At 42.7% G+C, this 144,179-nt stretch overlaps 1 protein-coding gene across 2 annotated transcripts; it reads left to right on the forward strand.

Annotated features, from left to right (window-relative positions):
- Window positions 1-10,130: 10,130 nt before the first annotated feature.
- On the forward strand, window positions 10,131-77,073 carry COMMD10 (COMM domain containing 10). 2 transcript variants are annotated; one of them, XM_077344350.1, is made up of 7 exons: window positions 10,188-10,315; window positions 10,722-10,812; window positions 13,479-13,589; window positions 15,774-15,929; window positions 31,156-31,266; window positions 75,868-75,927; window positions 76,559-77,073. In XM_077344350.1, exons 1-7 carry the CDS (start codon window positions 10,281-10,283, stop codon window positions 76,595-76,597), a joined length of 603 nt encoding a protein of 200 aa, XP_077200465.1. In that variant the 5' UTR covers window positions 10,188-10,280; the 3' UTR covers window positions 76,598-77,073. The 2 variants fall into 2 exon arrangements, with proteins under 2 accessions (XP_077200466.1, XP_077200465.1); XM_077344351.1 differs by lacking the exon at window positions 10,722-10,812 and having other exon boundaries at window positions 10,131-10,315.
- The last annotated feature ends 67,106 nt before the right edge of the window (window positions 77,074-144,179 follow it).

Raw genomic sequence — 144,179 nt, forward strand, 5'->3', positions numbered from 1 at the left:
TGGTCTGAAGTAGCACAATAAAATCAGAGTCCAGTAGTACCTTTAAGACCAACAAAGATTTATTCAAGGTGTGAGCTTTTGAGTGCAAGCACTCTTCCTCAGACTAAGAACTGACCATCATAACAGTAAAGATGGAGACAGACTGGGCTCATATTTGCATACAACCTATCACTTTTCTGCCATAAGTAATGAATTTCTCCATTCCCTCCCTAGCCTTTGAGGGCTAGGGTTGAGAAGAGTAATGCAATTTTGAACACAAATGTGTAGAATTTGCAGCAGGGAGCCGTGTTTTCTCACAAACCACTTATTAAGTGGTTATGTTTCTAAGTAGCATAGGGTCTGTTTCTGCATAATGCGTAGCTAGCACCTGAGATTCTTGGGTTTAAACAAGTTAGAATCTCATCTTCAGACTTTGGGTATGTTCATTTAGCATAGAGATGCTAAAAAGCATAGCTATGTTCATTTAGCATAGAGATTCCCAAAGTGGGTGGTATGCTCCCCCTGGAGGATGGTGGAAGGATCCAGGGGGGCAGTGCAAAATTTTGGGGCAGTACTGGGCCAATTGCAGTCCTATTAGAACTGTTCTTACAGAGCAGTTCTGTCAGAACCTATTCAGCCCCATCAACCTTACAAGATGTCTGCTGTGGGGAAAGGAAGGGAAGGTGATTGTAAGTTGCTTTGAGACTTCTTTGGGTAGTGAAAAGAAGGGTATAAAAACCAACTCCTCTTCATCCATTGGGTGTGCTGCGGCAGGGAAAAAGGCAAACAAGGATTACTAGGAAAGAGATTGATAACAGTCAATATTATAATGCCCTGCACGGATCTATGGTGTGGACTCATTTGAATACTGTGTGCAGTTCTGATCACTGTATCTCACATGAAGACACTGCAGAACTGGAAAAAGTGCAGAAGAAGGCAAACAAGAAGATGAAGTGGTGAGAAAGGTTGAAGAGCCTGGGATGTTTTTGTTTAGGGGGAATGATAGAAGTTTATAAAATTACTCAGGAGAGGGTAGGCAGAGATAGATTTTTCTCCCTCAAAATACTGGAACTCAGAGGCATCTGGTGAAATTGATAGGCAGTAGATTCAGGAAGCACCAAAAGAAATATTACTTTATTGAACGAGTGATTAAAATTTGGAATTTGCTGTCAGAGGATATATTGATGGCCGCACGCCTAGGCAGCTTTAAAATTATTTAAAAGCTAGATTAATGGAGGTCTGGATTCTAATGGTGGCTTAAAAGAAACTCCAAATTCATAGGCAGTAACCTTCCGAATACCAGTGCCCAAAGGAAACATTAGGGCCTGTAGAGTAACAGGGTGGTGACTGTGTGTGACAGGATGCTGGACTAGATGGACCACGAGTGTGATCCAATGCTCTTACCAAACCGCAATCAGAGATGGAGCTATGATACAACCCACACATTTATTAAATAGCACCAGCCATAGTGAAAGTGAGCTGGAAGAATGGTGTCTCCAGCTACTCTTGTTAAATCCTGGGACCTGTGCCTTTGTGAGGTGCACTGACAATCCGCAGGCTCACCTGTTGCTGCATGGGAAAGAGAAAGACCACTGTCTTCCAAGCAGCTTGCAACTGCACAGGCTAGAACAAGAGAGCTGGTACCCCTGTGGTAGAGCAACAGGAGGCATGTTGGTGACCCTGCTAGCAGTTCTTGAAGGAAGGAGAGTATGGCTGAGGGAGCATAGTTTATCTATAGGGAGGGAACATGTTGTCCTTGGAGTCTCAGCTGAGGGAACGGAGGCCCCAGTTTGGTATTTAAATCCTGAGGAGGAGGAGGACCTGGGCAGGTTTTGAGCATAGCAGTGTTAGAAATATCTGCATAACATAAGGCCACTCCATGCCACTTACCCTATCAGCTGAGCATGGATGTCCTGCTTGAAGTTGGTATCCTCGCCTGCACCACGGCTTGGGGATTATTTGAGGGAATTTTCTAAGTTAGCCCAAGGTTGTTGCTGATGCGATGACAGCCAAAATAGCATGTGAGGAAGATACTAAGTTTTGGGACACCGAGGTGTGAATCCTTGCTCTGCCATGGAATCTCATTTGGTGACCCTGGGTTAGTCACTATCTTCAGCATAACTTTTCTCACAGAATTATTGTTAGGAGGTTAAAATGGAGGAGGGCAGAATGGTGATATACACCTATTGGATGCCTATTGGGGAGAAAAGTGGGGTATAAATAAACAAATAAATTTATTCTTGTAGCAGAGGTAGCGTTGCCAACAACCTGGAGAAGAACAATCCCTTGGCCCTTTAATAGAGACTTAATGTGTGAAAGCTGGCAGTTGAGGCTTTTAATGGCACACAGAGAGAACATTCCAGTAAGCATTAAAGGCACAGGGAATTTTTTCTCCAGGCTCATGGCAGTTTTGGCCCATAGATGGGATGCAGGCTGGGAAAAGTTAGATGCCAACTGAGCTCTGCCCATCCCCTTATCTGCCTGTGGTGCCACCTGAAAGCACATTGGCATCAGGGTTATACTAACCTTGCCTTGGCACTGTTGAATCACCAAACAAAGTCAGTGTATTTTCAAGCCACACTGATGTATCTTGCCATTACCCCAACATAATGATATTCTGAGGCAAATCAGGATTTAAGGCTCTTTCTAAGGCTGGAATCCTAAGCATACTTCCTAGAAAGTAAGCCCCATTGATTTAAATGGGACTTATTTCTGAGTAACTGCAAGCTAACAGATGTAGATTAAAGAAGAACCAAACATTCCTCTTGTGACCTTGTTATTTTTTGCTTTCTTCTATAAGGGTCTCACATAATTTATAGTGTCAGCTATTGCTCACTTGTAAAGGAAGTCTGTGTCCTGAAACCCTCACTCTTAAATTACAATGAAAAAGGCGCTCTTAAAAATCAAAAGGAAAAAAGAGAAACAAGGAATCCAAGATCAATGAAAGCTTCTTGTTCGCAAAGAAGCAGCTGCATGACTTGAAAATTGATTCCGTCTGTTATTCTGTGTAAAGAATGAGGTGCTATCAGAGTGCACATTTAAGCCCCATCAAGGAAAGCTAGACATACACGAAGTCAAGCATCTAACTTTATAGTATCTAACTTCAACAGCATTTGAGTGAAAGGAGTAACAGGTTGTTAAGTTACAGTCTGGAGAGTTTTACATTATCTTTTTCAGTTAAACAGAAAACATATTGTAAAAAAAAAACATGGAGCTGTTCAGGTGATTTTTATTAAAAAGACCACTACCAGCCTTGATGAAGGTGATGGTATTTTATTTGTGTTCATAAATAAATCATTTGGTCCTTAGATGCAGCATGTTACAATTATTTCATGCTTCGTGGTAGATGGCTAGTAAAATACTTGTGAGTACAAGATATCCACTAAGGCTGCACATGATTTTGTGTGACTTGGTACTGCTGTGCTCCACTGCTAAACACATTTTCTTTATCTTTTTTTACTTCATACAATATTTCTTCGTTTTTCAGTGTATGTTTTCAAATTCTAGTGGAAGCTTCTAGGGTTGCAGTTTCCTGGAAAGAGAAAAGTTCTGCCCCTTCAATATAGACTGAATAAGATGTTATTTACCTCAATGCCATAAAAAAACACCAGCTGCCTGTTTCTCCACCTTAACCTTTCAGCATTTCCCTAAGACTTGTTGGTTATTCTACGAAAAGCACAGGGACATTTAAATGTAAAAAATGTGAAGAGAGATACATACTGTGAGCCTCTTGTGGCGCGAGGTGGTAAGGCAGCTGACATGCTCTCTGAAGCTCTGCCCATGAGGCTGGGAGTTCAATCCCAGCAGCCGGCTCAAGGTTAACTCAGCCTGCCATCCTTCCGAGATCGGTAAGACATGACTCGGTGCTTGCACAGGGGATACCTTTACCTGTTTTTTTTTACATACTGTGAAGAGGAAAGATGACGTATTTCATCTTTCATTCCAATTAATCTCACCTTGTGTATTGTTTACTTTTAGTAACATTTTACCAAAGCAGAGAGTTTCATGTCTATAGTTAATAATGTCAGTTAAAATGGTAAATACCTAAACATAGTATGAAACAAAGCAACTAAGCTCCCTCCCCCTCTTGAGCACATCATTTCCTGGTTGTTTCTCTCTTGACTCTAGTTGACTCCCACAAAATAGGCTACGTGGCCTTGACCCCTTCAGTCCTTTCAAAGGGAACAGAGAAAATAGAGCCATTGCACCATTCCATTTCTATCTAGAAAGCCTACTTGTTCACTTTAATGTCTCTCTCATATCAGTTTTTAATATGAGAAAGGCTACTAACTGAAAGTTCAATCAGGTCTTAAATGACATTTAAAAAAATCAACCAGCAAGGATTCTCATCCCTTATGTGGAACATCTATCTAAGGGAAAGGATCCTTGTCCCCTCCACCCCCCACTCCTTTTTCCTACTTGCATGCGTGGCTCCTGGGCACAGCGGCTGGTGCAGCCTCAGTGGCTGGGGCCTGCACTGTGTGCTTGCCGCCGCTGCCCCCACCAGTCTTCCTCAAACCTGTGGCAGATTAGGCAGACAGACAGTGATGTGCAAATCTCCCCAGAATGAACCCCATAGTGGATCATTCAAAGGCAACTTTGATGTAGTGAAGCAAGCAACAAACAGCCAGTTCTGGCTGGCTGAAGGCCTCTTGATTAAGGGAAACTGTGTAGAGCAAATACCTTGCCTATTGGAATAAGGAATAACAATGCTTAACTAAGCTCTGTCTAGAGTAGGGTTGGCAGGTCCCTTCTGGTCACCAGCAGGGGATGGGGCTGCCAAATCCAGGTTAGGAAACTCCCAGAGAGTAGGGGGTGGACTCTCAGTTCCAGAGAGTCCACCCTCCAAAACATCCTTTTTCTCCAAAGGAACTGGTTGCTGTAGTCTGGAGATGAGCTGTAATTCTGGGGGATGCCCAGGTCCCACCTGAAGGCTGGCATCCCTACTCTAGAATTCTAGGCCACCTTGGCCTGGTTCTGCAGATTTTTAGTAGGCCTTGTACTCCTGCGGTGCACAATAGCAACATTCTCATCACTTCATCACATTAATGGTCTTTGGGTAAGGTAATGAAGGAAGATCTGAACCTTGTTCTAGCTCTCTGGGGCACAAGCCCTGTGATGCCAATGGGCAGCACGGCTGCTGCTCCACTGCCCATCTGATTTCACTCCAGTGGTTCAGCTCCCAGCCTAAGTGCAATGGGCCATTCTACTGGCAGCAGAGGAGGAGCAGTTATGGCGTGGCCTCAGAGCTACCTACCCTGTGCTGTTCTAGCACTGCTTCCTTCTCAGAAGTCACCATGCTCAGTACTGGAGAAGGCAGAAAGTGCATCCCTCCTACCTGGAATGGGTCAGAAGAGAGCCTCATCTCTTGGGGAAAACTACGATGTCTGGGGCAAGGCCTGAGCATGGTTTATTTCTAAGGCTGATTCTCCACCACCAACCCCCTTCATTGCCACACAACCGCCATCTTCTTTTCCCTCATTACTCAGCATTTTAATTATTTTTTTTTACAAGTGGCAGGATCTGGGACTATTGGTCTCAGCTCACTGGGAGAAAAAAATAACAGGGGAAAACCATGCTTCTCTGGCAGTTCTCCAAGAAGCCTCTTGGCAAGCTCTGAAAGGGAGGGAGGGAAGGGGGAAGAGACAGACCTGCAACGGAAGAGGTGGAGGATGGAGGCTGATGAGTCTTTCCCCTTTTCATGGTAGCTAATAACATGGTAGCTAATGGTAGCTAATAACTCACCAAGCTTGGCCATAAGAAAAGGGAGCTTCACACCTGCTCTAGTCAGTTTCAAAAATAGTTTGGTCAGTTTCAGGATTTAAAAAACAAAACTTTGCCTGTGTTACTTCCCTTTCATTCAAGGAACTGAGCCATAAGGATTTAAATGCAAAGCATTTACTCTATGCTTCTGCACAGCCACAATAAGGCAATGGTGTAATTTTTAAATTTAAAAAATCCTCTCCCCATATCACAAATTATGTTCCCACCTCATTTAATAAAGTCTGCATTTTGGGGCTGTAGTTGCAGAATAAATACACGAGTGAAAAAAAATGGTGTACACGGCAGGCACAGAAATCTAAAGTCAAGCTTAAAGGCTTGATTGCTAGGATTCTCTGCAGTAAACTGGGTACACGTGATAGGCTTAAGGTACATTTTGACTGCACTACATTTTTGTCATCAAATACTAATGTATTGTGCATAAATGAATGGGCCCTTTTCTAAGATCTTTGGGAACCACAAAAATACTCTGGAGCTTGCACAGTAACTATAGCAGAAGTAGCCTGATCATAACTGTGAACCCTGAAACTTCCAGGGTTGTAGGCTACATGATAACGTATATGCATTGTTTTAAAAGATGAGCATGATCTCTGAAGACCGAAGGCTCCAGAAAGTCTAGGTGTTTCAGTCCCAGATTCTGACCATTAAGCCACTCCTTTAGGTTTCAGAGATTGAGTGTGATGTATTTTGGGCAAAATGCCAGCTGGAGTAACTGCACTGTTTGATGAAAAATGGGTCTGCTTTTTTCTACAACTTTACACATTAGTGTCTCCTGAGGGTAGAGCTTCACAGTTAATGTTCACCAGTCTCTCCTTGTTGAGATTACAAATATGTTAGACAATGCACAAATCAGATCCTTTGAACTCTTTCCAGACTACTTTTTCTGCCCTAAATAGTCCTTCTAACAATATAAAATAGAACCTAAACAGTATTTCCAAGTCAGTGCAGAGATTTGATTAAAGACTCCTAATCTCAAACCAGATGAATATGGAACACAGTGTTGGTGACTATTTCAAGATATGATCCAGATACCTTCGGTCTAGGTCCTCATCTTTTAACAGAGACAGTACAGTTGAGATTCTTAGTCAAGCATAAAATAGAGTTGTGGGATAAAAGAACTTCAGTATTTAAAACGAGCCTGAAAGGTCTTACACATTAATGTAAGTCTGAAACATAGGGCTGCTAATCTCTGGGGTGGGTTGGGGGCTGGAGATCTCCCCAAATTGAAACTGATTCCCAGATCCCCAGGAAATGACAGATTCCCACAGAGAAATGGCAACTTTGGAAGGTGGACTCTGTGGTATTATACTCCTGTTGAGATCCTTTCTCAGGATCTACCTCCAAACGTCAAAGAATTTCCCAACCCAGAGGTGGCAATACCTCAAAAGAAGGTTTATGGAGGTATGAGAAGTGTATACACATCTATCAAATGTCAGGATTTCATTCCTTGCCTCTGAAAGGTGAGAAATGATCTCAACTGGAAACAGGATAGGTGACCCATGCTTAAAAGTTCTTTTCATAAGAGACTGTATGCATTAGAGAGTCAGCACTATGGAATTATCAAGACAGAAGGGGTCATTTAAGTCCACTCTTACCAAGCAGTCTTGGGAGTGGTACTGGAATGTTTCTTGAATAAGAAGTAATTTAGCTAATAGGTTGCAATTACAATAAATGAAATTTAATAAAAAACCTGTACCCTAAAATACCCTGCCAGATTATTTTGGAAGCCAATCTACCTTTAATCATTTTGGGAAGCCTCCAAGTATGATCAAATTAATGCATTAAATACATTTATAATAATAGATCTTATCACCTGCAATCACTTTCAGCCTCTTATTTCATTGTTGCTTTCAACTGCTTATTGTAGGGTTGCAGAGCTAGAGTCCCTCACTCATGCGTTGGTCCCTCCTTGGTAGCCCTGTTTATGTATTTATTATTATTAGTTTATTAATATGGTCAATGACCAGAAAAAATATATGTATAGACCCAGCTATATCTAGTTGGGCTCCAAAAGCCCAGCAGTACAGCAGATGTCCATGGAGGTGTCTGCCTATTAATTGCCCTCTTCTATAGTTGGCCACCTCTGATAACTTTCAGGGTTTCCTAAATATCTGGGAGATCCTTTCCCAAGAGATCTGGGGGACGTGGCACAGCTGATTTCCTCTAAAATAGACTTTCAGCTGGCATTTTAGGCAAGTTTCTAATGGTCTAATTTGCTGTCCTTGGCCTCTTGTGGGCAACCAAGCACCAACTGCACTGTAAGGTGATGAGGCCTTTGAAGGATTTAACTTACAATATAGGCTGCAGAGTTATCTTTTGGCGAGCAACTGTACCTACCATTTCATAGCTGTAAGTAGGGTTGCCTGGTCCCTCACAGTGCCCTCCTTTCTCTATCACTGCCCAGTTTAGGTGACGAGCAACAGGGGAAGAAGGTTGTCTCATTCACCATGACTAAGGGAAGGAAGGAGGGAGAGGCACCCCACCAACTGCTAACTGGGGCAGGGAGCAGCTCTTAGGATAGACCTCCAGTGCTGGGGACTGGGCTGGTTGGCATCACATCTGGTATCATTGGTGATTGTCTGGGGCTGGGAGAAGGGGGAAGGCTAGGGCAAGTAGGGACATATGAGAGCAACATGATGCCCAGTTCCTCCAGGCTTTCCAAATTAGTTAACACTATTGATGCCTAAGCTTCATCCTGAATATGATGTTGGGGGGCCTCCACTGAACATCTTTTCACTCCCACTTTCCTACGGCACAACCTTCCCTTGAGGAAGAGCAAGTATACCTGAAGAAGCGTCAGGCACACAAAAACTTATACCTTGAATAAAACTTCGTTGGTCGGTGCCACTGGACTCAACATTTGTTCTGGTGCTAGACCTTTAACCGCAGTCTGCAGTGATGTCTGAAGGGAAGGACTGCCTCTTTGTATGGACCTGTGCAACGCCTTATTATGGTTTTGTTGATGTCATTTATAGTCTGTCATTTTCACTAAGGCTCAAGATGGGTTACAGAGTATAAATCAATATGATCAACCGGATGCAGACTTTGCAATCAGGTTTGGGTTGCAATCAGGTTTGGGTTGCAAAAATCTGAAACAACACATAAACTTTAAAATGATGCTGAAATTACAGAGTAGGAGCATTTTATAGCAACAGATAAAACACAGTACTGCAGTCACCAGTCCTTTACAAAGCATCTTTCTGAACCGTTTCATTACAGTACATTTCTATTACTTATGTTTTTAAAAGTCCTTAATAATTCATTTTTGTTCATAGCAAAGCCTTCCTTTCCCCTCACCTGTTCAAAAGTATTCAGTAGCTGCACCCATCTTCTGGAACAGCCTCCCAGAGGAGGTGAAGCAGGCTGCACTTCAGGTTACTTACTGGGGTTCTAGAAAGGAGGTGTGTTTGCTGGCTGATTTCATGTCTTTGGGGTAGCATTTTTTTATGTCTAATTCGTTTATATTTCCTCTCTTTGGTCTTAATGCTTAGGATAAAGGCTTTAATTAACAGACAATATTACAATAGCCTGCAAAAAGGTTTGCTTCCATGTGAAAATAGTATGAACTCATAGATCCATTGTTTTTGTGCCATTGCTGCAAAGTGCTGGATCATTGGCTTTGCCCTGGGATTTGATACTGGATTTGGCGGAGTTTGGTGAAAAAAGCAAGACGATCCCAGTCCAAGATGTCGGTCTGTACTGAGAAGGGGGTGGGAACCAAAACAAAACAACACACACACAAGCATTTTTCCCTGTATGCTTAAACAGAGAATGCTGAAAACGTTCCTTTTAAAATTTACCGAAATCCGAGCAAATACTAACAGTAGTTTCCCTCCCGGTTCTTTACTGCGGTTTACGGGCGATTAGCGTGGAGGCTGCGCGCAGATCAGCGGGACGGCGGTTAGCAATCAGCACAGGAGCCTCCCACCACGGCTGAGGCGCGCTCTCGCCGACCCAGACCAGCGCCTCAGAGGGGAAAGGGCCGCCAGAGTCCCGTAGGGATTTGCACGGAAACATCTACTGCACCACCCTTGCGCACGGGAGACGGGCCGCTCAGTAGGGCTGAAACTGCAGCAGTGGAAACAATACCCCCTCCCGTCAGCTCTCCTGGTTGCTGTGGTGTCATTCCAAGTAGACCTCGCAGGCAAAAAATGACAACCATTACAAAAAAAATCAGAGTCCAGTAGCACCTTTAAGACCAACAAAGATTTATTCAAGGCGCGAGCTTTCGAGTGCAAGCACTCTTTAGTTAGTCAGGCTAACTCACGCCTTGAATAAATCTTTGTTGGTCCTGGACTCTGATTTTATTGTGCTACTTCAGACCAACACGGCTACACATCGGAACAATTACAAAACCATCCTTCTACTGTAAGAGGAAGGGCCCGTTCAAACCGGAGGTCTCGCTAACTGGACACCGCCCAGCCACCTAGTCTGGGATTGGTTCTTCACTTTTCAGGGGCGGAACTTCTTTCGGCCGCCTATGGGCGCTACCGGGGAGAGGATGATTGACAGCGTCCAAGATGGCGGCGCCCGTCGTAATTCCGGATACGGCGAGGTAAGGGGACCTGCTCTGTCTCCTCTCAAAATTAAGCTCATGGCGATCACTTCTTTCCCTTATAAGTATATTAAGTTGTGATCAACCTACATGTAGAGGGCAGCGCTAAATCGCCGCGTAACACTTTCTTGTTCGCCGAGGATTTGAGCCCCCGGATCAGCTCTGGCGCCCGCTTTTCATTGCCAACGCTCAGCGTGCATGCTATCCGCATTGAAATAGAACTAAGCAAAAATGCCATTGCCTGGTATTTTGGACACAGGTATTAAAGTACAAACTAAAAAAAACCCTCCAAACCCATTGTATGCAGATTTGAGCTCTTGTCTTTTAAAGAGCAAGCAACACACACAAGAGAGGTTAGTCTCCTCCTGCCCTGTCTCCATTCTGAAACTGTCTCTCTCCTTTTTAGTGTCAGAAAAGCAGTGTCTTTTATCAACACCATAGACACTGGCAAGTTCTCTCGACTGCTGTCCCGCATCCTTCAGAAGCTTCATTTAAAGGTTTGCATAGAACCTTTCTTTCGATTAAAAATGGTGCACTAATTATGGGTAAACTTGCTTTGAAGGCTTGTCTTATTGTCTAGTGACCCAACTGGAGAATGTAGTGATGCAATTTTAACTAATTTCTATACAGGAATTTTCCAGGCTCTACTAAATGAAAACAAATTGAGTTGTACAGCTCAGTAGTTAATCTGCTTGGCACACTGAAGGAGTTTTATCAACACCATATTTTAGAGATATGTCCTGCCAGAGGATGAATGAAGTGCTCTGTAGGATTTAGGTAAAGCCCTTTTTAATTCTGTGTGCAGAATCATAGATGTATCTTATCTGTGGTTCTACATTAATGTCAGAATTCTATGGCGGTTCTTAATTTTGAAATTTCAGTACTGTAAGATCAAAGTCAATTTCAGTACTGTAAGATCAAAGCACTCTAAACTTTGTTTTGAAAAGTGAACATTATATGTTCTGCAAAATTTTAAGTAGATTTTGTACTTACAGTTCCTCCTATTTTTTGATTCTGCTATAGAAGATTTAAAAAATACTTCAATTCCTTGGTGCTTCTCCCTTTAATGTTAGAACTATTTCTCACTCTTCTATAACTCTGGAATTTTGTGGTGGTGTGGGGGAGACACAATGAAGATGGTGGACAATAAGTTCAGGATCATACATTTTTAAACAATGAGTTTGGAATTTACTGCTAATGGATGTAATGATGGCAAACATCACAAGTATCTTTAAAATATTCTTACAGGATATGTCTATCAATGGCTGTTAGACCTGGTGACTAATGAGAGCATGTTAAAAGGTCAAAGAGGATGCTGGATAAGCTGGACTATTGCTATGATCCAGCAGGTTTCTACTTATGTTCCCATATGAAGGAAGCAAAAATAGTTTTATGTTTTCTTAATAGGTGGTTTGGTGGTGTAGAGACCTTTGTATTGGGTTGAGGTATCTGGCCAAAATAGGTCAAATTACTGGTGACATGTTGGCCATGTATTTTTTTAAAGCATTAGTTTTACTTGGATTGACATAATTATTGCTTTAATTGTAAACAGTTTCGACCAGCTATCTACAATATTTTTGAGTTTTGTGCACCTTTGACATTTTATTTATTTATTTATTTATTTATTTATTTACTTACTTACTTACTTACTTACTTACTTACTTACTTACTTACCGTCCCCTGAGGCTCAGAGTGATTTACAAGAAACAGGAACAGAACAATACAGAGAAATTGATAGCCATGGTAATAATAATAACAACAACAGTAATAACAATAGAAAAAATAGTACAGTTGAACAATAGAATAGTAATGAAAACAGCAATTCACACTGAAGCATACTAATGGATCAGTTCCTGCATAGAGATTCATGGGAGGGGGCCCGTGGAAGACATTGGTTTAAGTCAGTCTTAACCAAATGCTTGGCAGAAGAGCTCCCTTTTGCAGGCCCTGTGGAACTGCACAAGTTCCATTAGGACTCTGATCTCTTGTGGGAGCTCATTCCACCAGGTGGGGGCCAGGATGGAGAAGGCTCTGGCCCTGGTTGAGGTCAAGCGAGCTTCCTTGGGGCCAGGGATCAGTTGAAGGTGGTGGAGCATAAGGAGTGTAGTCAAAAAGGCAATCCCTCAGATACATTGGGCCCAGACCACATATGGCTTTAAAGGTGATTACCAGAACCTTAAGTCTGATCCGGAATTGGCTGCTGCATTCTGGATCAAGGTTAAGGTCAGGCCTGCGTAGAGCAAGTAGCAGAAGTCCAGTCTAGAGGTGACTGTGATGTGGATTACTGTGGCTAGGTGTTCCAGGGACAAGTAGGGCGCTAGTAGTTTGGCTTGGTGAAGATGATAGAATGCCAGCTGTACTACTTTCATGACCTGAGCCTCCATTGAAAAGAAGGGATTGAGTATCACACCCAGGTGCCTGGCAGAGTGAGCCACTGAGAGCTGCACTCTATCCAGGATGGGTAGGCACGTTTCCTTCTTACCTAGCCATAGGATCTCTGTCTTTTGATATATGGTGGTGGACATAAACATAAAACGGCTGCCACAGGAGAGGAATCTAACTGCAAGATGTCAGTTATCTAACTGCAAGATGTCAGATTATGCATAATTCAAACACTCTTCAACATTTCAGGCAGAAACTCTGTTTAACAGAATGCCTTTTAAAATGAGCATATGCACAGCTTACATTCATTCATATAGTGCTGTGGTTCTTTTAATCTTAAAGTTAATTTCATTGTTCCAGAATAACAATTTTAGGTAAGGTTTTTATAAATGTGAACAGTTTACCCAACAACCGTTCTCTTTGTTTTTTATTCTGACACATGATAGCTGGACTGCAATCACATCTCTTTTTAAACAAAAAAGAAAATAAATTAATCCCAAAAGCAAAGAAACAGAATTTACATAACAAATGAAAAGGAATGAAATACAAAAGATAAACAATAGTATTTTAATCCAGTTAAATACTCGACGCTACTTTGCTGGGCCAGCCAGCATGCCAACCTTGCATTTCTCCCCCACTTCCACCCCGCTTCAATCATTTCGATCCAAGAGGCTGTGTTGCAGACGGAATGAGGCTGTATGTCTATTTTGGAATTTCTTGATGATTGTAATCTTTTATTGAGGTAACTTTGACTTTTTGCTAAATAGAAACTTTATTTCAGGGTGAAAGTACTTTCACTGAAGAAGAAGAAGAAAAACTTCAAATTGCCTTCTCAGTGGAAAAGCAGGATCTCCACCTTCTCCTTGAAACAATAACATTCATTTTGGAACAGGTATCTTTTTAATACTGTCATAATTTCAACCCATATTCAAGATCAATGTAACCATTTGTTTTAATCTTAACCATGTTCTTCAGAGTTTGACTGTTTTATTCTTGAGGTGGCAACATTTAGTTTTGCAAGTGATTAACCCAAACACCTCTGTTTACAGAGCTTTCTTCCATTGAGAGCCCCCAGGTTTTAATAAATATAATAGAAGAAGAAGAAGAAGAAGAAGAAGAGTTGGTTCTTATATGCCGCTTTTCCCTACCCGAAGGAGGCTCAAAGCGGCTTACAGTCGCCTTCCCATTCCTCTCCCCACAACAGACACCCTGTGGGGTGGGTGAGGCTGAGAGAGCGCTGATATCACTGCACGGTCAGAACAATTTTATCAGTGCCGTGGCGAGCCCAAGGTCACCCAGCTGGATGCATGTGGGGGAGCGCAGAATCGAATAGTTGTGTGAGGACTTCATTCCAAAGTCTAGATCAGAGTTTCTGGTTCCAGCCTTGTGTCCATAAATGGCACGGTTTTCAGCTGTAGTACACAGGAATTGAAGCATAGATAAGTGATATAGGCTTCTGATTGTATGGGGGCTGGTAAACATAGCTGAACTCTATTAAGAAGAACCATTCTCATGGACTTCTGAGATCATTTGACCTTTTTCTTCTCTGTTACCCTTATTGTGCCCCAGATCAGGAATGGAATAGGTTCCACCTGTGTCTGCACACCATGGTTCTCATCTGAATCAAGCCTCTTTACATCTGAAAACTAAGCTTCAATTTGCAATCCCTACTGTATACTTGGTCCCAGAACGGACAGTGTATCATGTAATTAGGTCCTTAGATCAATGTCCAGTCAGAAATGAAGGACTTCTAAACTAGTCTGAATGCAGGTACTTTTAACCAGTCTTCCCAACAATGCATTTTGAAAACCCTGGACAGCTTTTCTTGGCTGGGTTAAAAGGTCCCTTATCCAATAAGATAAAGAATGAAAGTTGCTCAGTCTTTCAATCAGAAGAGGATATGCAAATAAAATTCTCAACTCTGATGCAGATGAATGTGAAATTGAATCAGCAGCCTCTGTGGTCTGCGGCAAGGATGCCCCCAGAAACCTTTCTAATGGTGTCTTATTAGCATAGCATAGAAATGGGAAAGAAACTGTAGACAAAGGAAATCCCACACTTACACACCTTAGTCAGACAACAGGAGACCATGGTGCCTGTGCCTGAGTACAAAATTGAATTCCAGTAGTTAAAAATTTAAAAGCCATGTTAAAAAATGTTGTGCTGCAACACTTTCTCCCTGGAGATGTGTTATTCCATCATTTGCTTCCTGTTTGAGGAAAACTAAAGCATTCTTACTGACCAGATCTTGAGAGGCAGGCCTGTAATTTTGTTTGATGTGGAAAATTGCTCTGCCACTGTACTATTATTGAGTAGTGTGTATTTTTTCAGTTTTGTTTTTATTATATTTGTATTATAGAAGTTTTTATTTTTATACTGTTAGTGGGCTTGGGAGTTAAAGCTGAAAATTGCTATGTAAGTACTACAGATACATATATTTATTACATTCATATACCACTTTTTTTTGTGGAAGGCCTGGTGACATCTTTTTTGTTTCTTGGTGCACTTCCATCCTGGCACAGACCACATTCAGGCTTGCTTAGTTTCATCAGGGTTGCTACATGATGAGTCTTTAGCTACCTTCAGGAGCCCTGAATAGACAAAGGTGTACACTAATCTACTGCAATGGGCACCTTAAGGAAGCCTTCTATTATGGTAACATGGATGGGTGTCAGATTTTTTTTTTCCTACTGGAAAAGAAGAGCGCCCTTTCTCGAAATTAAGGCTTCTGTTGGTATTGTAAACCTGCAGCTTGTGTTGGATATATATATGATGGATATAAGTACAATGGTCTGGATCCGCTTGACCTTTTCACTGGTGAAGCAGGAGGAGGTTGTCCCTTTTGACCACCAAAAAGGCTATGATTTAGGTCATGTGACTTTTATTAATGAAAACATTTTGGAATGCTGTAATAGGGAAGAAACTGTATTTTTGAGCAAGAAAGCTGGCTGGATCCATGAGAATAACTTCATCTTTAACCATGAATAATATGTTCATAATCTCTTGGTGTGCTTTTCTGGGGTTTATTTAAAGTGGCATTAACAAAATGATGTGTATTATGTATTTGCTTTCTCAGGCTGTGTATCACAACTTGAAACCAACAGTTCTACAACAGCAACTGGAGAATTCCCATGTGGATCGTGATAAAGCTGAAGCGTTTGCCACTACATGGGCTGCTGCAGGGCCAGACACAGTAGAGAAATTCAGGCAAAGGATTTTGTCACCTCAGAAGGTAGTAATTATTCAAACAGATTTAAGGCATTAAATAGTTCAACACTTGGAAGTTTTGTTTTTACTGAAACTAAAGAGACATGCATGTACATTATAAATGTGAGGCAGACTTGCTAACAGGTTTTCCCTGATATTGTATTTGAGGAAGTGTGCATGCACATGAAAGCTCATACCTTGAATAAAACTTTGTTGGTCTTAAATATACCACTGCACTCTAAATAGGTTTTCCTGGGTGAGACATCTGCCCAGGGCGTTTTCCAGTCGAGCTTCAGGCCTGGGTTTGGAATCGAGATAGCACTGGTTGCTTTGCTTGGTGATCTCCGTTTACCTCTGGATAAAGGCATGGCCGCCCTGTAGATCCTTCTGGATCCATCAGCTGTTACCCAAATTGCGTGGACACGTGTCCTAAAAACACGTATCTTTGAGCTTGTGGGGAATATTAGCCCAAAATGCTGCGAGAGGGGGGTAACTTAGCGTTATCGGATCGTTACCTTTGTATACGAGGGTTATTCCACCTGTAGGAACTCAAGGCAAACACAGATTTAAATGGTAAAATGTTAATATAAGCTTTTATTGAAAGGAAAATAACAAAAGTACACACAAATAGCTAACACACACATACAAGCAGTCATATAGAGAAGGGGGAGGAAGAGTGGAAGGCTTGATAGTTACCTGTCCGAGGAGTGGTGGGTCAGAGGAAGGAGCACGAACCAGCGTGGGAGGTCCCGGGTTGGAAGACACTCAGAGTGGCTGTGTGAAGCCACAGTTTTTATAGGATTTTGGGAAGGGGGCTATGTGACAAGGCTCAGGTAAGCATGTGCTGGAAGTTTCCAGGGTCCCCAGAGATTAGGACAATACCTGGCCAAGTGGGGGGGGGGGTGATGGCCGTAAATGGATTTGGATAAAGGTATTAATGGCTCTGAGGAAGAGAGCCATCAGGTCTAGCTGGCAGGGTGTGGGGAGGAAATATCCCCTGGCAGAGGGGCCAAATGTGAAAAATGTTGTAAGACAAAGGGTTTTCCTAGGAGCCCTTAGGCAAACAGGAAGAAGCCAGTCCACTCACTTAGAAATACAATGGGGGGGGGTCGAGAGTAGGGCATGGAGGCACCTGGATTTCCAAACCTGAGGCAGAGAGCAAGATTTCTAAGATGGAGTCTGGCCTGGCTTGGCTGACCCTAGCAGTGTCATGGCTTTAGCTTAAGCCTAGACTATTGTGGGGTGCCATTGGTTATAGAAGACAGTGTGCCAAGGCATAAGGCAGGGATCCTGCCATGCGTAACATTCCCCCCCTTCTGTAGTGAATTATATGTCCAATTTATTCACTACAGACCAATGTATAATGCGTTAGTGGCGGCAAAGATTGAAATTCAGACTAGAAATTCAGAGAGAAAAGTGGGGCCATCTTCTGCCACTACAAAAACTACAAAAACTTAAGCCAAATTAAAAACAAAACACATTTAGGAGGCGTTTGGGTGACTTAAGGAAAGCTGTGAAGTTGCCGTTCCTCTTTACCACAACCACTCAAAACTAAATGTAACATACATGAACTATGAACTAGCTAAGCGTGAGGTCTCCACCATATGAATAAAGCAATGAACCAATGCAGACTAATACGTTGAGCAAGGCAATCTAGCAAACAATAGACAAAAAGCAAATGCAGTGAAAACCAAATTCTATGCAGGCAGGAAACTGTGGGCAGTACCTGAGCAATATTTTAGAATGCGAGCACTAGGCGATCCTGAAAATGCTGGCAATGAATATCAAGCAATTACTATGAAGCAGGCAGAAAGTGGTAGAAACTAAAAAGTTAGACAATGAATTAAGCAATGACTTCTAATAAGCAATGCAATAAGAACAAGATAAAGCTAAGCAATTTAGCAAAACTTATATACATAAACTAGCAAACTATTTAAAACTGATGATACAGGCACAATGCAATAGACAGTGAGTTGAAATATAGGGCACAATACAATTTGGAATACAGACAATACAGTTTGAAAAACTTCCTCCCCCCCTTGTCCCATTGGTAAAGGTGGGAGTGAAGCTGGAGATTCCTTGAATAGTTGAACATGAGGATTGATGAAGATGAGCAACTGGTTCAGCAGTTGAAGATGTTGATATATATATGCATATATATATATAAGACATTGCTGGGTGATGTTTGCAAACACATAGAATGGTGAAGGAGGTTCCTCCATGGGGGTAAAAAGCAACTTTGGTGAGGATCCATTTTATGAGAGAGCCACTGGCAAGAGGTTGTGGCAACAAGCAAATAGCTGGAGATGTGTTCAGCATACCAGTTGATCTTTCTTCCCCCCCTTGTGACTGAAATGGCAGGGGAAGAGGCAGTGAAGGCACTAATCCAGGGCGTCAGAGGGTATGCAGGGTCAGAGATTGCACATAGAAGAAGCAGCAGGCAGGCTGGGCAGCGAGGCTTCATAGAACAGGAGCTGGGGTAAACAGCAAGCATCAGTAGTTCACCAGCAAGTAGGCTGGGGCAGAAAGCGCAGAACAGCAGGTCATGACCACAGGACACATCCATAGCAAACGCAGGCAGAGGATCGCTGTCATCTTGACCAGGTCAGGTCTGGAGGTTGGCGAGCAGGATACAGGTGAAGAGCACACAGGCAGGACCATCAGGAACTGGCCTGGCGATCTGAGGTTTGTGATGCACAAGCCTGGAGCCTCACTAGGGCAGGCTTGGCAGACGCGGGTTGCAAGAATGTTTGAGTGGCCCAGGGCATCAACAGCACAGTGGAGCTGAAGAGCTCAAGGGGGAGACACCCAATTGAGAGCTTTGAAGACAAAGATTGACAAAAGTTCAGTGGAGAAGTGTGTGCAGCTGCAAAGAGTGAGGCTGCAAAGTCTGTTGAGGCTGGGCTCAAGTAGGCACACAGCCTGATGGATATACAGATTAGGAAAAATACTCAAAAATTTAGAGCTTTGAAGACAATGAACTCAAAATGAAAGATTGGAGCAGAGGTGTGCCCCCATAAGTGACTGTCAAAAAAATCTACTGTGGTGGGTGCCCACCATTACCTTACAGAGACTGAAAATAGAATTTAAGAGGAGCTAGATGCCATCTCCAGGGAGGGAGATGGAGATTAGAGTGTAATCATAAGACAAGGGAAGGAAGATGCCAAACTCCTGGTGAGTTTGGGAATTTGAGAGAAAACTGATAGATTACTATGGGTGACTGAAGCAAGATGCTTTGTAGAAATACACAAGAAGAGAGAAAGTCCTTCAAGTAGTTTTTGGAGGCTAGGTCTACTGGCCTTCTGCACTGTTGTGTAAAAAGAAGCATTCAGAAAAAGAATCAAAGAGCCAAAGTTAAAGGTTCCTGCAAACATGTTGCAAATGGTCTATGAATGAATAGATTAGCAGCTCAAATACACACACATATATATGAGGGGAAAAAATAAGAATTGCTAGGTAGAATCTGGTCAATTGCTTCCCAAGTTAATAAGCACAAAAAGAAATAGAAGCTCTATGCAATAGGTTAAAAGCATAAGCAGAAAACATACTACAGATTTTTCTCTATAAGGAACATAAGATAAATCAAAACACAAAAAGAAAGCTTAAAAACAAAACTTGGATAGTGATCTATAAAGATCTTGCAATAAAGAGCACAAGAGAGGACTCCTAATTAAAAGAGGACTCAAAAACATGGCAAAAGAATTTGCAAAATATTGTGGATTGACATAAACAATCTAAAAAGTTAGAAAAGTTACATTGGAGTACTGCTGAGAATATGCGTGGGAAAGAATGAATAAGAGGAACATGAAGATGAAGTCAGAGTCCCATTACACAATAGTGTGTTAAAAGAATTGTGTTTTTAAGGAGGAAAGACTGTTCCTCTGTACATACACAGAGTGCCTTTTCATAGGAGTCAGGCTGAGTGGAAGCCTGAGTACCCAAATGAAAGGTCTGTATGAAGCTTTCTAAACATATTCAAAACAAAAACAAAATTGCAAAAACAGATTTTTAAACAAAATGGTCTTATGAAAAAAAAGAAAAAAAGTGTTAACTGCCAATTAAAATTTGAAATAGGAAGTAAAAATGTCAGAGGGAAAAACTATGGAGGGAATGCTTTTTCTCAAAGAGAAAATATTTCAACTAAAAGCAGCCAAAATTGTCTTAAAATAAAAACTAAAACAAAACATATTTTAGAACAGAACTATTTTACTGTACTCCCCCCCCCTTAGATTCTCTCTGAGGTCTTTAAAGAAACAAAACTTCTTCCCTTCCTGATTTGGGAAGAAGGAATACTTTCAGTCCTTTGTTATGTGGATTAGTTGCTGGGATGGGGGAGAGCAAGGCATGAGTCATGGGGCTGAGTGCCTAGGAAGGCAGTTAGACAAAGAGAGTCTGTTTTAAGATTGCAAAATAGTGCCTGTTTCAGTGTGACTGCAACTATAGCTGGAGGCTCTACCAATTGCAGCCAAATTTAAAATTTGAAAATTTAAAAAGTAAAAATGGAAGCACACATGTTAAATTAACTCAGTGGCACTGGAACTATTTGTGGAAGTTGAGAAAATAATTGGAAATCTGTTAACTTTAGGGAAGCTAAGAGCCTTGCAACAAATTCTTCCCTGTTAAAACAATTGTTGTCAACTTGGATTTTGGAACTCTGTACAGGTTCAGAGGCAAGATTTACTTCCTGACTCTGTGATGGGGGAACTGAGGACATTTCCTCTTCTTTAAAGACAAGAGGTGAAGCTGGGTTACTGGGTCTACTGTATTTTCTTTTCAATTTATTATCTGTGTGGCTTTGGAAATCCAGTACATTTTGCAAATGTGTTTTTACTTTAAAAAGTTCACCCTGGAATTCCTTGTTTTTCTCATTAAGATCCTTAATTTCTAAATCTTGTTTCTGGGTAAGAGTTTTAAATTTCTCTATTTCCTTCTGCCAATCCTTAGGGGATTGAGAAGAAATTTCTATGGGGCTAGTTTTCTGTAGCTCACATCTAAGTATGTCTCTGTTCCTTTTCTCTCTAATGGCCTTTACAAAACCACACATGAGTACAGATGTGGGTTTGTCATGATACTGGGACATGTCTGCTCCAGCATTTCTAAGTTCCTGCCACAGAAAAATCCGGTCACTAATTTTATTCTGCTGCTGAGGGGCAGAATTTCTATTCTGAAAGTATTTAGGTTTGAGAGTATTTGGGGGAAAATTATTTGAAGGGAAACCATTTTGTGGCTTATTCCTTTCTCCTGGCTTCTGTTTGCTCCAGCCATTAGGTGGCTGCAGGGAGCGATTGTCTCTATTCCTATTAGAATTGGGGTGATTCTGATTAAAGCGGTTCTCCCTCTTGATCCTGTACTGAGAGTGGAGACCACTGTTTGCCTGAATGTTTAAATTTTTGGAGTCCTGGTTAGTGGGAAATTCAAGAGAACCTGATTCTCTAAGCTGGCCTGCAATGGGGAGCAGTTTCTGGATTTCCTGCCTCTCAGTTCTATCTGCAGGGGTTGTAACTAGAACTGGGTGGAAGGGAGCTGAATTTTCCCCTTGGGGTTCTATGAACATTTTGGGGGTTATTTCTTCTGGCAGAGACTCAGAAGGTAGAAGGGGAAGAGTCTCTGTATGAATTGTGGCAACTAGAGCCCTTTGGAGCTCTAACTGCTTTTCAAGTTGCTGCATTTTTCTATGGCATGCCTCATGGCTTACTTGAGCATGCTTGGCCACATTGTTCTCCACTAGGAACTGTGCAGCTCCCTTGATCTTAACTAGCTCTGCTTCTAGCTCGAGAATGTGAGCCTCTGCTACCTCAGCTCTTTGCCTTGTGGCTTGGAGCTGACTTTCTAGTTCCTGGACGGTCTGAAGCTGATGAGCCTTCTCCACCCGTGCACTCAAGCGCTCAGTTCTCATGTCCTCCATCTCGGAGAGGTGGATGACATGAGCCTCACGCTGTTCCAGGAGATCAGCTAACTGGGCCTCCCGTTGTTCGAGACGGTCAGTCAGCTGAGCTACCTGCTCCTTCACTAGGGCATCCTTCTCCTCTAGGGCATGTTGCAGCTCAGCAATCTGGGCTACACTGTCCTGAAGGGCAACAAACATACCCCAAGTGGCATAACAGTCTTTACTGCCACCCCCGAGCTTCCTGGTGTTACACCATTCTTGGAAAGCCTCGGTAAGGGTTTCCAGGGGGTTGGAGCTTTTAAAAGCTCCCGGGCGCCAGGGGTTCCGGCCGCCCTTCTTGGTCACCCAGAGTGTCAATCTGTCTGCTGGTTCCTTACGGGCAATCAGGCCAGTCAGATTGAATCTGGATGCCATTTCTTCCTATTAATTTCCAAGATCTTAAAGGGGACGGGGCTTGGTTTTCTGGCTTCTTGTCGCTGGGCAAGCAAGCACAGAGGGGATGAGTTTAGGGGCAGCCGCTGCTCGTCTCTTGAACAGCAGGGGAGAGAGGGAAAAGGATCCCGTGGAGTTTAACCTCTCACGGGTGTGGCTAGTTTGTTTTTGGCTGAGAATGGCCGGGGCGCTTCTCAGTTCAGGGCAAAAACGACCAAAAACCAAGCAGATGGCTGATTTTTCCAATCAAGGTTGCCGGAGCGCACTTGATCCTCGGGAAAACCACCGAAAACCTGAAGGTATTTTTAGGGAAGAAATCACTGGGGGATTTTCTTGCGGCTTCTATATCCTTCAAAGCAGCAAGGGGAAAAGGGGGAAGGGCTCCCGTCAAGGCACGTCCTTACGGGGTTTGGCTAGTTTTCTTATTTTATACCGAGATGGCCGGGGCTCTCTCGATTCAGGGACAAAACTACCAAGAAAACCTGAGGGTACCGGCTAATTTATTCGGTTAGGATCGCCCTGGCTTTCCTGAACACGGGGAAAATTACCAAAACCTGGATCATCTGAGCTTCGCAAAGCCCGCTTGAGTTCTCGTGCCACTCCCAACACTCGAAACTCCAACTCCTGCAGCCGCAGGGCAGTTTTGTGCTACAGAGAGCGACTCTGCTTGCACAGATTTTAGCAGTAGGGGGATTTTCCTGGTCCTTCCTACAGCTAAGAGGAATTTTGCCTAACGCCTTCCTATGCTTGGGTAATCCCTAGGTGTTGGGTGCGTTTCGTCCACCCGCCCGTCTAAGCCTAAGAAAACCTTGCGTCGGTGTTCCTAGCCTTAAGAAAACTGTTGTTGGGTGCGTGTCGTCCACCCGCCTGTCTAAGCCTAAGAAAACCTTGCCTCGGTGTTCCTAGCCTTAAAGGAAACTAATCTCCAGCAGGAGCAAAACAATAGCAAAAGGGTAGAAAAGAGAGAGAGAGGCCAACCCTTTTAGAAAGCACACTTCCAAGAGCACATTCACACACTTATGCCAAGAGTTCAAACGGGCTTTTCCCCTTACGTCCGGGTTACTGGAGAGTGCCGTGCGTCCACTTTACTCCCGAGTAAGCCTGGGGCAACTGCCCGCGAGATCCACCATAATCTGTTACCCAAATTGCGTGGACACGTGTCCTAAAAACACGTATCTTTGAGCTTGTGGGGAATATTAGCCCAAAATGCTGCGAGAGGGGGGTAACTTAGCGTTATCGGATCGTTACCTTTGTATACGAGGGTTATTCCACCTGTAGGAACTCAAGGCAAACACAGATTTAAATGGTAAAATGTTAATATAAGCTTTTATTGAAAGGAAAATAACAAAAGTACACACAAATAGCTAACACACACATACAAGCAGTCATATAGAGAAGGGGGAGGAAGAGTGGAAGGCTTGATAGTTACCTGTCCGAGGAGTGGTGGGTCAGAGGAAGGAGCACGAACCAGCGTGGGAGGTCCCGGGTTGGAAGACACTCAGAGTGGCTGTGTGAAGCCACAGTTTTTATAGGATTTTGGGAAGGGGGCTATGTGACAAGGCTCAGGTAAGCATGTGCTGGAAGTTTCCAGGGTCCCCAGAGATTAGGACAATACCTGGCCAAGTGGGGGGGGGGGTGATGGCCGTAAATGGATTTGGATAAAGGTATTAATGGCTCTGAGGAAGAGAGCCATCAGGTCTAGCTGGCAGGGTGTGGGGAGGAAATATCCCCTGGCAGAGGGGCCAAATGTGAAAAATGTTGTAAGACAAAGGGTTTTCCTAGGAGCCCTTAGGCAAACAGGAAGAAGCCAGTCCACTCACTTAGAAATACAATGGGGGGGGGGTCGAGAGTAGGGCATGGAGGCACCTGGATTTCCAAACCTGAGGCAGAGAGCAAGATTTCTAAGATGGAGTCTGGCCTGGCTTGGCTGACCCTAGCAGTGTCATGGCTTTAGCTTAAGCCTAGACTATTGTGGGGTGCCATTGGTTATAGAAGACAGTGTGCCAAGGCATAAGGCAGGGATCCTGCCATGCGTAACACAGCAGCCTTAGATACAGTTAACCACTTGGTCCTAATAGACCATGTCTTGCATCCCTTGGGCACTGTTATTTGTTGGTTCTTCTTGTTCCTCCAGAGATGATCTCAGAGGGTTGCTATTGGAGTGGAGAGATCTTCCTGAATTATTTAGGATGGCCTTTGAAGGATAACCATGTGCTTGGGCTGTTTTAATAATAAAAAAGAGGAAGAAGAGTTGTTTTTTTACCCTGCTTTTCACTACCTGAAGGAGCTTCAAAGTGGCCTTCCCTTCCTCTCCCCACAACAGGCACCCTGTGAGGTAGGTGGGACTGAGAGAACTCTGACAGGTTAGCTCTGTGAGAACAGCTCTAAAAGGACTGCGACTGACTCTATGTGGAGAAGTAGGGAATCAAACCAAGCTCTCTTAACTGCTATACAAGCTAGTATGGTGATAGCCGCATATGTTAATATTTTAGTGTTAATTTTAGCTCTCCCTCAGAGACATGGATCCAATTAGATTCCTGAATGCTCTGAGGGACCCAGTGCCTCCTGGCACTTCTCTAAATGGTCTGGCATGACAGAATGTTGGCTGCCATTGAACGTCCTCTCCAAGCGATTTCCTTGGTACATCAACCGTCTCAAGCGATTTCCTTGGTACATCAAGAAGCTTCGCAGCAAGAAATGGGGACTGAGACGACTAGAGCAGGTTTAGAGGAAGACTCATGACGAAGCCTCGAGAACATCTTATAGAATGCAGATGAAGGCCTATGAGATGGCAGTGAAGTCATTAAAACACAGTATTTACTCGACGACTACCATCGCGTCTACAAACTCATGCCTGGCGCAATTGCTTAAGATAGTTCGATCTCTCACTGCTGTGGCAGAAGGGCACCAAAACAGTAGTAAATTGCGGATCAGCTGTGAGACATTTGCAAGTAATTTTGCAGACAAAATCTCTGGAGAGAGCATTGAGTAACTTCAGACGATTCACACTGACTGAAGTGGACGGGATGCTAACAGTAGTCAGGCGAGCCACATGCCTGCTTGATCCATGCCCATTGTGGCTTCTAAGAACACCTGACATAAGAATAAAGGCCCCCCTACAGGAATTAATCAACTTATCTCTTACAATGGGAGAATACCTGGGGGGACTAAAAGAGGCAGTAATACGCCCGCTATTGAAAAAAAACATCTTAAGACTTGTGAGAGCCTGACAACTATTGACCCATCTCACACTTAGGGTTTCTGGGGAAAATGGTGGAAAGGGCTGTCGGGGATCAAATAGTGGCATTCCTGGAAGAAGCTTCAGTCCTAGATCCATCTCAGTCAGGTTTCCGGCCTGGCCATGGGATAGAGACAGTACTAGTCACCCTGATGGATGACCCTGTCTCTAGCTGGACTGAAGTGGGTCGGTGCTGCTGATATTCCTAACTCTCTCTCTTAGTCTGAGGAAGAGTGCTTTCACTCGAAAACTCATGCCTTGAATAAATCGTTGTTGGTCTTAAAGGTGCCACTGGACTCTGATTTTGTTCTCTCAGCAGTGTTCCACACAGTTGACTATTAGCTTATAGCTCGTCACCTCACTGATGCCGGAATATGGGGGACAGCCCTTCAGTGGCTGATCTCCTCCTTCTGGGGTCACAGAAAGAGGGTAGCAATTGGAGAGAGACTGTCACGCTGCTGACAACTCACTTGTGGAGTCACACAAGGAGTGGTTCCTCTCTCCAATTTTATTCAACATCTTCATGCACTCTCTTGCCCAGCTAGTACGGAAGTTCAGGCTGGGTTGTCATCAATATGCAGATGATACCCAGCTCTTCCTCTTGATAGATGGCTGCCCTGACTCTTCTCCAGAAGCATTAGCAGTGACGAGGTGGCTCAAGCAGAGTCGTCTGAAGCTCAGTCCTTCAAAGATGGAGGTCCTGTGGCTGGATAGGAAGGGACCATGTGAGGAAGTGCCTCTGTCCACCCTGGATAACATGCAGCTTTCAGTGACTAACTCTGCCAGGAACCTGGGCGTAATCCTGGATGCTTCCCTCTCAATGGAAGCTCAGGTCATGAGGGTAGCATGGCTGGCATTTTACCACCTTTGCCAGGCCAAACTACTAGTGCCCTACTTGGCCCTGGAACACCTAGCCACAGTGATCCATGCGATCGTCACCTCTAGATTGGACTTCTGCAACTCGCTCTATGCAGGCCTGCCCTTAACCTTGATCCGTAAACTATAGCTGGTCCAAAATGCAGCAGCCAGGGTCCTCACAGTAATACCATGGAGGTCCCACATCTGGCCCATCCTCCATCAATTGCAGTGTCTATCAGTCGAATTTTGGATCAGGCTAAAGGTTCTGTAATTACCTTCAAGGCCATACGCAGTCAGTGCCCAGTGTACCTAAGCCTCTCTGCTTATGCCCGTTAAAGAGCTTTGCACTCTGCCACCAACAACTGGCTAGCGATCCCTGGCCCAAAAGAAGTCAGCTTGGTCTCGACCAGGGCCTTCTCTTTTCTGGACCCTACCTGATGGAATGAGCTCCTGGAGGAGATCAGGGCCCTGATGGAACTAAAATAGTTCCGCAGATCCTGCAAAAGGAAGCTCTTCTGCCAAGCATTTGGCTGAGGCCGACAGGAATAAGCAACACCTGCTGGGCCTCCCTCTGAGAAATCCATGCACCTAAACTGAACCATGGACCTGTTTGATCATTGTCCTGGTTAACCTGTTATTTGTTGTTATTGTTACCATTGTTGTATTGTATCTATTGTATCTATACTATTTAACGCAGAAACAAATGCTCAATGTATCATTTATGTTCCATGTGAACCACCCTGAGCCTCAGGAGATGGAGGTGATCTCCATTAATTTGCCTTTCTGTATATCCTTGACGGAATCTATCCTATGATTTCTGCTGCACTTAAAACTCAGCTTGTAGCTGTATCCAAGAAGCTGCACATTTTTGGGTGTACATATCAGTTCCTTGCAAATGGTGGTTGTGTCAGTACTTAATATAAATTAAAATCTCTGTGTGCCATACAAGGCTGGGGAGGTGTTTTCTGTTGGTAGCAGCCCTGAAATTAAGTGGAAGAAGCTCAAAGCATGAGTGTTCATATTAACAGCTTGATTAGTTGCACAGCTGAAGCCAGAAGCAGCAGAACGATTAGAACTAACTCCAGAGATGTGCCAAGATTTAATGTAAAAATGGTTATTGGAATTAATTTTGTTATGCTCCTCTAGTGATGGCATCACTAGACACAAATTCGACCTGATTGATAGCAAATTATAAAGCAAATCAATAAGATTTATATTCTTCATGCCTTTGCTTTGTGACTGCTCCTTTTTCTTTTGGCAGTTAGTGATACTATTTCAGTTGGTGAATATTATTAGTGGTTATAAAAAGGTTGCAAATATTTTTGACACTGGCAAGTCAAGAGAACCATGACTTGATCCCTGATTACAGGAGAGAGCCTGCCTGTCTGCCACTCTTCTTGTACAAACCCATATATATTCCCCAAAGTTGCTTGAGAGACCCTTAGCAGCACTAGGGGCTACAGTGTTGCGAGCTGTACACTCCATGGGGAACCCCTTAAGGCAAGGGGTTTCATAAAAGTGCCTTCTTTTTAAGGCAAAGACACCTGAGGAACCAACTCTGTATTTTCTGATCAGTTGAAGCAAGGTTGAGATATATATTGAATAAAACAGAAGGTTGGTGAATAAAACCTTGTTTTCCAGATGTCCCGATTACACTTCATACCCTAAAGTGGCATGGTTTTATCCACAGTTTTCCTGAACATTGTTCTCTTTTTTTGGCTTCAAAGGCTGCAGTCCACAAACTCAGCCCCATCTGTGCAAGTGGCAGGGCACAAGAAACCAAAGTCAGTTATGGGAGTGGAACTGTTGCTAGGTGCTTCAAGACTGCATGGGGGTGAGAAGTAGTATATTATATACAAATTGATTGTCTTGCACCTTTCCTCTTTAATGCAGGCTTGAATATAAAGTAGGTCCATTGTTTGCTGTTGGACTGTTGGCTAGTTTCTAGTGGATCATCTCCTTACTAATTGTTTTTAGAAATATGTTGGGTCAGTTAGATTTGGTTGCTGCTGACATTAATCAAGTTGGCATTCTCAGGATTACAGAACACATATTAGTTGTACCTTGATTTAGGAGATATTGTGGATGTGCACTAGTTTGTAAATTTGAAACCCTTTGGTCAGCTATGAGAGTCTCGTCAACAAAAGCTGGCTGTGCCATGCTGAAGTCGGCTCATTGCTCTTTTAATGTTATCAGGTAGCAAATTGTGTAATTATGGTAAACCTAATTGGCATGAAAATTGTGTTTGTTAAACTATCCTTAGAACATGTTCCTGTTAAATGCATGTTTATTACCCTGCAAAAACAAAACAAGCTCATTTGGGAAATTGGAGTTTGTGTCCTTTTTTTTCTCAGCATGCCTTAAGTAAGCTGCCTATATGCCTTGTCCCACTTTATTGCAGCCATATATCACAGATCCTAAGCAGTCAAAATAGAATGAAGTCTATTATATTCAATTTTCCTTTTAATAAAATAAATAGGTAAGCCAATTTGAGGCCCTCCGGCAGCATATAGTGCATTAATCAAAAAATCTTAAAGTGTACTTGGTTGCTATAAATGGGGAAAAATCCAGTTAAATTGTTTTGGTAAAAATAAGACCATTCAGTATATGAAAATAAAGTTGCTTGCTTTTTCCTTGGCTTGAAAACCCAATAATAAATGGTGGGGGGTGGGGAAGGATTGATCAAGGCGTTCTGTTACCTGCAAGTGACTCCCTGTTCCCAGATGATCATCCCATTCATGGTATCCCAATCTGTATAGAAAGCAGATATACTTTTAAAACAGAGGTTGTAATGCCAATAGGTCAGAGGACTTGGTTACTTGTCGAACTTGATAGAGGATTAACTGGAACTGTATATTCAGTATTAAAATATATATTTATTCTGCCTCAAAACAACTGAGACTAATCCCCCACCTCCGCTTGAGGCTTTAAATATCTTGATGCATAGTGTTTAAATAGGTTTACCATATGGTGTTCCTGTTTGATTTTCCTAGTGGAAGTCACACATACAAACAAATGTGTCAGTGAAATAAAACGTTTATAAACAAGCCAACTTTCAAATACTGGATAGTAATAGATTGAGCTTTGTGGCTGTTGGGACCTGATGGGCTTGTCAGATGGAGAGGCGGCATTCAGATGGCAAACTTAACCATGAGTTACATTAAGTTAAAATAGGCATGACTCGTTGAGCTTGAACATGTGCTTCCTTCCTCTGTTCTCTTACCAAGTGCAATAAAAATTCAGATTTGAAATTAACTCTAGCTACCTGCCACATATGAATGCGGGTGGTGTGCCCCTGCTATCTGGGATTGTAAACTGGAATCTCATTCTGGCTTAGAGACCTAGCTGGTGCCCAAGTGGGAAAATTAACTCTGATGTTACCATGCACCCGCATTTGTATGCTGTGGGTAGCTGGAGGTAGCATCTTCCTTTCTTGCACTCTGTGCATGAAGGGAGAGGAGGAATTGAAGCACATGTGTGAACCAAGCAGGATGGTGAGTTTGTTCTCATTTTTAACTTAACTGTACTTGATGTATAAATGTAGCCTGTGGGAGAATTCTATTCCACATGAGTCTAGTTCACCATTGTACATATCATAGTATGTGGGAAGCAACTATGAGCTCTCCTAGAGGTATCTCTGATTATGTGACGGAGGGATACCATTAGTGCAGTGCATCTTGACAATTCTTGTTTACAGCATTATTTATTTATTTATTAGATTTTTAGCCCCCCACTCTCTGGGGACTCATGGACCTATAAAACCATAAAAATCCCATCTCATAACAGAACAAACAGAGCATGATTAAACAAGATTGGCTATGTAGTCCCTCCCCCATCCCTGCTGTCATCGACCCCTCCAGGGTGGGGTATGCTAGATGTTACCATGTGGCCTGAGGAAAGGCCCCATTGTTCTTAGCCCAGACTTCAACCAAAGATCTGGTGGAAGAGCTCCATTTTGCAGGCCCTGTAGAACGCTGATAGCACCATCAGGGTCCTCAGCTCTCCTGGGAGCTCATTCAACCAGGTTGGGGCCCGGACCAAAAAGACCCTGGCCTGGGTTGAGGCCAGGCATGCTTCCTTAGGGCCAGGGACCTCCAGTAGATTATTATTATCAGGAGAGCCATGAGTGGGGCATAAGGAGACAAGCAATTCCTCAGATAGGCAGGACCCATGCAGTGGATGGCCTTAAAGGTTAGCACCAAAACCTTACTAATATCTTAGTGGAAATAGGGTTTTACTCATTTTTGCCTGCTATTTTTGTCCTTTGTGCCCATTTCATACCAACATCTGAAACTTTACAGTAATAAAAGGAAGAATATATTGGCAAATTGGAACAGTTCAGCCTCACTTGCAGAAAATCCTGGGAAGTTCCTTTTTCGTCAAACATTATAAGAATTGCAGTTTTGTGATGCCCTTCTCAAAATGTTTGTCAAAGTACCATTGCTAGAAAGCTATTTGCATCTTCATGTAGACTTTGCAGCTTTGCTTTTGAGCTTGAATTTTAATCAGTTCAAGCAGGAGCAGCTCTTTAGTATTATGCTGTTACTCTTGCTAACAAAACTAGCTAAAAAGTCAGGACACTATAAATTAATTTTGTGATACTGTTGTTAGGCATGACTGAACAAATTCAGGGAGCGCAGATCAACTTGTTAAAGATTTTCACACAGTACCCTCTTAGTTGAGGGAAGAATGATGAAATTTTGTTGAAGCCATTATTTCCTCCCACGTCCCCAGGCTGTCCTTAACTGACTCCAGTCACTAATGGAAATAATGTGTTGTCTTATTGGTACCTTTTAATTGGTACATCTTATTATAACATATATTTATGTATCTTAGCTTGAGACAGTTGGATGGCAGCTGAATCTTCAGATGGCTCAGTCTACCCAAGCAAAACAAAAGTCTCCTAAAGCTGTACTGGAACTTGGAGTGATGAATCAAGATTCAAAGGTAAGAAGGTTTTTCCACATGCCCTTTAATGAATTCCCTCTGATGCAGATTATCAGGCTTGTCTGGTTTTCAGGTTCCAAAAATATATCAAATGGCTTATTCATTTCTAGCATCATAAGTAATGTTGCCCTGTGAAATCTCGAGATGTTATATTTACATTTAAATGGGATCTGTTTCCCATTTCCCCCTGAAATTGCTATAATTCAGCTTTAGTCTTCCTCATGTCAACATGGAAGGTGATCAAGAGCCCTGAAATATGAGGTTTGTTTAATCATTGTGATTTGGGCACACTTATAGCTTTATCAGTGACTATAATTGTAGTTGCAATCCAGTGGAACTGTCTGCATGTAACGGTATGCACCGTTGGGTCTTTATTCGTTTTTGTGTTTTGCTGTCACAGCATTCACAGTAAATAAACCAACTGCTTGTTAAGCCTAGTTTTTAGGTGGCCCAGTTACCCTCTACTCTGTCCTTTCCAAAGCACAGTTATCTACGGTTCAAGAAATCATATCTGTCACACTTAATATTTCTGGTAGGTCCTTGGAGGAGGAGCGTGTCTCATGTCTTAAGTGCCACTCAGGGCAGTTGTCCCACCCCTGACTGCCTCCTCTTCCAGACGGCTTGCCTGTCTGTCCAGAGGTCAATCAGTCGCCTTCCGTCTCCCACCACTGACCACCCCCTTCCTCTCCACTTTCCTCTGAGGCTTGGAGACTGCAGATCCCTGCTGTGTAAGAGCTGTCCCAGCCTGTGAGTTCTATAACAGCTGCCTACAGCCTTTCAAGGTCCTGGCGGGAGAGGCCGTCAGCAGAGTTCTTCCACTCCGCCCCCCTAATCTAGCACCCGTTGTATTCCTAAATGCAATGGGCTTGGCCCCTAGTACGTTATAATTACCCTGCGCTAGTTTGACTCTGAATACTAGCCCAAATATTTATTTATTTATTATATTTATCTACCGCCCCCTGGAGGCTTGTCTTGCTTGCTTCTCATTTGGCTTGAGTTAAACAGTTCACTTCCTATTCAATGTTTTTATCTAGTTCTTACAAAGTGAACCAATTGGTTGAAATTTTTTACATTGTGCAATTCTTTCTGTGGCAATATATTGATTCCTGATTTTGAAAACTGTCTTTCAGTTGTATTTATTTATTTATTTAGATGTTTATACCATCCTTCTATAATGCTCTGGGCAGTTTACATAAAACATTGTAGAACATTTACATATAACATATAACAGTATAATGGATAACAATCATGATATAACATACTAACTAGAATACCATTTCAACAAAACAATAACATTGACAATCCCTAGGTAAGTTCGATCTCTCAGTCGGGGGGGGGGGAGGGAACAGATGGGACGGGACCTGTAGATATTTTGAGTCAATCAGCCTCAAGCAAATGCCTGGTGGAAGAGCTCCCATTTGCAGGCCTTGCAGAATTGTGGAAGTTCAGGCAGGGGGCCAGGACTGAAAAGGCCCTGGCCCTTGTTGAGGTCTGGCATGCTTCTTTAGGGCCAGGGGTCCGCAGCTAGTTGGAGGTAGTGGAGTGAAAAGCTCCTTTGGGGGTATAGGCAAGGAGGCGGTCTCTCAGATACACTGGGCCCAGGCCACGTATGGCCTTAAAGGTGATTACCAAAACCTTAAGCTTAATCCGGAATTCAACTGGGAGCCAGCCGAGTTCTTGGAGTACTGGCCAGATGTGAAATCTCCATGATGTCTTAGTGAGAATCCTGGCTGCGGTGTACTGCACCAGTTGTAGTTTCCGGATCAAGGATAAGGGTAGGCCTGCGTAGAGCGAGTTGCAGAAGTCTAGTCTAGAGGTGACCGTCACATGGATCACTGTGGCTAGGTGCTCTGGGTCCAGGTAGGGCGCTAGTAGCTTAGCTTGGCGGAGGTGGTAGAAGGCCAGCCGCACTACTTTTGTGATCTGGGCTTCCATTGTAAGGGAAGCATCCAGGATCACTTCCATGTTCCTGGTGGAGTGAGTCTCTAGGAGCTGCACACCATCCAGGGTGGGCAGGCACACTTCCTCCCATGGTCCCTTTCTACCCAACCACAGGACCTCCATCTTTGCAGGCTTGAGCTTCAGATGACTCTGCTTGATCCATTTTGTCACTGCTTCCAGGCATCTGGCTGAAGATTCTTGGGGGAGGGGGGAGTCACCAATGAGTAACATAGCTTGACTTTTAACAAAACATACTGAAACAAAATTGGGTTAGACAGACATTTTTATAAAAGTATAGACCTTATGAACAAAATGTTATTTCATTCGAGACGCATATGTAAACTTGATCCAGACATTTCTCCTTTTTTTCTTCTGATCTGGCTTCTCCATATTATATACCCTTCCTGTGTTTTAGTTATGGGACTATATTTGTTGTTGTATGGGAAAGCATCAGCTTGAGAAATAGGGTTTTAGGGTACTGTGTCTTCTTGAATATTTAAACATTGACCTCAATATGTGTGCTTGCATTACTTCACCAGGGGGCAGTAGAGCCCTTTCAGGTATCTGCATTTCTGTTGAATCTTTTTTCTCATAACATTATTGAATCAATTGTGAAGCAAGTTGCAGGAACTGTGCTTAACTTTCTAATCTGCATACAAGGATAGTTGAAATAGAACTCTATCTACCCAAATTTTAAAAGTCAGTATACAAGTGAAACTGATGTTGAGTCTTTGTTAATGACCCTAAATGACATAAAATAGTTTTGTACTATTTAGGTGTTCCCTAATTGGTTTTTGATCATAAACAAGAGCTTGATTGTTATTTTCATGTGAGAAATGCATTTGATTCATTTCTTATATTTGTAGTGGGAAAGTTATTATACTAATTTAAGGAACCCCAGCAGACTGCAACCCTAGGAGGCCTTTTAGCTTGGACTCCTGAGAAGAAGCCTTAGTAGTCAAAATATAAAAACTGGAATATATTTCCATTTTAATCTGATTCCAAGATGTAAATAAAGGCGATCATAAAAGTGAACCATGTGTGTAGTCAGGAGCTTTGTTTTCTGTGCTTGTTGCAATGTTTCCTATAAACCCTATAAAAGATAAACCCTTGCTTAGTTTAAAGAGCAGATTGTTTCCTTGGCAGTGGGAAACCTTGCAAAACAAAGGGTGCTCCTCTGCATTATAGTCATGGAACTAAGGTGCAGAATCTAAGATTTTCATTTTGGTAGCTTTTGTGTGGACAGTGCTGTCTGTTATATTTTAACTGTTCAAATATGGAAGCAGAGTGAAAATGTAACTGTTTAGTGTTCTGTCAACAATTCAAGAACCTTTTTTCTCTACTTTTTCTCCAGTTATTTTCCCTTTGGTCCATTGGGGAGCTCCCCAATAATTTTACTTGAGTTGGGACCATTGCTGCCTTTCCTAAGCATATGGAACAAGTCTGCCTTCTGATGGACTTCTGACTCACGTGGTACATTTTGTTTCACAGTACAAGAAACTCACTGAGGAAAAAAAAATGCAGGTTCCTACACCAATCCTTGCATGCTGGCCACCGTGAGACAAATAACAGCTCAATAGCACCATTTCAGGTCATTGAAGTGATATGTGTGTGGAAAGGGTGAATTCCCTTCTCACCATGTTCTCAACTGGAACGAACTCCTTCCTCCATCATTGGGAGGTCTATTCACAGTACTCTTAGCTTTCCTCTGGTTACTGAAAGAACACTGATTCCTGTGGAAGAGCTAATACCTAGGATGGCTTTAAGTTTGCCCTGTGCCTCTTTTGCACGATGGAAAAGCTGATGAAAACTCACTAAAAATATAGTAGTTTTTCTGATCTCTGCACAGGACTGTGAATTTACTCCGCAAAACTGATTTTGCTCTGCATGGTCAACCGTGTCTTTTTGCTTACAGCATCTCTTCATCATTGTTTCTGAAACTTGGTAAACACCAAATTTTCCAGTGTCACAGTGCTGAAAACGCTTCTTTTGTAATGCAGAGATGTCAGTATGTTTTAGTCTCCTCCCCTTTTCCTTCGTCTACCAATAGGATCTCTGCCTTTGTCAGTGATCACATGAACATACCATTTGCCCTGGCAACTGAGCCGTATGTAAATCAGTAGAAATTACCTTGTGGTATTTATGGCAGTGGAACACTCCTGACTACAAAGCTATACCTATGATCAGTGACCATGGGGGCGGGGTCAGCGGCACACAAGCCCCCAAAAGGCAAATTCAAAGGGGGAGACAAGCTAGGATTAAGAGAAGGCATAGAGCAGTGGTCCCCAACCTTTCTGAGGTTGGGGACCGGCAGGGCATTGGGGTGCGGCCCGCGGCCCATGCCCGCGCGGACCACACTCACGCATCGGCCGCGCTCGCGGGCCACGCCCCCGCATCAGGCCGTGCCCCGCGAGCCACGCCCCACACCGGCCTTGCCCGCACGGGCGCGGCCCGGCCCCGATTCCCGCCCTGCCGCAGTAAGAAGCTTCCCGGGCCGCAAGCTTGCAGCCGGGGAAGTTTTTTACTGCGGGGGGGGGGGCGGGGAGAGGGAGCCGCGGCATAGAGCACAGCTACAATTTAAAAAAAGGGGGGGGTCAGTGGGCAAAGCTGCAGAGCAGAAAAACTCAAAATTTAAAGGGACAAAACCTGCTCCCTCCTTTGTGCTGGGTCAAGAATGCCCACTGAAAATTATGGGAGACACAATGGATCTGCAACAGCATTCAGCATTTCTCATTGTTCTAGCCTATAAAGGTGAAGGAGGGGGGTAATTTGTTCTTGGTTTGCTGTATCCTTCCCCAGTGCTTTGGCACTAAGGCACCCTCGAATTTCCTGTCTGCTGGGGAGGGGGAATGTTTTTGCTTTCACTGATCTAGAAAGGTGCCTTACTCACTAGGTGACCATGTTTTGAATGACAAGAATGCCCATTGGAAACCATGGGAGACTCTGGACGACCCATTGGAAATAGAGGGCGGCAAGAATGCCAAATGTCTTACATGGGCTCCATTGAAATGCATTATAGTAGGAAAACAGTTGCAAAGAAAGCATGGAATGGATTATCCATTACACTCAGATAAACTGGAATGGCAGGGCACAGAGTGGAATGACAGCCACTTGGAGAACCACATGGGATGGTCACCAGAGGTGAGGGAGGGGTAGGAGCCGAAGATGGCAACTTTGGTGGGTTGTACTAAAACGAATTAGAAACCATGGAGACGCTGGAAGACACACTGGGAAGGGCTAGGCAGATACAACGACTCAGATTTTCTGTGATGCAGAACTGCTTGGGACGTTGTATTCCAAAATTTCCTGCAGAAAGCAGAACCACAAACGTTTTAAAAAACTACAACGTAAATTTAAAATGTTTAAATTTAAAACGTTGCAATTTAAAACGATTTTTATTGAGAAATGCAAAATATGCCCAGGAATGGTGGAAACAATGCTCCTCAGTTTGTGCCATGAATTGCAATTGTCTGATCTGTTATGGGAAAAATGAAATGTTGGAAATTGAAATACTTGTCTTGATCTCTAGCTATGAAGTGAAGGGGATATAATGAAACAAATGAATTGTACTGAAAAGAACTAATTGGTACAGATTAATGCTTGAGTATCAAGACAGTTGAGTTTGTCATGCTCGTTCTGCAGTTGGCCTCACGTGTGGGAAATACGTGCATTCAAAATTAAAGTGTTTTGACTGGAGGAAATTAAAGTGTTTTGACTGAAGCTAGCAATGATTGTGAGCTGATGAACTGACAGGGACTTGGGTAAATTCATTTTTAATCTCTTCTGATAGAAATAAATATTATAAAATAAATACTCCTCCCATTTCCTTGGGGTTATGTTGAATCTGTCTATCCCCAGGATGCTACCATGAAATCACCTTGACAACAAGGGATAATTTTTCTTACGATAAATTGGATTGCATTTTGGTTGCAGATGGTGCTTTATTTGTGGGAAGAATTTCAAACTGGAGATAAGTTAGGGCTGTGTAATATAAACATTTATTTAAGTATTACATTTAAATCTTATTTTAGCTCTTTTTTTACCTTAATGGACTTACTGTTAAAAATATTACTGTTAAACATTTTCTCAATGGCACACAATTTTGTCACATTCTGCAGTCAGTCTTGTAGTTAGCTTGGCGTAGTGGTTAGGAGTGCTTACTTCTAATCTGGCGAGTTGGGTTTGATTCCGTGTTCCCCCACATGCAGCCAGCTGAGGGATCTTGGGCTCACCACAGCACTGATAAAGCTGCTCTGACTGAGCAGGAATATCAGGGCTCTCTCAGCCTCACCCACCTCACAGGGTGTCTGTTGCAGGGAGAGGAAAGGGAAGGCGACTGTAAGTCTCTCTCTCTCTCTCTCTCTCTCTCTCTCTCTTTGTGTGTGTGTGTGTGTGTGTGTGTGTGTGTGTATGTATGTATATATATATATACACATATATACATTTCCAGATAAAAACATCATTCTCTTAATGGTTTTGTTAGTTACCATTTTTATTTAAATATTATCTTTAGCTCTTGAAAACAAAACCAGCTGGTGTAGTATCTGGCAGAAGATTTCTGTGAACATGTGGAACAAACATTTTTAGCTGGAGTTCTCTAAATACTCCTCATGTTGTTCCATAGGATTCCCTATCCCTCATGAATGGCATGAAAGGTGGGTGTTCTGGGCTGCAGTAGAAAGGGGAGGTGGGAAAGTCCTGCTTTGTTGATTTCAGTCCCTTCTTTCAGTAGAAGCAACTGCCAGATCCAAGCTGGTAACTCTTAGATATTATGTGTTTAGGTTATAATTTAGCAGTCAGTCTTCTGCAGTCAGTTATTTCATAACCACTATACCCAGAGAGACTTGACAAAAGATTAAATCCATCGTGTTGGGCGAATTGCATTCAACTCTCTTGTACGAGACTCCCACACTATTTTTTTTTCATCTGAATGTTGGTTTTGCAGCAGCAAAGAAGTGGTAAGTGCAAACTCACATTGCAGTGTAGTGTGAGAGCTGATTAAGGTCACTGATGTACCTGGTTAGAGTATTGTACTAGACCTGGGAATGACCCACTCTGCCATGGAAGCTTGATGGGATGTTCTTGGCCCTGCTACACACTCAGCCTAATCCACCTTATAGGCTTGAATAGAAAATGAAGAATAGAATGCGTTAAGCTGCTGTCTTTTACTAATGGTGATTTGACCATGTTGGACCATTTGATGTTAAGGTAGGAGTATTCAAGAGGGGGAAGAGGCCCGAGATTTAACTGGAATTGTCGTTATTATTTGGTTGGCCTCAATCATAGGCCCAGCAGAAGAGTTCTGTCTTGGAACTCAGAGAGCTCCAGCAGGGTCCTGATCTCTCCTGGGAGCTCATTCCATCAGGCAGGAGCCAGGACCAAAAAGGGCTGGCTCTAGTTGATACCAGACAGATTTCCTTGGGGCCAGGCATATTGGTGTTACTCAATTGAAGAACTCTGTGGGAAACATAGAGAAGCAGTCCCTCAGATATGCAATGCCCAGACCGTGTGAGGCCGTAAAGGCTATAGTGCAACAAAATGGTATCTTACAGTGTCAAATGTCAGGGTGCAAACCATGATTATGTTACGTACCGTTGACCCACTGGAATTTTTCTTAATGATTGATGGGTACAACATGGTCTCTTGATTAAAAGTGCAACTGTGCGACATGAGTAGATAAGAGCTTTACATAAACATACTTCTGCAAATCATTCTTTGCCAACAGGACCTGATAACTAAGATTCTGGATCTCAAGTAGCCTGGCAGTGTGGCAAAACATTGGTGCACTCACAACTCCCCTTACTTCCTTACCATAATAATTAAATAAGTGTATGGGATCAAAGGTTTTATGTTATGTATTGCACTAATAATAGTAATTTGTAGAACTAAATACCGTTCTATTGAGTATTATGCAGAAAATTAACTTGTAGAGGCCCAGAATGTAAAGGTAGAGCTTTGGGGGCCTGAATCAATGGGGGTTAGTTGATACTAGGAGGATAGGTAAGTGTTAAATGCTTAAATGTAGAGATGTGCAAAGGAGGGATGCAGTAAAGGGAATTGTAAATATAGCACCTATTTCTTAATCCCAAAGGTAATTAAATGCGTTTCCTGCTTTCTGATTATCTGGTACTAATTGGACTGAGTCGTCAAATGGAAAAGCAGGATAAACAATAAATTTAGTATGAGACATCAGGCACATTATGAGCTGTCTCTTTCTATTTGTATTAGCTTTGTGTATTTTCTTTGTGCTGTTACTCTGGAGTTTCAGGGTGGAGAGGCTACGAATCTGAATATATAACAGATAAAGGATGAAGTGGAGAACTGGAATGGGGTGATCGACTATGAGTTAGGACATTTTATTGAAGTTGTTGGCATTATCCAAAGTAAACTCTTTGTTCCCCACCTTTGAACTTCAATTTAAATGTGTTAATGGCATGGAATATATTGATAGGGATTAAATAAAAACACTCAGAAAAGAAAAACTTTGCTGAAAAGCTGAAGGACATTATTAGTAGAGAAGCGAGAAAATATATAGCTAGTTAAGAACATTTTTAAAGAACAATTTGTCTAGCAGCAGCGAACTCCAATTCTGCTTTGTTGCAGCTTTCTACAATATTATGTATATATCTATTTATAATCTATAACAGTGGTCCCCAACCTTTATGAGGCTGGGGACCGGCAGGGCACCGGGCCGAGCCCGCGGGGACCGCGCCCGTGCGGGCCACGCCCACGCACTGAGCCGCGCCCGCGGGCCATGCCCGCGTGCCGTGCCCGCGGATCGGGCCGCACGGGCGCGGCCCGGCCCTGATTCCCTCTCCCCGGCCTCCCCCAGTAAGAAGCTTCCTGGGCCGCAAGCTTGTGGCCTGGGAAGTTTTTTACTGTGGGGGGGGGGCGGGGAGAGGGAGCCGCGGCCCGGCGCCATGGCCTTTGCGGCCCGCCACCGGGCTGCGGCCCGCAGGTTGGGGACCACTGATCTATAATATACACTGCCACTCACTCTCTTGTTTGCTCCACTTTAATCCATAGTGGTCTTACTTCCTGATTGTTCCTTCAGATTCCTTGAACTGAAGTCGATTTCCTTTGTACCCCTGGTTCTCAGGCTGCTACTCAGGAGCACCAAGATGCTTCAAACTCCAGGCAGAACTCTTAGAATAGCCCTTGACAGCAAGGAAATTGGCCCTATATGAGTGATGGAGGATGGGACTTGCTTTTGCTATGTGTGATGCTTACACATCTGGGTTACATGTGAACTGGTAGATAAAACATCTACAACAGGGGTAGTCAAACAGCGGTCCTCCAGTTGTCCATGGACTACAATTCTCATGGGAATTGTAGTCCATGGACCTTTGGCGGGCCGCTGTTTGACTACCCCTGATCTAGAACACTGCATGAGCTGAAGCTAGCCAAACTGTGTTATATTATCACTGCAGTGAACCTATTGCAGCACCGCCACCCTGCATAGGGTAAAAAATTGCAATTACTAAATTCTTGTACACTCATATTTTTTGATTCATGGGATTCTCATTTCACAAGTATTCAGTAACCGCAAGTTTTTCCCCAAGGTACATTTATAAGTGAAAGTGGATTAAGTAGATCTAGTACTGCATTATTTATTTAAACATATTCATACAGCTGAATATGTTTTGAAAACAAATTAAATACATCAAATGTTGCCAACTCTCTGATTTCTGTAGTCGGTTTCATTCCGTTTGCAACTGTAACCATGCATATGTGTAACTGCTTTGTGCTTCAATGAGACTTTCTCACAAATTAAATGTGTTTGGGACTTGGGCCAAGGTATCTGCCTGTGTTCTGAAATCCAGAGCTCCTTGAGTTAATTGCCTCTGGAGAATCACAGTTCTTATCTACAAGAGAAATGTAGTCAAACAGCTGAATTTTAAAGTTATGCAGTTAAGTAAAAAAAGTTCCTGTCTTAACAAATCTGAAAGGCCTATTTAGGCTTTCTGATTAAGGATGCCTGTATAGTTCTGCAGGGCACTAAAAAGATGATGATCAAACTTATCATTTCTACTTTGTTTTCTCCTCTGAAGCCCTCCTGGTTCATGTTACTGCTGTTGATATGAGTGCTTTTCTGTTCTTGGAGAGGAGGTCCTTGATATAAAGGCTGCTTCACACATTTCTCCAAGATGGATATCATTTCAGTGTAAGAAGCTCATACTGTGTTTCATCTTGTTTGTGGAGAACATGTACTACTTTTGTTACATGAACATATGCTGGAAATATGCAGCTGAAGCAATTCTAAGTTTCTTCTTGGAGCCTGAGAACTGCCCTTTGTTTGGCATATTCAGTAAGGGAAAGCACGATCAAGGAAAGCAATAAAGATGAAAATTTGAATAAACACAATCGGTTATGTGCTGCTTTATCATCTGGTTTGTGTACCTTTCATAGTTTCAGCAGCTCTAGAACCAGCAACAATGGCAGGTGGACCCCAAAGTGATGGCAAGGGAGGGTATAAAGCTGGGTAACTCTGCTTTTACTAGTAACTTCAGACTTGCAATCAACATTTCATTTTTGCAACCACTTTGCTACATGGTAGCTGTGACTCATCTTGGTAGTGAGTTGCTGCTATTACAAGTGGAGGTGGTCACATGACGAGTGATGGTGCACACAACTCTATATACAATATCTTTTGGCACACCATTGCTTGTGGTAATGATGACTTATGCTGAATTTGTAAAATGGCTGCCACAGTATTGGATGAATGTGAAATGTTAATCTACGCTATTGCATCTGTTGGCAGTTTTGTTGGCAGATGTCACATTATAGTAAACGTTAAACATTTAATGTAACTGTCTAATTCTTCCATAAGACTAAACCCATTGATTATGGCATAAGTTTTCTTCAGCCTGTTTTGTCAAATCTAGTGAAGTGGGCTCTAGTTCATGAACACTTATTCCACAATAAATTCATTTGTATGAGAAACATTCTTATTTTGGCTGCAGAAGGCTAATTTAACCACCTCTCCAGATATTAAACACTTGCTAATGTTTAGCACACTCATTGTTATCCTTTCATATGATGATGTATTTTCTATGGGGGAAAAGCATTACTAATGGCAGCGGTAATGTTCAGTGGCTTTTGTCTTGCATTCAGCTGCTTGTCTTTGAGGCATGCATTTTGACAGTCATGTTTTGGTTAATGGCAGCAGTTTGGAAAAAATACATACACATTTGTATGGAATCAAAGTGAAGCAGCAGAAGACGGTTGAGGCTTGTTGGCCTAATGGATCTGCTGCAGAAAATCACAGCACAAACATTTTTATAGCAGTATTGTGTTGTACTTTAATATTCTGTCAAATATTGTGGGAATAATAAGTTTTAAAAATATGGAAATGACGTGCATAAACTAGCTGGATTGTGAAGAACTACAGAGAACCTGAGAGATACTTGAAATGCTTTAATTGACTACATTTGGAAATAAAACTGCATGAAAAGTCCTTCTTTAAAGACGTTTATCAAAAGTTGATGAAACAAGCTTTGGATCGGTGGCTTTACAGTTGAGTACCCAAAGACAACTGAGTACCCAAAGACAACTCTTGAAAAGTGATACGAGTGTACCATTTAGTAGCACAAAATACTAGTGTCACTCAGGGGCATATAGTTCTTCCTGGGTTGCTCTTTGCTGGACCTTCTTTCACCTGTCACCAGCCCAAATGCACCACTGGGGCCCATTATGCACGGGGGGAATAGCGCACATTTGGGGTGGAATGACGGTGACTAAAATCACCGATAACGCACAGTGCCGGCTGCAACCGGCTGCAGATTCGGTGCATGCCGCCGAAAAAGCTGTGTTAGGTAAACGCGGAAGAAAGCACAGCTTCTGGGTGACTGGGGCGCAACCAGAAGCGGTGCTGGGGTCGGCGCGTTCATAATCGGTCACTCTGGGTTTTGCCGCCGTTGCGTCCCGTCCCGTGCATAAGCGGTTTGCTTCACTTCTTCCCCTGCCGCATTTTCCATGTGACTCGAAATCGCAAAAAAGTTCCAGCAATTCATTTTTATCCAGTATTTGGTTGTTGCTTTCATTGCCTTGTTTTATAACATTGTGCTGAAAGAAGAAGAAGAGTTGGTTCTTATATGCCGCTTTTCCCTACCCGAAGGATGCTCAAAGCGGCTTACAGTCGCCTTCCCATTCCTCTCCCCACAACAGACATCCTGTGGGGTGGGTGAGACTGAGAGAGCCCTGATATCACTGCTCGGTCAGAACAGTTTTATCAGTGCCGTGGTGAGCCCAAGGTCACCCAGCTCGTTGCATGTGGGGGAGTGCAGAATCGAACATGTTTGCAAAAAAAAGCATGCCAGATTAGAAGTCCGCACTCCTAACCACTACACCAAACTGGCTCTCATGCTAAGAGCAATTCATGCTAAGAAAACTATACAATTCCTTACCAGTCTCTGGACTAGGCGTGGGCATGATACGAAGAATTCCAGTTTGGTTTGTGATATTCCTGAACTGAATCTCTGACTTGAATCACAGAAGCCCCCAAGTGAACCAGTTCAGGCTGATCTGTTTTGCTTCTTCCTGCTTAGAAGCAGCAGCAGCTGGTTTGCTGTATGTATGTATGTATGTATGCATGCATGCATGCATGCATGCAGCTCATGTCAGCTGACAGTGTAAAAACCCCACATTAAAACCCTCCATAAAACCCTAACCCTATTACATCTAAAAAAGCCAATTTCAGACAGTAGTGGTCAACCCTCCCTCCCCTAGCTCAACAGACAGATGATGCCATATGCACCAATCTGATTTGCTCAGGGGGAGGGGAGCCCAGATCTTAACCAGACCAGCCTCAATCAAAGTCCTGGTAGAAGAGATTGCAGCCATTGAAACCTAACAGCTGATGGGCAGACTGCCCTGCTCAGGTTTAAATGGCTTAAACCCCTGTACCAAACTAGACAAAGTCCAGAAAATGTTTGGGGTAGGCACCTTCAGGCATCAATTTTGGCTTGTGAATTCGTTCATGCCACCCCTAATTCCTAGGAAATGGCCTTGAAAGAAGATGGTTGTCAGTATTTTTGCACCTACATAAGATGAAAATGATGTCATTTGAGATATGTAGATTTCAGCCACATTCTGCTAATGTCCTTTTTGTAAACCTCAGCAAGGTGGCATAATTCAAAATGTGAGAATATTACAGGTAAAATATTTGGAAAGATTTGCAAACATATAAATTATTTGCATAAAGAATAATTGTGATCAACTTTATGTCTACCCAGAGTTTATATTCCATTAGAACAATAAATTTTTGTAACAGTGCTGATTATATAATTGGTTGAGACAATTTTTCTTTGCGGAACACTTTATTGCCCAGTCTTCCAACCCATCATTGTTCTGCACTGAGGATTGAAACAAATGCAGGTCCTTTTGTAAAAAAATTAAATGACGTCATAGTGCCCACCCAGGTAAGAAATGTAGTGAGGGTTCTTTTGGGCCTGCATTTGGTTAAGAGTCGTTTTAAAAATATAAAAGTAAGTTGCAGTTCAGTTAGATTACAACTTTTAATAAATGTATAATCTAAAAGGCTTTAAAATTTGGAAACAAAATTATATTTTTGAAGTCAAACTGTGTTTTTCTTAATAGCTGTGCTAGGTTGCTACATAAGAGTGTGTGTGGGGAATTTTTATTACCTTTGCATTTTTAAGCAGCAAGTGAAGCTAACCTAAAATAAATTAGTATATTGTGTGTGTGGTCTGAGCCAGGCTTTTATTGTGCATTTTTAATAAAGTGCCCATTAATAGACTCGGTTATTTGTTTAAAAATAGAACATTTATTGAACCTCTACCTGGCTTCTTAATTACACTCCAAAGTATTCCTAGAATTATAAGCAGACTTCAGGGGGTGGGTTGTTTTTTTTAAAAAAGTAACTGTAACTGTTCAGAATAACACTGTTAATGTCTTATGATCAGGACAGTGGCAGTCTACACATCTGTTAGCACTGAAGTTGCATTGTAAAATGGTACTTATTACTGAACACCATCATTTAAGGTCATAGGCCATTATAAGCCTCCTGCTGTTGTCCCTCATCATAAACTTCAGATATGCCTATAGTGCATATTTTAGAAGTTACTTTGTTTAATTAATGGAGTGTGAAGAAACAAAGAATTTAAAAATAGACAGGCTGAGTACACCAATGGCTCTTTTGCAGTTGTTTGATTTTTATAATAGGCAGTAAAAATTGCTTGGTCTTAGCACAGAGCTGTGAAGTAAACTATATTATCTCGAACTTTATTATTTGCTTGCAGAAATGAATCCTGTTTATCATGTTTCAAATCAAATCTGCTTTATGTACATCCTCATGGCTTCTGTGCAGGAACACCTCGGAACCATGGTTGTATGGGCTTGCTGTGAAGATATCTCTTCTAAAGCTCTCTAGAATAGCGATCCCCAACCTGTGGGCTGCGGACCACATGTGGTCCTTCGCCTAATTGGAGGTTGGCTGCGAAGGACGCCTTCTCCCCCCCCCCCGGCCCTTTACTTCACCCCCCCTGGCCCTTTACTTCACCCCCCCCCCCGGCCCTTTACAACACATTTTGGATATCATTGTCTCCCATCACTCCCAGATGGGACTATCTCGTTGCAGAGGAACAAGCTCAGGGTTCCCATTGATTTGTCATTGTCATGAGTTAAAATTTCCATGAAAATAAAATGTTCCTTATGTTCATTGTTGTGGCGTGTCTGTATCTTATTTTGAAGGGATGTTTAAACATTACCATAGCAATCAGAGAGCGTTAGGGCAGTGGTTGAGAGTAGAGGAGTAAACTACCCGCCCTCCCCCCAGGCCTCAGTAAAATTGTCAAGCGTTGAGTGGTCCCCGGTGATAAAAAGGTTGGGGACCACTGCTCTAGAACATTCAGAATGGTCAGTCACCTTCCCTCATGAGCCGGCTCCTTCCTGCCCAGCCAGCAGATGACAGGATATGCTGAGCACTCCTTCTGTCAGTCCTTTCTTCACCAACCATGAAGATAGGATGCACTCTTTTGATCCTTGCAAGTTTTAATCTAGTGATTTTTTCTTTAATTCTTCTTTTATCCTCCTTACCCTGATCCATTCCTACAAAAGAGGAATAGAGGACTTTATTTTTGAGCTATGGCTCTATTTAGAAAAATAATTCAATGTAGTCTAAAAATGGCTTAGGTAAATAACCATAACTGCTGCTTCCAGTGCCTGGGTGAGGCCCACAATGTCTCTGTTTTCTCCATTTGCAAGCAGTTCATCCCAAAGGCTCACATGGCCAGGCCTTTCAAAGAGACAACCCTTTGGGAGCTCTAGGCAAAGATTAGACCCCCTCTAATCTTAGCAGCTCCAGACAAAGACCTGCTTTAAAGAGTCAGAACCAGGCTGTCAGGACCGTATCTTCCCTTTCAGGGTTAGGATCTGTATTAAAGCTGGATCCACTGTTGGCTCCAAAGAAATCTTTGATGGCAAATAATGCTTTGAAACCACTCTCACAATGGAAAAAATGAAGTTGAAGCATAAGACTTTCCATCCCTTCTCCATTCCCCACCTGGCAGCCCTGCACCAACTCATAGAAGTCTGACATCTCCTTCATCTAATGATAAAGTCCCTGAGGTTGCTCCCCAGTCCCCCCCTGAAGTTGAAGCTCCACCAATTAAATGGCATTGTAGATCATTGGGAGTCTCTCTGTTCCTGCAGTGTGGGAAACTGTCACCTCCACAATGGTTCCAGTATGCTCTGCCCCCCCCCCCCCCCGCCTTGTGTACTGGCTTATGCAGTGGAAATAATAGCTGCTACCTTCCATTAAACTAAGCTCCTGGCCATACCGTGCTCCCCCATCAGCACTGTTTGATGTGGATTCAAGTTCTTGGAATTGGGCAAGGAGAAGCCCGTATGCGTCGGTGGTTCTGATACCCCCTTGGAACTGTCACCTGATTAATATATAGTGGATCCATCACCTCTTCCCTTGGAGGATCTCCATGCCTACTCCAAACAAGTGATCCAAATGGCTTCATCTCTTAACATCAAAGTGATCTCCTGAGAACTAACTTCGTTTGACCTCATTCTGAAGGTCCTTTATCCATCCAATGAGCTTAATACTACTGGAATTGATAAACATGTCCACATTCATCTGGACCAAGCCAGCATAGGTCTCCCCCACTGTTAAAGAAATCGACCATATGTACAAGGTTTTAGGGGATAACTGTGATTTTCTTTTTGCTCACACTACTACTTACTTCATTGTGGCAAAGGTCGTCTCAGCTAAGCAACATTCTGGGTCTCATTCCTCACCATTTGACCGAGAAGGACGTAAGTTTTGATGGCATTGGCTGCAAGATCTATGCATTATTGGTATTAACTCTATGCATGACAAACTTTAATACCATTATGGGGTGCTAAATGTGGGGGGAAATGGCTTATTGATTTATTCCCAGAAGAACACAAAGCTGTGGCCACAGTCCTATTGGCAGAGTGCTTCTAGCTTGGAAAGCAGCAATGAAATGTTACATGGCATCACTCATGCAATAGATCCATTGCTTCTGGCTTAGTCTAGTGGCTCCTTAAATAAAATTCCTATGTAAGCTTTCATAAAATATAGCCAGCATTATCAGATGCTTGCGGGGGATCCTTGCTGGGCACACACTCATATGTGAACTTATTAAAAAAAATAAACAGTTGGATCATGGGACCATGAGATGCAGGAAGTACATGACTGAAATATTATGATGTAAAATGAACACTTAAGTACAGAGAACATTTATAATAGCAATAACTGACCATTTCATTAGGTTTATGAAGCTGATTAATATAAGCAATGACTGAGAAATCCCAGATTTTACTAGGATTTTATTTAGAAAATGTATATTCTTTTTCCAGAGGCCTGTGAAAATTGCTAACCAAGTAAAAACAAACAATAAAAAGGATTATAGCTCAGCGGCTGGGTCCATGGTTCAGTACTAAAGCATCTGCAGGAAGTTCCAGATTCCATCCTTGGCTTCTCCACTTAACTCAGTGAGGTGTAGGTGTTGTGAAAATCCTGGAGAGCAGCTGCTGGTGAGAGATAACTGACCAGGATAGAACAATGGCCTAACTCAGTATATAAGGCAGTTTCATTCGTTTCATAAGAAGGGGTCAATAACATTATTGGTTAAAGAGACATAAAATACCTCTAACCTTAAAGAAATTCCAAACCCTTTTTCCAGCAGTGTTTTGGGTTAGGAAAGAGATTGCGTCAGACCTTTATATACATTCTAATTCGTTTCTTTCATGCTGGAGTGTCTCTTTGGAGCTTTTTTGTTTGGAAGGGAAAACTGTGACTTTTAGATCACCAGTCATGAGTGCTAATGAGTTTTGCAGAGGTCTTCATTGGCAACAAGAGTGTCTTCCCTACTCTCCCACTTACTCAGTCCATCTAAACAGAGTCTGCTTAGGCCTGTTGTGCTGCTACCCACTCATCTGCATACTTAGACTGCAGCAACAAGTCTAGGCAACAATAATGCTTACATCTCTTTCACAAGTCCTTCACAAATTCAGGGGGCCACTTAACATTTTAGCTCCCCCCCTGTGGTAACTGTACATTAGGGATAATGGTGTCTATATGCCTCATGCTATCAAAAGCTGGGAGGTGATTGTGGTAATAGGATGGAATTCATGTCAGCTCTGTGCTGAAAGTATTAATTTGTAGACAGTGGAAACATCTGTCTTAACTTCCTTGGAAAAACAACTGGAGATTTGATGTAACTGAGCCCCCCCCCCCCCCCCCCCGCTAGGCTGGGTTTCGTGTATTCTCACTTATCAGTCTTTGAATAAGTGCACGGGGAGCAGGGAGCTGGAGACCTGGGAGTATTGTGAGTGATTTAAAGGAAAGGTAACTGAACACCATGTATTGTTTAAAAAAATATGGATAAGATGTACTTGTATTTGGACAGTATTTTTTCATTGTCTTTATGGTTCGAATAGTCATTCTGCTTTAATTTCCATATACTGTATTTGCTGGCGTATAAGACTACTTTCCCCCCCCCTGAAAAACATGCCTCCAAGTGGGGGGGTCGTCTTATACGCCAGGTGCACTTCAGTTGGGATAGACATAGCTGCCCATAGGGGCCTCCCGATGCCCACCGACCTCATTCTACATACCATCCAGTATCACGGGGTATCCAGCGTGGCCCTGGCAGGTCATCAGCATGGCTGCAGCTAGCATCAGCAGCAAGACAGGGGTGCCAGCCTTTTTGGCATGACCGGCCTGTTCTGCTCGCTGGGAAGCAGTGGCGCGACAGCCTGCCCCTTGTCTACGCAGAGCTCGCACATGCGCACTTGCACACTAGTGCCGGTCACAGGGAGATGCAGGGGCGGGCCAGGTATATAACAAACTCTATAATTTGAGTGGAAATGTTGGGGGGTCGTCTTATACGCCCAGTCGTCTTATACGCTGGCAAATACGGTACCTATTTTAGTACTACTGATGTATAAAACCCCCATTCAACTATTAAGGAAAACCTGGATACTTTCCAAATTACTCATTAAGTTCTTCAAATGAATTTTGCCATGTATTGTGGAGCTTGTAATAAGGTAGTATAAAATAGCTTTTTATCTGCCACTAAATTCAGTTTACCGGCAGATATATAATTTGAGAAGATATAGTCAGCTTACTGAATGTAATTGGTATATAGAATGTCAGGATATAGTATATCAAAGGGGATTCTTGAGCCAACATTCTGTTTCAGCACAGCAACATGATTTGGTTTGGAGAGGACATGTTGTTGCTGTTGCTTTGCGCATGAAGGCATTTCGTTAAAAGAGGAGAGACGCCGTGACTATTTTTTCCTGTAAATGAAAATAAATAAATAAACTAGCATTTTCTAACCAGGGACACTGATGCTTGTATGCTATTCAGAACGAGACTTTGTGTCTGGACAAAATTACTTATCAAACTGAAGATACTTTTTCATCCCAGTCATTTCAGCCAAACTAGGACATTCAGTAAATGTCAATAAGGCAGGAAAGTAAGTTAAATGTCACTTGAAAGAGGCACGTATGCATAAATTTGTCAGGCACTCTAAAAGCTTTTATTGGTAACATGACTAAAGATCTCTCCTGGTTATCAGTCTCTAGTGATAAATGAGCGAATGATGGTTACATTAAATTACCCAGAAGGTATTATTGGTTGCCTTCTTGTTTATGTAAAACATCCAAGAATGATAAGTAGTAAAGACAGAGAGGTTCTGTTTTATTCAGCTGTTCTTGGAAACTCAATCAGATTAGAAAAAGTTTGAGAAGCAGGTAGTTATAATTATACATTTAATAAAAGTAACTTAGAGATTACTATTTACACAATTCATAAATGCAATTTGTTTGAAATTTCCATTCTGCTGGGTTTAACTTTGTTAATAAAAAGAACATATAGTACCTAATGTGAGAATGATTAACTGATCTTCAGAACCGAAACTGTTGAGATTTTCTTCTTACTCAGTTGTTAAAGCTACAAAATGACTTGAGGGGCGGGGACGGGGGGATTTACAGGATATCAAAAATTTTGAAGCCATTACTTTGAGTCCTATCTTCTGCTGACAACAGGAACTGCTCCCTGCCCGCTTCTAAGTGACAACCTTTCAAATACTTAAAGACAGCAATCGTGTCCCCTCTCAACCTCCTCTTCTCCAGGCTGAACATTCCCATGTCCCTCAATCTTCCTCATAGGGCTTGTTCCCCTGGCCCCAGATCATCCTTGCTGCTCTTCTCTGGACCCTCTCAATTTTTTCCACATCTTTTTTGAAGTGAGGTCTCCAGAATTATACACAGTACTCCAGGCGCAGTCTGACTAATCTGGTATACAGCGGGACTAGGCTTCTGCAAGGGGCCCCCGATTTGGACCGATCTGAATCTATTCAGAGCCTTCCGAATCAATTCGGAGTCAATGCAAGTCAGTGGAACCATTGACTTGCATTGGAAATCCTCCCCCTGTCTTTCCCGGGGACTGGGGGGGAGGGGATATAAGTTGCACTCCTGAAACTTCTTGGGGAGCTCAGGGAGGGTCTTCCTTTAGTCCCCTGCATGTTTCAAGAAGATTGGACCAAGAGGTCCCATCCTAGGGGTTCCCAAAGAGGGTAACACTATTTCCCATAGACTTTAAAGATGGGAAAAAATAATTTCAGCAGGTTAATTGCCAATTTTCTGGTTAAATTCCTGCTGGTTAAAACAAAGCAGGGTTTTAAAAAAGAAACAGCTTCTGTGAGTGTCCAAAATGCCTGAGCTGAAAAGCTACAGGCATTGTGATTGGCCACTCACTCCTCCCTCCCCTCTCCCCCCTTCGTCATTTTCGGCAGGAACAGGGGAAAAAAACACCTCAGAGCAGCCAGGAGGCTGGGGCAGCAATGGCTGCCTCCAATTCAGCCGAATCGATTTGGATCCAAATCGATTCAGCTGCCATATCACCGAAATACAGCGATTCAGCCATTTAAAACTTAAAGGGGCTCCGATTTGGGCGATTTGGCCATTTCTGAAGCCAAATTGCCCATCCCTAAGTGGAACTATGATATCTTGTGATTTTTATGTGATTTCTCTGTTGAAACAGTCCAAGGCTGTCTTTGCCTTCTTTACTGCCGCATTACAAGTACCCCAAGATCTAGTGTCATCTGCAAATTTAACGAGTCCTTCCACCCCTCATCCAGATCATCGATAAAAATATTGATAAGTATTAGACCCAGTACTGAGCTCTGATGTACCCCACTGCTCACCTCTGTCCAATCCAATGAAATGCCATTGACAACTAATCTTTGAATGCAATTTTTTAACCAGTTACCTAACCACCAAACCATCCAAAAATTCAGATTGCAGGCCTCCAATTATCCCATCAGAACATCATGGGGAACCTTGTCAAAAGCTTTACTGAAATCCAGGTAAACAACATCAAATGAATTTCCACGATCTAGTAAACCTGTCACTCAGTTGAAGAAGGAGACCAGGTTGGTCTAGCACAGAAATCTGTGCTGACTTCCACAGATCAACAAATTGTTCTTCAGATATTTGCCGATCACCCCCTTTAAAATTTGCTACATTATTTTCCCTGCAACTGAGGTCAGATTACCTAAGTGGCAGTTTTGTTAATTAATTAAGTTAGTTAATTTATTATATTTGTATACCACCCTCTCCTGAGGCTCAGCTGAGCCGAGGGCTTATTCTAATGTACTTGATGTATGTCCTAGGTGTCAATGTCAAAAAAGTGCACACTATGAAATAATTTTTGTTCATTTGATCATATAGGATTTCTTAAAAGAAATAGCCATTTCAGGCTGACAGCAAGAGGAATACTGTTTTCTTTCAGTCTTTCTAAAGTATGGAGCATTGGATTGTCAGAGGGAATGTACTGACTGATATTGAACCTAACTTCATTGTAGGCAAAGCTGCTTCCATTTGTAAGCATGCTCCTTTGGTCTGAAACTTCTTTGAGTGGAGTGATGTAATACAAAGCAGCCTGTATATGTATATAACGGTGACATAATAGTGTGAAATAAACAGAGAAAAAATTGCATGATTGTATACTGACTATATTAGGCTGTATGGAGATTCTGAGGGACTAAACATTTGAAGTGAAATCTTTTGTATTGTAGACCAGTGGTCCCCAACCCGCGGGCTGCGGCCCGGTGCCAGGCCGTGAAGGCCATGGCGGCAGGCCGCGGCTCCCTCTCCCCGTCCCCCCACAGTAAAAAACTTCCCAGGCCGCAAGCTTGCGGGAAGCTTCTTACTGCGGGAGGGGGGGGAGAGGGAATCAGGGCTGCGCCTGCACATCGCGCATGTGCGGCCTGGCCGCGCAGACGCACATGTGCCATGCACGCCTGAAATTGCGCATGCACAGCACTTTCGCGCATGTGCACATGCGCGGAAGTGCCGCGCATGCGCGATTTTGGCCGCACGTGGCAGGTCCACACTTGTATTTTCTAGTAGAAAAAGTGTGTCGCCATCTACAGATATCTAAATCTGTGGATTAGGGCCACACAGAAAGGCTACCAGGATGGGTACTATAAAAATCTTCTAATAAATAAAATAAATACTTCTGAAAACTTGGAGTATTTCCCTGATTTCAGAAAAACCTGAAACTGGAAACTAAAAACAAACTGGGGTTTTGAATCTCTCCCAAAACAAAAACGTTGTCTGAGCAAGTGCAGATCATGCTTTTACCTCTTCCGTCTCTGTTGGTAGACCTGGTGAGGATGGTAGGAAGCATAGCTGGGCCCAGCTGTACTGGTGCCCACTTCGAGTATCATGAGGACCCACTGTGCTTATAAAATATTGGGGGTTCAGATCCTGGGATATATATGTTGAAAGTGCATCTGGGAGCAGCACTGGTAAAAAGCCCTTGAAAGCATGGAGAACTGATGAGGGAAATGGTCTGACATTGTACCAGATATCCTTCTAAAATAAAAACAAAAATGAATAATAAAGAGTTGGGGAGTTACTGTTTTAAGAAAAATTATGTACTTGTTAAGACGATTGGCATCTCCTTAGTAATCTAGAAATCAGTTGGAAAAAATGTTGCCGCTTTCTCCAGGTAATGGACGCAATGGGAATTAATGCATTTTCTTGGTGGCTTTCAGTGGATTTCTACAGCACCCATAATAATTATTGACCGAAAACGCTGGCCCAGTATAAAAGCTCCGATTTGGCGAATTTCCAGTTCTTAAAAGCATCAGTTACGTCTGTACAAACTTGATGTATGTCCTAAAATGCTCTCTTTTCCATTTTAGAAGCAATCAATATAATGAATGATGCACAACAACAACAAAAACCCACCCCCCAATAGTTGCTCTGAGTGTTTAAACAGGAAAACCTAAAAACTTTTTTCTTTCTGCTCAACTGAGTCTGCATATTTCCCTCCAATTTGATTCCAAATGGCATTCCTCTGTACAAATAAAATATTACCCGTATTCAGCCTTTCTAGCAGTTCCTTCCAAGAGTGAGTTTTCTATTATGCTGAGGAAATAGTTTATTTTTTTCAAATATAGTTATGTTACTGGATCAAAATTAAGGAATCATCTCTTTCCCCCTCTGTAAAAACTTATTATATGATTTAATTTCTGTGCAGCTTTTCTGTGTCAGTCTGCTCCCCCTTCTGTTTTCCTTTTTTTGCAGAGCAACAATCTTCTAAGTCCCCTGACATCAGTAAATGAAGAGGGGTATAACTCTGCTTTAGGTTGCATTGTTTGTCACTTTTCACTCCTAAACTAAAATAGATTCATTGGTAGAAAACAGAATTATACTTTGATGGGCAAACATCTGACCCTGAGAATGAAGGTGAATAAAAGGAAAAGCAACTGTGCTTGTTCAATTTGCTGATAGTTCATTTAGACACTGACAAACCACTAGTGCAAAATAGCCTTTTCCAAGGAGTCCTTGCATGAAATCAATTGCTTATTCATCTGCTTAACGAGAGAGTTCTCAGGGATTCATATATGGAACACCAGTTATATAACACCAGTGTTATACATTCCTATTTGCTATCCCTTTTCTGGCAGATTTTCAGTGGTACCTTGAAGTGTATATGGATGGGCATGAACAGAACCTTTGAACCCAGATGACCCAATCTCCAAAAATGAACTGCTTAGAAGTTGCAGCCTCATAGCAGGGCCCAGGTGCCTCTCAGCTGTTAAGCCGAAAGCATGCTGGATCATTTTCCTTCCTTTGGAAGGGGGCGGGGAGTGACCCATGCATTGAAATTGCTTTCAACCATTTTGACCTGACAGGGCCTCCCGCATACCTCTTAACTGACAGGCTAAAATGACTGCAAGCCATTTCAGCAATTGCTTTTGCTTCTCCCTGGGGGGGTGGGCCTGCTGTCAGCCTGAAATGGCTGGGAGGCTTAGCAGCTATTTTAATGGCTGGTTTTGCTTAGCCCTCTTGGAAAGGGGGCAAATGAAACAGGTGGTTTAGAGCAGTGGTCCCCAACCTTTTTATCACCGGGAACCGGTCAACGCTTGACAATTTTACTGAGGCCCGGGGGGGGATGTCGCCGCCACCGCCTGAGCTCCTGCTCCACTTGATTTCCCACCGGCGCCCCTGCCACGGCGAGGGAGAGCCCCAGCCATGGCGGCCACCAAAGAGCACCAAAGGTGAGCTAGCGGCAGGGTAGCAGGGCAGCCCCTGAGGCAGCAGCTGGGAAGGAGGATGAGGAGGAGCCGCAGCCTAGTACAGACTGATTCACGGACCAGGACCGGTCCCTGGCTCTGGCCCGAGGACTGGGGACTGCTGGTTTAGAGCACTCAGAGCTGTTTAAAACTAACAACTGTGGGGTGGACCACCCTACTCAGCTGCTAGTTTTAAATGGCCTTAACTCTGAACCCAACCAGACAAAAGGTCCAGGAAGGCCTTCTCCCTGGGTTCAGTGGGACACAAACTGGAGAAATGTGCGATGAATTTGAGGCTGTGAACCAGTTCATGCTCATCCCTAGAAGTATATTTATTAGTTGGAGTAACATATAATAAAACTTCACTTTATGTACTATAAAATGTTTTAATTACATGTCACATTTAAGATTTGGTTTTTGCAGTTAGTTTCCAGAGGTGAACACTAATACAATATGCAATAAGTTAAGTTTGTTTTCAAGCTCTCTCAACAAAAGTTCGGTTGTTGAAGCTGCCATAAAAGGTTATTAATTCCATCTCTTGCATCTACTATATTTTATAAACCTTTCAGTAGAAACCGCAGTATCAAAGCAGTAGGTAATTATTGTTTGGCTGGGTTGAGATCTATTCAAGAGCTCATGCAGCTTTAAATTGTGGTCATATGTTCATAATTATGAAGTCCTTTGCGGAAAATAAGAGAATCTACTGCAGGGGTCCTTTCTGAGAGTTATTAGGGAATGTGTGCACTCACTGTGAGTCTGAATTTCTAGTTATATATCTTTTTGTCATGATCTTTTATACCCAAATGGAATAATTAGTTAGTTCATCATCTCATATACATTCATTGCCTTTCTGTTTAGGGTCACAGATTGTAATGTTTTTAAAGAGCTATTAAGTCTCTATTTTTGTTCAGCTTTGCTTTTGCTTCTTGTTCAAGCTGTTCAGCTAGGATTTCCCCCCCCCCCTCAAGCTTATTAGCCAAGTATGTGGTGGGTATGCTCTGGGTTAATATTTTGTCAGTGCCAAAGTGCAGCAGAGGAAAGTTTCAATTATTAGAATATTTTTAGGAAGCACCATTTTGCATATTGTTCATCCCTGCTGGGGTGTTAAAATATAATGTTCATTTGGCCCCTTCTCTATACGTGGTTATCAGGGTAAGACCCCATGCAAATGAATTTATCACAAGTAATCTATTTAAAAGAACATAATTTATGACATTTTTGGGTGTAAATTACAGATGGGCTATATGAGGTAGTTTTAAAACTGGTTTGCTTTTCTGTACAAATCCGAAATGTATATATTTGGCTACGTTTTCTGGGATGAAGTAATTGTTACTGACTTGAGAAGAAGAGAGTGCTAACAGCATCCTGTGTTATAATAAAATGCCTACACGAAGGCATAGTTATTTCCCCTGTGACCTGTAAGAGAGCCCAAATATTGTTCATTTTTAAAATATATTCCCAAATTATGTTTTTCTTTTTTCTTGGATGGCTGCAACTTCTGACAAAAAGCAGTAACATTTTTTGCTTGGGTTTGAAATTGGGATTTTTCTAAGGATTTTTTTTAAAAAGATGTACATACACTCCTCTGGCCTCTATTGTTCATTTCTAGAACCTTGTCTCTACACTCAGAATAATGTGGTAGAATCCTGAAGTGGAATATTGGTTCAAGCCACTTCAAGTTGCAGATAAGGGATGCTTCTTTTAGTGATCCCTCATGTCAAAACCAGCACTTCATGAAGAAAGTATTCTAGCCCAGCCCACTCATGAGCTTGCTAGTTTGGTTCTTTCAGGAAGTCTTTCATGGAGGGGAAAATAATGGAGCTCAGTGGTACTCTAACAAAATGTAACCCGTCAGAAACTTTCATGAGTCAGAACTCAACTTGTTAGTCTCTAGAATGCCATGGGATGTCTGTTTTATTTTCATGAAAGTAAACATTTAAAAATATCTGCTTTGCTACCCCACAGTGTTACTTACAGTCCATTCTTTCAGCTCTGCAGAATAGGAGCCAGAGTTTATTATGTGTTTGTTAAACTGGAACAGAGATTCATGTGAACTTCATGCCAATTCCTTTAATATGTCTTGGGATTGACTCACAACCTCAGTTTTGGAACTGATGTTTATGCCATTAGGTACTCCATACATACCATGCATAACAAACTAGCCCTGTTCCCTCATTGAGGCACAGGATTTCCCCCCTCATCTATTTTCTTCTTTTTGAATGGTGTATGACTGTCCTACTTGGTTACCATATTATATTCTGACTAGCTTCCTCTCCCCTGGCCCCTGGCCAGGCAGCGCAGCTCGGAGCTGGATCAGATGGGACAGGCGGGGGCCAGCCAGCTTGTTAGCAGGGCCAGGACAGAGCTCCTTAGTGGGCAGGCAGCAGGCCGGGAGGCTGTCGTTATCAGGCCCAGCCTAGCAGGCCAAGAGGCCCTCGTTAGCCTGGCAGGCAGGGAGGCCCTTGTTAGCAGACCCTTCACCACAACCCTTTGCCCAGGGCCCTCTCCCCTTACCTGCTGCTGGCTCCAGGTACAGAGGCGCATCTGAAAGCAAAGAGGCTAGAGCCCAGGGATGTAGGGCAGGAGCTGCAGGGGCAGGCCAATCAGCTTTGCTGGCTGCACCATGATTGGCTCTATTCCAGCTTGGACAACCAGACACGTTCCACACCCCAGACTGTTTCACAAATATATAGAGGAACCATGGATGAGGATGTTGGTTCAGTCCAGGAACTTAGGGGAAGAGACAAGCGCACCCTCTTTGATGTAAACTTCTGAAAAGGATTTTTAAAGGAAAAACCAAAATATTTTATTCAGTGTGGAAGAGAAAATGTCAGGTGAAATCAGGGGTAAAGTGTCTGAGGTAAGTCTGTCATTTCACACTCATATGTTTCCAGCATGTGAGAGTTTTCAAGCTTTTTACAGTCTTAGAATTTCAGTCTTTCTTCCCAGTCCTCCTTGCCATTGTCCCTGCAGATTTTGAATAAAAATGTGTGGGTCTTAAAGGTGCCACTGGACTTGAATTTTGTTCTTAAACTCATTTTCTTGAGTTTAAACGACTCTTCAGGTTTCAGGAGACATTACTAATTACTCAAATTCCTTCCCTAAATACACCAGGAATACTCCACTTTTAAAATTATCTACCTTTCCAACTGAGCAGGGAATCACTTCTCTATCCCTTTTTGCAGCCTGAATGGGAACTTCACTATACCTCCCACTCCTCCTTGCCAACCTTCCTAGTCCTCAACAACTGTTTTCAGTCAGAGTTAAACTCTCCACATTCAGTATTAAACTTTCCATAGTCAGGGATAAACTCAGACTTTCTCTTCAGTAGTCACTTGTCAGGCTTCTCTGCTCAACTAATACTAACCAATCAAATTATTTTGAGCAACCTGTCACTCAAGGCTGTCTGGTTCTATGCAGCAGTCCATTACATGTTAATATAGCACTTATAGGATTCTAAACTCCAGTCCCTCACACCATCTAATGTGATCTCTGTGCTATATGCTTGGGTGCACATGTTTGGGTTCCTATAGTTTTTTCCATTTACCTTTTGAGGTAGGAAGATTGGGTATTTCCATGTGATACATTGCATCCTATACAAGATGCATACACTTTCCTTCCTGAACTGCTATATTTATGGAACTGAAAATGAGAGAACTAGGCCTTAATTAACAACTGCAAAAGCTATCAAGGTGACAGTTCTTTGTGGTGTAAATAAACTTGTATTATTGTTTTTTGCATGATTTTTAAAAAAGCAGGTCATACATATTATACTCCTAATGTTTCAAGTCACAGTTGTTTCTTCAGTAAGCATCAGGAGGTCAGAATTGCATTTAAACAAAGAATGTATGGTAAATTGGGCAAAGATCTTTAGGTGTGATATATCAATAGAACAATGAAAAAGAATGTTGTCAAATGGTCTTAAATGCTCCTTAAGTACTAATTCGGAAGATAATTTTTATAAAATGATGTTAGCGCTGGTATATGACTCCAGGTAAATTGGGTAAGATGTATAAAGAAATCTCAAACAAATGCTGGAAATGTGAGCAACAGAAAGGGACTTTTTCATTTGTGGTTGACTTGCAAAAAAGAGCTAGATTTTTTTGGACACAAATTCACTTGCTAATGCAGAGTATTTCAAAGACTGAAGTACATATGAGACCAGAGGCCTTTCTCTTGGGACTGATAAACAAATTGAAAATACTCAAGGAACTTTGTTTTTGTATATGGCAACAGCAGCAAGACTATTATATGCTCAAAACTGGAAAATTTCAAAAACATAGCAGAAGATTGGTTGTTGAAAATAGTAGAACTTAAAAATGGCTAATTTTTTTTACAGGAAAGTTAAAAGATTGAGTTGACTTGTGGATTTGCAGATTAAGTGGGGAAAACGTTCTGTAGTGAATTTGATGATAACAGTTGTTTGATATGTAAAAAGAAAGAGGAAAGTTTTTTCCTGCAACTTGATAAACCTGATAATAATATGAAAGGAAGTTAGCTATTTCCTTATAGAATAATAATTTTAAACAAGTGTTAATATGATTAGTTTCTGTATCTGAGAAATTGGAAAATATGATGATCTTCATTGTATTGTTTCTAAAAGTTCAATAAAAATGATTGAAACAGTTGTTCATAAACTAAAGAAGTATATGGAATAAGCTGAGAATGACTAGGTCCCAGGGTGCATGTGCTAGAGTACATTAGTTCTCCTCTACTAGAATCAGAGTCCAGTTAACACCTTTAAGACCAACAAAGATATATTCAAGGCAGGAGCTTTTGAGTGCAAGCATTCTTTGTCGAAAGCCGCCACTGCCTACCGCCACCAGCATCAAGAGGACGGCGCGGCAGCTGCAGCTCACACGCACTGGGAACAGACGCTGGCTGAAGGATGACCGGCGGAACGCAGAGCTGGGAGGCGCTGCAGTTGCCAACAACACACCCCAACAACCCCAACAGCCGGCCCCAAGAGGTTGCTGCTGGTGGGCGGCGGCTGCCGCCGCCGATCACTGCCAGCAGCAACAGGACGCTGCAGCAGCCACATCTCACACGCGCCGGGAACAGACGCTGGCTGCAGGACGCTGCCTCCGCAAGAGCTGCTGCCTGGAGGATGCGGACGCCTTAACCCCAGAACAGCCTCTCTGCATGGCTTCCGAGTGCTCTGCGGCCTCCTGTGCTGCAGCTGGCAAGGGTTGGTGTCACTTTAAGGTCTATAGATCTCCTCTCTCTTTCTCTAATGCGTCGAGTTTCCTGCTGTAAGGTCACCTCTATGCTTGAGAGGAGATGGACTGAGCATAACAACAGGGACTCAGTTAATTACTCTTGGCATTCCACAATGAAGGATACATCTGCCCATCAATCTCTGAAGGATACATCTGTCCATCAATGTATTTCTTCACTATGACCCCCTCCCCAATTAAACCCCAACAAATGGTAGCCATATAAACTAAAATTGTTATTCCTGTTTGGTCCTTGGATCTGTCAAACATCTTCATTATGCTATATGCTAATTTACTGCTCACCTTCTACGTATAAATATGGACTGGTAACTTCCATTGTACTGTATCTGAAGAAGATGTGTACACATGAAAGCTTATGGCTTGAATAAAACTTTGTTGGTCTTAATGGTGCTACTTGAACTTTGCAATTTTGTCTTTAGTTTACATAAATCATATCCATGTATGTAGGTGACTCTTCTGAACTATGCACATCGGAAACTAATCTTTCTCTGGTTTATGTGCTTTCAGGATTTGTTTGTATAATTGGGTGGAGGAATGGGAAAGTTCTTTATAAAGAGCTATATTTGGGTGCAGTAGCAGTGGCACATTGGCGATCCAATAATATTTTGGGGTTTTCAGCTCATAGTTGACAAAAAGAATTTGAGTCGCAAAAATGTATAGTGCCTAAATCTTGTTAGCCTCTAAGGTGTTACTGGACTGGAATCTAGCTATTCTAGACTCTGAAACTTACAAAACGTTACTTAACAGAGATGCTGACAGGTGTGTACATTAATTCAAAGTATTTAAATGTGGATCATCAACTGGAATGCATGAAATATGTCAGTAAGGCGTGCACATTAGATTAGTTCACAAATATAGGTTTATCTAAGCTGGACAGTAATCAGATCACTATTGCCTTTAAAAAAAATCATAATTAAACAGCTGTGTGATTACTGAAGCAGCTGTTAAGGTTGACCATGCTGTTTGTTGGTAGCTTCTCTGTACAAGTAGCATTCTTTACCTTTATAATCACACCTGCCTTGTATTAAGTTGTGCACTTCCTTTGTATTTTTTTTAAATGGTGCCTTGACAGAATAATGTTTTATGTATGAACTTATTAAAACATATAGATGACTGATTTAATGTCTATCTCCTCCCAGTGGATATGTCTCTGTTCCTGCTGTCACCATAGTACTGTCTTACATTTTCCTGCCTACAGAAACATTGCATCTTCTTGCTTGTCATTTTGGGATTTGGAGCCAACCGTCTTGTCTTCTAGCATGTCATTTAGGAATTAGGAACCACCATAGCACTGTTTATTTCACCGATATCCCATTTTTCTCCCCAATGGGGACTCAGACTTATAATATTCTTCCCTCCTCCATTTTATGTTCACAACAATCCTTCACTGTGTGAGTGGCCCAAGATCACCCTGCAAGTTTCCATAGCAGAGTGGGGATCTGAACCTGACTCTCCCAAACCATTACGTCATAGTGAAAGAGGGTTTGCCACATAATGAGACACCCCCTCTTTAATGAGATACCCCCTCTGTTGGCTGCATAGGAGAGGACACACAGTAACGGGTTTAAACTTCAAGTACAACGATATAGGCTAGATATCAGGAAAAAAATTTTCACAGTCGGAGCAGTTCAGCAGTGGAATAGGCTGCCTAAGGAGTTGGTGAACTCCCCCTCACTGGCAGTCTTCAAGCAAAGGTTGGATACACACTTTTCTCAGATGCTTTAGGATGCTTAGGGCTGATCCTGCGTTGAGCAGGGGGTTGGACTAGATGGCCTGCATGGTCCCTTCCAACTCTATGATTCTATGATTCTAAACTGTTGCAAGGCTTGGGCTTTGCCTGACCTCTAAATGACCTCATTTTAGTTAAGTGGTTCTTTCTTTGTACCTCTGTTATATGATGACAATGGAAATAATTAAATTAAAGCTTGATGGTGAGAACAACTTCAGCCATGTTAAAAGACAGAACTAGGTACAAATAAACATCTGAAAATATAAATAAAATTGGAAGGGGGTGCTGGGAGGATTTGGGACTCATCACCTACTGATTAGGTAGAGCGTCCTGGCTGTCCCATCCCTGAATGGTCTTCCATCCAATCAATGGCCAATCAGAAGGGATGTCCCACCCCTGGCCGCAACCCCCTCTAACTTCTTCCATATGGAAGAAATGCCAGCAGGAACTGGGCAGGAGGGCGGAGGGCCTGGAACTGTGGGCTCAGTGGGAAAAGAAGAGGGGAACCCCCACCAGTGCTCGCCCCCACACCACCGCCGCCGATCACTGCCAACAGCAAGAGGACTCCGCAGCAGCCACACCTCACACGCGCCGGGAACAGACGCTGGCTGCAGGACGCTGGCTCCGCAAGAGCTGCTGCCTGGAGGATGCGGACGCTGTTAGTGGCAAGACGCGCCTGGCGCCGCCCGCCCACGCAACCAACGCCGGCACCGCCATGGGACCGCCTGACCCCATGCTCTCCCAAGCCCACCTCCGCCACTGAGATCCACGCCGACAGGAGCACGGGTAGGCCGCAGAGCGCCCATGGGACACGTGGTGGAGGTGCTGGGGAAGCTTCCCAGCCCGCCACCTGCCCGGCCTTGGCTGTGGGGGGGTGGGTGGGAAGGCTGCCAGCTGCCCGCCGCCCCGGGAAGGGTCTTGCAGCCACTAGTGCCCGCTGTATTTAGGTAACAGCGGGCTTATTTACTAGTTAATCATAAAGCGTCAGATATTGCCTGTTACTGCCTTATTTCATTTAGAATGTGCATTGGATATGAAATACCTTAAATTTAAGGGTTAAGGATTAAAAATTCAATTTATAAGTACCTTCAGCTGTCACAAATTTTAATAGAATTTACAGAATAATGTTTCTAAATGTTGCCAAGAGCAAGATTGTAAAAGTAAGGAATTAAATGTCAGTCCTCTTGTTATTATGTAGTTGAATTGCTAATTGAAAATTAAATTTCTTAGAATGTACAGATGGATTTATTCAAAGCCTTTTTTAGAAATACATCCTCCAGTGAGATTCCAGGACTCTTTTGTTTGTTTTAAAATAACATTTGGTTTCTGAATTTACTGATTGAAGTGTTTCTTCATACATGCATATGCATTCCTTGCCAAAAGAAAAGTGTTTTTGCTTTGAATTTAACGTTAAAAAAATGAAGTTTGTGTTTAATCAGCATTGACAATTAGAAAACAGAGTGTATTGTTCTCTGAAACTTAACTACTTAGAAACTATGAAAAAATGAGCCCTTAGAACGTGCCTTCTCCATGATGCTTTTGACATAGCCCCCTCATCTTCATCCCCTGCCAAAACTAAGTCCAAGTTTGCATAATAGCTATGACTTATTGCACAATTTCCACCATCCCCAAGATTCTTTTCAGTTTTTTCTTAAGTCTTATGTGGAAGCCTTTTAAAATATTAAAACAAACCTTTAATGAATATTAGCTTAAGTCAATTATATTAAAAGTGTTTTAAATGCAAACGCCACTTGGTGTGTTTTTCAACTTTGTCAAAATCAGTGGTGAAACACTGGCAGATCCCATAGAAATGGGACTTTGCTGAAGAATGTAACTCTTCATTTTATTGAGTTCATGTGGGAGATGCTCTTCATGGATTCTGCTTGGTACATTAATTTCAAATGCTGGACTAGTGAGCACAATTCAAAATTGGAGAGCCCAGCCTGTTAAAACCTACCATAGCATACTCAGGACTGTCTGGAGGCTTAATTATAAAAGCTCAATCATGGCTGTTTCCTGGTCAGAGCATTTCTGTCTTCCTGTGCTCATGTTTTTAGAGCTGGGTGAAAAAACTTTTCATGTGTTGATATTCATAGATCATGGTCTCTTGGATATGCTGAATGAATAAAAGTTCTGGACTCTCAGGGTATAGAACCAGTTTAAAAAAAAACTTTTCCATGCTTATTCTGAAGGGCAGATATAAGCAGCCAGAAGCGTTATTCTGGTCATGATCTTTCGGATGCCATTTGCAGAAATGATAGCACACCTGCTCATTAGCCTCCTTCTGAAAACTTGCAAGGATTCCATTAGTTCTCTTCGCTAACTGCAGCCACCTGCATTTCATCTTCAGTTATTTGCTGACAATGACTGTGAACCAGACTTGCTGATTTCCAGGACTCAGCTTTTCATCTTGCAACTATGATTTATGCTTTTTGATCCTAAATTTCTGATCTTGCACTTCCCTCTATAGACCTCCTCCTGTGCTGCAAGCATTCAGGATAACAAAACATACAGCTTGTGAATAACTTCTGTTGTGTTTTGGATTGACTTTGCTTGCAAAGAAGTTTGCTTTTCTTCTGGGCTATTGATTAGGACATATTGATTGGTTAAATTCAGCCCCTGAAATAGCCATTACAGAAAATTCTCTTAGATGGTGAATTTATTACTTATTGTGCGTTAAATGTCTACACCCCAATTCCATGCATATTGATTTGGCATTATGTTCAACTGAATAAGCTACGTCTGCTTAAAATTTTTGCCTTTCTGCGTGTGTATGGGTAGACTTGGTTCCTATGCGTTGAATGCTAAGAGCATAAACATGCCATTTTTCCTCACATTCACCAGCACCCTCCAAAACATGGATGCTGGAGATCACAGATTTCACATGGACAAAAAGCCATGTGGCTGATGGGCTGCAGTGAGGAAGGGGAACCAGGCTGGGATTGCTCTTGTGCCAGTGAAATTTCTAGCATTTGCAGGAGCACCACTGATACAAGAGAGATGAGAAACATGATTTGGACTGGATCTTATTCCTCACTGGAGCCCTCCTGGGGTACATGGTTCATCTGAATCTTGCATCCTCCAGGATCTGGGTTTAGAACTCTCTGGGGAACATTGGGAGAATTGGCCAAGTTGGAAAGAACCAGCATGCCTTTTATAAAAGCCAAGCAGTTGTGTTCTGTTCAGTCTTGTTTTAAAAGTGGCATCTTATAATAGCTACTAGAAGTCCAACATCAAGGATGGTGTCCCCGCCCCCTCTCATGAGGGAAGTTTTCAGTTATCACCTTGCATACTCATAACTTTTGCTGTTGTAAAAATATTTATTGGAACTTTGGACATATAGCTTTTGATTTATAAAGACTGTGTTATTCCAACATGCACACAAAAATTGACATTCTGGGATAAGTAGGTGGAGCTACATGTCTTTGACTAAAAAGAAAGTATGCATTCTTCAGGATCAGTTATAAGTTATTTGAGAAAGTGTGCGATTACCCAAAACCTTACTGGAATATTGTTGTTTTTTGCTTTAGCAATGTTTTTTGTATAGACGTTCACAGGAACTGTCTCTTAACTTAAATGGCATGACAGGCTTTAAGCAATGGACCTACAGAGTAGAGGATAACTCTGGTGCTGCTAAAAAAAATCTTTAATCCGCTCCTGCGGAGCGGATTAAATAAAGGAGTAAAGGCTGTTGGGGAGGAGTTAGGGCGGGACCCGTCCGGGATAAAAACTCAGAGAGGGCCAATCAGGAACCGCAAAGCGGCTCCTGATTGGGCCCCTCCAAGTGCCACTTGGCCCGCCCCGGACTCCCTGCCCATACTCTGTCCCAACATGGTTCGCAGCCCCCTTCCCAGCCCGACCCCGAGCCCCAGCGCCCGACTTCCCACTGACTGCTTTCACCTATGTCCCCGGCCTTTGCCGCCACCGGCAACGCCATGACCCGACGATTGCCGAATGCCTCAACGATGCGGCCGCGAACAGACGCGCCACTGCCTCTGCCTCCGCCCCAGCTCCAAGCCTGCCCCGCCACGCCTGCAAGCGCACCGCACAACATGGCCACCACCCGCCCGCGCCGCGCAACATGGCTGCCCGCCACCCACGCCCGACCCCCAAGACGCCCGAACTCCGCCATCCCCGCTCCCACCGCGCCCTCAGGAGCCGCAAGGTCAGACTCAGCCTCAACCCCAGAACAGCCTCTCTGCATGGCTTCCGAGTGCTCTGCGGCCTCCTGTGCTGCAGCTGGCAAGGGTTGGTGTCACTTTAAGGTCTATAGATTTCCTCTCTCTTTCTCTAATGCGTCGAGTTTCCTGCTGTAAGGTCACCTCTATGCTTGAGAGGAGATGGACTGAGCATAACAACAGGGACTCAGTTAATTACTCTTGGCATTCCACAATGAAGGATACATCTGCCCATCAATCTCTGAAGGATACATCTGTCCATCAATGTATTTCTTCACTATGACCCCCTCCCCAATTAAACCCCAACAAATGGTAGCCATATAAACTAAAATTGTTATTCCTGTTTGGTCCTTGGATCTGTCAAACATCTTCATTATGCTATATGCTAATTTACTGCTCACCTTCTACGTATAAATATGGACTGGTAACTTCCATTGTACTGTATCTGAAGAAGATGTGTACACATGAAAGCTTATGGCTTGAATAAAACTTTGTTGGTCTTAATGGTGCTACTTGAACTTTGCAATTTTGTCTTTAGTTTACATAAATCATATCCATGTATGTAGGTGACTCTTCTGAACTATGCACATCGGAAACTAATCTTTCTCTGGTTTATGTGCTTTCAGGATTTGTTTGTATAATTGGGTGGAGGAATGGGAAAGTTCTTTATAAAGAGCTATATTTGGGTGCAGTAGCAGTGGCACATTGGCGATCCAATAATATTTTGGGGTTTTCAGCTCATAGTTGACAAAAAGAATTTGAGTCGCAAAAATGTATAGTGCCTAAATCTTGTTAGCCTCTAAGGTGTTACTGGACTGGAATCTAGCTATTCTAGACTCTGAAACTTACAAAAAGTTACTTAACAGAGATGCTGACAGGTGTGTACATTAATTCAAAGTATTTAAATGTGGGTCATCAACTGGAATGCATGAAATATGTCAGTAAGGCGTGCACATTAGATTAGTTCACAAATATAGGTTTATCTAAGCTGGACAGTAATCAGATCACTATTGCCTTTAAAAAAATCATAATTAAACAGCTGTGTGATTACTGAAGCAGCTGTTAAGGTTGACCATGCTGTTTGTTGGTAGCTTCTCTGTACAAGTAGCATTCTTCCAACTCTATGATTCTATGATTCTAAACTGTTGCAAGGCTTGGGCTTTGCCTGACCTCTAAATGACCTCATTTTAGTTAAGTGGTTCTTTCTTTGTACCTCTGTTATATGATGACAATGGAAATAATTAAATTAAAGCTTGATGGTGAGAACCACTTCAGCCATGTTAAAAGACAGAACTAGGTACAAATAAACATCTGAAAATATAAATAAAATTGGAAGGGGGTGATAGGAGGATTTGGGACTCATCACCTACTGATTAGGTAGAGCGTCCTGGCTGTCTCATCCCTGATTGGCCTTCCATCCAATCAACGGCCAATCAGGAGGGATGTCCCACCCCTGGCCGCAACCCCCTCTAACTTCTTCCATATGGAAGAAATGCCAGCAGGAACTGGGCAGGAGGGCGGAGGGCCTGGGACTGTGGGCTCAGTGGGAAAAGAAGAGGGGAACCCCCGCCAATGCTCGCCCCCACACCGAGCAGCCCCCGCTGCGGTGTCACCAGGCCTCGGCAGCGCTGGTGGGAAAGGGTGAACTGATCTGTGCCAGTGCTTCCGCCATACTGAGCAGCTGCGGCAGCAGCCTTGTGAAGCCTCAGCAGGGCTGCCTGGGGTGGAGGGGGGAAGAATGGAGTGCCCACCAGTGCTTCCCACAAGAAAAAAGGCCCGCTAAGGCCTCTCCAGGGCAGGTTCCAGAGATGGTGAGCCAGTCCCCACAAGCATTCCCCCCCCATGCCCTGAAAAGGCCTGCTGTGGCCTCTCCAGATCTTGCCTGGCCTGCCTGGGGCCGGGGGTGGGGGGTGGGATAGCTCTTATTGTATTTTTAGGTACAACAGGCTTTTTTGCTAGTTAAGTATATTAGATGAAGGATTTGGAATAATTTCATATTTGCCTTTGCTGATGTTCCTTCCATTGTATTATGTTGGGTTTACAACATTGCCAAGGAAATTATATTTCAAAGAACACCCTTCTGTGTATAGAAACTCAGCGAATCCAAGAGATGAAGAGGCTGGATAAGCCTCAGAATCACTGCACCAAATATTTAGGAGAAGCCCTGAGTATAGGGACCCAAGTCTCAGCAGCAGAGAAAAGTGGTGGGCAGATGAAGGACTAAAAGCATACAGGGGCATTATGGTGCACTTAAGTAGCCTAAAAATACCAGTAAGATTTTTGCTATATAAAGTGGCATTTTGTAGCCTGGACTGGAAACATTCAAGGTGTGTTAGAAGTCGATGCTGGCATAGAGTGTTTTACTTATTTTTACTCTAATTTGTGACTTTCCTTTGATAAAGCAGCTGATGCAATAATATGAACTATGAAATTTACTTTTCGTGGAATTTTAAGTCTGGGATGATAGCAGATTATAGCATAAGAGGTTGTGCACTAAATTACTTCATTACTCCAGAGTATATGCAGTAATGTAATGATATTCTGATTAATTCCTGTGATTAAATTATTACTGTGCCAGACAAAGAGATCTTGACTGAAGAAGGCAGAGAATTCCCTTTTTTGCCTTCTCATTTTTTCTTTCTCCTTTCATTTAAATCTCTAGCTAATATAGTGTGACTAATACCCTTTCAGTTGTGATATAGCATAACTAGGTAAGAAAGCAAGAAATTTATTTTCAGTCTATCAGATATACTTCATGGAATGAATTTTGAAAGCGGCATTGGATAGGAATTTCTATTCCTTATTTTTAGTAGTTTTCTGGCTAATAGTAAAAGTCCTATTACAGAGTAATGGCAGCCTTAATGATACTTACTTATGGTAGAGCTCTGTGCAAGTGGAAGGTCATGAGAAAACCAATGACAGTTGCTGCTTGAGCAAAGTCAAAGCCATTTGACTTTGAACCGCTTGAGTAAAGTAAAAACCCTACTTTCATTTCTGCTTGTGTAATGCAACCGATTTCTGCTCACTATATAAATAAATATAGCCTTATATACAAATTTATATAGCTCAATATAGACAGAGAGATGGACAGACAGATGGATAGATAGACAGACGGATAGATAGACAGACAGGGAGGAGTGTGTTAGGTGTTGCATGAGATCTTGTGCAAGTGGACTGCACTGAGTTCATTTGTGTTTCTACATGCTCAGTTTCAGATTCAAGGCAGTATTTTTAAAAGATACAGTATAAAAACACACCCTTCTCCAAATTAGAGAATATTTAAACTTAATTTTCACTAGCTTAGATAATTGATAATGGAAATGACTTCCTTCCTTCTCCTTCCTTCCTTCCTTCCTTCCTTCCTTCCTTCCTTCCTTCCTTCCTTCCTTCCTTCCTTCCTTCCTTCCTTCCTTTCTTTCTTTCTTTCTTCTTTCTTCTTCCTTCCTTCCTTCCTTCTTTCTTTCTTTCTTTCTTTCTTCTTTCTTTCTTTCTTTCTTTCTTTCTTTCTTTCTTTCTTTCTTTCTTTCTTTCTTTCTTTCTTTCTTTCTTTCTTTCTTTCTTTCTGCCTCATACATAATCTTTCCTACTGTAAGCATTGATTGGTCAATGATGCAGTTCCCCTGTAATTCTGTAAATTTCATTACTTCCTGATGATAAGCTTTCTGCTCTTTGTTTTTTTATTGCAAAAATGTTGGTTGATAAGGAGATGCAATCTCAATTTTGCATGTAATACTTGCATGTAATAGTTATACTTGGCAGGGTCTTTTGCAAACGTTTGGCTCACTCCACAGCAGGGGTTTCCTGGTGCCCAATGCAGTGAGGGACTAAGATTCAATCCTGGAGGGCCTTTGGAGCTTTGGGAGTTCATGATTTGACAGGGAGTGCTATAGTCTGTTTCACCTTTGGATTATAACAAGGGTTCAGGTTACATCAGGCGATTACAACTGATCTTGAGATCCTTGCCGCAGCTGGGGCGGAAAGTTGCATCCATTGGGATGTAGAAATCCGGGACAGAAAGCATCCGCATGGGGACACAGAAAGTGGCGGAACATGCAGCTCCGACACAACACACTGGTGACAGCCTGGAGAGGTCCTACTGGTGTGGAATCGGCCCTTGCAAGACCTCTTCTTATTAAGCCCTGGGCCGATAAATATAACTGTATTAAAATGTCTGGCTCTTTAAGCAACAAAAATGCTCTCTCTCTCTCTCTCTCTCTCTCTCTCTCTCTCTCTCTCTCTCTCTCTCTCTCTCTCTCTCTCTCTCTCTCTCTCTCTCTCTCTCTCTCTCTCTCTCAAATTGTACAGTTCATATCAAGCAAGTGTTTATCAACTGGATCAAAAATATTCATGGTTATAGTTCTGCTGTTTTTTTCACCAATGTGTTTAACTTTTCAATAGCCATCCTCAGAAAGACATAGAGGCTTCTCTTTAGCTTGGTGTGAATGAAACTGCCGGGTTTTGGCACTTTAAGAGCAGGACCCCTAAGCAGTGCCAAGAAAATTGGACAAGTATATTTATTCAGTGTGAAGAGCAAACTTCCAGCAATATTTTCTATTATATGTTTTTGTTTGCTGTTCATAATGGAATGTTAGCTTTCATTCAGACTGCAGGTAATACTCTGAGATGCTGAGACACTAAGACTCTATTTTAAAAATGTTTTTTTCCCTTTCTTCCCAGCCACTTGTTGACTTTCTCTTCATTTAAGAATTTACAGAATGCTTTAAAAACTCCTTTGCTTCCTTTTTAGCATATTATGTTCTTTATATATAGAGAGGAACAGCGGGAATCATGGCAGAGAAAATCGCCTTTCCAGTACTTCTGTTTTTATTTGCTATCCTGTTCCCAGAATTGCTTTGTTCCTTCCATCAGAGTAAAGACTAGTCTCTCATACAAATTACTGGTCCTTTGTAAGTTACCCTAAATTGCTAGAAAGAGGCCTTTTCTGCAGAAGAGAGAAGGAAGCATTGAGGTAGACATCCTGGCCCCATTGATTTTGTGGTTGTTAATATTGCCTTTAAATGGTGTATACTGGGCAGTGTGTTTGTTCAACTTGAAGGGGTTCAGTGTGTCAGGCCCAAGTTCTCCAAAACAGTTGGGCCAGTGGCAGAATCTGATTCTTGTAACCTCTTCCTTTCCTTTCCTTTCCTTTCCTTTCCTTTCCTTTCCTTTCCTTTCCTTTCCTTTCCTTTCCTTTCCTTTCCTTTCCTTTCCTTTCCTTTCCTTTCCTTTCCTTTCCTTTCCTTTCTTAAATCAAATAAATTTAGTGAAGCAGAATGGGGTTGCATCTTATTTAATCTTTTTGGTGAGGCTTAGCTATGAAATTGACTTTGTGATCTAGTATTATAATAAATATTGAGTTACAAGATTATACTTCCCATACTCAAGAGAGATTAAAATCTAAACTTTATATGCAATCTTTATTCCTGTATGATTATGAACTTTAGATATATTAAGCCCCAAAGATAGCTGTATTTATCTTTTACAGCAGACATATTTATTAGAACATAGGCTTTGATGGTTTTGAACCCATAATGGAGACAGGCTCTTCTTTTATTTGTTTCAGAAGAATCATGATAAGATTTTTGTAAAAACAAAAAGGCCGACTCCATAAGTTTTTCTTTTGAAGTAGTAGGTGATATGTAGACACTCACCCATCAGTATCCTAGTCCATAGTTTCATGTCAGGCTCTACTGGGGTTGGGTTGGTGAGCTCACCAGCCCTTATCTTTTCTGAACTTCTATAGAGGCCTGGCTGCCCTTCCCCATCCCCACTAAGAGGATCAGTACTACCTGTTCTCTCTGCCCCTTTGTTAGAGCTCCCTTGGCTTCTAGTGTAGTTTTCATCTCTGATAGGAACTTGGCTGGGTTGGCTTCTTCTGCTGAGCACACCATGGGAGCCAGCTGAGTTCCTGAGTCAAGGCTGTACCCTGTTACAACCTGACAGGCCACTTCCCCAGCTTGTGGGTGTAATGTTTCTTTGATGGTGCTTTCAGTCCTCGTGAGTTATGAGATCGTGGACTTTGGTGTAATTAGAAGGCTATACCTTTACTTAGGGATTGATTGTAAGTATTATCTACATGCTGTCAGCACTTTGTTCTGATCCAGTCTCATAATTTTTGAGAAAACTGCTGCTTATACAGAAAAAAAATTAGTTGAATTAAATATTGCTTCTGTAAATCTAAACTTTGTTTGGATTTGCGATAACATCAAAATTGCCTGGCCTATTTACACCCAAGTGCTATTGAGGCCAGTTGGTCAGAGTTGCCTAATTAGATCTTCTCAATTAGTCCAGCTCTGGCACCTCAAAACATTTGCTAATTATAAATGGGGATGGTTTCTTGGGAGAGCAGCCTCATTGTGTCCTGGCTTCCATCTGCCATTACGCTTTGAGTAAAACATTTTCTCAGAGAAAATAGACCGGCCTGGCCTTCACTTGTCTCCCAGCTGTAGGGGGAGATGAGACCAGTTAGGGGTTTGTTGTTCCTTTAATCCAGTGGTTCTCAACTTTCCTAATGCTGCAACCCTTGAATACAGTTCCTCATGTTGTGGTGACCCCCAGCCATAAAATTATGCAAGTGTTCTTTCACAGAAAGTAAATGAATCTGACCAATGGCATGAAGATCCATTGTTCATGACTGTATATAAATTGGGGTTTTGGGGTTTTTTTTCCGGGGTGTCTCAGTTCAGTTCTGCCTCTTGTCCCACCATGCCCATCTCGCTCTTTTTCACTGCTCCAGACAGACAAACACTCTATCTCGATCTACCCCACAAGGCTGTTGTGTGGATGAGTGGCTGGCAACCGAGTGCAAGCACCTGCAGGAGGAGCAGCAACAGTGGTGGCGCCCCCTGGCCAAGCTGCTTGCCTTGCCGCGACCCCTGTGAAAAGATCATTCGACCCCCAAAGGGGTCCCAACCCCCAAGTTGAGAACTACTGCTTTAATCTCTGCCACACAATGTACTTGCATTGTTACTCCAGTTTGTTGTAGCTTTAAAATATCTTTTAATACGCCCTTTTTTAATACGCCCTTTTCCCAAACATTTGTGTTTCATTGGCTCTCTGCGTATGGTGGGACCCACGGTGGGTCAGACTGAGTCCGACTCACGCCAAGAGAGGGGAGAGAGGGAGACCCCTAAATCTTCCTCACATGTATTAATAAAAATGGGTAGCCATGTTGGTCTGAAGTAGCACAATAAAATCAGAGTCCAGTAGCACCTTTAAGACCAACAAAGATTTATTTATCTTGTGAGCTTTAGAGTGCAAGAACGCTTCCTCAGTTTGAGTCGAGTGCTTGCACTCGAAAGCTCATGCCTTAAATAAAGCTTTGTTGGTATTAAAGGTGCTACTGGACTCTGATTTTAATGTATTAATACAGTTCACTATTGAAACAGCTGAAACTGACTGCCAGTTCATATCTGGGCACACCAGTCTGCTGGCTCTGTACCTAGATACAAGCCATATACATCCTTAAAGTGAATGCTGGCAGGCATTGCCCTCACTGCATAGCAGAAGACTAAGTGGTTCCCCAAAGCCTCTTTATGAAAATAAGTGTTTTGAAAAATTGGAGGATATAAACTTTTAAAGAAGTTTCTAAGTTTGAAGTTTCAAAGTCTCTAGTTTCTGGAGACAGGAAATCAGCACATCAGTCCTTGCTTTAATTTTTGTGAAGCAGCTCAAGAACATAATGTTAAGAATATCTGGTAAAAGTATTTGAATAGACACTTTGCACAGCCTGCAAAAACTGGCCCATTTTTATTTCAAAGTTGTTACTTGATTTAAGTTCTCAGTGTACGTGGACTGCACAGGCTACTATGTGTTAGCCTCAAAGCATGCCGATATAGAATTGGACCTTGAATGTGCACATGTCTCTGAAAGGAAATGCCGTTTAGTGGGGAGGGAACATGGCTCAGTAGCAGAGCATCTGCTTTGCATTCCAAAGGTCCCAAGTTCACTCTTTGGGATTTCCAGTTAAAATAATCAGGTAGTAGGTGATTTAAGACTTGAGTCCCTGGATAGTTGCTACCAATCACATAGTTTCTGAGGGCAGCTGTATTGGCTTACATTAGAACAGTTAGATTTGAGCCCAATAGCATCTTAGTGGCCCACAAGATTTTTGAGGTGTAAGTTTTCAAGAGTCAAAGCTTCCTTATACACCCGGAAAATCTTGTGAGTTTCTAAGGTGCTACTGGACTCAAATCTCTTAGCTAAGTCAGATCTTCAGGAAGCATTACTGCCCCTTAGCCCTCTAAATTTCAGATAGGGACTGTTGTTAAAATGGCACCAACATTTTTTTGGAATCTGTTTCTCAAATAAGTTGTTAGTTTTGCCAGTACTGCATAGCCAGCAAATTTATTTTCCCATTCTTCTGAATTTGGGTGGACATCTGATTTCCATTTTGCTGTATAGATAATTCTAGCCACTGACACCATATATTCGTCTATCTCTTCCAAAACTTTTGGTTATTTATTTGGCAATCTGGTATACCATTTTAATGGCTGTCTGGGTTCAGTCACACACAGTGCCTCCAGTGTCTCATCATAATGGAATTTACTGGTTCTCAAAAGGACTGCTGAAGAAAGTTGAAATATTATCCTGTGTTTTTTATGTGCCTTTGAAAAAATAATGAAACTCACCTTAAGGTGGCTGCATTGCAGGCTTGGACTTGGGGAGGTCGAAAGGAGGCTTCCCTCTGCTTGGTTTAATAAGAAGGAAAGGCAGGGGCCTCAGAGGGCCACGCAGGCCAGTTCCACATCATCCAGGGGCTGGCCTGTTCAGCTGTGGGAAAGTTTGGGGGTAATTTTTCTGTGGATTTCTACCCTGCCTCCCTTTTTTTAGGGGTTTGTATGCTTAGTTGTCACAACTTGCAATTTTGCACATCTAGACAGATCCTATTGGGGGAGATGGACTTGCGTGTCCACCTCGTCCATTTGGGGGACTCCATTAAGGGGACTGGGGGATTAGAGCCATAACAGGGTATGTCCAGCCAGGAGCTGTGCCTGGTCTCACCCGGGTGTTAAATGGCATCACTCAGAGGCAACTGTCCTTGTGATAACACTCATAGTCATCCACATGCTTTGCCAATGTTCCTTACATGGTAACCAATAAATGTTATGGTCTGTTTTTATTCCAAAAATGTTGCTTGATATGTCTTGTGTTTCTCTGGGAGACCTCCCCTTAATGACTCCTGGGCCAACAGATCATTTCCTTCTTCAGCATCTATGTTCTTACAGCTTGGAGCGTAACTCTCAAACAAAAATGTACCTTGGGCTGTATGATCTGTAGCATCTTACTACTGTTGTACATTCCATACAACAAAAATTAAAACGTTGAAGGATATTGTATCAGTAGGAGTATTGACATACAAAGATAAATTGTAAATAGCCTTATAGAATGTGATCTATGTTCTTGGCTTTTTCTTTTTTTCACAGAACATGGAGAAAGTATTTGTGGAATTCAATCATCAAGAATTGTTTGAGTTCTATAACAAGGTCTGTATTGGTATTTTTACAGACTTCCTAACATTTTGATAACCTTTCCTTTGTCTTTAATGTCTTTATTACAAATCCATTGGTGCTAGTGATCCTTGCTGTGAACTTTCCTTGTAAACATGTAATAGTTTCATCCCCCAAAGCAGTGCCTTTCTGAATTATGTCTTATATAAAGTACTAAGTTGATACAGATTTTAGTTTTGCTCTTAAATATCAAAAGAAACCATATATCAAAAGAAGCCAAAGAACAGTGATTGTAAGACAGAAAAGTGTTGTAGAAATATTTTTTTTAAATCATATTTATGCAGAGTCTTCACCTAGTCAGAATAAACATTTTATCTGATTGTTATATATTGGAAATTTGCATCCAATCTGTTGTGTGACTATATTAAAGAACACAATTTTTTTTACAATTGGACTCTGATTAATTTAATGGGAAAGCACATTCCGAAGTAAGGGATTTCTGTATAGAACAATCCAAGTAGGTCTGTTCGGAGGGACTTACTTCCATGCAAATGTTCATAGTATTGCATTGTTGCTGTAGTGTAGATTTATTTTGCATCATTTAGGTGTTTATTGTTTCTCTTCCATGTACATGTTTCTGAATCTCTTGCATGATTTTTTTTTGTAGTTGGAAACTATACAAGCACAGCTGGATTCCCTTACATGATACTGCTTGAAGATTAACTTCATCACATTCCTGCCGTTTCAGTATTTTCTATTAAAGATAGGCCAGCTGTGTGCTGGAAATACGCAAGCGATTGCTTTTGGTAAATGGATCATCTATTCTTTGACCAAGTATGTTAGAGGAAATTTTAAGATAATTGATGTTCTAATTCACTGCTTCATGATTTCAGCCCACAATGATCAAAAATAGTTTACTATGTGTATATGTGACTGCAGCTATGGTGGGGAAAACACAGTGTATTCTTTTTCACTCGTTTTGACATGCATTTATGAAGCTCTGTTTTATGGGGAACCACATGGGAGATGCCAGTTTATGGAATGTTGAGGAATGAAATGAACATCAACATGTTGAGAACTGAAAAATGTATTAATTGATAACTAATGATACATTTCTTAACATAAAACTGTCTACAATAACTGTATACTACTGGCGAAAAATAAAGATGATTTTGTTCTGCATATTTTAATTTTATTTCTAACACTAATGCCTTCCATTTGTTTCTAGGATTTCAAATGATAATGAAGAACAAAATCTGTAGCTATTTCAGTTATCTCAGTTATTGCAAAAGAGAATTAGAGAACAGCTGGCCTCACATAGGATAAAGAAAAGTACAACCCAAAAACGTTACAAGCAATGTATTTGGTTATATAGTCTCTTTAGCAGTTCAGGTTAATGTGTTGCATTGACTGTCTCCGGTGGGACAGTCCAACTAATGGCCAGGCTGAGAGCTGGAGCCAAGCATCCCCACTTGCTTTGTGGTGCCGTTGCTTCGGGGAGGGCCTTGACAGGAGACTGCCACAGCTGAAGTCAGCATCCAGATGACCAATGTGACGCACTGCGGAAAGGCTAGGCTGAGGCTCCGGCTCCCCCCTGATAAAGGAGCCAATGGCACTGTGAGTGGCCTTGTTGCCATCACAGGCAGGTATTAGTTTGCTCCAGCATCCACTTGCATTCTGGCACAGCTGGAGCCTTCTACAGCAGCTCTCTGGTGCCATGGCCTCAGCTGGTGAGTGAGAGGGACACTGAGAAGCAAGGAGTGGAGTCAGACCTAATGGGGAGAGGCAGAGCACCTACTACATGCATAAGAAGGGGCAGAGGCAGACTGTCAAGGCCCACAAATTGCCAGACTGGGAAGAGGACAGAAAGCAAGGGAGAGGAAAGCCAGTTTCATAGAGGAGAGAAAGAAGGAGCTGGTCTGCTGTGAACCCTGTCAGGAGCCTAACTAGAGGACTCCAAAGTGGAACTGAAGGCAGAGCTGAGTCTGCACAGTGGAATGCTATAGTTTGGTTGTTTTAGGAGTAGGTTCACACTTAGGCTTGTCACTTAGAAGAGAAATAGATTTGGATAAGCTGACTTATGGTGACCAAGTAGGGTTTTCAAGGCAAGATACACTTAATTACTGGATAGGAAAGGCAGAATAATATCTGTTTAACCTAGGATGCAGAGAGACTGTATAAAGCATGCTCAGCCCTCATCATGGACAAAAAGGAATGAGAGAAGTGACTGGGAGGAAAGTACTCCTGAGAGAAGCAGTCTGGATAACAAAAGGACAGCAACAGGAATCAAATAATAAGAAGAGTTGGTTCTTATATGCCGCTTTTCTCTACCCGAAGGAGTCTCAAAGGGGCTTACAATCGCCTTCCCTTCCTCTCCCCACAACAGACACCCTGTGAGGTGGGTGAGGCTGAGAGAGCCCTGATCTTACTGCTTGGTCAGAACAGCTTTATCATTGCTGTGGTGAGCCCAAGGCCACCCAGCTGGCTGCATATGGAGGAGGAGTCGCTCACCAGATGAGAAGTCCACACTCCTAACCACTACACCAAGGAAAGGTCAGAGAGCACTCTGTGAGGAAGGCTAAAGTGTCTGAGGCTTTTTAGTTTGGAAGGATAGGATATGACAGAAGTTTATTAAATGTTGCAAAGCTGGAGAGATGGGTTGAGAGAACTATTTCTCATTCTAGAATGTTAGAACTTGAGGGCTCCCAATGAAATTGATGGAAGTACTGCTTTACTCAACAAGTAAATACATCATACAATTAACTGCCTAATAATAGACCACTAGCGTAGATGGCATTATAGCTAAATTCATGGAGGATAATTCGATCAATGGCTACTTGCCATGGTGACTAAAATGGTGGCCACTGGCTATGGAGGTTAGTTAAACATCTGAATAAGAGGCAGCATTGGAAGTGCCCTGTGCTCCCCACCCTCCCACTTCCTTCTTTGGAAGTTTTTAAGCAGAGGTTAGATAGGCATCTGACAGAAATGCTGATTCTGTGAACTTGGGCAGATTGCGAATCGGTGGGCAGAATGGATTGTGTCAGTGCTTAGCTCTTGTGTCCCTTTCTTGCATGCCCAGGGAAATGCTTATTGTCACTTTGGGGTCAGAAGGTAAATTTATTCCAGATTAGACTGACCAGGAATTCTGTAAGGGGGGGCAGGGGTTTATCATCTGGGCATGGAATTGGGGTCACTGTGGGTGCATAGGTAGTTGTGAATATCCTGCAGTCTACAGGGGGTTGGACTAGATGACCATGGGGTCTCTTCCAACTCTGATTTTATGACAACTGTTGGCTACTCTGTGAAATATGCTGCACTTGTCTGATTGAGGGGAGCACCTCTTAATCCATTTAGCTTTTATCGTTTCTTACATTGAAACAGAAAAATAGAAATAGTATCCTTGTAGACGCATATGTAGTGGCTCTAATGCTGTAGTGAATGCTGACATCTTTACAAATGCTGTGTCTCTGTATGTATATTGGAAGTCAGATACTTGCAAGAAACTCCTGGTATGGCTGCAAATATGAACATAAAATTGCTGCTAGAAATATTTTAAAGGGAACACGACTGTAATCTGCTTTATAATTAATTCCGCTAATCAAACTCATGGCCACAAACTGCCAAATGGTTACTTGAAAATGGCAGGAATCTGGGAAATTAAATCTGGAGTGCTTGGTTTCTTGGCAAAGTATCTAAGCCATTTTGTTAGATTAATGCTGAGGCATTCTGTTCTTTGTAGCTTGTTCCTGATAGAGAGGAATAAGTATTTATGTCGAGTGACTGCACTGTGTGGGGGTAATTTAGATTTATCAAAATAAAAATGCAGATATATGGATTTTAGGAAGAATGTATTGGTGAAAAGCATCTCTGTCAGACAGCTGTGTTACTAACCATCTTAATCTGTGCATGTTTCTTGTTTTTAATGGGGAACTTGTCACACTGGATGGGGTAAGGTCTATATTTAATGTTTGGCCTGGCTACCTGCTACTCCCAAACATAGTCCATGTGAATTGTAAAGCTGGACCTTCGATGGAGATTATGATCCTATCCATCTAGCAATAGACTCTTAGGTGTCCTTTCTTCCAGTTTATAATCATTATAAAGAAATCCAAGAAACTGAAAAACCAATCCAATTTTGGCCTCATTGGAGACAAGATCGTGAGACCGATTCCCTTCATTCCTTCCCTCAATTTCACTCCATTAAAAAAATTGTATTTTTCCTGTCGGTTTAAAGTTATAATTCCACTTGTTTCAAAGAACAGGTTACATAAAGTGTGCTGCTAATTCCCAATCCAAAGAGTTGTCAGGATTGGAATTCTAATTTAGATGCTATCATTCTAATCAAGGATGGGCTATCCCAGTTAAAGGGGTAGTTTTGCTACAATGTCCAGGTTGCATGGATGGGGGTGTGGGAATAAAATATCTCCATCTTGCTAATATGAAAGTAATAATGTCAGACAAGACTAGGTTAAGCCTTGACATACTAGTTTTATATCTGCAAGTAAACCTTTTTAGATGAGGGTGCATTCGAATATTTGTTCTTCTGCATGCAATCTGAAGTAGAACCTTCTAGCAGAACATACTTTTCCTCATGTACAACAGTCATTTGTGTGTTCTTAATCTGTATACAGCTTTTTCCATAATAGATGACATGACGCAGTCCAACCAACTTTTAGCAGCTGATGTGAGGAAGCTTGGCTAACCATTAAAAGTACTTAAATATGAATCAGCTGCTTAGATACAGACAAGAGGCTAGAATGTAATATGGGATAAGTAGAACAGACATTGTGTCCTACCTCTATACAGGCATTTCTGAAGGAGTTGAAGTAAAATGTCTGCATGTGCTGAAACATAATGATGAATCACTCCCAGATTTCTCCGTGATTTATGTTAGAGGCTCAGGTTATGTTCTCTGAACAGGCATTAACAGCACTTTTACACTTTGTACTAGCAAGTATAAAATCATAAGATAGTAGTGACTTTAATTTCCTGTGAAAAGTTATATAATTCAGGATCAAGCCAAGATAATATAACCCTGTATTCCCTTGAGCAGGTGATATGATTCTTCTCAGTGCAAAATGATAAGGGTGTCAGATATTTCTACCATACGGTGGAAGACAATTCCATGTTATCACTGGCAGGCAGAATTTATATTTTCTCTAAATAGTTTGCCAAGATATTAATATCGAGATACTAAGGCTGAAGAAAGAATTTATCATTTTACAGGAGCTTGTTTGTACTTGCAAAATGCCTTCTTTATAAATGGAATCCACTTAAAATCAAAGAAGACTGACTTTCAAAAAGGGCACCCCAAGGTTTCAGACACAAGGCTTTCTTTTCTGCCTAGCTAGACAGCAAACTTTGAGAAGTGGTCTAGCAGCTGGAGACCGCAATACGTGGCTCTGTTGTGTCAGGCTTATTCCACTTGACGCACTCATTGATATCCTACTGGACCAAAATGGCATGTATCAGTGATAGGTATTCCAGCATTCAGGGTTGTTCATAAAGTGTGTCACATTTCTTTGGTTTTATCATTATTAAAGTTCTGCTAGGCATACAAAAACTGGCTCTCTTCCCTAAATACTCACAGCTAAGAAAAATGGGTTTTGTTTGAGGAAAATACACTAAAGTTGGCCAGTTAAGGTTGGAATTAATGTGGTTGCCTTCAGTCTGTAAAAACACTGGAGTCAGGAAATGGAGGCTGAATATTCTGCCCATTTGTTTAGACAACTGGTCTTGTTCTGGTTTATAACTGGTGGAGAGCTGTGTGCCTTTTCTCTAAACAAAAACCCGCTTTGTACTTCTGCACTCTTTTTTCTTTGTTATTTCTGCTGGTTTGAATTGTAACACTTAACAAACCAAGTATGCAAAATGTCAAACACATTAAATATGAAAGTTGTTTCTCCAGGTGTGCTAAGTTATAAGTACCCAGCTTTTCAATCACATTGTTTCCTTGTAGTTTCCCTTTAAATAGGTGGCAGCCCAGTATCTAACACCACTTACATGAGCTGTTGCTTCCTAACTCATTTCTCTTTTTTTCCCCTTACTTTGTCTTTCAAATTGTTTCCTTGCTTTAAAAATTCTAATTCTTATACTAAACCTTTGCACCAGAGAATTATGGGGCCACTCAGATCTTCATTCTTGTACTTTTATTGAACTGTATCCATTACTAGTAGCTACTGGTCCAAGTTTATTTTTATATATTTCTTTAAATGAATTGTCATCCATAGTCCAAGTCTGAAGGAATACCTGATTTGATATCCCCTGGGCAAAACTGCTGACACAAATCCCTGCACAGCTGAAGACCTTTCTTGGCAGCCTGAAATAAGTTGCTTATTTCTCAGTCCTACTTTCTTCATGGGACATGGTACAGATAAAATATAACATTTCTATGGAAGTCATTACAGGTGTTTGGAGGAAAGGAATGAAGGTAAATGCATAATTCATTCATTCATTCATTCATTCATTCATTCATTCATTCATTCATTCAATTTATATACCATCCTTCACTATGATGTCTCGGGGCTATGTCACCATCAATAATGGATTAGGAACCATAAAGGTTGAATAGTGTTAAAATGAATTAAACAAAATAAATCAATTAATTTTGTCAAATTGCTAGTAGATGTATACATATAAACTACAAAGGAATGAGCTGCCCTAATTAGATATAATTTACAAGCATACGTTTTCATGTGTGAATATGAAAATCATGGAACAAGATGCGTGATACTAATATAGTCACCATTTGGCCACACAGTATAAAAAGTGAACTGATCAACACCTGTTTGGCTTGTTGTACCAACAATTGCTCTTGGTGTGTGTGTGTATATATATATGTGGACTAGTGACCACCGAAGAATGCACATTGGGCTGAAATTAATTTGACTCTGTTTACTGTGATTGAGGATTTATTTCTGTCATCAACTTGTGAATACTTATTTGTATTATTTAATACTAGATATTAAGTCCACTGTGGCCAAAATACAGCGGGCCCTAGCATGGTGGGTGGGTGGAGGGATGGGGCGAAGGAAGGAGAAAAAGGAGAAAGAGAGACAGAAAGACAGAAAGAAAGGGAGGAAGATAGAGACAGAAAAAGAGGGAGAGAAACAGGTAGCCAGAAAGAGGCAGATGGAAGAGAGGGAGGAAGGGAGAAAGGGGAAAACAAAGGGAATGCTGGGAGGAAGGGAAGGATAAAGGGAATGCTGGGAGGAAGGGAGGAACAGAGTAAGGTAGGTGGCCTTGGGACCTTCTGCCGGGCCCAGGGGCAGGCCCAGGGGCAGGGCCCAGCAGAAGGCTCGGGAAGGTGGCGGCAGGCTTTGCGGCCTACTGCTGGGCCCAGGGGCAGGCTCGGCTGTCCCAGGGCCTGGCAGAAGGCTCGGGATGGTGGTAGTGGGCTTTGTGGCCTTCTGCTGGGCCCAAGGGCAGACGAGCCTGCCCCAGGGCCCGGCAGAAGGCTCCCTGGGCAAGGGGAAGCCGGCTGGAGGACTTACCGCTGAGGAAGGCTTCTTCCTCTGAGCAGCAACTCCCCGGCCAGCCCAGGCGAGGCTGGGCCAACCAGCCAATGGGGAGCTGGAGCGGGGGGGGGGGTTTAAAGATACAAAGAACACTGCTAAGTCTGGGGATTTCAGTATAGAGGCTAAATTGAAGTCCTGTGTTTTTAATTTGTATTTCAGGGTAAATGAGAACTTTGCTGCTAGTAGAATGATAGTTGCAATCCATTAAATTTTCCTTTCATATCTCATACTAGTAGTTAAGCCCACTGCAAGCAGAAATGCAGTGGGCGCTAGCGGGCGGCTCCCCCACCCGAAGGTAGGCTCCTGCGTGCTGCTGCCAGTGCGGGCTGGTCTCATGGCCCAGCGCCATCGGGAACTACTGGAGTCTGTCCGCACAGGCGTGCCTTCGCAGCGGTCTGGGGGACTGGGGTCTTGAGTGCCATGGTGCGGCTGCCACCTTGGCGGCGCAGCAACTGTGGCCTCAGGTCTCCGCCTCCACCTCCTTCTTGCTGCCGCTGGCCCCTGTAGTTCACTGCCTCCTTTTTGCCACTGGTGCCAGCCCCTGCCCTCCGCCATGGATGGCCAGATGGAGCAGCGGGACGGCAGCGAAGCATAGGCTCTGGCAGCCAGGCGCATCTGCAGCCAGGCTGCCAGAGAAGTGAGTGGGCGGTAAAGGAGGGTGGGTCATGTAGGGGCTGGCTCAATATGGGTGTGGCCAGCTTTGCTGGCTGCACCCTGATTGGGCTGGATTTAAGTCTAGACACTGACCGGGGGCCGGACACGCTATACCCCCCGGCAGTTTCTAAAATATTAAGAGGAACCATGGATAAGGATAGGAGAGAGAGAGAGCCACCCTAAGCCAGTATGCTGGGAGGGGTAGGGTATAAATTGAAAAATAAACAGTAGTAATTTAGAAATATAATAGTTTAAATGGTGATAAAATTCAAAAAGGAGTTATGCCAGGAAAAAAAATATTTGTTTTTTAAAAATATTTACAACCCACTTGTGATGGCCTTTTCCAGTCACTCAGAGCCTCTCCTCATCCTGCTTCCCTCAGGTTTAGGATGACACAAATCAACCAATCAAAGTTCCCCATCTGTCTTGCCTTTTTAAAATATGTAGAGAGTCCTGAATAATTTATGTACAAGGTCCCTCTCTCCCTCTCATTCATAGAGACACTATCAGACAGGACAGCCCTGCCCCCTTTAATAATCACCCCCTTACTCTGGCACTGCACTGAATTTTTGGGAGTTGGGGTCAAACACTGTTCCTTTCCTTGAAACCACATCCAGCCCATAGGGTTAAACCCACAAGCAGTGTCTTTCCTTATAATTTCCCTCCAGTTGAAGAATCACTCTTATTATTAGAATGAATCAGGTCAAGGTTACAAAGTTTTTTTTTCAGTTGAACTTTTGAACTATTTCCCTGTTCAGATATTTTCTGAATATCTGGGGTAGTTTCTTATGACTTTCCCTAGTCCATATTAAGCTGCTCTTATGCCACATGCTTCACTGAGCCAGCCTGACTCTCTATTGAACTAATGGCGGTTTTCAACTCTGACCAGCATTCCATCAGATCTCATTGGGTGCTGTTAGGGAGAGTCTATCACATAATTGTATTCCTAAAAAGGCTCATATATCCAATCCTCACCACATTTGGAAGACAGGTATAGGAAAGTCAGCCAGAGATCTTGTGAGCTTGGTATCTTTAGAATGTCTTTTGGGGGGTTGTTGGGGGCTAAAAGTTTGTGATGGTCCATGGTTTGCAAATGGAGTGTGTCACAAACCAAACTGCATTTTCCCAGTTTGTGTTCACCCCTAATGATGAACTCACTAATGTTTCAGTCGAAGCCAAATTGGATTTTGTAAGCAGTGTCTTCCCTTATAATTTCCCTCCAGTTGAAGAATCACACACTGTAATAGATAAATTATGTTTCTAAAACAGATACATACAACAGGTAGCCATGTTGTCCAAAGCAAAATTCAATAACCTAAGGCTAGTAATATCCTTTTTAAAATCCCACTACAATAACATCACATCACTGTTTCTTATCTTTTAATTGAAGGCTGCAGTTGACTCTTTTCCTTGGAAAAACAAAGGAGAAACATGATATCTGTTCTACCTAGCAACATTTTATCAGTGTTCTGGTCTTCTACACCCGGTATTGAGAGAAGGCAACTTCCCCTCCCTACAGCCTTACCAAGAGTTCAGGAGTGAACTCCCGGACATTGTTTTGTCTTAATAAAAGGTATTACATGGCTTTTTGTGTTTAAAGTAGATCTAGTAATACGAGCCATAGCCACTCATATGGATAAAGATAAGAATCCACAGTTTGAAAGGCAAAGCTTAGATTACTTAGTTCAGCCTGTTGCCCCATACCTAACTCCCCACTACATTTGTATCTATGCCATTTTGCAAGCTACTAAAGCGCACAGCTTGCATTTCAGCATCAATAAGCAGTTTGCTGGATCCCCCTTACTGTTAAGATCCCAATACTTCATTACGTATTTCATGGTACAACTTTAATCTAAAACCTGTATGAAAATGAAGTTTCGGCTGACTTTTTCTGTACACGCTCACTGTATTAGTTGTAGCTTTTTCTCCCACTGAATTTGTTATAGCTCTCTATTTGCCTTGAGCTAGTTTTTCTCAATTTAAGTAGGCGTCTGAGAACGAAGTAGTGAATGAATTCATGCCTGACCAAGGTAAGAATTCCAGTTAACCAGGTACATACCTAATGCTGCAACCACTGGACCATACTGATCCCCCCAGATACTGTAATGAACTTGGGGCAATTTGTTTGTATTTGGCAGGCACGTACACCAGTGATACCAAATTACAGGTGACTTTTGGCAATTTTAGCAACGGGCTTTCAAGGCAAGTGGGAAACAAAGTGGGCTTGCTATTGCTTCCCTCAGCAAAGCATTCCCTTGTGGTGTCCCATCCAAGTACCAACCCTGCTTAACTCCAAAGATCTGATAAGAGAGGATAGTACCACGCTGTTTTCACTCCCATATATGGCTTATACAGTAATTTAAAAGAGATATGCAGCCCCTGATGGTGCAAACAATGACTCCTGGAGCCTTTTCAGGTTAGGGAAATGGCATGGGGAGTGACTTCTCCCCATTGTAGGAGTTTCCATCTCAATTAGGATCCTGCAGCTTGCTGAAACTGGGTTCCAGTGGGAACATGGTGCAGTCAAGGCCCTGCATGGCCATGAGTTATGTATAACCACCTTGTCTGGCCCTTAGCTCAGTGTCCTATCCAATGAATTAGAGTACCAACATTTCCTTTGAAATTTTGTAATTCTTTGATATGCTAAAGATAGAACAAGGGTACTGGACTGGTATGTAAGGAAAACCAGGTTCAAATCTTCCATCAGTCATGAAGCTCTGTTTCTCACTTTTTATTGAGAACTGTTGTGAGCCTAAACATGCCATTCAGACTTCATTGGTAGGTAATTGAGGCACAGATGTATCAAAAACATTTGAAATGTGCAGGAAAATGACCTTTATTGCTGAATTTATAATTTCAGTATAACTTCTACTTATTTAATTATGCTATGACAAAGAGTGGTGAGTGCAGTCCTTGGGGAATTGCTCCAACCTGGTCCCAGTGGTCTAACTGGGAGCTGCTAAAGAGTACCACTGTGCCACTGCACATTTTGCTTAGGTTGATGTCAGAAGTGTCCCAACAGCACCTTTTTCTTTGACTTGATCATATTGCTGCTTTAAAAAGAAACTTGCTAGTTTGCTTCAGCAAATGGCTCTTCTTTCCCACCCCCACCTTTGGCAGCTGGTTTACTTAGCACATCTTGTATTGACAAAGTGTTTCATTTTCTTTCCTTAGCACTTTGCTTCAGTAGTCTGTAAAATACATCTGGGAGACAAAGCTGTGTTATCCATCAGCATTATTTCAAATAAATTTTTATCAAATATCAATACTACTTAAAGGAAAGATGCAAGTGGGAAATTGTGTTTGTACAATATGACATTCCCTGACCTGGGTGTATTTGGGAGAAGAGGTTAGCAGCCTTTACCGTTCATAATAGGAAAGAAATGAAATTGTGGGGCTGTTTGTTAGGTGATTATGCAGCTGACAGCACAAAATTCAAGTAGAACAGTCTCCCTGGTCTCCAAAGACTGAATTCATTATCCCTTATAAACAAGGCCTGACTTCCTATGGGATTTTTGTAAGTCTTCATTATTTCTTTTAAATGGGTTACCTGCATTGAAATTCAACAAAGGTAGTTCAAAAGCTTGCTTTTTAAAATTTGTCAATTATTTATTTTCAAAAATATTTCTTAAGTGTGGTTGCACTGCATTTTTCTTAAAGTGTGGGTAGACATTTTCTCCCTTATTTGATAATGAGAGTTAATGAACAAGGCCATTTAAAGCAGCTTTGATCAGAAGATTAAATATCCTGAGAGATGTGATCACCTTCAAAATCTATTTTCCCTCTGATTTTGGGATCTGTCAAAAACAGAAGGAAGCTGTGGTAATTCTTAATTATGGACACTCTAAACAAGTAAAACCTGCTGAAGGCAGGACACAATTTCTAAGTGTTATGGCAAATACATAAAGCTTAAAACAGGCCACACAACATGAAATACCTTTGATTAAATACGGTTAGATTAAAACACATAAAATTCTGAAATCATACAACCTGGCCTGATTTTTTTTCCAGTCATGGGGCATGCTCAAGTTATGAGCCAGCCTATAGTCCAAGGACCTGATCTTTTAAAATGCCTAGGTATGAAAATTGTACAATTAAATGGGATGGAGGTTCCTGAAGATATTAAGCCAGTAGGATTGTACTGAGAGGGAAGGTGATGACTGGACTTGGTTATGAATCTAAGCTCTTTTTAAAGTAGTGTTTTAATATTATCAGGATTGGTTTGCAAGTATAGTGCACTCTGTGTGTGGTTTTTTAATTTACAAGACAGTGGCAAAAACAGGCACAGATTCTCATTACTTTAAACTCTCCATGGAAAAGTTTCTGTGAAGCCTCAAGCATCCCTTTGTGAGGATAGGCGGCTTGGACAGGCTTTCAAAACCTACCTGGTTCCACTGTGGTCAGTGGGAAAGGCAGGATATAAATGCTTTTAATCAATAGCAGAAACAATATGGTCATGTATGAACTTGCTTATGCAAATAAAATCAGATACATACTTTAACTGAATTTTTCAGAATTGCAGTGAAAATTTTATTTGTGATGTTCAATCAATTGTTTCACTTTTGTTCTGCTTTCTGTACCATGTAGTTGTTCATTGAGGAGGTTCTGATCTTGGTAATTAATACTAAGTGTTGGATTTTGCTTTTTGTTGAGTGTATTATTTCAGTTGTCCAAAGAAACCTTAGCCCCTGTATGACAGGGCACAGACACTGATCCCAGCAACACACCACACAATGAAAGTAGCCCTAAGGAAATCAGTCACACTTTGGCTTGGCACATAACCATAATTTTGATATTGATTTTCTTAAGATCCATCAACCAATTAAAAATATTTTTGTTGACTGATTATCTCCCATTGGTTAATTTGGTTAACTTCATCATAGTTCTTTTTTTTTAAAGTTCAGTGCAAATTAAATTGTAATTTAATAAATTTAAGAGAAAAGCATCATAGGGCATCTTTTAAACATTTCCACATTCTCTGTTACAGTAGCACAACATAGAATCATAGAATCATAGAGTTGGAAGGGGCCATACAGGCCATCTAGTCCAACCCCCTGCTCAATGCAGGATTAGCCCTAGCATCCTAAAGCATCCAAGAAAAGTGTGTATCCAACCTTTGCTTGAAGACTGCCAGTGAGGGGGAGCTCACCACCTCCTTAGGCAGCCTATTTCACTGCTGAACTACTCTGACTGTGAAAATTTTTTTCCTGATATCTAGCCTATATCGTTGTACTTGAAGTTTAAACCCATTACTGCGTGTCCTCTCCTCTGCAGCCAACAGAAACAGCATCCTGCCCTCCTCCACGTGACAACCTTTCAAATACTTAAAGAGGGCTATCATGTCCCCTCTGAACCTCCTTTTCTCCAGGCTGAACATTCCCAAGTCCCTCAACCTATCTTCATAGGGCTTGGTCCCTTGGCCCCAGATCATCTTCGTCGCTCTCCTCTGTACCCTTTAAATTTTATCGACGTCCTTCTTGAAGTGAGGCCTCCAGAACTGCACACAGTACTCCAGGTGTGGTCTGACCAGTGCCGTATACAATGGGACTATGACATATTGTGATTTTAATGTGATGCCTCTGTTGATACAACCCAAAATGGCATTCGCCTTTTTTACCGCTGCATCACACTGCCTGCTGATGTTTAGTTTACAATCCACAAGTACCCCAAGGTCTCGTTCACACACTGTTATCTAGAAGCGTATCCCCCATCCAGTAGGCATGCTTTTCATTTTTCTGACCCAGATGCAGAACTTTACACTTATCTTTATTAAATTGCATCTTGTTCTCATTTGCCCATTTTTTCATTGTGTTCAGATCTTGTCGAACTCTGTCTCTATCTTCCGGAGTATTTGCCAGTCCTCCCAATTTGGTGTCATCTGCAAACTTGATGAGTAGTCCCTCCACCCCCTCATCTAGATAATTAATAAATATGTTAAAAAGTACCGGGCCGAGCACCGAGCCCTGAGGTACCCCGCTACTCACCTCTCTCCAGTCTGATGAAACACCATTGACAACAACTCTTTGAGTGCGGTTCTATAACCAATTCCCTATCCACCTAACTGTCTGAAAATCCAGATTGCAGTCCTTCAACTTATCCATCAGAACATCATGGGGAACCTTGTCAAAAGCTTTACTAAAATCCAAGTAAACGACATCAACCGAATTTCCCCGATCCAGCAAACCTGTTACTTGGTCAAAAAAGGAAACTAGGTTGGTCTGGCAGGACCTGTTGGAGACAAATCCATGCTGACTTCCTTGGATCACCAAATTGTCCTCCTGATGTTTGCAGATCGTTCTCTTTAATATCTGCTCCATTATCTTCCCCACAACAGAAGTCAGACTCACTGGTCTGTAGTTTCCCGGGTCACCCTTCCTCCCTTTTCTGAAGATCGGAATAATGTTTGCTCTCTTCCAGTCCTCCGGGACATCTCCAGTCCTTAAAAAGGTTCCGAAGATGATGGACAAGGGCTGTGCAAGTTCTCCGGAAAGTTCTTTGAGTACTCACAGGTGCATTTCATCCGGACCAGGGGATTTGAACTCATCCAGTGCAGCTAAATGCCTCTCGACAACCTCTCTATCCATGTTAACCTGCCACCCAGACACTATCCTTTGGCTACGGCCATCTCTAGATGTGCCTAAACACTTTGACCTGTGGGAAAAAAACAGATGTAAAATAGGCACTAAGCCTTTCTGCTTTCTCTGCATCTTCCGTTAGAGTTTGTCCATCTGCACCCAACAGTGGGCCTATTGCCTCCTTTACGTTTGCTCCTCACATAACTGAAAAATCTTTTCTTGTTACAATGGGCTTCCCTGGCCAATCTTAGCTCACTCTCAGCTTTGGCCTTTCTGATGATTGATCTATAGTGCCTAGTAACCTGTAGGTACTCTTCTTTAGAGCTCTGTCCTTCCCTCCATTTCCTGAACATTTTCCTTTTCTTTCTTAGTTCCTCTTGAAGTTCTCTGTGCATCCAAATAGGCTTCTTAGAGCTCCTGCAGTGTTTTCGTCTTTCTGGGATAGTTATTGATTGAGCATGCAATAGCTCTTGTTTGAGTAGCGCCCACCCTTCACATGCTCCCTTCCCTTCCAGAATTCTCATCCATGGTATGACACTCATCATGTCTCTGAGTTTATTAAAGTTTGCCCTACGAAAATCCAACATCCGCATCTGGCTACAAGCCTCCTTGGCTCCCCATCTCAAAAGGAATTCTATGAGGACATGGTCACTTCCCCCTAGGGTCCCCACCTCCTTCACTTCATCCACGAACTCTTGCCTGTTGGTCTGTATTAAGTCAAGTATGGCTGAACCTCTTGTGGGTTCATCTACCATTTGATAAATGAAATTGTCAGCCAGGCAGGTCAGAAAGTTGCATGACTGAGGACGCTTTGCAGAGTTTGTTTCCCAGCACACATCTGGGAAATTGAAGTCATCCATGATCACAAAGTGCAGCATCCACATCCTCTCGTTGGTCAGGCGGTCGGTAGCAGACACCAACCACCACACTATTTGTTTTCCCCTTGCTTATTTTCACCTAGATGCTTTCCACTGTAGATATGCTCTCCTTCACTAGAATTTCCTGACAGGTAAGCCCTTTCCTCACATACAGTGCCACTCCTCCACCTCTTCGATCTGTTCTGTTTTTTCTGAACAGTTCATATCCATCCACCAACAGAACTTAGCCAGTCTAAAAAGAGTATGCTCTAAATTTGTGGGCAATCATAATATGAAAGGAAGTCTTATATATGTTACCTTGAGCTACTTGGAAGAAAAGTAAAAAACAAAACAAAAACTGTTGGTCTTGCTGTGGTGGGAAAGCCCTTTCTTGTTCCTTTGATACATTGGTTGGATCCTATAACATTTTCTTGTGACACGAGATGTAGGAGACAATCTTTTTCACTGAACTCCTGTCTTTAGATGTGTTCACAAGGGTTCCTCATCCCTCCTTATAAAATTTTTGGCAATCAAAACGCCTGTCCCATGGTTCCTACTTGGATCCAGCCCAGTATCCTGTAAAAAGTCAGCCTGCATCCCTGAGGACCCTAAGGGCAAGATGAAAGACCCACAGATTTTCCTCCTCAATAACTGCTCCAGGAAATGGGAATTTCACAATTCTAAAAATGTTTTTTAACTGGAAATCATTTTTCAGGTATTTAAAAAATACAAGTGATTCTTCCTTGCTGAATTGTTTACGTGATCTTCATGACCCATCTGTACCTTTGAAGTATAGCTTTAAGTATAGGACCAGCTTTGTTTAAGTTGATTATATTTGTTTATTTCTTTGCTATAGTTGTCTGTGTTCTTTGAATAAGACTGAGGAAATATGGAGGGTGTCTAAAGTCCAAGCTTCCACCGCCTGCATGATCTTAGATTAAATTAGTTCTAGATAAATCTGGGAAGCATGGAACCCCAAACAAACCTCTTGATTTTCTATGCAGGTAACCTGTGGATGTTCCCAGGGAAAATTTAATGTGCCATTTATGCCTTGAGGCAATACATCTGAGAAGGACTAGGGCATAGTGGCAGAGCATATGCTTTGTCCCAGGTACAATGTCTGACTTTTCCAGTCAAAAGAATCTTAGGCAGCAGTATCCGCCTTATATCCTGAGATCTGCAAGACCTCAGAACATCTGCCAAGTAAACTTTTCCCTCGGCAATTAACAATTCCAGAAGAAGGCAGTGACAAACCACTTCTGCTTCTCACTTGCCTTGAAAGTGTCTTACTGGGATTGCCATAAATCAGCTGTGACTTTGCAGTACTTTGTGTGTGTGTAAGCCGTCAAGTCACAGCTGACTTATGGGGACCCTGTGTAAGATCTTCATTCAGAGGTGGTTTGCCATTGCCTGCCTTTGCATCATGACCCTAGCGAGGTACAACCCTGCTTAGCTTCCAAGATCTGACAAGATCATGCTAGTCAGGGCTATCCTGGTTAGAGCTGTTGGCACTTTACACATACGTATACAATTAACAATGTAACAACTAACTTTTTGGCTAGTCAGCCAATTACAATGAGTCAAATGTGTAGCCATTCAATGTGTTCAAATTATATTGCGAAGGTTAATTTGATATTATATTGTGCAGTGGATACTGATCACCAAAATATAGTTCACTTTGATAAATCTGCTTTGTGAAACAGGTGGATGTCATGGATATTTCAGGAATCAAAGAAAAGCTGTTGTTTTATACGCTGTTACGTCATTCAGTAACATTCAAAGCTCAGGAGGTGAAATTATGACGTCAGTGCTGTGTTCAAATCCCAGATTGTCCTACTTCAGTTATTTATCAAATAATTGTTGTGATTCACAACAGGGAAGAAAATATCATGCCATTTCCCGGTTGTTTTCTTCAGTAGGAGGGCAATCCAATTTAAACACTTGACTCAGCAGTTGCTGCTCTGAAGGCAGACAGAACAAGTCAGTTGCATAAGGAGGAGTCATCTGTAGAGTCTTTTTCTGAGTAAAGGTGTGGTTCAGTTTCTTACCCCCCCCAGTAACTGCACAGTTTAAAAATAAATAAATAATTTGACTCCTACGCTCCTTCCCTACTTTTAATTACTCAGCTATAGCTCTGCGGGCAATCTGAGAAATGGTCCTAATGGGAAAAATTTAACACTCCAGATTTCAAACTGACTATAAGGAGGCAGATAAGCAGGTGTACAGTAGCAGAATGTGTTTTTCAGAGATAAGAAATGCGAAGCATGTGGTAATCTGAAACATTCAGGGCTCAAATCAGCCTACTGAAGAAATGGGGGAAGGAACATGGCCAAAGACTAGTGTTCTTAAAAAACAAACAAAAAGCAGTCCTTTAAAAGGCATTTCAGGCAGACTCCACCAGTTGGAGCAGGTCTGGGCTCAGTCCTAGTAGGCAGGCTTAACCGGTTACTGCTGCTACTATCAAGCAGGAGCTGAGGGCCGCTCGTTTGTGTGTGTGTGGACCTACAGCATGTTCCAGTTGATCAGCCTGCCCTCCAGGACATTGTATGAAGCAGTATACAGGATTAGATAGACCACTGATCTTTTCCAGCACATATCTTCTTCACTCACTTTAGGATCCCTCTTTAAGGGCAAGTCCTAGAAGCAGAAGTTTCCTTGCTGTGTCTGAAATTTAGTAGTAATTTTATTGGTGTTCTGTTGTATCAAGCATGCTTTAGCAGTAACCCCTATCAGCATCCCTTTATGCCACTACTAGGACAAGTCTTTGGTAATGGTAGATTTTCTTATTGCCATTTCTGCTCTACTTTTTGACAGGTCTATGATTGCTCAGCTCAAAAAGCTACACAACAGTTATCAGCTCCAAAGAACCACAATCAAAACTGCCTGGATTGCACCTTTCTTTTCTTGGCAGAGTCTGCACTTACTTTCTTTATTTCATTGTCAATCCTGTTGAATTCAGATCGCTTTGAACTCTATTCTTCCTTCCCCCCCCCTCCCCAGTGAAACAGGTAAGTCTTCTGCACTGGTTAGGGTAATTCAGAAGGTGGGGGGGAGCCAAGCCTCTTTCTTTCTTTTCTTGAAGGGGCGGGGGGAGAGGAGCCAGGCAGGGAGCCTCTTTCTTTTCTTGGAGGGGGGGGGAGAAGATCGAAAAAGGCAGAGGAGGGAGGAAAAATCCAGGACCAACAGAAATTGAGAGAAATTAGGGACTTCTCCTTTAAAGCAAGCGTGTCACATGACTAGGTGTAGCCTATCAGAGGTTCTCTACCACGGAGCTTTCTTTCCCAAATGGATATCCAGGGTTAAAAGCACTCTGAGATATCGCACAATAAAGGTAAGGTCACACCGGATCAATCCTTCTTGCTGTAGAAGGAAATTTTAAATCGCCCCAAATCCAAAAGTAAATCGCATTCTGTGTAGAGGGCAGGGACTGAATTGATCTGGGGTTGGAATAAAAGCTCTGTGCAGTTTACACCCTTCTCTAGGCTTCTAAGTACCTCACCCGTGTCAGGATAGTCAAGAAGAGCCTGGCAGGCACTGTGGGGCCTGTGGCTTGAATGGGAAATCCACTGGACGTACATTCCCCGTGGGGGGTGGGGAATGACTTCTGCTCTCACAAGGGCACCTTAGGATCCAACTGAGTTTTTTAATGGGTGAAAATTTAATTGTGCATGATAAAATGTTTTAATTTCTAAAATATTTCACTTTCTCAAAGCAACGACCTCAAATCCTTTGAATCAGACAGACAATTGCTGTAGGCTACAACTGAGATAACTGCTCCCCAAATAAATATGCATTGGCTAGACTTTTTTCCCACCATACAGCAGTCTCCACTGCATCACATAGTCTTTGCCTTTGATTATTAAAACCAGATTGCTTTGGCTTAAAGGCTTCATTAGAGAAACACAAATTCACAGTCTTGCTGACAATGCTTAGTGTAAGGGTGCTGTGGACTTTACACTGAATGAGTGCCACAGCACTCTGTGGCCATGTTCATTTAATAGCTGAGCTTCAGATCTGTTTGGATCACTGCTGACAATTTCAACAGTTGTCAAGCAGCATTATGATGAATAGTAACTGTGGTGGCGTTTTGTTTCCATGAGATGGTTGAGTTTCATTTCCTTGTCTTTGCAAGAGCTATGCTTTGCATCTGCATGGTAGATGAAATTAATTGTTCCCCAGGGTCATGGATGGTCAGGGAGTTTAATGATATGGTAGGGGAACAGCATCTCCCATAAGACTGGAAAACCATGCACGCATGAAATAACCTCAAATAACAGCCTTGGTTAAATAAAATAATGTTTATAATCACTGGCTGACTGATTTGTTCACTATTTATTTGGTTGGCTGCCAAATGAAGAGCAGTGACAACAGGTCTATGAGGGTGTAGAAAACTTGAACTCACTGAGCTGTGTGAATAGACGCAGGTATGAAACAGTGCCGATTGTACTGCATTTGAAAAACAGCTGAACATTTGACCAAAAAAAAATCAGGTTCATGATCTTGACTAGCAAATGGAACAGGAGCTAAACTAGTGGATGTTCAAGGATCCCTAACTAAGAGTATATTTTTTTCTTTTGAAGTCATATTGTCTGACATTTTGTAACAAGTTTTGGATGCAGGGGTCACTGTTCACAATTTAAAGGAAATAATATTTATGTTCTTAACCTGCTGGGAACCTGTTACCTTTTTGTTCTTCACTTGACATGTCAGGGCTATATATAAAGCTTATAAATCCAACCTAACAATTTATCACTAATTGGGACTCCATCATTTATGTCTCCTGGGATAGTATTCCGCCTCCAAGATGACAATTTTGGATTTTGGGCTCTAATGCTAGCTTTACCTGGAAGCATTAATAGACATTTTTTAAATCTCTAGTAACTTTGAAAATTTAGATGTACAGTTTGAAATATGCTATTGGGTTGGATCCGGTTCAGTAACATCAGGATACGAAGATTTCCACTTGCAGAGTATGACTTATCATGGCAACCTGAAATGCTCCCTGAAAACCAGCTCCTAGGGTAGAGGGAAACCTGCTGCTGCTGATTATCCTTCTTGGAGGCAACTTCTGTGCTTTTCTGTATTGCTGGAGCAGAATGAGTAAATATAGCACATATGTGGATGAAAATACCTCTGTGCACCATGAGATGCATTTCCCCTCCCTGGGAACTATATCAGTAGCACAAATGGCAGGCACAACATTTCCTTTCACCTCGGTTTACATATGTATATATCTTCAGATATAATTAAGTGTTTAGAAGGAAACCAAAATAATTCACCATTTATTCATAAAGATTCATTAGATTAACCGTCCTAAATGCCTAGTTCTTTGTCCAGAAATAGAACCCGAGGTAAATTTGCCAGTTATTACCGTAGAGCAGCGTGATATCTCTTCATTCAAAATTTCAAGCTGCCTCTCCACACAGCAGGAGAGAGATTCATTTTAAATTAAACATGCCGAGAACTGGACTTCAAAGAGGACAAGGCAAAATTGTTGTTTCCGCACTGGAAATTCTCAGAAACGTCTGCACTAGTGGCCTTGGTCTCCCTGTATTTCCTGCTTTAAAATTAATTGCTGTTCTTGCTTAGCAAGAGCAATTAACTTGCCAAAAAAAAAACCCTCATAGAGAGTTCTGTTGAAAGAGGAGAAATAGCTGTCCAAGTACTGATACAACTTCTGTCAGAGAAGGCAAAATAGGGGAGCAGTAGGGTAAAATCTAGCAAAACAAACACCCTGTATTTTTAAGGACACCCTGGACTGCAGTTTGAGGGAAACTGAGTGTTATACTGTGGAACAAGAGAAACATGGCTTGCCTCAGCATGTCTCCATTAGCTATAATTAATGTGGTTGCTATAGAACTGGCCACTTTTACTGCCACAGCCATGTTTATAGTTAGAATAGGCTCTCATCCCTATATTCCAAGGGTCTATAAATAAAATATGTTGGCTTCATTCAAACACTTAGTTTCTGAAGTTTATACTTTTCAAGTGTTTCTGAAAGAAAAAGAAATAATGTTTATAAATAACAGAAGCCAATTTTTGTTATACCTAGCTGTGTATGGACTCCGAGGAATGGTAGACGACAGGAAGGCCTGGAGGATCATTGTCCACGGGGTTGCGATGGGCCGGACATGACTTCACACCTAACAACAACAAAGCTATATTTAAAATATCATACAAAAGCTAGTATAGTTTGCAGGTTGGCATTTGGATCTGTGAGTTCTGATTTAAATCCTTGCTTTAATAAATATACTTTGTTGGCAGAGTTTGAATATGGAGGTAGAATGAAGCACCAACCTGCTTGAAGAATAAAACAGTTTTATTTATGAAGATTAATAACTGTGTGTAGAAAGAGAGATGCCTCCCAGGCATTTTACCATCTCCACCAGGCAAAGCTACTAGTGCTCTACCTGTCTTCACAACACCTGGCCATGGTGATCCATGTGGCAGTCACCTCCAGAATTGACTTCTGTAACTAGTTCTACGTGGGCCTGTACTTGTCTCTGACCTGGAAATTGCAGCTGGTGCAAAATGCAGCAGCTAGGGTCCTCACAGGAACATCTTGGAGGGTTCATATCCAGCTTGTGCTGAGGCAGTTGCATTGGCTACCAGTTGTAGTCTGGATTAGGTTCAAGGTTCTGGTTTTGACCTTCAAGGCCCTTCGCAGTCTGGGACCCACATATCTTAGGGACTGCCTTTTGCCTTATGCCCCCTGCAGGACTTTACACTTTGTAGTCTCCAACTTGTTGGTGATTCCTGGGCCCCGGGAAGCCCACCTGGCCTTAACCAGGGCCAGGGCCTTTTCAGTCCTGGCCCTAACCTGGTGAAATGAACCCCCTGAAGAGCTAAGCACCCTGTGGGGTGCTTCCACCAAGTTTATGGCTCAGGCCATGACATGGAAGATCATGGGTCTCTCCAGAAGAGAGACTCCAGGCAAGTCTACATTAGGCTAGACCATCGCTGGAACAAACCATCATCATCCATGATGCACCGTGAGGGGATTATTTGTGAGGTGCGAAGATAGCTTTTTTCGCCACCAGGGTGTGTGTTATATTTTAATGAGGTTATAACAATTGTTTTACACGGGGCTTTGTTTTATAACCCACTGTGAGACGGTTCACCAATAGCGGCAGGTAAGAAATCCTATTTAATAATGATAATAATAATAGCTATCTAGCTAACTGTTATCTGCAGTCATTCTTCTGATCAACAACTTTTCTGGAGGGAGTCTGTTGAGGGAAGTCTGTTGAGCCTATCAGGACACTGGAGGAAATAATTTGAAAATCATTAGGAAGTTCTTATCTTATCTATGCTAAATAATCATCTCTTATAATGCCCCCTGCAGGACACCCTTCATATTCTGCTCAATCTTATGCATAATGCAGGTCTTGCATATTTCAGCACTTTGAATTATCTTTTTATGAAAAGGTTGTAAGAACTGTGTTTTTTGCATCCCAAATAAGTTTACTATTTTTTCTCAGAATCGTTGGGAATATGAAATAAGTTAGGGCTTGTAAAGAATCATTGGAAGATACAGCAAAAGAGAACTGTGGAAAATAACTTATGATTTTTGCATATGGAGAATATGTGAGCAGTATAAAACCAAGGTTTATACTTTGTAGAGCAGAAGTCCCCAACCATTTCAGGTTTGCAGGACACCACTGGAATTCTGACACAAGGTGCTGGACACAACTTCAAAAATGGCTGTTACAGGTGATAGAACCAATAACAAAATGGCTGCCATAGGAGGCGGAACCAACTACAAAATGTCTCAGACTGTGGTGACACATAACTCCTAGTATCTGTTCAGCGTTTCAGATAGAGAGTCCAGAAATGCAACTCTATTTCTCATTTCTACTGTTGCAGTGTTGTGTGAGGTGCAAACTACATGTTACTTCTTATATATTACTGGTGTTAGGACTTGGTATCAGACAACAGCCACAATCTCTCTGTGAAATCTCAATTCCAAAGCATGGCGGATGCCTAATTTTTTTTGCGGGGGGGGATTGTAAGGACTGTTGTAAACTGCTATGAGCTGGCCGGACTGAGAGCGGTGGCCAATCTTTAAACCGCCCGCGGCGTCCGCGGGGCGCCGCGGACTTAATAATTAAGTAAGGGCTGTTGGGGAGGAGTTAGGGCGGGCTCTGTCTGGGATAAAAACTCAGAGGAGCGAATCAGGAGCCGCTTTGCGGCTCCTGATTTGCTCCTCTGAGTAGCAATCCAGGGCCAAGTGTCCAATTGGGAGGCGCGCAAAGCTTTGCGGCTCCTGATTTGCTCCTCTGAGTAGCAATCCAGGGCCAAGTGTCCAATTGGGAGGCGCGCAAAGCGCGCCTCCCTGTTGGAAACTTGGCCCATCTCCCGGCTGCCGCACTGCCAACTCTTCATTCCTCCCGAGCAGCCATCCTTGCCGGATGGCCGCTGGGGAGGAACCTTGCCCCACGCCGCGGCCCTCGGAGACCATTTCTTCCCCTCTGGCCAGCGACTGCCCTTCCCGAACGGCCCACTTCCCTCCTTGCCTCTCACTTACCTTCGCCGCCACCATGGACACCACCCAGCACACTCGCCGGCCTCAGGGACTCGCTACCGCTGCCGTACCCTGCACGCAGCCTCGCACTTGGCCCCCGAGACGAAGACGCCGCCGCGCCACCATCAGCCGCATGCTGCTGACAAGAGCCATCACGGCCGCTGTCCTTCCAGCTTCGACTCCGCCGCCGCGCCCAGCGAGTCACCGCGAGTATGGCCCCCGCGACAAGGAGGACCTCGCCGACGCTAGCCACCCCCCCAAAATGGCTGCCCAGACGACGAGGAGGCCGCCGAAGCACTCCGCACTACACAGTGCCTTCCCTGTACTTCCCTGCGCAACGAGCCACTCCACCGTGCCACTGCGCCGGCCCCGTGCCGCGCCCAGGCCTCGCCGCCCATCCACTGAGCCATGCCTGCGGAGGCCTTCCTCGCCTCCTTCAGCCCGCCCCTGCCTTGCCCCAGGTTAGTTCCGCCGCGTTTGACTCCCCGATGCCTGCTGCACGCCCTGTCCCTCTCTTCCGCCTGCCTCCCCGAGCACAAAGACCCCTTTCGCCATCGCCGCACCCTTGCCCGAGCCCTTCTAGTGCCCATTTTATTACTCTTTAAAATGGGCTTTGAATCTAGTAAATAAATAAATTTGGATTGGGGGAAAACAAAGAAGTGTTTGACAGAATGTCTTTTCAAATGAGCATAATAAAAATATTTCCTTGAAGATCCTTGTGCTATAGTGGCAGCTGTTGCTGAAGCAACTTCTAAAAACTCTGCACAGCCAATCAGACTGTGAACGGCCCAGTCTCCCCCCAAAAAAAACACTTTGTGGGTGCCAGGAAGAGAGGCAACAGGCAGCATTGCTCCTATGGCACCACACTGGGCTCCCTGCTATAGAGTGGTATGTTAACTAATTGTTTAACTCAACATTGCTCTGTAAATATAACATTGCCAGCTTCCTTCCCCCATGCTGAACATGTTGTGAGTTTTCTTTGTTCTGTTATGTGGGACTGCTGAGGTCAGCTGGTTTTTGACTAGCTATTGTATGCCATGAGAAGTCTCTTTAATGGCATTGTTAGCTTGTAGCTTACCAAACTGATAACCATTATGAAATCAAATATTGTGTCCGACACTGAGGGAGCCAGGTGTACCAAAATAGATCCAAATGGTTCTTCTCAACTGTACTACTTATATCTTCTTGTAAACTATACCTTCCTTTCCTAATAAGAATTTTGTCACAAATAGTGTCAAATGTAAATGTAGTAAATAAGTTGTTCTTGCAAATAACAGATGGACACAAAGAGAATGGAAATAGCTAAATAAGAGAGATATCTCTGATGAACTACTAAAAAGTAGAAAGAGGGGGTCCCTAAATGTCAGTTAGGCTTATCACATTTGAATAATCTTGTTCAGTATTGGATTGACCTTTTTCTAAGTATAAAGTAGCTGAAGTATAATCCCCACCAACTGCTAAGGACAGTGTTTAAGATCTGTGCTGTAAGCCAAACCCGAGCTTCTAGTGTGATATCACAAGTCTATGTAAGGTGATGGGCTTCTCAGTAGCATGCTAATGGTATGGGTCAACATAGGAAGCCATTGCATAAACCCCTTTCCCTTTGCTGTTGTGCCAATGCATTCCAGGAGCTTCAGTGTGCCTTGGAATTCCTATACTTAATTCCAATGTTTTTGGCCTACACAGGGGCATTTCAGAAGTGATGATTTGGTTAGCCTTAAGATTATAACAGAAAATGTCAAGGGATTGACAAAGGAGACTATAAGAGAATGAGTCAGTGTATGTACCTAGTCATGCACATCGGTGCATGCATACTTCATCTGGTGTAGTAGTTAGGACTGAGAAATCTGGGCTCAAATTCTCACTCACCCATGAAAATCACTGGATACACCAGTGTCATAATTTGGATCCTGAACCTTGCTTCTCCTTAGAAGTGGGCTCTGTTCACCTTGCTGTGCCCCTGAAATGAGGAAGTGTACATGAGTACATGACAAAAATATCTGGACCTTTTAAAAAATGTATGATAAGTTTAGTGTTGGGCCACTTTCGACAAACTTTTTTACTTCATTGCTAGGAAGTCTATTCTCAGTACTGGTTGATAAATGACCGTAAGAATTTCAGAGTGTGAATATCTCATTCAAGCTTGTTAGCAGAAAGATTATGCAGTTATAGATCTCAGACGGTGGCTGGACCACAGGCTAAATTGAGCCTAGCCAAATCTGAAACAAAGCCATCTTTTTTTGCTTCCTTCCCCTCCTATTTAAAGCACTGGCTTTGAGGGCAACAGGAGGAAAGGGGAAACCATGTGCACTGCTTGACTTCCTTGGCATAAGGGTAGGATAATAATGTGACAGAGTTGGCTACCACACTATAAAAGTGGCATAACTTTTGTAAACAGTGGCTCTCATAAGCAGACTTCTTGCATTAGCAGTTTAAAGGGTGAGCAATGGAAGATTGCTAATGCCCTTCTGCAAGCTGGAAAATCTCACTTTGCCAGTCTTCAATTCATGAAAGGCAAAGGGTGAGCTCACATTTGCTGGCTGTTCAGATATTATGCAACTTGTGTGAATTACCCATTTGTTTGAACAGTTATTTGTGGAATTGGCAGACTTTTTTCATCACTGAAATCAAGTGAAATCCTATGCATAGTTATTCCAGTCTAAATTGACTGGAATCATTTCGTTTAGTCTGAAATAACTCTGTATAGGATTGCATTAATTGAGACCTCAGAATATAACAAATAGTCCCACGCCCTTTAATAATCCCATGTCCGGTTATTGTGTCTCTTGATAAACATTAGAAGGAATGCCTTATTTTTCAAATTCATCTTTCTTTGTGTAATAAACTGCACCATGGACAATGTTAATTGTGTGTTGCCTCTTGTAACAAGTGTCGCTGAACACATAAGGAAAAATTCCTCTGGAAAGCAGAAGCCCGTTTAATCTGCCTGTTTTGGTTTTGTGCCTTGGAACTGAAAGTGTGTTCTTTACTGCAAATATAATCCCTTCCATAATTACTGTGATCCAATTAAAGCAAATGAATGAATGAATGAATGAATGAATGAATGAATGAATGGAGGGAGGGAGGGAGGGAGGGAGGGCGGGAGGGAGAAGCTGATGGGTTTCTTGTATAAAAAAGAACTCTCTTGTATTCATTTATACTTTTTTATTCCTTACATTTATGCCAAAAATTTGAATTGTTGTTCCCTTTTCAAATCAGAGTACATTTAACTTGGAAAATGGTAAGGACATGTCTTTGGCTGCATCCACCCACTGCTGGATACTGCACTAATGTTGCTTTTTGCTTACAGAGTGAGAACCTCTGTGCTGAATCAATCGAGGGTGTGGATATTGCTTGTGTTTGTACCCATCTGTCTCTACTGCAACACATTCTTGTGCTGTGCGGGTGCTTTTCAGCTCCTTTAAGGAGGCTGGCCTTGTATGAGTGGAATGGACCAGCGGAATGGACTCTGCAGCTGAGGACCATTCCCACAGTACAAAGGTGAAAGCAAGGAGCCAAGGTGGTTTTTAAGGGCTTAAATCAGATATATGAGTAGATGCCCATTTTGCTTTTTCTATCTATGGTTGGAGGTAATCTCTCTTTTGTATGGTAGTGCCTTTTTATAATTACTTTATCTATAAATGTGGAAGTCTTAGTTCTCTCTCTGCATAAACAATGTGCCATAAATCTTTCCTAAATCTCTTTACGGAATCACAGGCTTGCAGCAACCGTGCTTAACTAAAGAAAGGGCTGGGATGTATTTGACTTTTGTTCCATTTATTGAGCACTTCGCTGAACTGTATGGAACATTTAACGCCAAGAAAGGTGCTATTCCAAGATCCATTCATCTCCGTCACTGACAAATGCTGTATTTGACTGGAGGCTACAGACTGTGGTCTTGCACTGGGTTACTAGTTAATCTTAACAAATGCCTCTGATAAATCATTTCTAGGCTCAGTTAATGTCAAAACACTTCCCATTTAAGTATGCTTAAAATGTCAGAAACATTTTAAAATTTTAAACCTTTTATCCCTATTGCCCTGTTTTATGCTAAATATAGAAAATAACTGAATGCCTTTAAAGATACTGCTTTAATGTCAGAATTGTCCCTGTGTACCATTACATTGTCAATCTGACTATCCAATGCCTAATTACGAATAATTATCCAAAGAGCAAATTCATCCCACTGACTCAGCTGCTGATCAGTGATTATGTTGATCTGTCTCCTTGTGCTGCTGAATTACTTTGAAGGTTTCATATATGCATTCAAAAAGGGAAGATGTAATAAATCTTTTGCAGATGTTTGGAAACCTTCCTGCAATATTTTAAAACAAGGTTATACTATTCAATATGACATTTTTCTTATTTAACATTTTTCCTTTTAAATAGACACAACTTCATAAATGGCTAATGTTATTTGCAATAAAGGAACTAAGAAAAATATTGGATTTGATTCCATTTGCTTTATCGAAAGAGCAGCAGAGCACAGGATGAGGCAATGTTTCCACTGTATGTCACAAAGTGGGATTTTCCAATTGAAACTGAAATGCAATTATTGGAACCATAAACACAGGAGAAATATTGAGATAACACAGAGCAGCTATGGCATATTAAAGAATGCATCGTCTCAGGAGTGCACATGCTCAGGGAAATCTTGTGTAGGAGTATGGCAGTCTTTGGGGTGAGGGTCAGTGGTTTGACCCTCTCTGCCCCCAGTGAGTGAGGCAAGACTATTGTGGCTGAAGGGAGCAGCATGAGAGAAAACAGCAGTGTCCCAGGACCTAGTAAGAATGGCCATGGCCTTGTTTGATCTCTCTCCTTTATTTTGTTTGACGACACAGTTGGAACCATTCTGTATAAGTACCTGATGCACACGTAAAGTACTAAGCAGAAATAGTTCTTTCCTACATCTCTAGGCTTTTGAACTCTGCTGCTGGAGAAGACTCTTGTTAGTCCCTTGGACTGCAAGGCGAACAAACCGGTCAGTCCTAGAGGAGATCAGCCCTGTCTGCTTTTCAGAAGGCCAGATCCTGAAGATGAAACTCAAATACTTTGGCCACCTCATGAGAAGGAAGGACTCCCTGGAGAAGAGCCTAATGCTGGGAGCGATCGAGGGCAAAAGAAGGGGACGACAGAGAATGAGGTGGCTGGATGGAATCACTGAAGCAGTCGGTGCGAGCTTAAATGGACTCCAGGGAATGGTAGAGGACAGGAAGGCCTGGAGGATCATTGTCCAAGGGGCCACGATCAGTCAGATACAACTTCACAACTAACAATAACATCTCTGAAGAGGAAATAGGCTGGGTTGGCTTGGCATGTGCAAAGATCTGCTGGGTTGTGATGAGCAAGACTCTGAATGCCATTGATCTGCAGCACTCCGCAGAAAACATAATGACTGGTTGCTGGGAACCAGTAGTTTAACTATAGGGATTTATTTGGTTAAATGGCGCCAAGGAGGTACATTCCTTATATAGTCATTATATCTTTCCACCTTCATATTTCCCAATGTTACTGTTAATTGTTATTTATATTATAAATGTGGTGCAAAGCACCTTCCCATTGGCCCTTCACCAGGACAGATAGCAGTTCTAGCCAATCGAGTGAGGGCACAATCTAGGCCCTCACCAGGGCCCATTATGCACGGAGTGGAAAGTCCGCATTCGGGGTGGAATGGCGGTGGCTAAAATCACTGATTCTGCACGCCGCAGGTGGCAGGGCGCAGAGTCAACGTATGCCACCGAAAAAGCGGTGTTCGTGAGATGCGGAAGAAAGTGGAGCTCCCCGGGACCAGGGCACAACCAGAAGTGGCTCCGGAGTATCTCTGGGTTTTGCCGCCATTGCGTTCCATCCCGTGCGTAATCGGTTTGCTTCGTTTCTTCCTCCTCCTCGTTCTCCATGCCACCGTTTCAGCTGCCATGCATAATAGGCCCGGGACAGGCCAGAAAGCAACAGGGAAGCGGCAGGACACCGTGAGTAAAGAAGGAGGCCTTCCGTTTGGGCCTAGAAGCACACCTCTTTGAGGCCCGGGTGAAGGCCACGCCGCTGCCCGGGGGGCATCCCAGAAACACCGCAGCCCAGAAACACCGCACCCAGGGGCAATGCTACTTCTATGTGTCTGCTGGGCATCCATGGCAGGGGGGGGGGGCTTTCAAAGCCCATTCTCATGAACGGGCTTTGAATCTAGTCTGATATAAAACTGAACTGGCTTTGGCTCTCTTTCCCAAAACAAAGAATTTTAGTATGGAGTAAGATTGCACTGCATGTATAAATAATAGCAGCCAGTGAAGGCTTGTTTCAATCAGAAGTTATTACTGGGAGAAGATGATTGCTGTATTCCCCCTTCGCTCAGAGACTATGCCCCTGCCCCAGAAATCTGGTTGAAACAAGGGAGCATTTTCTATTCCACTGCCCCATATATGACATGTTATGTGACAAAACAATATGGAGTACGTTAGAGAGGTACTCATGCCTAGCAGCAAAAGAAAAGGTTAAAAAACTTTTTACATGATGAGAACCTCCAAACCACCCTATGCAATGCCAAATTTTGTACTTCTGCCATTAAATTGTGCAACAATTTTAGGGGAAACTGAATTATTTTTTATTTTCAAAATAGTCATATGTTTATAACTTTACAGTGATCATTATTTAAATTGTGATTTTATTATTTTAGTGGGAGAAACTTTTCCCACCTCAGGATTCTTCCATCTCTTTTGCTACACATGGAGGCCACCTGTGATGAGGTCTGCCCTCCTTCCTTAGTGATGCTGCTTCTCGAAAGTGTCTCTCTTTTCTGAGTGTCTGAATGCTATTAATTCACCTTTGCTGCATATGTAGTGACGTAACTGCAATATGTGTCATTCTTAATCACACTTAGCTTCTGACATCGCATTAGCTTTTGTGCAGAATGCCAGGGGACTTTAATTGAATCAGGGAGTGAGAGTAAGAGCATCCCTCAGCTCTTTCCCCTCTCCCTGTCAGCCTTTGACAGGGATCCTCAGAGGAGACAAAAGCCTTAAGCAGAAACCTTCTTCACACGCGGCATGAATTCGGATATGAGGGGAAAAGGCAGAACAGATTGGGATTTGGTTAACGAGACTATGGGGTCACTGTGATGGTACATGTCCATCCTGTAGCTGTTCCCTTATGTCATGAGGATTTCTTCAGCAGAAGACACTGTGTGGAACCAAGGATGACTAGTAGATCAGAAAGCCTCTTGTCAGCTACTGTTTTGATACATTGGCATTGCCCTAATTCTATCATGCTAATGCTATCACTTGTTAATTCCGCTAAAATGCAATGTACCTAAGCGTGGGTTTTTTCATTCTTCTCTTTAGAAAAAGCAGTGAGATATTTGCTTTCACGAAATTGGATGAAGGCACTGAAATTGAACCAGAACACAAATGTGCTCTTTCCACTGCATTTAAAACCGTGCTAGGCAGTTTGCAAGTGCTAGACAGCAGATGTGCCCCCTCATTAATTCTCAGGAGGGCTGGCTTCACAATTACTCTCCCATTCCAGGGTAAGGGTACCATTAACCACATATCAAATCAACCCCCCCTTTAAAAAACAAATTTCATGACAAAATCATTTTGCGAGCTAGTATGTATACAATTCAGCCTAGGTGCAGCTTCTATATATATGCATTTGGCTATTAGCCTACCCTGACCTTCACACATTTTAAACCTAGTGGTAGACTATGCTATCCCTAAACACCAGAGCACATAAAATGGTCTACATTCTAGATAAAGAACTCAGATAGTGTTATACCAGTTTGTGACCCCAGCCCCAATATCCTATGTTTCTTCTGCATTCAGAGATGGTAGGGTATCTGGAGAGATATGAATTAATTTCCCAAACCTTTGTCCTCCATCCTTTGAGATGGTGCAGACTCTCAGCAGAGACCAGGGCAAGTGTGACACTCTTTGGCCTCAAGTAACGGTGTTTGTGATAACAATATTTAGCATCAGCAGAAGAGCAGTTTTTTAAACTCTACTTTTCTCTCCCTAAGGAATCTCAAAGAGGCTTACAATGACTTTTCCTTCCTCTCTCTGCAGCAGTCTCCTTGTGAGGTAGCTGAGGCTTAGAGATTTCTGAGAGAACTGTGACTGGTCCAGGGTCGCTCAGCAGGCACCATGTGGAAGAGGAGTGGGGAATCAAACCCAGTTTTCCAGATTAGAAGCCATTTCTCTTAATCACAATGCCATGTCAGAACCTTTCTCTTACAACAGATGAGATTTTGCAGTGGCTTCAACAATATGAGTGGTAGTTTTCTTTTAATAGGATTTTGGCTGATAATTAGCTGGGAAGTAGAATGGAAACATGCATATGCTACCAGGTCTGTTGAAACAGGGTTTGAAAATGAGGGGGTTTAAGGCAACAGGAAAACAGGAAGACCCAACATGAGTGGGAGTGACTCCATCAAGGAAGTCACAGCCCTTAGTTTGGAAGACTTGAGGAAGGCTCAGTGACAGGATGCTTTGGAGAACAGTAATGGAAGGGGTGGCAGTGGGATGATGGCAACAGTCTCTATTTCAAACTTAGTCAAAATCCCTGAAAACATAGTTTGCCTTTAGAGTCTGTATTTTCATTGCTTATGCAGGCTTAGAGCTTAATCTGTGTACAGGGCAGGTGTCACTTGACCTCATGCTATACTTATACTCGTGTTCTCTAGGTTCATCTGCATTGGTTGTCCTGAAGGAAGGGCTCCGGGCAGCGATCTCCCATTTTGCAATAGTTCTCACAATCAGTCTCTCACTTTTCCATTTACTTATCCTTAAAGTTCCATTAAAAAAAATTCAACATGGTATCATGATTAAAGGCAGTGGCCTCTAATCTGGAGGCTCAGGTTTGATTTTCCACACCTCTGCATGCAGCCAGCTGGGTGACCTGGGGCCAGCCACTGTTCTCAGAGCTCTCTCAGCCCCACCCACCTCACAGGGTGTTTGTTGTGGGGACAGGAAGGGAAGGCAATCGCAAGCCTTCGAATGCTGAAAGTGGGGGATTGAAATCAGCTCGTCTTCTTGTATACAGACATATGAATCTACCTTATATTGAACCAGGCCCTTAGTCCATCTCACTCAAAAGCTTTGGTTGGCTACTCCTGTCCAGGATCTCAGGCAGAGAAAAGTTATTCCTACAAACACTTGCAACCTGAACCCACTTTAACTGGAGATGCTGAGGACTGAATCTGGGGGCCCTTCCAGGAAGCAATCTGTGTTCTTTCACCCAGGGGCCAAGCCCCTCTCTGAGCTGCTGCTGGTACTTGCTCTCTCTTCAATCCTTTCTTCCTCCCTTTGTACTCTCCCTGCTCAGTGCTCCAGATCTAAGCCACTCTGACAGATAACTCTACTGCCAAGTCTCTTATAACAGCTATGGCTTTGAAACAAAATTTGAATCCAGTGGCAACATTAAGATCCAGTGGCAACATTCAGTCAAGGTTTTGTGATGGCCCTGGAAGGGTTTCCCAAAGGGGTGGGAATTAATTATTAATATATTTATTAAATGTGTTAAACATTTATCAGGTGATATGTCTATATATAGTCATGTTGACTGCCACCTTTTCCTGAAATGGCCCGTGATGTGTCTGGAGGGAGCAGGTTAGAGTAAGTTAGATCAGTAAGTTGACTTTCCAGTAAAGACTCCCATCTGTTGCTTGAGACCACAAGCTGGAGACATTTGCCTACCATTCCTAAACTGGAAACCTTTTGTGCATTTTACTGGAAATGAACAGCCCAAGAATATAGCAAAGGAATGAAGGAAGGAATGCACAGTGGAGTGGTGTGAACCCATTCTACGGAGTGAGTGCCATCCTGTGTGTCTCCACTATAGGAGCTTGGCAAGCCAAAAGCACTGGTGGCCTAGCTTCAAAATGTGCCGAATTGAGAGAGAGAGAGAGAGAGAGAGAGAGAGAGAGAGAGAGAGAGAGAGAGAGAGAGAGAGAGAGATCTATTAGAAATGCAAATATGCTGGCTCAAGTAGCATTTTGTGAACAATGTGCATGTGTTTGCATTTATTGCTTCCTTAAATGAAATATTTTTTTTCTTTTCCTCAAGCAGCCTTTCCTTTGGTCATGCTTATGCAAATTGCCACTTTTGCGATATTAAATCAGAAAAGGTGGTGCTGGGCATTAGAACCTGCTGGGGACAATATGTAAAGTTTCTGGTACCAATTAACTCTTTTTCCAAGCAGCAAATAAATCAGACAATAGAATGAGCTCAGCTGAGTTTAATAGATTTGCCTGAAGTTTCAGAGTTCCTATTATACTCCAGCGCTAACTCTTAATTCCCTACAAAAGAAGCATTACTTTGGTGGATGATGCCTTCTTAAGTATTAAATTGCACATTTAAAGGTTGAATAAAGCCATACTGACACCATTAACGTTTGTAGATTGTTTGTGACACAGTGAAAGCTCGATAAGTTCTGAAAGCAGAGAACACATACAAGGACACAGTCAAGGAAAATGTTAGTCTGCAGTTAGGCGATGACATCTTGTCAGGAATACGATTTCATAACAGCCTTTAGAGCTGGATATGGGAGTCTCAAAGTCAGCAAGCAATCATGTTCCAAAAGACAGCTTGCCCGTGTGTTCCTTCCAATCACTGAAGCATTGCCCAGCTTCAGCAGCTGATTGTGTCCCTATGGGACTGACGGTTCCCGAGATCGATGCCGAATCACAACCTCCTTTTTTCAGTCGGTGACTTTATTCTAGCCCAGGGAAAAGCTGGCAAGAAATCTTTAGCTATTTATGTAATGGTAGTTGGGAGCAATGTCCAGTGTCGAAAACACCTGTCAGATTTATTGGGAAACTAGAGGGAAGAGATCAAAGACTGAAGTGTTGCTAGAAGAAAGTGAGGTGATTACTGCAGCAATCCTTAATGTGTCTCTCAGTAATCAGTGGAGGTAGCTTTACCCAACCTGTAGATCTTGCCTGCATGTTGAAAATATAGGGAAAGGCTATTGTTAACATTAATGTCCGGGAGGTGTGCCTGGCCTCAACCAGGGCCAGGGCCTTTTCAGTCCTGGCCCCTGCCTGGTGGAAGAAGCACCTGGACGAGCTGCGGGCCTTGACAGGACTCTCTGAGTTCTGCAGGGACTGCAAAATGGAGCTCTTCCACCAGGCATTTGGTTAGAGCCGGGCAGTAATCCTGGGGTGCATGAGATCTGCTCCCTCCCCCTTCCATTTGGTCCCTGTGCACAGTTTTAGATGGCATTAGGGACCCCATGTCATCTTATTAAAAATTGCCAGTCAATATTACCATCGGCAATAGCCCCAATGGTCCAATGTAAGAATAGAGGTTTTAATAGTAAATAGTGTATACTACCTATTTTATGATGTTGGGGATGGTTTTAAGATTATTGGGGATTGTTTTATGATATGTTTTAGATGTGACTTATTGTATATTGTTCTTTTGTGAACTGCTGCGAGCCAGCTTGGAGTGGCGGCATACAAGCCCAATAAACAAACAAACAAACAAACAAACAAACAAACAAACACACACACACACACACACACACACACACACACACATACATACATACATACATAAATACATAAATACATAAATAGATTGCATGGGGAAGGGTAATCCTACCCACCTCCTGCAAGCTCCAGTTCCCCCTCTGCCTCAAGTTCCACCCTTGCCTCCTTCTGGTTGACACTTTGAATATCCCCATGTCTTTTGTGTTGCTGTGGGAACCCACAATGTCTTTAGACCTCTGGCATGTTTTTATTTGTTTTTGCTATACATGTGCAGATTTAACTACCCAGCTGTTTTGGACATTTTGCCTTCAAATTAGTTTTTAAAAATGATCTTTTCTTGCTAATTTGGGGTTCCCCTAGGTTTGCAGAACCCTCAGCTGTAGATCCGGTGGGTCTGGAGGGCCAAACACTGGTATTCAGTGTATGGAAGTTCCCTTTCATCACCTTGGTTAGCAGGCTCAGACTGGGAAGTGAAAATGGATTTGGCTCTTGTGGCGCAGAGTGGTAAGTGGCAGAAATGCTGTCTGAAGCTGTCTGTCCATGAGGTTGGAAGTTCGATCCCAGCAGCTGGCTCAAGATTGACTCAGCCTTCCATCCTTCTGAGGTCGGTAAAATGAGTACCCAGCTTGCTGGGGGGTAAAACAGTAATGACTGAGGAAGGCACTGGCAAGGCCACCCTGTATTGAGTCTGCCATGAAAACGCTGGTGGGCATCATTCCAGAAATGACTCGGTGCTTGCACAGGGGATACCTTTACCATTACCTTTTAGCTGGGGGGCCTTTGTTGTGTTACAAACCAGTGCTGAAGGGCCACTGAACTCAGTGAGGCAAGCAATAGCCATTAATTCATGCATTGCATCCAAGTGGCCCCTAAGGCACTGGTAGTGTGGCCGGGATTTGACTCTGCTTTCATCTCACCATTGGCAGAGTAGAGGCCCAATGGGCCCCAAGAATCTGACTCCCTTTATTTCCTTCTAGGGGAGAGGTCATTACTAAATCAATTGGCGATGTAGTTGATGTTTCTGATGATTTAGTCAAGTGATATTTCTTTTTGTCTATACTGAACCCAATAATTTCATTGGTGTCTCCAAGTACTAGTATTATGGGAAAGAGAGAAAAGAGCTCTGTCTATTCACTCTCTCTATTCACTTTCTTGACTCCATGCTTAATTTTATAGACCTCTATCATGTCTCCTGTTAGCTGTCTTTTCTCTAGACTGAAAAGTCCCAACGTCTCTAGCTTTTTCTTGTGGTAAAGCTGATCCAACCCCCTAATTATGTGGGTTGTCCTTTTTTGTACACACAGAAGCCAGCTCTATGTTATTTGATATAAGGATAATATTTAACACCTTCAGTGGCAAAGTACAAAAGGTGGGTCCCTGGTACACCCATAGTAAGGGATTGACAATGTAAAAATTGGCATAAGGGAAAAAGAAAAGAGAGGCAAGGTAAGCAGGCAAGGATAAATGGCAGGCAATTCACGTGAACTCTGTCTCTCTTTACCAGAAAACAAAAATATATAGGAAAACATTGTGTTTGCTTTACAAATTTATTTTCTTCTCCCTTCCTGTGCCAGATAAGGGGCAAAGGCTGACAATTTATACTTTCTAGCTTGCTTAACTGTGAGGGCACAGACCAGACCATTAGAAACCATTTCATATGCTAAGTCCCCTGTGCTTTTATTATTCTATAGCCGCTGCTACTGAAAGCCCAGTAATAGCTGAAAATCCTGATCATGCTGGCAAGACTGTCACACTTGCCTTTGCAAATATGCCATTACACCTATTTGCAAATTGCAATGCCCACTTTCCTTCCACTTCCTAACCCTTTTCTTTGATCACAACAGACCTTTTCTCAGCAGTATTTGGCCAGTGATGAAAGAAAGGTACAATTCATCAGTACTCCCAGATTAGTAGACTGGGACTTCAAGGACTGTTTCATGTGTAATGCAGTTGTACCTGTGATGCATAAGACTCATGACTTTCTTTTGATTGCATGATCACAAAATTAAATTAGAGATGTAGCACCTGTTTATGTTCTACCCCTTGTACAGCATACTAGTAGTAAAGCCCGTTGTGTTCTGTAATACAACTGACACTAGTTCATGGTTTGGTGTGAGTTTAGTGCCTCACTTGAAAGCTGGCAACCCTAAGAGGAGGTCTCTTTGTGCACAGCAATCTTGACCCTAGTCAGGTTTATGCACATCTAGGAAGTGTGGAATTCCAGAACATGAACCTACACCAACCTGGCAACTTTACCTCCTCTCTGCAATGTTTTCTTGACCTGAAATAAGTCAGAGGGTGCTAGATAGCTGGTTAGGTGGCTGCAGAAGCATTATACACCTCAAAGTATATTTCCAGACCAGGGACAGCCAATCTCCAGATGGGGCCTGGAGATCTCCTGGAATTGTTGCTTATCTCCAGACTATAAAGATCAGCTCCCCAGGCAAAAATGGCTGCTTTGGAGAGGTGACTCTGTAGCATTGTACCCCACTGAGGTTTGGGAGGCCCACCTCCAGGTGGGATCTGAGGACTCCATTGGAAGTACAGCTTATCTCCAGGCAGTTAGGCTGAAGGGAAAGCTCTCCCCCCTCACATGCGCCCCTTTAAAAGGAATGCATGAAGTCACAGACACCCCTTGGCTAGCACAGTCTGTTGTTTGACTGGTGATGACTGAGGCCTGTCCTTTGACTGTCCTGATGCCTGAGGCCTACTGCTGGCAAGTGCAGTTCCTGTTGTAATCTGCAAGACCGAGTTGTCACCTAATAAATGTAGGTTGTGCAGATTAAACAGGAAGCAAAAGAACATCTGCAACAGTTTCATCTGCACAACAGAGGCCTCAAATGTTCAGAGAGTGGTGGAGAAGAGCCATGCATGGCTTGGATGTGTCTTTCCTCCAGCAGTGAGGTTGGCCACAGCAATATTTTAAATGAGAAGGGGCTTTCCCCTCTCAAAAGGAAAGCACACCCATGCCCTCAGATGCCCCTGCATTGCTCTTGGAAGTGTTTCCTCGGTTCAATCAGGAGGTTTTATTTATTTAATTGGATTTTGGAGTTAGAGGCTCCGAAGTAAGCCTGAAGGGACTGGGGTGGAGGTGGGTGTGCAGAATCCTGAGCAAGAGCAGCCATTGGCCCTGGGGGCGGGGAGATTCCACCAATAGGAGACTTCGGAACCTTCAGTATGTTCATAGAATCATAGAATCATCGAATCATAGAGTTGGAAGGAGCCATAGAGGCCATCTAGTCCAACCCCCTGCTCTACGCAGGATCAGCCCTAAGCATCCTAAAGCATCCAAAAAAAGTGTGTATCCAACCTTTGCTTGAAGACTGCCAGTGAGGGGGAGCTCACCATCTCCTTAGGCAGCTTATTCCACTGCTGAACTACTCTGTGAAATTTTTTTCCCTGATATCTAGCCTATATCGTTGTACTTGTAGTTTAAACCCATTACTGCGTGTCCTCTCCTCTGCAGCCAACAGAAACAGCATCCTGCCCTCCTCCAAGTGACAACCTTTCAAATACTTAAAGAGGGATATCATGTCCCCTCTCAACCTCCTTTTCTCCAGGCTGAACATTCCCAAGTCCCTCAACCTATCTTCATAGGGCTTGGTCTCTTAGCTCCAGATCATCTTCGTCGCTCTCCTCTGTACCCTTTCAATTTTATCTACGTCCTTCTTGAAGTGAGGCCTCCAGAACTGCACACAGTACTCCAGGTGTGGTCTGACCAGTGCCGTATACAATGGGACTATGACATCTTGTGATTTTGATGTGATGCCTCTGTTGATACAGCCCAAAACGGCATTTGCCTTTTTTACCGCTGCATCACACTGCCTGCTCATGTTTAGTTTACAATTCACAAATACCCCAAGGTCTTGTTCACACACAGTGTTATCTAGAATCGTATCCCTCATCCAGTAGGCATGCTTTTCATTTTTCATGTGATACCTTCATTGGTGATGCCTGGGACTGGACCTAGATGCAAGCCACAGGTTGTACTACTGAATTGTGGCACTTTCTCGAGTTGGGGTTCCTCTGAGTTAGGAGAAGCAAAAAAAAAATTTTTTTTTGAAATGTGGATATTATCCTCCTACTTACTTACTTTTCTGCTCCTCACCTGCATAGTCCCAGTGCTCTTAAATTGAATTTGCTTTAAATTCAAACTCAAGAAATGGTTTTGACACTAAGCGCTGTATGTAATTGGTGACTAGGATTATTAATGAGATTGAAAGTTTAATATACAATTTGCACTGCTAAGAGCTATTTTCTGGTGACAATAATTTAAAAAGCAAAGGCAAAGTCAGGTGCTGTGAAGTGTTCTGAATTCATTAGTCCTCAATTACATTTGTGTCATCCACACCAAGTTCTCACTATAGGGCAAGTTGTCATGACAACTTTAACTTAGTTTCCACAGCCTCAAAGGGTATCACATTCAGCCTGTATTGCCCCCTTTGTGCAGGGAGTCGGGTAAAATGACTCATGGCTTATCTAAAATAAGAGAACTGTTGTCCTACATTTGTAATGTACATAAATTACAAATAATAATATATTCTGGACAAAATATATAGGATTATTCTGTTCTGTGCTTCCTGGTTTTCCAAATGGTAAGCAACATAGCTTCGTGGCTCCCTTTGAAAGAGAACAAACTGGAAAGTGTTGGTCTCTTTGTATTATTTGTGACTTCTACACTGTACAAGTAGTACACAAATGCAGGGAAAGAACTACTTTTACAGGATTGCAGGTCTGTTACCACACATTAATAAATTCCTGGAGGGAAAACTCTTGTAACCTTAAAGTACTTGAGGCAATTCACAGATGCCTGTCCATTTTCTCACTATCCTTTACAAGTTCAAGTCTCTCTCTTCCTTTCTGTCACATACTCCACCTGTCCTCTCAGCTCATTAGAGTAGGGTCACTTTTCCCAAGCTTGGATGGGTCTATCAACAGCTCCATGGGTGATGGGGGGGGAGACAGGAATTCAGAGTCACACAGTATTGTAATGTCACTTCTTTGACATCACAGCATATTCTAATTCCAAGGAGAATGTTGTTGTTGTTGTTAGCCATTCACTCATGAGGCCATTACGCACAACTTAAATGTAGCAGACGTCTTACCTTTGGTAAACGCTATTAATTCAGTGTTCCACATGAAGTCATACACAATCTGCAACACTCCTGCAAAAATTGCTTCATTGTAGTGCTTTTCGAGAAATCCAGAAAAGTGGATTCCCCCTAAAAAAAACGCTAGGCTCTTGAGAACAACCTGCAACACATCCAAAAAAGACATGTGCATTCTCTATGTAGCGATAGAAAGAATGTCCCTCCCTCGCTCTTGCCCCCGAGCTTCCGGAGACACGATCGCCTTTTTCCTCCCTTAGACCGGCAAAAGCAACGAACGAGCGAGGCTTCTCCGGCTAAAGTCCCTCCACAGAAGTGCTTAATAGTAAAACAAAGCCCCTACTGCAAGTGTCTTTAAAGTTCCCAAGCACAATACAGCCCCCTGTTTGACACTGGCCGTAATTTTGGCCACAAATCGCGCCCATGGGGGGTTTTACTTGAAGCGCATGTAAACAATTAAGCGCCAGCTCCTATGCCAGCAAAAAAGGTCTTTCTGAGACAATGAATGAACAAATATTTGTTGCAACTGGTGTGTTTGGGTTTTTAAAAAACAATTTTTAAAGGGAATGGGGCTTTTGGGGAGCACGAACACAACAGTTCATTGGCTGTTCTGTTGGATTGATGGCCAGGGGTGGGAAGAAGCATGGAAAAATATCGCTTCCTTTGTTGCAATTCCAGTGAGACCGGAAACCTGTGGGAAATGAATAGACCGCTACTGGGACTTCAATATTCCACTAGAATTAAAGGTATGTTGTTGTTAGGTGCAAAGTCGTGTCCAACCCATCGCGACCCCAAGAATAATGATCCTCCAGGCCTTCCTGTCCTCTACCATTCCCCGGAGTCCATTTAAGTTTGCACCTACTGCTTCAGTGACTCCATCCAGCCACCTCATTCTCTGTCGTCCCCTTCTTCTTTTGCCCTCATTGGCTCCCAGCATTAGGCTCTTCTCCAGGGAGTCCTTCGTTCTCATGATGTAGCCAAAGTATTTGAGTTTCATCTTCAGAATCTGGCCTTCTAAGGAGCAGTCAGGGCTGACTGCTAAGGAGCAGTCAGGGCAAGCCCCCTTTCCATGGCAAGGCAGCGATCCTTGAAGGGGGCATGCAGAATGACAAAATTTCACTATTAAATATAGTGTTTCTGCATATTGAAAACATTCAGCAAAATTGGTCCTTGTGTGGAAAGCCCCTTGGTAATCCCATGATACAGGTATTGCCATGATCCCTGATCCTGTACCACCTTCCTCAGCCATGCAGTGGTCTGGCCTGTGTCCACCTTGATTGCATACAACGACCATACCTTTTATCAGTCCAGTTTCCTATTTCCACTGACCAATCCTAGCATAATTGCTTTCTGAGTTGGATCGCATGATAGGACCAAAGTAAGTGAGCCAGAGTTTTGTGATTTTGCCTACCAATGATCTATCAGACTTTATGCACTGTAGTATTTTCTTGTTTTGACTTGTGCTGTCCATGGAACCTGCAGAAGCCTTTCCAACTTCAGAGTCCAAACTTTCCAAATCATCAAAATGAACTCCTAGGTGTATTCATTTTCTGTATCTTCATCATTGATATATAATACTCTTAATATTGTTTATAAATGGTTTTAAATGAACTATTTTCAATGATGAAAATGTTAAGTTAATCTATGGTGTATATAGTTCACTTTCCAAATGGTTATACAGAGATCTACAAGTATGAACATCACAATGTGTAAACGCTCTTCAGTAGTGACTCCAGTTGGTATTCCCAGAAGTGACATCATCGCATCAGCAGTGCTCTAGGAATTCATAGAGCACTGTATGAAATGGTGTTGTTACTTCCAGGTAGTGATGTCATGACATTGCATCATGCTGGTCGGTTCCCCCCCCCCCCCGCATTGTTGTTCCCGCAGCTTCATTGACCAGTAGCAGGAACCAGTAATGTGGTGGTGGGTAATCTGGCACCTCTATACCATATTGATCCACATTTCCACTAGTCTGAGATCATGACCTGCCTACTTAACTGACCATGGTGGTTCATTGACAGTGATTGAGTCATGGAGTCTGGATGTAGTCTTTTGCCTATCCAGCAAGAAAAATGATCTCAGCCCAACTCCGAGCCAAGCTATATGCAACATTAAGGGCCATTCCGCACCGGGATCCATGTAGCAAATTGTTTGCTGAACGAAAAATCGTCATTTTAAATAGTGGAATTCGGCGTAATGCATACCTGCCTTTGTAGTGGAATCCAGTTGTGTTTCTATCGTTTCCCACAGGGTTCCGGTCTCTGCAAAAATCGCTAGCCAGGAAGTGCTATTGCTAAGCTGTGTCCCGCCCCTGGCCGTCAAGCAGACAATGGGCGGCCGTTATCATGCTCCCAATCAGCCCCTTTCCCTTTAAGGAAGGTTTAAAAAAAAACACACCTGTTGCAACGAATATGCATTGATTCGTTGCAACGGCGAGACCCATCCAGCTAGCAGGTGGTGTTTGAGCTGCCATTTCATCGTTGCCACGCTCCCCCCGAGTGAACCCCCCCCCCCTCATGGGCGCGATTTTCGGCCGAAAAAAGTGTGAAAAATAAAGTGAAAATAAACCAGCAAACGGGCCTCTGCAATGCTTGTGCTTGGTGACTTTAAACAGAGGGGCTGCAGCCAGGGAAGCCTCGCTGGGTAAACAAAGGCTCGCTGGTGCGTTGATCTCCGCTCGCTCGGAGAAAAAAAAATGGTGATCGCTTCGCCGGAAGATCAGAGGAGAGAGCCAGGGGGAGGGATTTTGCAGAAACTGCAACAATGGTAACGCTACAACGAAGCGCTTTTTGCAGATAGGTTTCAGGAGTGTTGCAGATTGTCAACGACGTTGTACATAATGGCAAAACTGTAGCGATTTCAATTAGTAACCATTGTGCTATTTTGGACGAATGCGGAACGGTCCTAAGAGTCAGTGATGACGCTCCTGACATACTTAGAGTTACCATCTTCCAGATGGGGCCTGGGAGCTCTTCCAGAATTACAACTTATACTCAAATGACAGATGTCAGTTCCCTCAGAGAAAATGGCAGTTTGGAAGTTGGATCCTATGGTGTCACATTCCCATTTACTTTCCTCTCCAGGCTCTGCCCTTCTCAGGCACAATCCCCAGGAATTTCTCAAGACTGAATTGGCAATCCTGTCTCAGGATGACAGACTTGAAATAAAACTTCACTTGTGAAAAAGATGTAAGTTTATTCAAAGCAGCTCTCCCAGTACTTACAAAGCCGAAGCTGAATAACACAGTTCACACACCAGTTTTTATCCCCAAGGATTTCCCACCTTTCCCAGGCCCATCACAGGCCCATCAGGCGCAACACCCCCCCCCCCCCCATTCGCAGGTGCCTAGCCAGGAGCCAAGCCAGACATAACAGCATTCATTAAAATGACCTTGAAGCACAACGCCTAATTCTACAAGCGATACTAACTGCAGCATGGAGGTTCAAAGGCAAAAGAATACTTTTCAAAATGGTTACACAGTAGACAGCCATACATTGCAAATCATGACAGAAACCTTGGGGATTCTGACACCCTGCTACCTATTTGCTTCTGATTTCCATTAGGAGATCTGATAACAGATCTCCGATGCCGCGTATGGTTTGGTCTGCAGGTTGTTTGTGGCAAAGTAACCTTTTCATGCTGATAAGCATGGGACATGAGTGCTCTTGGGCCTTCTGATTTTCAATTTGACCTCTATGTATTTGACATATGGTCTTACTCGTGGGAAAGGTCTGGTTTTCTGACTGGCTTGAACAAAAAACCTGTTTATGCAGAGTACATGTTCAAGGTCAAGTTCTCATATAAAAAATAAATGACCCATGTGGGTTGATAGCTACACAATTTGAATGACAGTCAGATGAACCAAAGGTTTCAGCTCCATTATTCTACAGGCCCCATCACTTTTCCATGTGCAAAATGTAAATGATATATGAAATTAAAATTAAGGTAACATCTTGGGGGCCAGTTTTCAAGTTCAAACATGGTTTGACATGATTGTTAAAATATGCTTCAAATATGTGAAGTTTGATAGTGAATAGTTATTGTAGTAAGATTAGATTTTATGCTATCCTCTCCCCCTTTCCTAAATTATTCAGAAATTTAGATTCAATTTGCTGCAGCATAGTGAGAAAGTAGAGCCTCTTGTGGTGCAGAGTGGTAAGGCAGCGATATGCTGTCTGAATCTGTCTGCCCATGAGGTTGGGAGTTCAATCCCAGCAGCCGGCTCAAGGTTGACTCAGCCTTCCATCCTTCCGAGGTCGGTAAAATGAGTACCCAGCTTGCTGGGGGGTAAATGGTAATGACTGGGGAAGGCACTGGCAAACCACCCCGTATTGAGTCTGCCAAGAAAATGCTAGAGGGCGTCACCCCAAGGGTCAGACATGACTCGGTGCTTGCACAGGGGATACCTTTACCTTTACCTTTAGTGAGAAAGTGGATACTAGTGATAGACTGTGGTTCAGTTCCTTTTTGATTCCTCAGAATACTTTTAATTCCTAGTGGTCCCCTGTAAAAAAGAGGAGAATCATCATGTCAATAGACTGACAAACAATTGCTTTGCAGGGGAACATCTTCCATGCCAAGAAGGACATTGATTCCACTTCTTTGGCATTAAACAGGCCACAACTTTATTAACTGTAGAGTGTTGTGCAGCATGGGGGAAATGGATCCAGCTAGTTTTTCCCAGTAGGAATGCTTGGATCCATCTGGCATCCCCCCCCCCGGCTCCCCATGCCCCCAGTGTCCTGCTGGTTACCAGGGAGGTGGTAGTATCTTAGGAACCTGTTGAGGCGTGAACCTTTGCTGGGTTCCCTTGCCACCCAGAAATGTGGCTCTGCCGTCAAGTCCCCATTCTCCATGAGTGGGGGCCACCCAGCTCCGCTTACCCACAGTCTCATAAGGAGGCCCCCTCTCTAGAGCAGGCCAGCACATCCTCCCCCATACCAAATTTCTGGCACAGAGCTGGGGATAGGACCCATGCCTGTGCTCCTGCCAAAGCTCTCCTAGATTATTGGCCACAGCAGCACATGACACAAGCCATCTAACTATAAGAGAAAGAGGGAACACTCCTTATAAACTGAAGGGCGGGGGGAGACAGCTCAGTCCTCCTTCTTTCCCAACAACCTCACTGGCTTGATGATGCCCCAGAGAACCATGAGACTTGCAGTCCCAATAGACCAAGCAGATCCTCAGGCAGTATGGGGCTACCCCACGGCACCAATTGCACCCACAGTAAGTCCCAATAGCCCTAACTGTGGTCGATGTTCATCTCTATTCCAGTATATGATTCTTTATGGATTTTTGAAAAACTAAAAATACAGATCACTGCTTAAAGGAATTGGTAATTTCAATTTCAACAGCAGATGAGTAAATTTTTTCTTCTTTTTGCTTTTTAAACCAGGTTGCTGTTGAGAGCCAGCTTGGTATAGTGGTTAGGAGTGGGGTCCTCTAATCTGGAGAACTGGGTTTGATTCCCCACTCCTCCACATGCAGCCAGCTGGGTACTCTGGCCAGTCACCTGTCTCTCAGAGCTCTCTCAGCTTCACCCACCTCAAAGGGTGTCCGTTGTGGGGAAATGAGGGGTAAATGATTGTAAGCAACCTTGGGACTCTTTTGGGTAGTAAAAAGTGGGATACAAAAAAACTGTTCCTCCTCCTCCTCTTCTGTGCCTTTAATAGCAGTTTGATCTGTAGACATTCACATGTGGTACTGCTTGCTTCCATGTCATGTAAAGTTTTACCTGATGATTCCTGTAAATCAAGTTATTGTTAGTAGCATAAGAGCAAATACAGCTACTTTTTCCTAGTCACATGGCAACTCTAGTAACAGCCGGTGCACAAACACTCCAGAACAGTGGTCCCCAACCCCCGGTACGGGGACTGGTACCAGTCCGTAGATCAGTCGGTACTGGGCCGCGGCTCTTCCTCATCCTCCTCCCCAGCTGCTGCCTTGGGGGCTGCCCTGCCACTCTGCTGCCGGCCACCATGGCTGGGGCTCCCCCTCGGCATGGCACTATGCAACTGCTGCTGGCAGCGCCCCCTAGTGGGTGGCAGGAAGTCAAGGGCACCGGCAGGAAAGCAAGTGGAGCAGGGGCTCAGGCGGTGGTGGCGACGTCCCTTGGCAAAAAATTATCACCCCAGGCTTCAGTAAAATTGTCAAGCATTGACCTGTCCCTGGTGATAAAAAGGTTGGGGACCACTGCTCCAGAATACCAAAGTCTGAATCTGAGTAAAGGTAGGCAAGGGTTGCTTATTTTATTCTGGGGAAAGGACTGAAGGGGTAAGCTAAACAGAAATGCCCATTATTTCACTGCCTACTTGTAATAAAGAAATAAACATGCCTCAGGCATGGAGGTTGAAAATCCTAGCACCCCTGTCACTTGGTAGTCAAAGAAATCCAGCAGTTTTTTTTCCCCTACTGCTAACAACAGTGAGCTACTTCTGCTCTTGGAATTAATTATGAGCTGACAAGACTCCAGAGGCTTTTGGAAGAATAAATCAAACATATTGTCAGTTTGCTGTGCATTTTCCACACCTCACTAGCTCATGCCAAATCAGAGACCTTTAAAAGAATGTTGTAGCATGGGAGCAAGCATTTATCAACTGAGGTTTTTCTTCTGAATTGGAGACATAAATCAAGGCTCAGTTGTATTTTTTTTAAGCAAGTTGATGGGAGCATTTTCTTACTAGGCACATGCAATTATGCCCATTTACAGAGATCTATTTTCAGGAAGTGAAATGAATATTACACTTTTAAAGGTTTCTTCCCTTTATAGCAATGTTTCCCGGCCAGGGTTACATGAGAGCCCCAGAGAGGTTATGCTACTTGGGGTTAGGATTAATTTTTTGAAATATATATATTTTTAACATTTCAAATTTACTCTTATTTGGGCAGGCTGACCTTGTATCCCACCCTTCCTCTAAGGAGCCAAGGGCTACCTGCATTTGACCCTCATAGCAGTCCTGTGAGATAAAATTGGTGACTGGCCCAAGTTCATGCTTTCCCCTTCCCTTCCCTTCCCTTCCCTTCCCTTCCCTTCCCTTCCCTTCCCTTCCCTTCCCTTCCCTTCCCTTCCCTTCCCTTCCCTTCCCTTCCCTTCCCTTCAGGATGTGGAATTCAAAGTCATGCTGTGGTAACTTGCTCAGCTCTCTCGACCACCAGGCCACCTAAAAGTTGTTCCTCTTGTTCCAGCTTCTCACAGAGGTTCTGCTTTGTGCTAGATTTAAATCAACTCTTATTATCATACTTGGGCTCTCAGTTTCAAAAACATCTCTGTGTGTAAATTTAAAGACCCTCTCCAGTCACTTAACTTGTTTAATGGTTCTTTAGATTTGGACCATAGCCTGGTTAAAAAACAAAAAAAGAGGAGTCAGTACATGTGGTTTTATTAGTTTTATTCATATCCTCCCTTTCCCCCTGGGAACTCAGGGCCGTGAACATTTTCTAGCTATGCCAGCAAGACAAATGACAACGATCAGTTTTCTTCCCTGGATGAATGAAATATAGCTCGAGTAACCAGAGAAGGGTTAATCCCATCTTTAGCTGTTTTTGTCCCATGTAGCTATTCTATCCCTGGTTCTTTTTGTCCCACGTAGCTATGTGAAGCAGTGTTTTGGGGCAGAGTCTGAACAAAATGCACGTGAAAAGAGGTTAAGACAGATTGGTAAGGATGATAAATGTGAAAGTATATGGAGAAAGTTTTTAAAAAGAGTTTTGTTGGTTTACAGGAATGGTGAACAATCATTTATTTTCTCATAGGATCAGCTTCTGTGTCATGGTCTAGAATATCTACAAATCAGATTTGTCTTGCATATTATTTTCGTCTTATTAAATAATACCTGCACTGCTTCTAATCAAGAGAGCTTGAGAGACAGAGAGACCTTTTGCCATAAACAATTGGATCAGGGTTGCCAAATGCCAGAGAGAGCTGCAGATCTTAAGGAATTATAGTTGATCTCCAGATGACAGGTGTCAATTCCCCTGGATGAAATGGCCACTGTGGAGGGTGACCCTATGGCATTCTACCCTGCTGAGGTCCCTCTCCAAACCCTATCCTTCCCAGGCCTCCAGACATTTCTCAAACCAGAACTGGCAACCCATCATAAGAGAGCCAGCTTAGTGTAGTGGTTAGGAGTGCAGACTTCTAATCTTGTGAGCCGGGTTTGGTTGGGGAGAGGAAAGGGAAGGTGACTGTAAGCCGCTTTGAGACTCCTTCAGGTAGAGACTCCTTCAGGCACATAAGAACCAACTCTTCTACCTCATATGGAAAGATCTGGTCACTATGGCACATAGAATCATAGAATCATAGAGTTGGAATGGGTCATCTAGTCCAACCCCCCTCCTGGGTCATCTAGTCCAACCCCCTGCACAATGCAGGACACCCACGACCCTATCGCTGACAGTGTAGCCTGCCACCTCCTTGAAACTTAACAGAATCAGCCTCTCCATCAGATGGCTATTGAGCCTCTGTTTAAAAATTTCCAAAGATGGAAAACCCACCACCTCCCGAGGAAGCCTGTTCCACTGAGAAACTGCTCTGTCAAGAAGTTCTTCCAGATGTTTAGACAATTTCTTTTGAATTAATTTCATCCCATTGGATCTGGTTGGTCCCTCCAGGGCAAGAGAGACCAACTCTGCTCCATCCTCTGTATGGCAGCCTTTTAAATGTTTGAAGATGGCTATCAGATCCCCTTTCAGTCGTCTCCTCTCCAGGCTAAACAGACCAAGCTCTTTTAAGGCTTTTAAGGTTATATTTTAATTGGTATGTTTTAGTTTTTTAGCTACCTTGGTGGCCCTACAAGGGGAGAAAGATGGAATAAAAACCTTGTTAATAACAATAAATATGGCATATCTGGACTTTGACCATTTTGTATCTCAGCAGTAGCTAAAGTATACCATTTAGTTGCAAACATCACAATACTAGAATGCTCTGATGCAGTGAGGGTGCACTTAATTGAAAAGGAATATACACACTGATAGCCAGTATCTAATAGTCTAGTCAGGGAGGAGATATTCGTTGCCCTTTTACTTCTGGGAACTAAGACAATAGATAATTTAGCTGAAGGCTTCCCAGTTTCTGAAGCTTAGCTAAGAACAGATGGGTGTCCTGCAGATGTGATCCATCTCCCCATGCTCATTTCTTGCCATTTCTCCTATGCCTCATTCAGAGAAGTTTGGTGTTTAACATGATTTCTTTGGGAGATGAATCTTGTTTGAGAAATGAGCAAAACCTTGGGGGAATGAGTAAAAAAGCTAGCTAAGGAAGAGTTGTAAAAAAATCACTGGGGGGGGCTAGTGGTAATATTGCCTTAACTGTGATGTTTTCTTTTCTAGTCTGAGTGACATGCCAGAAAAGAATTCTGAGAAAACAACATCTCCTCCTATTCATCACTTCTATCAGATGAGATTATAGTACACTAGCTTCAAAGCCCATTCCTAAGAAAGGGTCCCCTCCCCTGGCCCCTGGCCCCTGGCCCCTGGCCCCTGGCCCCTGGCCCCTGGCCCCTGGCCCCTGGCCCCTGGCCCCTGGCCCCTGGCCAGGCAGCTTAAGGTGGCTTTGGGCTGCAGCTTGCAGCCAGATCAAGTGGGGTGGGTGGAGGCTGGGCAGCTCATTGACCATTTATGCACTGGAGGTTTCATGCCGTGCTGCAGGCTGGAGTTTTAGTCATGGCAGGTTGCCCCACCTCTTCCTGCACCCACATGGGGAAGCATTTGGCATGATGCACCTCATCCGCACCCGATTTGTGCTCCTTCACAGGAGCTGGGACAGTGAACTTCCCAGTGCATAAATGGTCATTAGGAGGCCTGGGACAGAGCTCCTTAGCAAGCAGTCAGCAGGGCAGGAGGCCCTCGTCAGCAGGGTCAGCCTAGCAGGCCAAGAGGTCCTCGTTAGCAAGCCCTCCACGATGACCCTTTGCCCAGGGCCCTCTCCCCTTACCTGCTGCTGGCTCCAGGCACTGAGGCATCTGAGAGCAAAGAGGCTAGAGTCCGGGTACGGATGGTGGGAGCTGCAAGGGCAGGGCCAATTAGGGCAAAGCTGTCTGCACCCTGATTGGCCCTATTTTAACTTGGACAGCTGGACACGTCCAACCCCCTAGGCTGTTTCATAAATATATAGAGGAACAACAATGGAAAAGGATTGTGTTCCTAACTCGCATCCTTTTTTTAAACACAAACTTTGGCTTTAAAACATCCCTGCTATACTAGGAAGCTATCTGTATCTATTGCTCAGCAGAAATGAAAAAATTCCGCTCCTTGGGAAGGCATAGGTTTGACTACTCTTTGGACTACAGAAATTCAGTGCAAAAAATGACAATTGCTTGATTGGACCAGTGACCGAAGCAACTGTTTAGATTGGTGATATTTTTAGAGCTGCTGAAAAAATACTGTGCAACCCAAAATATTTGCTCCAGGTTCCCTCATGGTATTGCAGAAAATGTTACCAGGATACAGTTGCTGGGATGCATGGAAGCATGTGCAACCCGAGAACAATGCCCCTATGTGGTCTGCAGAACTGTAGATGCATATTATTTATAGTTCCTTTTCCTTATCTAAATGCAGCTTGAACTTTTTGCACCTTTTGTTCTATATATGATAATAGCCATAAGATTTTAAGCATCACTTTATTCAAGTGAGAAATTAATGTGATGGTCCAATAACTGCTGTAATCTTTGACATCTCTTTTTTCAGGGATTGAAATATTTGTATTTTGTGTGTTCAGTCTGTGGGTCATTTTAATTTCTACATTTATTGGCATATTCTTCTTAAGATTTTGGTGGTCTCAATTTCTGTGGCTTAGGATAGCTCTATTCATATACCGTCTACCCCTAGTGATTTGCTTCTCCCAATTGCTCACAATACAGCTTTCACTTCATTTCGTAAACTTTAGGTCCTTCTTCAGAAGATTCTGCTTTGAAGGCATTTGCCACCCTTTCATCTCTTCTGTATAGTTCAGTGCATTGTTCCTATACTTTCTTTATTCAGTTAATGTGTTTCCATGTTGATCTTTCAGCATGCCTAGCCATGCTTTAAATTTCCCTTTGATTTCTTGGACTTGGAACAGATCTCTTATTCTTTCTTTTTTGATGTCCTATTCTACTTCTTTACACTGGTTGTTTTAATAGTTTTCTTTGTCTCTATGTGCCAGTTTTTGTACTGCTGCATTGAGTCTTCTGATTATATTTCTGTCACCTTTTACTTTTTCTTAAAGGTAAAGGTAAAGGTATCCCCTGTGCAAGCACCGAGTCATGTCTGACCCTTGGGGTGACGCCCTCTAGCGTTTTCTTGGCAGACTCAATACGGGGTGGTTTGCCAGTGCCTTCCCCAGTCATTACCGTTTACCCCCCAGCAAGCTGGGTACTCATTTTACCGACCTCGGAAGGATGGAAGGCTGAGTCAACCTTGAGCCGGCTGCTGGGATTGAACTCCCAGCCTTATGGGCAAAGCTGTCAGACGGCTGCCTTACCACTCTGCGCCACAAGAGGCTCATTACTTTTTCTTAGCTTCTTCCTTTATCAATTTTAAGAGTTTCATCAGTCATTAAAAAGAAAATTGTTATTTCCAAAGAGAGAGAGGCTAGAGACTTTTTAAAAAACAAAAGAACCTGATAGATACATTGTTATAATATTGCAATGATTTAACAATATTCAATTGCTGGTAAAATGCCTCCTGGTGTTGGTGGGTAAGTGGTTACATGAAGGCTGGGTCAGGAAAAATGGCTGCCATGTGTGTAGGACCAGAATCATCAGAATTTTCTGATGGCATAGTAGCCATCCAGGCTTTGCTACAATTTTCTCCAAGATTTTGTAGCAAAGCAGGTGTGGGAAAAATCATAGCATGATAGGGGAAATCTTGGGAACTTCATGAACATACCGCAATACTATTGGGAGGTGGGAACAAATCTGCTTCACAATGATATTGAATCTGGGCATATAACCCTGTGTGGACTCAGTTTGAACCATGCTGAGACTTTCATTATGGACCAGATGATCTTCTCTTTTGCTGTTTTTCAGCTATTCACACAAGAAAACTTATAAGGTCAATAATGATTCTCTTGTTAGGTATGAAAGATAGTCTCTCGGCTGATTTCTTTTAATCTCTGAAATAGTTGCTCTGCCACAGGTTTGACAGTAAATCTTGATTCTGCAATAGAAACTGAGAGACGTTTCTCCATTTGAGAGCCATGTAATAACATTCTGTGGATGGAGGTATGACAGATATACCAGAGGAGAATGTTTGCCTGTAATTTATTGTCCTACACTTATGAAAATAGGGAACCTCAGATTTCACTGAGATGTATGGAATCAAATGTTATCAGCACTGTGTAGTGCTTCATTTTAACATTGCTATTTTAAAGGACAACATGAGTACTTTGCTCCCTTGAGTGAGCAGTATATTTATATACACATCCCCTTTAGTCCAGATGCTCTGATTTCCATTTTGTCACTCTATTACAGCCTGGCAAGTGCTGTGTTGAAGATGGATGGTGATGAGTGTAACTTAAATGAGGGTCTTGTAGGGGTGTCTTACACATGAACATGCTAACTGAAGGCAGAACTAGAGCTCTGCCACAACATTCACAGTTGCGTGGGTGCAGATGTCTATAGTAAAATATGTTCAAATATTTAAAGAGCATTATCATCATACTAACAGCCTGCCTTGAATTTGAGTTGTGACACTCATGGAGGATTTTCTAGCTAACTAAATATATTTGTTGCTTACATTATTTCTTAACTGCCTCTCCAGAAATCTAGTATTTTCAGCTGCATCTTTTTTTTTATCTGCCTATAGTCCTACTGTATACCTCAATGAGTGGAGTACACTTGGAGTACTGTGTGCAGTTCTGGAGTCTCACTTCCAAAAGGATGTGGACAAAATTGAGGAGGTGCAGAGGACAGCAGTGAGGATGATCTGAGGCCTTGGCACCAAGCCCTAAGGGGAAAGGCTGAGAGATATGGAAATGTTCAGCCTGAAGAAGAGGAGGCTGAAAAGGGACATGATTGCTTTAAGTATTTGAAAGGTTGTCACTTAGAGGAGGGCAGGGAAAGGTTCCTGTTGGCAGCCGAGGATAGGACCCGCAGCAATGGGTTTAAACTACATGCAGAACAGTATTGGCTAGATTATCATGGAATAATTATACACAGAGAGTAATTCAGTAGTGGAATCAGCTACCTAAGGAGGTGTGAGCTCCCCCTCACTGATAGTCTTTAATTACAGATACGTATCATGGATGCTGATCCTGCACTGAGCAGAATGTTGGACTAGATGGCTTGTATGGTCCCTTCCAACTCTATGGTTCTATGATTCTATGAGTCCAAACAATATTGTGGAATCTCATGGAAAAATTGTAAACAAATGTCTGCCCTTGTAAAAGAAGGCAAAGTGATAATGGGAGAGTCAGAAATTGAGGGATTTGGTTGGGGTCCCAATAGGAACCAAAGGTAAGGTGACCAGATTGTCCCACTTTTGGAGGGACATCTGGGGGCATCTTGCAAATTGTACTTATGTTGAAATTATAAAATATATATTATAATACTACTTTTGCGTTCTATGGAACTTTTTGTTGCTCCATATAGACCACAATTTTAATCAAGAACCCCCCTGGTCAATGGTGTCCCGCTTTACCAATATTAAAATCTGGTCACCTTAACCAAAGGGCTAGGAGGATACTTTTCACATAGTTCTTCATTCCATTTCTCTGCTGCCTATCTTCAAACATTTTACATATCTCTGCACTTAAAAAAACCTAGTAACTGGAAACCAGTGTTTTGGAGATGAATTACCTCTTCAACAGACCTGTTTTCTTGGCTGTGAATCTTGTAGTGGAGAAATCCAAACAGCTTTCCCTCCCCATGACATTAAAATACTAGCAATTATGGTAGATAAATTTAGCAGATATTCCCTAGAGCTGCCTATCCCCACCCCCCACCAAACCCACATCAGAGTTGCCACTTCAAAGCTCTGCTGAAGCAATAATCAGGGTGCAGTGAACTTGCGTGGGCAGAGGGAATGCAATAGCCATGGCACCACCAATCTCCATGCATTCATTTGAAGGTCACAACAGGGATGGTACACATACAACGGTACATTCATAAAGCTCTTTCCAAACAGAACAACCAAATTCCAGATTGTATGGAGTGTGTTCCTTGTGTGCATACAGTTGTACTTGTGTGGGCTGTTTTGCTTTGCACTTCAATGTGTCAGGCATGAGGAATGCATGTGTAATCCCCTTTCTCTTCCCTCCTGCATTCACTGAATGTCTTGAAAGAGCTCTGTGTGCCCATGGGTATGCTTTCACATCACACTTTAGGGGTTAAAATGCTTCCCAAAGTGTTCTAAGCTTTTCATACCTAGAAGACAAAATTTGGAATTTACTCAGTGTGACACACACAACCCCAACAAAAGATTGCTGTGCTTGTTTCCGCCATGTGTGTGTGCATGATCTCTTCACCTATATCAGTTGGTTGGAGTTAATATTTTACTGGCTTCACATTTTTATTTATCAATAAAATGTATAGGGAAGTATAAAAATAAAATGAGTATTATCAGTGATGAATTGATACTGTACTTTGCAAGGAAATCAGCTACTTTGAATCCCAGCATGTTGTGATCCTTATTTATTTAATTAAAACATTTAATTAGCACACTGTATTAGGTGGCTAACAAAGTAAAATGATAAAATCATAAAAGCATACAATTGTAAAAATTAACAAATGATTAAAATCCAGCAATTAAAACAATCCTCACAGTACTGAGAAATAATAATAATGTTATGTATGTCTGAGAATATAATCCTAGTAAAATAATGGACACATTCATTTTCCTTCAGAAGATTGTGAGGATTAATTTTTAGATTTATATATTTTAAGATGGGAATCAATTTTATGGCGTAAATTGCAGCTTTGACTTTGTGTGGGCCTAACTAGTACCATTTCTGAGTACCTTTTATTTTTAAAAAATGGAACAGGAGCACAGAGCCTTCGTTGCCTTCAGAAAAAGGAGAAAAATGTCATTGTATCTGTTGTCTCTAAAATATATACCCAGAAGATTTAAAAAGAAAAAAATGTCTGTAAAGGTTGCCAACCTTTCCCCTGACTATGGAGCAGGGATTTATGCTTTAATAAAGCATCAAACAAGGCAGAGGGAACAAGGTTGAAGGCTGATGCTTGGCGCAGGTTAGCAGTAAAATAGCACAGAGCTGTCAAAGGTGCTCCCCCATTGGCTTTGGATCCAACAGGAATGTTCTTTAACAGATGGTGGCTCTGCAGAACTGTCTCTGCTAAGCATGTGGACTCAGGGACTGTTTGTAAAAACTATCCAAACAGCCTTCAGGATGCCAGTGGCATGACTTTCCAGTGGTGAAGAAGCTCTTCTCTGAAGCCTGGCATGAAAACGTATGTGGCCTCCTTCATAAGTCCTCCTGTCTTGGTACTGATGGCTTGCATTGTCTGCGCAAGAAATCTATCTGTTAAAATGTGTGTTAGGAACCTTATAACCAGAACTTCAAAAGGTTGTATTCTATTGACCCAGTACAATTGAGGGTAAAATAAAAAATGATAATAGCATTAGATGAACAGATGTCAGGGGTCTTGCGGGGGGGGGGGGGCAGAGCTCTGAGTTCAGATTCTGTGCAGGTTTTCTATCTTCCTCTCGCAGCCAGAATTGCCCCAGAATGAGTAAGGAGGAGGGGGTGAGTTCCTTCTCCTTCATCCCCTGCTCCATTTGGCATCTTCAAAGGACAGGACAATTTCTCCTTATCCTGGCTTGGTTCTCTTATAAGCAGCTGTCCTTGTCTTCAGCTCTACCACCTTCTTCTTGTTGAACTTCAAGGAATTGCCTGTCAAGTTGTCCTTCTGTTGGTGACTCACTGATGGGAAGTGTACGCAATTGTTTTCTCCCTTGGTAATCGCTCAAGGCCTACTTTCTAAGATGCACAGACTGTATTTCTCCTTGCTGTCCTAGAGGGCCGGTGGTGTATTTTTCTTTCTCTAATGATTTCTCAAAGTCATCTCCCCCCCCCACCCCATACAAATAAAAACTATATACAGGACCTACCTAGAAAACTCAAGGCATATAATCCATCATGGGAATAAAACAGTGAACATATGTTTGCTCCATTTGTAAACCTTTAATGCTGTTCTGATATACTGGACTTTCATAGTATATTGTCACTGCAAATCTGCTTGGTTGCATTTACAAACACATGCACACATACATTCAATGCTGAGCCGGTTGTGGAAGTTGTGACATATGCATCTTCCACTGTTCTGGATTGAGCTCAAATGCAAACCCTTCCTGTTAGGGTAGACAATGGATTTACACATCACAGTTAGGCTGTAGTGTGTGTTACGTCATAAGGGGATTGTCACTATTTTCAGAGCAGTGCCAGACATAGTGTTGATCGACTAATTCATATATCAATTGGAAAGCCACATTTTTCTCAGTCCCCCTGTATGGTTTTCAAATTCCAAAATTAAAGAAGTAAAAACTGTTTAAAAAACCCCTCAATAAGTACTTAAACAGCGAACAGCATGAGTGCTTGGGGGGAAAAGACCACCAACAGTGTAGACTTCAGGACAAGGAGTGTGGAAGAAGAGATCTTCACATGAGAGATCAGTAACAGTGGGAATATCAAGGGAGTGAGAGGTTTTGTTATGGACAAGTAGCTAGAGGAGGGCACCTTCTAGCACATGTGATAAATGGCAGCAGGCCAGGCTAATTTGCTCAGCATGGCAGTTCCAAAAGAAAGCGGTGGTGATGGTATTTAATAACATAAGAAAACCCCAGCTGGATCATAGAATCATAGAGTTGGAAGGGGCCATACAGGCCATCTAGTCCAACCCCCTGCTCAACGCAGGATCAGCCCAAAGCATCCTAAAGCATCCAAGAAAAGTGTGTATCCAACCTTTGCTTGAAGACTGCCAGTAAGGGGGAGCTTACCACCTCCTTAGGCAGCCTATTCCACTGCTGAACTACTCTGACTGTGAAACATTTTTTCCTGATATCTAGCCTATATCGTTGTACTTGAAGTTTAAACCCATTACTGCGTGTCCTCTCCTCTGCAGCCAACAGAAACAGCATCCTGCCCTCCTCCAAGTGACAACCTTTCAAATACTTAAAGAGGGATATCATGTCCCCTCTCAACCTCCTTTTCTCCAGGCTAAACATTCCCAAGTCCCTCAACCTATCTTCATAAGGCTTGGTCCCTTGGCCCCAGATCATCTTCGTCACTCTCCTCTGTACCCTTTCAATTTTATCTACATCCTTCTTGAAGTGAGGCCTCTAGAACTGCACACAGTACTCCAGGTGTGGTCTGACCAGTGCCGTATACAATGGGACTATGACATCTTGTGATTTTGATGTGATGCCCCTGTTGATACAGCCCAAAATGGCATTTGCCTTTTTTACCGCTGCATCACACTGCCTGCTCATGTTTAGTTTACAATTCACAAGTACCCCAAGGTCTCGTTCACACACAGTGTTACCTAGAAGTGTATCCCCCATCCAGTAGGCATGCTTTTCATTTTTCTGACCCAGATGCATAACTTTACACTTATCTTTATTAAATTGCATCTTGTTCTCATTTGCCCATTTTTCCATTGTGTTCAGATCTCGTTGAACTCTGTCTCTATCTTCCGGAGTATTTGCCAGTCCTCCCAATTTGGTGTCATCTGCAAACTTGATGAGTAGTCCCTCCACCCCCTCATCTAGATCATTAATAAATATGTTAAAAAGTGCCGGGCTGAGCACCGAGCCCTGAGGTACCCCGCTACTCACCTCTCTCCAGTCTGATGAAACACTATTGACAACAACTCTTTGAGTGCGGTTCTCTAACCAATTCCCTATCCACCTAACTATCTGAAAATCCAGATCAAACCAATAGTCCATCTAGTTCAGCATCCTGTCTTACACAGTGGCCTACTAGTTCCCCTGTAGGGCCAACAACAGGGCATGGATGCTGGGACCTTCCCGATCTTGCCTTCTGGCTCTGGGATCCAGAGGCTTAGTGCCTCTGAATGTGGAGGTTCCCTTCAGTCACCATGGCTCGTAGCTACTGATAGATGTATCCTCCATGAATCTTTTTTATAAGCTGTTTATTCCTGTGACCACCACTATGTCCTCTGGCAGTAAATCCCACATTTTAATCACTCTCATTTTTCATCACTTTGTGGTTGAAGCAGGCCAGGCTCCATAACATTCCAGTAATTTTTTGGACTGGAGTGTTGATATCATCAACTGGATCTTCTTCTGGCTCTGTCTCAGATGAGTGTCAGCAGCCCCACCCCAATGGTTGGTGCTGTACTACCGAGATGAACAGGACTGCTGTTTAGTGTACTCTGACTGGGAGGTGCGTGCAGGAGATTGTCCGCTGCACATGCTCTGAAGAGCAGAAGACCTCACTGTCACTTCCCCTCCCTGGATGCGGCCACCTCAATGGCCAGCACAGCCCTAAATTCTTCCTCACCATTCTGTTTGCTGGTCTACCAACATCTGCCCTGCTTTGGATATCCCAGGGTAGACTGATCTTGTCAAATCCCAGAAGCTAAGGAAGTTGGCCCTGGGAGTACTCAGACCTGTTGAGTACTTGGATGGGAGACGACCAATGGAACCCAGGGATGCTCTGCAGATGGCAAATGCTAAACCATTTCTAAACATCTCTCACCTAGAAAACCATATGGGGTTGCCATCAGTAAGCTGCAACTTTGACAGCACATAAATAATAAATAAGTAAAAATAAAATACACATAAAAATATCATTTCAAAAAAGGTTGCCTTCCTTTGGGCTGCAGGGAGTGTGAGAGAGACTGCTTTTCACGTGATGAAGCAGGAGACAGGAAGTATGTGCACAAAGGCTGAGGAAAAGGGAAGGAGGGATGATGGTCTGAAAGAGAGAAAGTGGGTAAAGACGTAGATATTATAAGGTCCAGCTGCTAGAATGATTAGCTGTGAACAATGAGAACTTGACTACCTCATTGACTTCAGGCTTCAAGAAATGCTGTGGAGAAGACAGTCAAGTGCTGATGGCAAGGGGTAGTTATCAAGCAGAATGAGACAGCAAAATACAATAATATCTAGCAGCTGCAGAAGCAAGGGATGGAGCAAGTTCTGCAGGGAGCAGGGGGGGGGATTTGGAGAAGAAACAAGAGTTCCTTAGTTGGCTGACCCTGAGCTTAAGGATACAGAGCTTGCTCCATCCTTTAATTCAGGCCTACGGGATGCCGGGAGGGTGATGCCACGATGGAAGAAGGTTAGCGGCAAGCAATAAGCAGCCAGCAGGCAATCCAGAAGCAAAATGGGGAAGTAGAAACAGCAGCCAAAAATGAAGAAGAGGGAGAGAGAAAGAAAAGTAAAAAAAATAAAATAAGAGAGAATGATAGATAGATAGATAGATAGATAGATAGATAGATAGATAGATAGATAGATAGATAGATAGATAGATAGATAGATATGAGAGAGAGAGAGAGAGAGAGAGAGAGAGAGAGAGACCAACTGAAGACAAATGGAGCTCTTTAGCTGGCTGCTGATGTGCTGTGCCTGATGTGTAGTCAAATCCTCTTCACTGCTTAGCAGGACAATAGAGACAATTTATTTATTCTTATGAGAAATCATCCCCTCACTACCCTGGTCATCTGCTCTAAATGATCATTTACCATGTGGCATTTTTCTGCAGTCGCTTTCCTGGTAAGCTTTGTGGGGCACAAGTACAAGACAGGGAATGCCTGCTAACCTTCCCCTGTAGCCAGTCCCCCCCCCCCAGACTGCTCCCTTTGAATTGACCAAGGGCAAAGAAACAATGTCAAGGTCACTGTGAACAAGGATGAAGAAATTCCAGATTTTCTTATTAGTCTATCCTCATCCTCCAGTATTTTGGGCTGCAACTTGTCAGGCACAACACAAACAAAGAAGCAGAATTAAGTATATCAAGCATCAACGGCTGGTCTGTGTGAGCCTGAGTTTTTGAAAGATCCGTTCTAATTTATCCCAGAATGACCTATGCCAAGCTGCCAATTTGGCGGATGTAAAGAGCGCGAAAGCTGCTGTTTCTTGGCCCCCTGCTTCCTGGCTGACCCTGGGAGATGCCAACTCTACAAGCTGGGAGAAACAAGCTTAAATTAAAACTGCAGGTTTCTCTCTCCTTGGCACAAGGTGAAATGAAGTCTATCAGTGCATTTATTTGGAGTGCTATAAATGTTATTGTTATTGGAGGGAAAGAGAACATTAATTAGCTCAAGTGCAGGTTGAAAAACTTCACAAAATGATGTAACTGTTTCAGTTTCTTTTGGCTTTCATTTAGATAACGATGCAGAAAAAATGTGTTTAGTCAGGTGATTTTACCCTTATCTTTCTTTCAATAAAAATCTCTAAAGATTACTGTAATGTACTTTACTTGCTGCTGCCTTTGAAAACTCGTTTGAAACATCAGTGCTCCAAAATGTAGGTGCCCACCAAGCTATGGGTGTGTGCACGTGCGCATGTGTGTGGGTGTGCAGTCTGTGTACAGGGCCCCTGTCACCCCTGTGCAGAAAAATCTGCTCTGTCTGTCTGTTTCTGGGCATAATTCCAAGTGCTGATTTTTACATTTTTAGGCCCTTTAAGGCTTGGGGCCAAAGAAGAAGCACCACTTCTTGCCATAGTCTCCAGATACATCCCTTCACTATAACAGGCCCCTGGCATGTTCGCCCCCTGAGCCCACTATTAAGCTCCATAATTTGGTTTCTTGGCTTAAATTTTTATTTTTTATTTCTTATTTTATTAATTGGATTTATAGCCCACCGTTCTCAGAGACCGGTTTGTGGCAGATTACATAAACAATCCATACAATATCATACAATAAAATCCTATTAAAAAGCTCCTTAAAACCCCAATTACTAAAATGCAATAATACAACTACCACAGATGACAACCATAGTCTCAGTTTAAGACATACCCTTATGAAGGCAGCATGGGGGGGGGGGGACCAAGATGTTCAGTGCCAAGAGGAAAAGGGACCTGACTCATCTGCTCTAGCACTGGCCTCAACCGTAAACCTGGAGGAAGAGCTCCATTTTGCAGGCCCTCTGGAAGGCAGAAAATTCTCTGAGGGCCCACAGCTCCTCTGGAAGCTCATTCCACCAAGTAGGGGCCAGGACCAAAAAGGCCCCAGACTGTGAAGAGCCACCCATGAGTCTTAATTATTTTGTTGACTGGCATTGTTGAAGGACATGTTTTTTTTAATGTGTACTTTGTATTTGGCTGGTGAAGTTTCTTTTCATTCTCCAAAGCAGCCATTTTATCCAGGGAATTGAACTCTTTAATCTGGAGATGAGCTATAATTCCTGTCCCACCTGGCAGATAGCATCCCTATACCAGTTAGACATTTCCTGTAATGTGAGTGTTGGCAATATATATGCAGTGTGATACTTTTTCTAGTTGGTGGGAAATGGCTATAATAATTTTGAGATATCCCTTATTTCAAGGAATAAACGCACAAAGGTTTTTTTTCTTCACCCTTCTAGTACTTAGACTACATGTGTGCTAAACTTCTGTTTCCTAGATAGCATGGAGGTCTTTACCAATTTGGGTGATCAGTCCCCTTCGCCCATTTCTAAGCAGGACTTTGCAAATATATTTATTTCATACTTCTCTAGTAATCAGATTATCTTACTTTATGTATGTACAAAATTTTAGGGCTTTCCCGCATATTGGGCATTATTGCATAAAGCCTGTTATATGGCAAAGCATGAGAAATAATAGCAACTCACCAGCACTCCATACCTCTTGAGCTGTCTTGAATGTCAATGGCTGCTTTTTGCACGTGTTGCACTCCTCACTCTTTGCTGGAAACGCGAGGAGAGAGAGCAATGCGCTTTAGGCTTGTGCTTTGCCCTGCTTACAACTGTCAATAACTTTGGCCAACCAATCCCCTCCCGGCATGGCTGATTGACACATACATACATACATACATACATATACTTATTCGTTTAAATGCCTCTCCATATATTAATGGAGGCACAGACAATCTCAGCCAAGGTGTGTGTCTACCTATTAGTTGCTCCAGGCTGTTCTCCATTTTAAAAAAGTACTTCCCGTCCCCGGAAGAAGGGAGAGGGAGGCGGGTGCAAAGACAGGACACTGGAGGTGGATGTAGTGCTTCTTCGCCTCCATACATTTCTTTTGCTGGTTGTCTGCAGGGGATAGTGCTTTTTAGGTTGGCAAGTCCATTTTTTAGGATTCACCAACTCGCGCTTTAAAATAGCAGATATAGTGAGCAGTTTGCTGGCCAGATGTGGGAAGTTGGTGACGTCGTGCAGAGTGGCCGAAATATAGCATCTTCGTCAGGTAAGCATGACACTAAATTTATGGCACGCAGAAAAACCCTTAATTTTCCCTATGGCCTAGAAAGGCTGTAACAACTTAAAGGTATATGTTTCCTCTATTTTGAAGGAAATGTCCTCTTCTCCCCTCCCCGACTCCACCCCTTTTAGGCTTTTATGTTCTTCAAGGACCTTGGTCCAGTATAATTTTCTCCTCACTTGGAGTACACACCTAATCTCCAGTTTTAAGGGAAAGAAATGTGCCTGTGTGTGTTATCTTAGAATACATGTGCCCCAAATGTAACAGTTCTGAGATCCCCATTTGTGAGTATAATGCAACTTTCAGGGAAAGAAGAATATGCTACTGATAATGGTTTTATCATTTAGAAATATATTTTTCTGCTTTTATAAGAGAAACAATCTCTACTTAGCATCAATGTTTTGGAGCCTTCTGCAATTTTTAACATTTGATACTTTAATACTCAAATGGGATTTTATTGTTGATTTTTTATTGTGCAATTTTGAAGGCGTGCGAAAAGCCCCTTAGAGAAGATCCTGTCTTATTTGTGTTTCTGGTTAGGTAGTCATCAAAGGAAGACGGGTATAGATTCATACTTTAATTCTTTTAAACGTAGAAATGTACTCTTCTGGCTTATATTCCTGGTCCTTCTCTTTGTAGAGGAGCAATCCAAGGACATTTCCTTAATTGACATTGTCGTTTAATTAAGTTGATTCATTTTGATTACTGTGGGATAATGAGATCAAAACTTTATTTCTAAACAGACCCTTTACAGTTGAGGTTCAAATGGAATCCTTAAGAGATATTTCAGCTTTACCTTATTCCGCCCAGTTGATTAATCACTGCAAAATGATTAATCCCATGAGAGTGGGTGGGAAGCATTCAAAACAGGCATCTGATCTTTGCTTGTTAAATGTTAGTGACCTGAAGCTCTGCTTGCTTATTACAATAAGTTAGGGCTGGATGCATAAGCAGCAGGAGTGGTGGTTTGAGATGGTGACAGCAGCCACAGGCACCACTAAAGTGAGTAGTAATTTGAACGCTGCCTTCTGCCACCCTGCAAGGGCTCCTGGGAGCTGCCTTTTAGATTGTGAGGAGCACAAAATGTTCTTATCCTTCAGAGTTACTGCTTAATCATTCTTGGAGTTCCCACAGTGTGCTAGTCATTTTATGAGCCTTGCCCAGGGGGATTATAATGTACATTAACTTCTCAAAACAGGTCAAGGACTAGGAAGTGTGTAAGGAGGGTGGGGGAGGGACCTTTCAGGCTGCATTTCTGGGGGCTGCATACAAAACAAAAAGCTCTGTGAGGAAATGCTTTTGGAACAGGGATGATGCAAAGGAGGGAGGAGTTCTAGTGAATTAGAGAAAAGGAGGATGTCCCAAGCATCGGCTGGGATCCAAAGAAGTAATTTATGTGCAAGTAAGACAGCCACTCAAGCAGCAGGAATTTCCTTTGAAGAGGAGGCATACTTCTTGCAAATTCTCAGTGTGGTGCCTTTTCATACACAGGGGCCACTGCCAAGGCATCTTCAAAGAATGCTCACAGTGCACAGAAGTTTCTTTGCTCACATCTAAATTGCAGCTGTAGGGTGCAGCACAGCCACAGACTTAGTGGGCATGGGGGGGGAGACGATATCTCCCCTGATTTTTCTACACTCAGTTACTCTACCTGTGATGATTGATGGCAGAATGTGTGAAATGACTCCAGTGAAAAGCATTTGGATTTACAGAGTATTGAGGCCAAATGAGAGCTGAATTTGTGGTGTCATTGCCCTTGCAGGTGGCAAGTGATGGACACTCCTATGGGAGCCAGCCCTAGATGACTTCCTGCTCTCTATGCGTGAGACAGAGAAAATATTCAGGTGATGCAAAGTCATGAGAGATTATCACACATTATTGTGTGATACGACAGTTGTTGAGTCATCCACGCATGAGTGAAATAGCCCACTGAAATGAAGGTGAAAAAAGAGACAAGTAGGAATGGAGTCTAGAAGAAATTAAATACCTTTCTACTTATATGGCTCTTGAAAAAGTGAACTGAATACGCATACATAGGAGGATGACTTTCTGTATGTTAAAGCCTGAAGCCTGCCGCTTTCTGTACGCCTGGAGTCAGACTGGTACATGTAACTTCCAATTACAGACTGGGAAAGAAGCCAGGTCTTGCTTTAGAGTGAAGCAGAGCTCTTTGCCAGTGATTTCAAGCAGCCAGTATGACAGCTTCACATACTGTGAGTCTTTCACACAGAATATTTCTTGCTCTGTACAGCCCACAGATATGGCTAGAAAGTTCTTTGAAGTGGAAATAAGACTGCCCTTTCCCATTAGCCCTGTTGCATACTTGCTGAAGGACTCTGAAGGCACACCACAGGCATCAAGCTCTTACCTTCCTAGTTTCATAGGATAATGGTAGGAAGTTGACCTTCAAGAGGTCTCAGACTACAAGGCTGGGCTATTCCTTGGTTTTCATAATCATTACTGGTTAATGAGATTAAATCCTTGAGCAAATATTAGTTAGAAAATCTAGATCCCTAACCCCCATCATGCTCTTCTGCTGTCTGTACAGAGGATTAAGTGAGTGGGCCTTTCTCAGAATTGTAGAGCACTTCAAGTACTTTTGCATACCATAGAATGTGGCCTAAATCAGCTGAACGAAGCTGCAAGATGGCAATTTGGTAGACAAGCAGTTCAGTCTGCACTGTCAGCATCCATGCTGGCCAGCAGTGTAACAAAGACTGGAGGGTGGGGTGAGCAGTGATTTACTTTACAAGACCCTGAACAGTCTTTCCAAATCTATATTTTTAATTTTAATTTAATTTTACTTTATTTACATCTTGCCTTTCTCCACAATGGGAACCCAAAGTGGCTTACAACATTCTTCTCCATCTTAGCATCAGAACACCTCTGGGAAGTAGGTTAGGCCAAGAGTTTGTGACTGGCCAAATGAGACCACCCAGGGAGCTCCATGGCACAGTGAGGATCTGAACCTACTGCCCATCAGCATCATTGGATGCCTTGGGACAAGGAGAACAATTTTTCTTTGTCAACTCTCTTCAACCTATGCATAATTTGATAAACCTGTATTATGTCCCCCTTTTGCAATCTCTTTTCTAAACTGAAAAGTCCCAGGGGGTTCAGCCTTTCCTCACAGTGATGATGCTCCAATCCTCTAGTCATCTTGGTTTTCCAGCTCTGCAACGTTCTTTTTGAGATATGGTGACTAGGACTGTACATGGTATTCCAAATGAGGCCACACTATAGATCTGTAAAAGGGCATTAAAGCAGCAGCAGTTTTATTCTCACTCCCATTCCTAATAATGCCTATCATAGAGTTTGCATTTTCAGTGCTGCAGCTTACTGAGTTGACTAATTGAACTAGCCACTACAACCCTTTCTGACTCAGCAAGTTCAGACCCCATTAGCCTAGACCTGAAGTTGAGATTTTTTTTTGTCCCAGTGTAGATCACCTTACACTTACACACCGAACTTCATTTGCTACATAGTCACTCATCCAGTTTGTGGAGGTCCTCTTGGAGCTCTTCACAGTTTTTCACCATGGTGAATAATTGGCTTTCACCATACTGAATATTCTGTGTCATCTGTAAACTTGGCCTATACACTACTGACCCCCTAGTTCCAGATTATTTATGAATAAATTAAATATTACTGTCCAGTGTGACCACACTGCTAGCTTCACACCAGTTAGTCTGTCCATTGATTCTTTTACTCCTTGTTATTTAACCAATTTTTAATCATAAGAGATTAAACCCATCCTCTTATCCCATGACTGCTAAGTTTATTCAGGAGTCTTTGATGAGGTCCCTTGTCAAAAGCATTTTGAAAGTCTGGATATATATGTCTACCAGGTCACCACCGTTGTCTACAATCATGCTTATTCACTTTCTCAAAGAACTTCAAAAGATTGGTGAAGCAGGACTTTCCTTTGAAGAAGCCATGCTGATTTCCCCTCTGTGGGCTTTGTCCTTTTCTGTACCTAACAATTCTGTCTTTGGTTACAGTTTCTACTAATTCACCTGGGACAGATGTTAGGCTGATTGGTCTGCAATTTCCTGGTCTTCTAACTTAGTGGATTAATGTATTGACAGAATACAAGGGCCGTATTTTTATATCCCACTTTTCACTACCCAAAGGAGTCCCAAAGAGGATTACAAACCCCTTTCCCTTCCTTACCCTACAGCAGACATCTTGTGAGGTAGGTGGGGTTGAGAACAGCTGTACGAGAACTGTGACTAACACAAGGTCACGCAGCTGGTTGCATGTGGAGAAGTGGGGAATCAAACCAGATTAGAGTTTGATGCTCTTTAACCACCACAGTATACTGGTTCTCAAGCTTACATATATATTCATTTATAGGTTACATTCACAGTGAAAGCTGTATTATATTAATGCAGTCCTATACAATTTACAAGTGTTATACATCAGCTTAACCTTTGCTCATAGGATGAAAAGAGCAAGCAGCATGACATGCTAGTCTTAGCTGTTTTGCTTCAGTTATTTAATACTTTATATTAGAACTGGCTTGAGGTGACATATTATGCAAACAGCAGAAAAGCTGTAAAAATTATGCATTAAGCATCCAGCTGGAGTATCAAAACAGCATCAAGCATTCTAACTTCCATTCTAATGGAAGTTTAAAGCTTCCATTACTGCAATTCCATTATGGCTGTCCTATGCTCACCGTGGGCTCAGATTGCTAGGAATAGATGCACTATCATTCTGCTGCATTATTCCTGGTGTTCAGTTTGCATGGTAGAAGGGCAAGTTGAGGCCTTATGAAAAAGACACGCATCCTGATCTCAGTTCTGGGATAAAAGCAGGCCATAGCTTTATTGAACCCCTAGCAGGAGCATTGGCACAGCATGAGGTGGATCCGGCGATATGATCAGCAGGCCACAGTGAGGCCAGATCCCAGTGGCAATTTCCACAATTGCCAAGACTCTCGACCAGGCTGGAGCCAAGCTCCCATGCCAATTGGGATCCACAGGGGAGTGGCAGGCAAAGGGGAACCCCTTGGATGCAGGCCTCTGTTTGGTTCCCCTTGCCACCTGGGAATGCGAGCCCATCTGGTCCCTCCCAGCGGGAGAGGCACCTCAGCTCAGCATCCACACACTCTCTTATGGAGGCTCCATGATGGAGAGTTTAGTGTGCAGACTTGCATCCAAAAGATCCACCACATGACCCAAACCCACACTCCCACCAATTGTCCTATGCTGAAAGCCACCCAAGCAAGGGCACA

The sequence above is a fragment of the Paroedura picta genome, chromosome 7, assembly GCF_049243985.1.
Source record: "Paroedura picta isolate Pp20150507F chromosome 7, Ppicta_v3.0, whole genome shotgun sequence".
Taxonomy (NCBI): Eukaryota; Metazoa; Chordata; class Lepidosauria; order Squamata; family Gekkonidae; genus Paroedura; species Paroedura picta.

Bases quoted from the DNA above. Each gene is read 5' to 3' on its own strand.
- COMMD10 (XM_077344350.1), top strand. From the start codon at position 10,281: ATGGCGGCGCCCGTCGTAATTCCGGATACGGCGAG. The intron at 10,316-10,721 runs GTAAGGGGACCT...TCTCCTTTTTAG, and splicing joins GTAATTCCGGATACGGCGAG to TGTCAGAAAAGCAGTGTCTT. The intron at 13,590-15,773 runs GTATCTTTTTAA...TTGCTTTCTCAG, and splicing joins TAACATTCATTTTGGAACAG to GCTGTGTATCACAACTTGAA.